Source organism: Stenella coeruleoalba, assembly GCF_951394435.1.
Source record: "Stenella coeruleoalba genome assembly, chromosome: 1".
Taxonomy (NCBI): domain Eukaryota; kingdom Metazoa; phylum Chordata; class Mammalia; order Artiodactyla; family Delphinidae; genus Stenella; species Stenella coeruleoalba.
This window is the reverse complement of record NC_137169.1, coordinates 97,699,483-97,843,661: the sequence shown is the minus strand read 5'-3', so window position 1 is coordinate 97,843,661 and position 144,179 is coordinate 97,699,483. Positions and strand designations below refer to the sequence as shown.

General features: G+C 41.8%; 3 protein-coding genes across 5 annotated transcripts in view; 1 reads left to right on the top strand and 2 right to left on the bottom strand.

Annotated features, from left to right (window-relative positions):
* DDX20 (DEAD-box helicase 20) overlaps nt 1-7,554 on the bottom strand; it is a 10,942-nt gene extending 3,388 nt beyond the window's left edge. The window contains exons 1-10 of the mRNA XM_079941418.1: nt 7,187-7,554; nt 6,351-6,445; nt 5,400-5,568; nt 4,690-4,804; nt 4,423-4,565; nt 4,153-4,291; nt 3,793-3,851; nt 2,662-2,744; nt 2,209-2,314; nt 1,975-2,076 (exon numbers count right to left, since the gene is read on the bottom strand). Of these exons, the coding sequence (XP_079797544.1) occupies nt 1,975-2,076; nt 2,209-2,314; nt 2,662-2,744; nt 3,793-3,851; nt 4,153-4,291; nt 4,423-4,565; nt 4,690-4,804; nt 5,400-5,568; nt 6,351-6,445; nt 7,187-7,487 (1,312 nt within the window). The 5' untranslated portion in view covers nt 7,488-7,554. The remainder of the gene's footprint in view (nt 1-1,974; nt 2,077-2,208; nt 2,315-2,661; nt 2,745-3,792; nt 3,852-4,152; nt 4,292-4,422; nt 4,566-4,689; nt 4,805-5,399; nt 5,569-6,350; nt 6,446-7,186) is intronic.
* Nucleotides 7,555-20,759: 13,205 nt separating this feature from the next.
* On the top strand, nt 20,760-33,003 carry INKA2 (inka box actin regulator 2). The gene is made up of 2 exons (XM_079910266.1): nt 20,760-20,962; nt 31,449-33,003. The coding sequence occupies exons 1-2, from the start codon at nt 20,906-20,908 to the stop codon at nt 32,289-32,291; spliced, it is 900 nt and encodes a 299-aa protein (XP_079766392.1). The 5' UTR covers nt 20,760-20,905; the 3' UTR covers nt 32,292-33,003.
* Nucleotides 33,004-41,331: 8,328 nt separating this feature from the next.
* RAP1A (RAP1A, member of RAS oncogene family) lies at nt 41,332-118,426 on the bottom strand. 3 transcript variants are annotated; one of them, XM_079910342.1, is made up of 8 exons: nt 118,318-118,426; nt 66,650-66,733; nt 63,329-63,397; nt 61,268-61,324; nt 58,391-58,531; nt 56,786-56,929; nt 51,657-51,772; nt 41,332-45,420 (listed from the first exon to the last, which is right to left on the bottom strand). In XM_079910342.1, the coding sequence occupies exons 2-7, from the start codon at nt 66,704-66,706 to the stop codon at nt 51,686-51,688; spliced, it is 555 nt and encodes a 184-aa protein (XP_079766468.1). In that variant the 5' UTR covers nt 66,707-66,733; nt 118,318-118,426; the 3' UTR covers nt 41,332-45,420; nt 51,657-51,685. The 3 variants fall into 3 exon arrangements, with proteins under 3 accessions (XP_079766468.1, XP_079766470.1, XP_079766469.1); XM_079910344.1 differs by lacking the exon at nt 118,318-118,426 and adding an exon at nt 117,903-118,281; XM_079910343.1 differs by lacking the exon at nt 118,318-118,426 and adding an exon at nt 110,189-115,101.
* Nucleotides 118,427-144,179: the final 25,753 nt, after the last annotated feature.

Sequence of the window (144,179 nt, the reverse complement as noted above, 5' to 3'; positions counted from 1 at the left end):
ATCCTGCTCCAGGCAACTCACCCGAACAGTCTGTTGTCACACAAGTGCCTAGTCCAGTATAGATCTAACACTATAAATATTTTCTCATCATTTCGGGGCTCTGTTAACTTTTCATAAAGATCCAAATATGTCACTTTCTGGTAACCAAAGGCAAATCTTATTTTTATCACTAGATGTTATGATACTGAGTCCTACCACAAGTCCTAACTCTCTTGTACCAATTTTCAATTTACTTTTTCCATTATTTATAACTATAAAGATCACCAATAGACTTATACATAGAGAGAATTAACAAAATATAGTCTTAGAACTGACAGAGAACCTAAAGACCATCTACTCTAAAAACAAATATTTTGTAAATCAGGACATAAGCTTAGAGCAATTTAAAAAATGTGTGAAAATGAGTTATCACAAAGCCAAAACTACTAAAATTCACAGTACTCCCAAACCTGTGTTTCATCTAGCTTTGTAAAAATCACTAAAGGAGTTAATATAAATTGGTAAAATATTCATTGTTATATTTATTCAATAACTACATAGTCCATCTTCTAGAAGGTCATGTATACACTATATAAGTATACATTTATGTATCTATACAACGTATATATATACACACACTAACATGCATACATTAACATATACAGTTGACCTTTGAATAACACGGGTTTGAACTGCAGGTATGAACTGCGCAGGTCCACTTATACGCAGATTTTTTCCAATATGTACAATAGTACTACACAATCTGCTGTTGGCTGAATCAGTGGATGTGGAAAGGCAGATATGGAGGGCTGACTATAAGCTATACAGCGATTTATGCTGCATGGAGGCTCAGCGCCTCTAACCACCCCCATTGTTGTTCAAGGGTCAGTTGTATAGCAAATAAACCATATTTCCACCCAGGAGTTTGGTTTTTTTTTTAGTAAGTTTGTTTGTTTGTGTATTGATTGATCGATTGACTGGTTGCATTGGGCTCTATCGATTGACTGCATTGCTCATGGGCTCTAGAGCGCAGGCTCATTAGTTGTGGTGCATGGGCTTAGTTGCTCTGCAGCACGTGGGATCTTCCCGGACCAGGGATCGAACCCGTGTCCCCTGCACAGGCAGGTGGATTCCTAACCAGTGCGCCACCAGGGAAGCCCCAAGCTGCTTTTTAAAACTGCTGTCTTGGAAACAATGCATGTTTGAAACTATTAATGATCTCTTGAAAACTTTTTTAGAAACCCTAAAAAACTGGGTGGAGACTTCCAGGAGGCACAACTACTGAGCCCACGTGTCACAACTACTGAAGCCCGCGTGCCTAGAGCCCGTGTTCCGTAACAAGAGAAGCCACTGCAATGAGAGGCCTGCGCACCACAACGAAGAGTAGCCCCAGCTCGCCGCAACTAGAGAAAGCCCGCACGCAGCAACGAAGACCCAACAAAGACCCAACACAGCCAAAAATAAATAAATTAATTTAAAAAAATAGCAGCTTGATAAATGATTCATTAAAATCAAAAGAAAACACTTCAACATTTTCAGAACAGTGTCCAAATTAAAGATACTATTCCTTCCCCATGGTGACAAAGGGGAGTATGGCAAGAATTACCTTCATAGCAACATAAGAGGTAAAATACATCCCTTGATATAAAAGAATAAAATCAAATTGCAGGGCTACAAAGTAAAATATGGAGTTAATACAGTAGGAAAATATTTTTCATTTTTCATGTGTCATTAGTTAGCTTGCAATCTTCTCCCTGTTACTTATTAGCTGTAAGACCTTAGACAAATATTTAACCTCTCTATGCCTCAATATCCTCATCTACAAAAGGCAGATAATAATAGCGCATACCTCACGTAATTGTGGTGTGAATTAAATGAGTTAACATATATACTTAGAACAGTATCCAACACATCATAAGTACTCTATGTTAGCTATTATTTTTATTAGGCCTATCATTATTATTTTGACAGCAAAATGAAACAGACAAAATATACCTGGTAAAGGCTGAAGATTGATCTTACATTTCTGGGCAATTTTCATCATCATATTTTCTTCTTCTCCCCTACAGCAGTAGGTCACTGTCAGTCCCAAAGTACCTAAAGCACAGAAGGAATGTTAAGTAGTAAATCATTTTCACATAAATGACACTTCAAGTCCACCTGTCACATTATAGCTTCCTCCCCTTAAAGAAAGCACCCAAACTTTTTTCTTTTTTTTTTTTTTTTTACCAAAACGGCCAGCTCTGCCAATCCGATGCATATATGTCTCCCAATTCAATGGAACATCCAGGTTTACAACCAGATTCACGTTCTCAGCATCAATTCCACGGGAAGTCTTGAAGAAGAGCACAGTTGTTTGTGTGCATTAGCCATTGCATGGCACACTATATTATTCAGTATAACCAAGAGCCCAATTAAGAATAGGAGGATATTTAAGAGCAAGGAGGATATTTAGGAGCAAAGGAAAAGAAAATTCATTTCTAATGACTAATTTCAACAATAAAGATAAAAATACAGAAGACATTTTTAGGAAGAAATCATATTCCCCAGCACTGGAAAGACAATTATCTTCTGGTATTCTTGTCAGATACACCCACCTAAAATAATAGATGAAATCTGTACATTTGATAACAGAACATATGTCCAGATGGATTAATCAACCAAACTGAACAGGAAATTTACCAAATCTGTGGAAACGAGGACTCTGCAATGAAACTGCTTCAGTTTAGCCATAGCATCAAGACGCTGATTCTGATTCATGTTGCCTAAAAAGACCCAGAAAGAAAGTCATATAAAAACAAGTGAACAGGGCTTCCCTGGTGGCGCAGTGGTTGAGAGTCCGCCTGCCGATGCAGAGGACACGGGTTCGTGCCTGCGCGTCCGGAACCTGTGCTCCGCAACGGGAGAGGCCACAGCAGTGAGAGGCCCACATACCGCAAAAAAAACCAAAACAAGTGAACATACATTTATCAAATCCACAAAAATCAGAAATCATAATTGCCAGTCTTAACACTTTAACAACCAAAGTTAATTCTGTCCTTATATGCAAATCTAGGTTAAGAACTAACGTCAGAAACAAAAACCTAAAGTCAGAATCTTCTAAAATATGGTTAGGCAATCAACTAGAAATTCAATTTTAAATGGTGACTAGGCTATGCCTGCAGATATAACATTATATCTACAAAGTGCCATATGAGGTTTAACAATTCTTAGGAAAATAATATTGATTTAACCAGCTGTTTACCAATTTGGTGTTGAAGTGTGATCTATCATCCAAATACTGGTCCATCAGAAAACAATCTCCCCAGTATCTCATAATATACCAGGACTAAATGAGCTTACGCTAACAGGTTAAAAACTAAGCTGAGATAGCAATCAAAACTCTAAAAAGGATCTCACTTATCAAAAATTCCTTTAAATCTTTCACTCCTAGGTCAACAGTAATAATTTAGCTTTGTGTCAAAAATGAATCAGTTTTGCCTTCCACAAGACTGTAAAAGTCAATTTAGTTAGCAATTCTTTGTATTTTTTACAATGTTTATCTTAAGATAACAAAGACAGACTCTATTTTGTAAAGTTATTACGTTCTTTGTGGCTATGACTCCAGTTTTCTAGTTTTTTAGTACATACCATGTTACTTCTTAAAGAGACAAATCCCAGTGAAAAATAAACCTGAAATTCCTTTTACTCTGAAGACTCAGTCTAACCTCACACTCACAAGACAAGTCAGGAAGTGGTATCTCTTCCTCCTGACTTTGGAGAAGCTTCAAGTCAGGATACTAAACAAAGATTAAAGTTAAGAGATGAACTTACCTGAAATGCACTCTGCAGGAAAGCCTTTAGAAGAAAGGATATCAGCCAAGTGTTGTGCTCTATGAAAAATAACACAGAGGGTTATAATTTTACAAATACTGCCCCACACCTATCCTTTTATTTCACAAGTTCCCCAGATGACTTTTTTTTTTTTTTTGCGGTACGCGGGCCTCTCCCATTGCGAAGCACAGGCTCCGGACGCGCAGGCTCAGCGGCCGTGGCTCACAGGCCTAGCTGCTCCGCGGCATGTGGGATCTTCCCGGATCGGGGCACGAACCCGTGTCCCCTGCATCGGCAGGCGGACTCCCAACCACTGCGCCACCAGGGAAGCCCCCCAGATGACTTTTTAAGGTACATTACCTGCTGTGTAAATTAGAAAAGACTAAGGCCTGATTAAATGGAATTTTGCTGAACAATTCTTGTAAATGCTGAGTCTTTTCCTCAAAAATCTTATGGGCCAAAGGGTATGAACTGACAACTTTGTAGTACTGCTTCAAACCTACAAAGAAGAGTCTTCTGTTAAAATGAACATATTTTCTATAGCAAATATGAAAGCAAAAGCCAACTTAGCAAAGGAAAGCTCCAGAATATCACAAACCAACCCACTAAATATCCAGTATCTGTACACACCTATGAGACTCGGATCACTGGAGTTTAGTCTTACAAAAGTGGGCTCTCTCATGTACTTTGTCAAAGCATTAGCCAAAAATTCAGGGTAAGTAGCTGACACTGCCAACATCTGCTTACTGGCAGGCAAGGAAGAATAAATCCAACTGCAAAATAAAAGAAAAACACACACACCATGGAAACTATTCAGATGATAATCACCACCTAGAAAAGCAAAAGATAGATACTTTGGGGCACCATTTCAATAGTCAAGTTAGTTATTTTTCTTACTTTATTTGCTCCTGGAAGCTGCCTTCTTCTAAAAGCTTATCTGCTTCATCAAGAATAAAGAGACGTATACTGCCTGGATTCAAGTAGTCAAGTTCTATCAGTTGTTTAATTCTGCCTAAAGTCCAGAAAAAAAATATTCAAATATTCATATGCACCAAATCCGTGCAAATTTCAGCCAATGTTGTTATTCTACTTACAGGTTGAATTGCTAACTTTCCTGACCCAACCCTCATTATTCTTTACACACTAAACCACAAATTAGAAATCCTGAGTTGTGATCTTCCCTAAATCCATTATTTTTTCCCTCACATTTCATCACCAATACGTATGGAAAATAAACACTTCCTGTCAAAAGACTTGTAAGGCACTGAATGCTAGATTATGATTCTGAGTGACTCATGACCGAAGGACTAACACTGAAGCAAAGAATAATCCCAATCCATGGCTTAGAAGGGCTTTCTGAAATCATCTCATTCCTCTTCTGCTCAGAAGCCTATCCCATACTTGTTCTTAAACATCCTTAGAAACAGAAATTTCATAAATCCTGTTGGTAATCCAGTCATGTGTTTATATGTCACTAATCTAATGCTCTTCATTTTTAATCCTCAAAATAATTACCATAATTATCAAAGATTGCCATATTCTTATTGCTATATAGAAGTGTTCAGTTACTTAAAAGCCCCAGTTATTAACAAGCATTGATATCTTACCAGGAGAACCAACAGCAATATGACACTTTTTAAGTCTGGTTTTGTCTTGTGATAATGGAGTCCCTCCGATAAACACATGACACTCTAAGCCTTCCATTTTTATTCCAATGGCTGTGATAACAGAATGTATCTGTACAGCAATTTCTCTTGTAGGAGCCAAGATCAAAATCTAAAAAACACATAAAATATACCTTTAACAAGTCGGTAGAATAAATACATAAGGCAGGACTCAAAAAGCTTTACAGTGTTTTTTAACCCAGATACTCATATCTGGGTTAAAAAACACTGTTGAAGAGTCATCATCAGATATACATGACTGAGAACTTGAAATACAGCCTGCTGTAACTACTAAACCACAAAGTAAGACTATGAGGGTCATACCTGATTCATCTTTATATCCCCAATGCCTGGCATACTGTTTAAACATAACATGGGCTCAACAAATCTTTGCTGAAGAAATGATCTCCAAACCCAAATCTCCTGTTAATTTGGGTAAGGCCCTCTTAGACCCTACTCTGAGAGAACCCAGAAGGTGGGAGATCAGTATAATACATTCACTGTAAGAACCACATGCAGTTACCTACCATAGCCAAACACCTCATTACCACGAATCAGGTCAAATGCTAAACCTCACCACAATCTAGTGAGCAAATAAAAGAATAAAAAATCCCTATCTGTATTCTCAAGTAATGACAAAATTGACACACATGGCAGACTTATTTAACACGCAGTAATAACAGAAATCTCTAAACTTCTAACACTAATAATGTGTATTTGGTCACTAACCACACCAACACCACTCATCAGCCTAAGTATCTACTTTACTTGTATACTTTTCATATGTCTTAACACAATCATTCACTTCTACCTCTGAGGAGCTACTGGTATTTCATCTGACCTGTAGGAAATCCACATAACATACCCTCCTTGGGTCCTCTGAGCTAAACTCACCTGGGTACTTAGGTTTTCAAGAACAAGAGAGTCCAAAGCAATGGTGGAGAATACACAGGTTTTCCCAGTGCCAGACTTAGCTTGAACAATTAAATCTGGGGAGGAAAAAAAAAATTATCATTAGCCAGGACTGACTGAAGAAGCTTAGGTACCAACATGAAATTCCAGAACTAGACAGGCCTCCAGAGATCACATCCTTAACCACCTTCGTTTTTAAGTTAACTCTAAAACAAGCATGCGGCCATATCCAGAAACAGGCCTCCTCCCTGAACCTCCACCGTTTCTCTTCTTTTTTTGGCTTAGAAAGCCGAAATTTATTTTCTCAAAGTTTTGGAGGCCAGAAATATGAAATCAAGGTATCAGCCGGGCCACATTCCCTCCTACGGCTCTATGGTACAATCCTTCCCGTCTCTTCCAGCTTCTGACGGCTGAGACATTTCTTGGCTTGGAGTTGTGTAATTCCAATCTCTGCCTCCATTTTCACATGGCTTTCTTCTCTGCCTTTCTCCCTGCTCTTATAAGGACTCTTGTCACTGGATTTAGGGCCTACCCTAATCCAGGCTGATCTCATCTGAGATCTTTCCTGCCGTTTATATTCCCAAACGTAGAACCACTTGACAGCGTGGAATGGACCTCAACTATCTCCAAATTCAATACTGCGCCTCCGTTTGACAGAGGAGGAAACTGAGGCTCGCGTGCGTGCGGCGTCTTGCCCCGGGCCGAGCCCTGCAAGACGGCCGCTCTGGGCCCTTCCCGGCCCTCGCCAGGGGCTTGGCCGCCGCCGCCGCCGCCCCCTCCTGTGGCCCTCCCGGCCCCTCCAGGGCCCCAGCCCTCACCAAGTCCGCACCGCCCCAGCGGTATGGCCTTGAGCTGCACGGGCGACGGCCGCTCGAAGCCAACCGCCCGCAGCCCCTCCACCACCGGCCGCGACAGCAGCAGCGACTCGAAGTCCCCCGGCTCCGCCAGCAGCACGTCCCCGGTGCGGGTCCGCGGACTGTTGATGTCATGAGCCGTCCGCAGACTCCGCACTGGCCGGGTGGCTGGCTCCGGGGCCGCGAACTGCGCAGCCACGCGCTCCGCCGGCATAGTGCTCTCCACGGTCTTTAAGGCCGCCGAGCCTTCAAAAGCCGTCGCCATGCTAGCCGCGCCGCCGGATCTCGCGGTACTTGGGGAGAGGCGTGGAGCCTGAGAACAAGAAGAGGAAAAACTTTATTGGCAGTCTTCCTGCGAAGACACTGACACTCCCGGCCTCGAAGAGGAGGGGTAAGGGACGGAAGTCGGAGGCTTAGAAGGACTCGGAAACAGCTATAACAACAAAAAAAACGTGGCCTGAGGAAGGCGGGAAAAGGGAGGGGAGGAAAGCTGAGGCTACCGGTGTGTCGCCGCCTGCGGCCTACAGAGGGCGCCGCGCGCTCACGGTGGGAGCACTGCCCCGCCCTGCGCCCGCGTTGCTGACCTCACAATGCTGCCTTTGTGAAGAGCCCAGTGCGTCACGCTCCCAGCCTCCGGGCTTCGGCTCGGCGGTCAACTCCTCCGGCTCCCCACCGTGTCCCGCCCCAACTCGCTGCCTCCTCCTGTGCTCGCAGAGAGCGCCCGAAGTACAGCGAGATTTAGGATTGACCACGTTGCCAGGTATATATCTGTGTGCTTTCATCTCTGCGTTCCCAGCCCCTAGCACAGTACCTGGCACACGCTGAGCTCTGATAAAAGCAAATCGAATTGGAACCAGCAACTGAACTGACAACTCCCACATTAGTATCTACACCTCCGACCCTCCTCTGAACTCCAGACTTGTACATCCATCTCCCTTTTCAACACTTCCACTTTATGTCTAATAGCTCAAATTTAACATTTTCTATGTGTTGCTCCTATCCCTCCCCACCACCATCTCATGGATGACAGCAGTCTTTACCACTTTATTTTAGGTCTCTGCTCAAATACCACCTTTTCAAAGAGGACTTTCCTGAACACTCTGAGATAGCTCCCCCATCCTGGCAGCTCCCCAGCCTTTCCCATCACTCTCTATTCCCTTATTCTGCTTTATTTTTCTGCTTATCACTAGATGAAATCATATGTTTATTGTCTGTCTCCCCCACTCTCTGAGGACAGGGACCTATTCTCTTTTGTTCTCTGCAGTATGCCTAATCGGAAAAAACAATCTAACACAGAGTAAGTGCTCAATATTTATTGAATAAATGAGCTCCTATAAAAAGTCTGAGTCGTAACTCCAAATTAAGTATTTTTGGAACCTAATATTCACAATTACAAATCTAAAGATTATATCATAATTCTGGTCGTTATCTCTCACCAGCCTCACACTTCCCTACACACACACACACACACACACACACACACACACACACACACACACACACGGTGATGATGCAGATTCCAAAGGAGGTAGGAGGACTTTGGCAAGGTAATCCCACTGGAAAGGTATTCTCAGATGCATTTTTCTTATAAATTTACAAAACATTGAGAAAATGTCAACTGTTCATATGAAAGAAGGGGGCCTGTTGGGAGTGGGCAGTAAAGGTTCCAGACTTCCTCTTAGTACCTACCCCACCTCTTTCATCCACTTAATCCCTAAATCCCAAACCTGGGAATTAATTATTCTTGATTCCACCTTCCATTATCCCTCTCCCCTTTCTTTTTTTTGGGGGAGGGGGGGATTTGGATTGACCAGGGATTGAATCCGGGGCCATGGCAGACAGTGAAAGCACTGAGTCCTAACCACTGGACCGCCAGGGAAATCCTTCCCCTTTCTAACAATTACTTGAGGGCAAGTAATTTTGCTTCCAAATATTGCATCCATATTTCTTCTCCAGTCTCCATAGCATCTGTCCTATTTTAGGTCCCTTTTAAGGGTCCTATTTTAGGACCTTTTAGGTCCTAACTATCACAACAACCTCCTGAATGGTTCCCCTGCCCAAATATTGCAGTTATGTTACTAGTCATAAATTATATTGCTATAGCTAAAAACAAATCAATACAATTTTTTTCCTCAGTAGTTAAAAAGTGTAATAATGCTTGCTGTTGGTCGTAATTTTTAGTGCCATAAAAATAAAACATAAAGGTAAGAGATCATTTAATAACCAGGTAAGGTATGAGAGTAACATACGCAGAAACCAGTTGGACTATTGTCTGCCTGCTGGCCTCCTTCAGGATAAAATCACAATGGGACCCCAGCCTCTTTGTATGCTGTTCTGTCTACTTGGAAAATCTTTCCTCACCTTATGTACCTGGAAGGTAGAGGGGGGAAGGATTCCTGTGAATTGAAGAAGTGGGAGTAAAAGGTAGACTCGGAATGGATTTTCAGGTTCAAATGGTCCCAGGCAATGATTTCACAATGGAAGTTTCTGCACCCAGAGGAAAGGAAAATAATGTAAACAAAAACATAGACGTAAGGTGGCCCCCCTCGAATGTGCGGATCCGTGGGACTATGTGGAAAGAAGGGAAGGCACTAAGATTTTTATAGCCACTTTTTCTCATTTGATCCTCAAAGCAACAAAGGGTAGGCAACCTTATTATTTGCATTCAATCTGCAAACATCTCTTCATTCATTCTTTCAGCAGAAATCTTCTAAACGCCTAATACGAATCAGCCAGATGCTGGAGATGCAAAACTGGGACAAAATAAGCAGAGCACTTGCCCTCAAGAAGAAAGATACATGCAGACGGATAGCTCTGGCCAAGGAGGAAATATTCAAATAGCACAAGGTGGTGTAAAAGTACATGCAGTACTGACATTTTTCAGGGCCTTAGCGGCTCAAAGTGTGGCTGTCATGTGGGAGAGCGTGAGAACATCTGAAAAATTGAGAAAAACAGCTTTTGGTATTCAGAGACCAATAGCTTTCTTCTCTATGCTCTTCTCTCCCCATCCCAAATCAGAGTGGTTTAAAGCATGCATGGAACTATAAGAAAACCTCCATGCCCGGGTCACTCCTTTCGTAATCCCTGGAGTCTAGCACTTCTGCCAAGATAGCTGCACCAGGAGACAATGCTCAAGTCCCTTGAAGCACTGGGGTGGGGGTGGGGGGTGATGTTCTGAGCTGATCCTGAAGGATAGATGTGGAGTTCATCAGGCAGTGGGGGTGGAAGGAAAGCTCACCAGGCAGACAAGTTAGAAAGATATTCTGGGCGAAAGGAACAGTTTGTGCAAAGGCGTGGAAGCATGAGAAACTATAGTAGATACGGTAAGGTATGAGCTTTAGCATGAACGGAGGCAAGTATGGCAGCGCTTACCAGGAAACAAGGTTGCAGAGATATATTGGTCCCATAGTATGGAGGACCTTGTCTGCCACCATAAGGAACATAAAATTAATGTGTTATGCTCGCCCAAAGGAGGATAGTGTTATGTAGCAATAGAGAGAAATACAATTGGAAGTATAGACGAAGGCTTGATCGGTGACAAAGCTGAGGAGTTTGGATTGTAACTTGCAGAGCATCGAGCATCATCTCAGTTTGGGATCTAATATGAGGTAGTAACTGCAAGGCCCACTTTATAACGCTGTTTCTCACACCTAACAACCCCTGGGTCTTTTGGGTGTTGTCCACTGCTTTCTGAGTGTCAGTGCTTAACCTGTGTGCTGCTTAGCCAGCAAGCAGTGACTGAGCACATGTTTCCTAGTTCTCTCTCCCAGGCAAGGGGAACATTCCCTCCTATATTCTTCAGTTCATCTGCTCAGTGGACTATAGCACCATCAATAAACTTAAGTTACATCAAGTTTATTAAGTAACAATATCTGGCCTTCTGGACAGAATTTTTCACGACCCTGCTCAGTCCTATGCAGCTACCTTTCAACGTGGAGAATAACTATTTTCATATGTGCCCCTTGGCCTATGGGGTGACTATGGCTTCAGTACCTTTTCAAACAGGAATGAGGAGAGGGGAAGAAGCAGGAAAGGCCCAGGTTCCTATACTCTGCGCGGCCACCTCTCACCGTGGGGACTTGCTTAGCTGGCTTTCAGTAAAGGACCCCAGGCCATCCTCCCTCTCTCTAGACCAGACTCCCCTCTGCCCAAGGCCCACGTTGATTAATTGCCCCATTTAATACCACAGTCTCAGTCTTTAGGGAGGAAGGCGTCACGTTTGCTCTTCTGCTGAGAACGGGGCCCAATTCATTCTTGTCCAGGCAGCATAATAAATAACCTGCCCCTGTTGGCAGGGAGTTTATTAGAGACTGATGGGACATTTAACAATAACTGGGGGCCTGTGATTTATTAGGTAGGGAGGTTTGTGGCGTCTCCGAAGACGGGGAATGTGGAATTTAATTGATAAAGCGGCTGTCAGCAACAATGAGATGCACTCAATAGAATACGCATTTGAGGGCTTCTCTTTGGAGCTGTCAGGAAGGGTTTCTGCTAATCATACGCAGCTCTGGTGGATGGTGGTGTCTGCTGGTTATTTGGGTGAGACACAAATGGCAGGGAGGGGACTCTGAAAGGGGCCCGGGGAAGGGTGCACCTGTCAGTTGCCCGGCCTGATGGAAGAATGTGACACAAATGAGCAAAAGGAAAGATTTCCATCACGCCAAGAGAGGGCTCCCCTTCAAGAGGACTTTGTTTCTCTCCTGTGAGCTGCTCAAGAGAACAAGAGGTGCCGAGCACCCACTTCCTGGAGAAGGAGGGAAAGGAAAGAGTTAAGTGGCAAGAGAGATTTGTTCTGGAATTCGAAACTCCCTAAGCCTGACCTGTCTGCACCAGAGACCCCCCTGCCTGGCTCCCCAGACACAGACACTCACATACACATCACACCCACACACACACCACCATTACCTGCCTCCCCGCAACACCATAGTTACCCACATCCACACAGCCTCCTCCTGTCACTGCTGCTTTCATGCCGAGAACAGAGCCACAGAGACTCAGATGGATGGAGCCTCACCTTTTTTCTATTGTTGTCTGCCGGCTCTGGAGACCCCAGAATCCAGGCTGAGAAACTGGAAATAAATTCCCGTCTGGAGCGTGCAGAGCATACCGCACCTTACCTCCTCGGCCCGCCCTCCACCCAGCTTCCCGACAGCAAGGGAGCTTGGTTTTCTCTCTGAGGCCATCCACGATGGCACTGGTGATGGCACAGCTCTGTCCTCAGGCAGCCCTGAGCCTTTCCGGGCGGCTCTGTTCAAATTTGCTGCTCCCCTCATCCCTCAGGCGGTTGCTCAGACTTAAACAAGGCCACGTAAGGCACGAGAGAGGGGCTTTCTGAGGCCAGTCTGCTTCCCTCCTGTGATCCTCCCACATCTATTCTTAGGTCCCAGGAGACTGATCTGCCTCCGTGTTCCCTCCAGGGAGAGAAAGGGAGGGGGAGGCAAAGTCAGGGAAGAAGAAGTCATTGTCACTGTCTAATCTGAGCCTCAGTGGTGACACTGAGGGACCTCTGAGCAGAATGGATACAGCAACTGGTTTGATTAAATCAAACCTCTCCCTCAACCTTGTTAAATTAAACTGACAGGCCGGGAGCAGATGAGGGAGCGCAGAGGGCTCATCACCTGCGGTGGAGGCAGGGGAGGCCGGGAGCTGGGGCCTCCCTCCCAGGAAGATCAGATGGTAGCAGAGCAGCGGCCTGTCCTTCCCCTTATTTGCTGACTATAGATAGGAGATGAGATTTATGGATGTGAGATGCCTAAGTACCTGTCTGAGCACAGGCTGTGAAAGTGATGCAGAGGCAGACTGCCGCCGCTCAGTAGGCTCTGCAAATTCCCTTGGCACTGTCCAGTGACAGTGTTCTTGACATTTCAAAGGGCCTTTACACTTTACCTTCACAGCAGGCAGGTAGCAATGAGATTGTTTTCCTCACTTTACAGTCAGAGAAATTGAGGCACGGGGGTGGATTACAGGGCCAACTAGCAGGCAGAGATGGGCAGCGGAGCCAGTCTAAGACCCCCAGGTCTCCCTCACTTCTCCCTCCACCGTCCTGGCTCACTTCACCTCCAGCTTATGTCATTTGGCGGAACTCCCCAGGACTTAGTCCCTGGACTGCCATCTCTTCTCCCACCCACCAGAGAAATGTAAACCACACAGCTTGCTTCGTGGGCCATCAGGAAAATGCCAGTTCCCACCTGGCTTGGGGCAGCCCACCTGCAAAGCACACGGCTGGCTTCCAAAGGTCACGAGGCCATTCTAATGTACTCATATCACTCTCCCACCTGCCCAAGCCCTCCCGAGTGATTTCCACTCCACCTAATTACAAGTTAGGGGAGGGGAAGGGGGTGGGCGAGATATTGTTAGCAACACCAGCAAACAGCAATAGGAGACAGATAACACCGATACCCTGCTGGCTTCCTCACCTGTCACCCAGTTCCTCACCTGCCAAAGCTAATTTTCCACTCACCAGTGGGTGAGAGCTCATTTCAGAGTGTGTGAGCCACACACACACTCACACACATGCATGGGTACCCAGTGCCATTGTGAATAGAGTAATGCCTCACCCAGGATTCCCTTGTTCTCACTTTCCATGCACTCCAATGATTTGTTTATTGACACCTCCACCCTTTTCCAATCTGTTTTCCGTAGGAAAGACACTGGGATGGGGAGGCTGGCAAAGACAGTGCATAGTGATTACTGGAGACCCTGTTGACCCCTACCTCCTCCAAGGCATACTCATCACACGCCAACTAATGATCAGAACCTGGGACAGGGAGAACAAAGGACAGAGGGAAGGGGAGAGAGGAGCAGACTTTCAACCACTGCCACCATGAAGGAAGCTGGGAGAGAGAGCCGGCACAAGGTGGTAACATTTGCCTGATGAGGACAAACAGCTGGAAACAGCACCCACCAGGGGAGAGTATGTATGGGCCACACCAGACATGGCATTGCCGTGCTCTTCCCTCATGGTTTTCGTCACCACTCTTGACCTGAAAAAGATAGCAAAGAGCAGGCAGGCAGATAGGTCGAAGGTACTTGGACAAATATCACCAGCTTCCTGAACTCACCGTTGGTGTTGTGACTGGCCGCACGCAAACCCAACACGTCCAACCTATCGATCTGAAATCATAGAAGAGCTCTCTAAGGCAAGGAGTTGGATTCCTCTAGAAACACCTACCAAAGTGTGATGGAGGGGAAAGAGGTCTCGGTGGGGAGTAGGGGGAGGGTGGGAGGGACAGGGGAGGGAAGATCACTGGATCTGAATTCCTTTGCTGATTCTGCCATTAGCGACCTGGGTGACTTAGGGCAAATCACTTAACATTTCTGGGCTGCACTCTCGTAACTTGTAAAGTCATATGCTTGGGTGTGAAATGCAGACTGTCAGACTTAGAGATCACAGAGGAGAAAACTGAGACACAACGAGGTTAAATTACGTGTTCAAGTCCACATGGTGAGGCCTTGGAGTGACAGAAGGCATGGGTTCTGAAGCCAGAGCCTCCGGGTGAACCGAGGGGAGTTCTGGTTCCTCATCCCTTCCTCACCTGCAGAACAGAGGCAATAGGAGCCCTGCCTCCGAGGGTCTGGGAAGAACAGATGCGTGCCTGACACAAGGAAAGCCCTCAATAAATGTTAGCTAGCTCTATTTTCAGTGACAGACTGGAGGTTCAGACCCGCAGAGCTTGACTTCTAGTCTCTCCATGAGGTCACAATTCCCTGATTATCTATAAGGTCCTTTACAGCTCCCAAATTCTATGATTCTAAGTCAGAGAGATGAAAATGCAAGTGATTTCGAAAACCCTCCAGGCAGAGACACAAAAGGCCATTTGGGGGATTCATTATTCACTCTCCATTGCCTCAGTCGCTTTCTATGGATGACGATTCATGAGGAATAATCACAGCAGGGAAAACCTGTCCAAATGCAGGGAGGAGGGAGGGCAGTAAAAAACCCAAACTCCTTTGCGTGTTCAGCTCCTGTTCTGCAATGTGCATCTTCATTTGTTAAATGACGGCAGTGTTTCTTGGCCTCATTGCCTTTCCGCTCTGGGAACCGGAGGCTGTCTCCTGGTACAGACTGCTGCTGCTGTGAGTCACTGCCCACCCCACTCACACCCCACAAAACCCCAGGACTCTGGTCAAGCAGAAGCCCTCACAGAAGCAGCTGTCACCCTCAAGCATTGGCTCCCCTCAGGGTCTCCAGGCTGAAACCTCAACTGTACCCCAGGGCCGGTGTCTGATCAAGGTAAGGACAGTTCTCTGCCACCTGCGAAAGACCAGGCTTAGGAGCCAGCCTGGTGGAAGCAAATATGCACAGTAAGCCAAACCTGAAACTGACCTCTTTTTCTACTTACCCCATGGCCTCAGTGGGAGAAGCAGGTCGCCTTCTTTCTCTCTTGCTGACAACTCTCCCCCTGGCAGGCTGCCAATGCCTGGTACTTGTTTACAGCTACCAGAAGCTGGTGGAGATGACCAAATAGTGTGTAATAAAATCAGCTTTTGCCCTGAGTTGCAGGCCACGGTGATGTTACAGGCAAGTCAGCGCTGGGCCTCCAGGGAGCCAGATGTGGCAGGATATCCCCAGGAGAGTGCAGGGAGCAAGTCTCTTTCCTTCTCAGTGCTGTTTGCATCAACCAGAATCAATCTGCACAAATTCCATAAGTATATCCCCTAGCTGTGCCCTGACATTCTTCAGGTGTTCTTTGCAGTTGAAAAACACTTGCTTTTCCAGCAAATGTTTGCAAAATGGAAATGTTTACTTCCCAGTAGCAATGAGACCATCGCTTAGACACCATAAGCACAGGCCCATAGCTGCAAATAATTCCAAATAGGGGTTGGTAGCAGCCCATAGACTTAACTGTTCATTATTCAGACTAGTCTAATTTTGCACTTACAATTCCTCTGAATGAAGGAAGCAATGAATGAAGTTTTCTCAGACGACTATCCTTCATGCATGAAGTTTTCTCAGATGACTATCCTGCTACTGCTTCCTCCACCACCTTCCTTCTGTCCCTCTCCAAAAAGTTTTAGCACCTGCATAACTGGTCTTGCAGCCCAGGAACTTTGTAAAGAAGTGACGACTGTGACCGTGGCGTCTAAGTTAACACAGTATGCAAGAGCGATGGCCATTCTGCGGATGGGGAAGTATTCCGCAGAGGAGGGCAGTAGAAAGAGGTTACCTTGGAAACAGGGAGACTATTATATCACCTTTCAGACCCATCTCTTTGGACCTCAGTTGCTCTATCTGAAAGTGAGGAGAATGTTACTCTATGTTTGAGGACACCAAAAGCTAACAAGCTTCCAATGACTGAGTCTTTGATTCCACCACCCAGTCAGAAGAGTTTTCCCTTAAACACCAAAGTGAATCTTTCTTTTGGAACCGAGAGGGCTCCCAACATGTAGACCACTTCGTCTCTCTGCTGTCTCTCCTGGTGTTGGGATTGTAAGAAGCAGAGGAGCCCAGGCCTCTGTCTAAGGTGGACAGAGGAAGATATCATGGAAACTGAGAGTTAGGTTATTCTAAGAAGAGTTAGGCTTCTGTCCAATTCCTCCCCCACCATCCCAGTGTTTCACACCAGCCACGCAGTCTCTGCTCAGCACCTCTGGGCCTGCCTGCCAGGAGAGGTCCTCTGCCTGGAGAGAAACAGTTCTGCAGTGATATCTGAACACATTCCAACAGCACGTGTTTATCTCTAGGGTCAGCCTTTCCTGTTGATGCTCAGGAGGTGTGGGGGGAGTGGGGACGGGGATTGGGATAAGGGCTGTTGGCAGCCACAAGGGGGGGAGGCATGAGGGCAATGGGGACATGGACCCACCCTTGGGAGGGTGATGTTATGATGAGGTTTCCAGACTGTGTGTGGCCACATATCTCTTTCCTCACATCAGGTTATCAGGATGAGCTCCTCAGCTCTTCTGTTGCCAGTGGAGATGAGATGGCCATTGCCTTAGCCAGGGGTGCCTCATCCAGGGCAGGCTAAGACTTGGTGGGTTGGGACGTCCAGGTGAGAACCATAGGATCTGGAGCTAGGAGAATGGCAGTGTTTCCATTGTTTAGTTTAGGATCCGAGTTCCGTTGGGATACACCTGGTTCTGCCTCTCCCTTTGAGCTCAGTCATCGGTGCCAGGACCTTCAGGCTCTGGCCGTAGAGCAGAGGGGACCACCTTCCCTGACTAGGCTGGGCAAACCACAAGAGTCTGACACCTTTAGGCACCGTTTCCGGGAGCTGCACCTCAAGAAAAGTACCCACAATACACTTATCCCCACCAGCAAGGGGCAAAGCTGAGATGCTTCTGAGGGTTCCACTCCAGCTCTGGACGGCTTTGAGAAAGTAAGTTCACATCCAATCTCAAGACCTTTGATTTATTCTTTATTTTCAAATGAGGTAATCTCATCTTCCCCCCAGGCTGAGTGTTGCCGGGGGGCGGGCAGGAGGGAGGAGGCTGAACCATTTGATTCCTCTTCAGCAAAAATGAATCGTCCTCTAACCCCCACCCCCATCCTCAGCCCAAGAATATTTATCCCTGTTTATACAACCATGGCAATAGGCTTTATTCTCTACCACTTAAGAAAAAGAAAAAGAAAAGGTGGAAGACAGAGCTACCTCTTCAGAAACCAGGTAAGAGAGAGGGCTCCACACACCCTGGTGTAATGTTGACCTTCTCAGAGGCAGGGGAGCAAGAAAGTTGTAGTGGCCCAGCATCATAAAAGCACCCCAGAGTTTGACAGTAATTGTCCTCCAAAGTTCTGGGGGAACCACACGGTAATAGCACTTCTGACTTGGCTGGGACCTGTCTCTTTTGACCACTGCACTGAGTTTATGGTCATCAGTTTTTTTTCTTGCCATATCCTTGACCTTAAAAGTGGGTAGAGGGCTTCCCTGGTGGCACAGTGGTTGGGAGTCCGCCTGCCGATGCAGGGGACACGGTTCGTGCCCTGGTCTGGGAAGATCCCACATGCCACGGAGCAGCTGGGCCTGTGAGCCATGGCCACTGGGCCTGCGCGTCCGGAGCCTGTGCTTCGCAACGGGAGAGACCACAACAGTGAGAGGCCCGCGTACCGCAAAAAAAAAAAAAAAAAAAAAAAAGTGGGTAGAATGCAATCTTTGGCTTTGCTAACAATATATTCTTCATCTCTAAGATGGATTCCCCTTGTCCTGACTACTTCACAGATCATTGTCAAAATAGAGTTTTGTAAGGCATATAAAAGTGTTAAGATTCACATAGGTTTAAACTATAGCAAGGGAAACTGAGGCCAGTGAAAGGAAAGCATCTGTGCAAGGTCATACTGTGTTGTCAATACTCTAGAAGGCCTCAACACCCAGTCCTAAATTCTTGTGACGACATCAGCCTGCATCTCCGGGAGTTTTAACCATAGCTGCTCTCCCACTAACTTCCAAGAGGATTCCAGTCCTTGAGCTCGAAGGCATGGAGAAAATTAGGCCTGAAACTTGACTCCCAATACTATTTCAGCCACACACCCGCAGACTCAGTGCCTCGTATACCCGCCGCTGCTGCTGGGTGCTGCGCAGCAAAGCACCGGCCCTCCGGGTTGAGGAGCTCTTTTGTGGTGTTTCTCCCCGCATAAAACTTCCTCCGTGAACTATATGTTAACGGGCAGTCCCAGAGGATTCAACTCAAAAACTGGTCCACCTGGGCTGGAGACCGTAGCCCCATACTTGGGAATGGCTCCCACTCTGAACTCTCCTCGTGTCCTACCCAAAGGGGCCCCTTGGGGATCTCGATTCACAACTGCCAGGAAGCCGGCGGCCGGGCTCTGCAACGCTGAGTGGACCAGCGGGCCGGACTCGCCACGGGCGGCGGTGGCCGGCCTGGGAGAGCAGCAGGAAATGCATTTTCGGGCTCTCCCAGCGGGCGTTGGAAACTCGGGGGCAGATTCTCAGCTCCATCCCGCGGCCGTCGGCTTTTCTGACCCACGCGGGATCCTGTGCCGCGATCTCGAAGGGAGCGAGGCCACTTGAGTTGGCGAGCGGCCACCGAGACACAGGCTTCGGACTGGGTTCTGACCCACTTGTGTGCCTTTTCCTTTTCTCTATCCAGCGGCTTCCGCTGCCCAGCTTCATCCAAAGGGGGCAGTCAGGGCTAGGCCGAGAGCCCTAGGCAAGGTCCACTATAATTGAGAACCCGGGGCTAAGTGGAGGCCATCCGACGGGACTCTGCAAAGTCTTCATTTCTGAAGACGTTCATTTTTATCCTCCCTCCCTCCTTCGCTCTCACCTCTCCATGGTAAACAGAGGTGGCGCTCTTTGCTGACACGGATCGGAATGGCCGAAGTTTCTGCCTCCTTTCTTTGCCCCTTCTCTCGCGTCTTCAAGGTTGACTCATTCGGAGATCCCTAAATTCTGCGTGGGGCAAACTTTCCCCCATTAATTACCTTGAAACAACAAGTCGCTAATTGCGCTAATTATTCTCGGGCCCTGCAACACCGCCCCCCCGCGGGCCAGGCCGTATTGCAGGGAGCCCGGGCACCGGGTGGGAACCTCAGCCCCGACTCACGCGGAGGCCGGCGTTGCGGGTCCTGGGTTCGGCTGGGAGGAGTGCCCCGGGCAGGCCTGTGGCTCCTCTCGGGTCCATCGCCCAGGACCTGGCTGGAGCTCGCACACCTCCGGCTCATGGGCCGCGTCTGCTGAATAGAATGTTAGCATCTTTGAGTCCTTTCTCCCTCCCCCGACCTTACAGAGAGCTTCGCAAGTGGCCAGAGCAAGAATTAGGATAACTGACGCCGCCGGAGTACTGCGGGAGAGAAAGGCCTGCCCCTCCACCCCTGCCCACCCTACTGAAGGCAGCCCCCATCCCATTACCCTATTTTATGTTTTCATGAAGAGTCATTACCTGAAATTATGGTGTCTAATTTTTATTTTTTTACCTGTCTGTCTTATCCCCTTCCCTTCCGCCGCGCCTTGTACGTTCTTGAGACCAGAGACCTAGCCTGTCTTATTCAGTAACCGCAGACCTATAACCCTGCAGGGAGTACAGTAGAGCCTCCATTGCTTCGTGATAAATACGTGAACGGACCGAGCGGCGGCTCCTCCGCTCCAGGGGTGAGGAGTAGACTGGAAGGTGAGGTAGACCCACACTTCCGGAGTCCACTTTTTTGAACACTTCAGAATTCAAAAGAGCTGCCAAGTGGCATTTGGGGTGGAGGGTGTTCCTTTTCTGATCGGAGTTTGGGAAACAGTGTTGACACTGAGGTACTCAGCTTCTTCCGAGACCGCTACCCAGTTCCCATCCGTAAGACGGGCTCTCTCTGGGGGGTCACGTGCTTTGTTGGGGGACGTCGGTACAGTCTGGCGTCACGATATACCCCGCCGCACCGGCCAGGACCAGGTAGGTGTCCCCCATGTCAGCCCCCCAGGAGCGGAGGCCCTCGCCTGGTGCACCCACCCACTCCAGGGCCCATCCACTGCAGCCCAGCCCGCGCCCCCCGTGCGTTCTTCTCATTGGCTGAAGGCATCCCTCCTGCATTCTCATAGGCTGTCCCACTTTTCCCTCCGCCCCCAGCACGGACTGCACGCCGCGAGTAGCCGGGAAGCGGCTCCAAGTCCGGACCTGGGAGCAGAGGCTCGGCTCGGCGCTGCGAGAAGCGCGGGGGCCGCGAGCCGGCCGAGCGCGGTTTCGGTGGGACCGGTGTTCCCATCCTGGGACTCTCTCGTGGAGCCGAGCTCGGCCAATAGGCGCATGAGGAAGAAGAGCAGGGAAATGGACTGCTATTTGCGCCGCCTCAAACAGGAGCTGGTAAGAGCGGAGCGGGAGCCGGGGGCTGGGAGGGCTGCTCCGCCACGACGGGTACCTGGCCTCCGCCAGGACCCCGGGACCGCGACGCGCGCGGGGCCGAGGCCCAGAGAGGAGAGGAGGGCACACGGCGAGCAGGCGGAGGACAGGGCCTGTCCTGAGGAAAAGGGGCCCCGTGGAAACTTGGAGCAGAGACTTGTGTGAGAGGGAGGCAGGCACGAACGAGTGAGAGAGACGGAGGGAGCCAAGCAAGTCCAGACCGAAATGTGCCCAGAGACCCGAGGGAGCAAAGAGGGCTCACCCGAGACGCGGTGGGACCCGGGCGCCCGCACGGAAAGAGCGGAACGCGGCTGCCGGGCAGCTGGGGCTGCGCGGGGCGCCGGGAGGAGGGTGCGTGGCCCCAGCCCTGCGCGGGGCAGGAGGTCGGCCAGGGACTGCTCGTTCGAGGGGAGCTGGCACCTCCGGGCACCCCCCCAGCTGTGGCGGCCGGGCTTGGCAGGGCTGGCGCGGCTGCAGGGGCAGGCCCTGCCGGCTGTCTGCCCGGACTTGCCTGCCAGCGGGGAGGGGGCTGGCAGCTGGACCGGCGGGGGCGGGCCCGGCGCGGGAGGACGGGCGCCGCCTGGCAGCTCGCGAGCGGGAGTGCGGAGGCCCAGCCAGATGTCAGGGGTCTGGGCTGGGGGAAAGAGGAGGGAACGTGCAGAGGCCGGGGTGCGGGGGCCGGGAGAAGTGGCACAGTCTCGGGGTCGGGGGGTGGGCGGCGGGGCGTGGAAATCGCCCAAGTGGGGAGAGTGGCTTCTGCCGAAACTCTGTTGTGGGAGGCGCATTGCTTCTTACTGACTTAATATCCCTCCCCCTCCCACCTGCCACCTCTCTTGTTCTACCCACCACGAGAATTCAGACAGATATTATGCACGTCCCCCACCTGGGCCGCCACAGCCGTCTCTGTCAACCAGGCTCTCCTGGGGCTTTGCCTCCGCCTCCTTTTGTCCCTTTTAGTTTGTTTCTCTTGGAGTCGACCTCTTTTCGGTCTCACTTTTCTCCCCTCTTTCTTCTTGCTTTTCAGGGCCAGGGGCACCCAGGCTGACAACAGCAGACCTGGATCCAAAAAGTGCCAGCCCATGGCTCTCCAGATTCCATGACAGCCTCTCCCACTCCTGCCTGCAAACTGTCCACTCTTCCCGCTGGGGAGGGAGCTTGGCAGCTTTAACAGGGGCCAGCTTGAGGGGGAGGGGGAGCTTGTAGCAGCAGGTGTTCTCATTGATGTTTCCTGGTCAAGTGGCCCAGGCACTCTTTCTGTCTGTCCCACTCCGGGGCCTGCCTTCTCAGGTCAATGGTCACTTCTCTGGGACTTCCTCCCCAAGCCCTTTTGGTGGTGACACTCAGATGGGAACATTACCCAGAGGAATGCTTCTTAGATGAGGGACAGAAGAGTCTCCATCATGTCCTTTCCCATACTCATTTTCTCATGCTTTCCATGTCAGTTTGGGATGGCTGGCTCCAGCCCACACATAATTCTGACTTGTCCCATTCACTTGTCCAATACCAGAAGGAAAGGTCAAGGTCGCCACAGATAACGTCTGAAGTCCAAGGGCCATGTTGAGAAAAGAATCTAACAGAATCCTCTTTTTTTTGCTTGGAATCTGGGACCACACCACCCACCTCCGGATCTGCCTTAATAGAGGGTTTGTGGGTGTTCCTGGCACGGGCTTGAATTTTAAAATCCTACTGATTTGCATTTTTTACAGCACCTTAGGTGGGAGGTGGTGAGGGGGGGCGAAGACAGTCTGTGGACGCCGGGAGAATAAAAAAGGCAATAGGAATCTGCACGGAGCTGAGCTCCAGGTCTTGATTTGCACGCTCTCCTGCCAAGGACTTGAGCCCCAGTCCCCGGAAGGAGGAAGGGGAGAGGCTGAAGTCACCCAGCTCCCCATTAGCTTTCATTTGGCCCTTTGTCTGAACAGCTTCAGCCTTTGACTCTCTTGGAGAGGAAGCCAAATGCCTGGCCTGGGGCCCAGAATGACACTCAGATGGGAGAGCTCTGCACCCTCCCTCCACCCATGGTGTTCCGCCCCCTCCCCAGTGCCAGTCTGCCCAGAAAGGAGACAGAGCAGAGTGACAGGCAGAGCTATTAGAGTCTTGTTCACTCCCTGACGCCTCAGCCCAGGGCTTAGGCAGAGCCAGATCTCAGTGACTCTGTTTTCCCAATGGAGTGAAGGAGAAGGTGGAGCTGAGTTAGCTCAGGCTCAGCCTTTTGGCTCCTCTAAGGACTTTGGGGTTTGAAGTCACCGCAGCTTGGTTGTGCCTGGGTTAGGAAGGTGTTGGCTTGTTTATCCCCTGGGTCTGCAATGGGGTGGGAAAGGCTTATAGTCAGTATGTGTCATGAGCTTGAAGTGTGTGTGTGTGTGTGTGTGTGTGTGTGTGTGTGTGTGTGTGTGTGTGTGTGTGTGTGTTCATCCCAGGCAGAATCTTCCCTGCCACCCAGGAGGACTGTGTGGTGCTTGGCTTTGCCCTAAGTTAGTGTGTGCCCAGGAATGGCACTCACGTAATACTAGTCAAGTTCTACATTCATTTATGCCGTTAAATTCCCTTCAAGAAGCATACGTCCTACAGACACTGTGGTTTAAGGCTGCTGGAAAAAGAAACATCAAGGAGTTGTGAAATTTTCTTTGTCGAGGGTGTTGTGCACTCCTCTCCTGCCTCCTGGTCCTGCCCTTGGCCCAGAAAATCTAGACAAGAAGAGTCTGATCTTGAAAACCAAAGTAGCAGATTTCCCAATTTCCTGAAGCAGAAAATTTGCATTGTCACAAGTGAGCACTGGAGGGACGCTGAGAATTTGGGGATCCTGGCTCAATTAGGTTGATGTCTGGAGAACTGGCCCTTCTCCCCTGTTTGGAAGAGGACAGGGATCTGGTTTCAGGGCTGAAATGTAGCAGGAGAGTAGCAGCAGCTGACACACTTCTTCCTAAGGATGAGGGGATCAGGGCTGCAACTACTCAGTAGGGAATATATCTCTCCCCCCTCCAGCAGCCAAAGAGGGGCCCTGCCTGAACACAGGCCTTGGGACCAGCTGTTCCTTATACACTGCTCCCTTGAGGGCTTCCAACAAATGGGGTAGACATAGGCACACAGAGGAAGCAGATGTAAGATGCTCACAGGGTGTTGCTCATGAGTTCAGATCAGTGTAGAGCAAACAGAGTGCATAAAGGCTGAGTAAAGTACAGCCAGGGTGGGAAGGCTTCCTGGAGGAGGAAGAGGTTGATGGAACCAGCTCCTTTAATGTCGATCCTAGCTGAGGCCTGGTGAAGCAGCAGAGAGACTTCTCTCAGGCTGGGGAAGGTCCTTCTAGAACAACTTGGTGTTCCTAGAAGGCAATTATCTAGCCACTAGTGGCCACAAGTTCAGGAGATTCTGGTACATGGAGGAGGACCAGAGCATAAAGACAAAATAAGGAGGAAATAAGAAGGTGATAGAGGAGGTACATTAGGAACAGCCTTCAGCTCTTGGGGCAAAAGAGCAAGTTTCCTGAGGCAGAAAAAAGCTTCTGCAAAGGATCTCATAATGTGGTCTCCCTTGATGTTTAGAGCTAGAGTGAAGAGGACTTTGCTGGGGTGTGCTGTAGTCAGTGGGAAGAGCATGGAGCACAGGATTTGGGGTCAGACCAACCTGAACTCAAAACCTGGCTCTGTGTGACCCTGGCAGATTATTTGACGTCTCTGTTCCTTAGCTTTCTCATCCGTAAAATGGGCTTTTAAAAGTACCTACTTTATACAGCTACTGTGAAGATTATGTCAAGTGCCTCCCCAGCTGTATGTCCCTAGCACATAACACAGTACCTAATGTGTTGTAAGCACTTGGTAAACTCACAGTGATGAACTGATCAGACTGGTGTGCATGTGTCATTCGTTCACAGAACACACTTATTGAGTTCGTACTATGTTTAAAGCACTTTGCCAGGCACTAGTACTTTGGTTACAAATATAAACAGACACCGATCCTGCTTTCAGGAAACTTAGAGTTTAATGGGAGTGATAATAATAACAACATATATTGATGTTAACAGTTACTGATATGCCAGATATCTCAGGTATTATGTCAGTTGCCAAAGCAACACTAAGAAGTTGCACTTCCATTATTCCCATTTTATAAATGGGACATGGGGAGGTTAAGTGGCTTGGCCAAGGTATAGAGCTGATAAGTGGCAGAACTACGATTCAAACCCAGCCAGTCTGACTGCAGATCTCACACTCTTCGCCAGTATATGCATGCGAATGTCTTGTATAGAAACGGAGGATACGTACTAGATGAGAGGCACACATTCAGTGCTCTGAGAGGGAGGAATTACCTCCAGCTAGGGGATCAGGGAAGGCCTCATGGAAGTGGTAGCATTTGAACCACACCTCGAGGGATAAATAGGGATGGGAGCAGGAGAAAAAGAGCATTTCAGGCAGATGATGAAACGACATGACCAAAACGTGCAGAGATGGAAGTAATGGGGGTGTTTGAAGACTGTCTAGAGGGGACATTTGAAGACTCACTGGATTATGGCTAGAACACAGGGTATATGCAGAAAAAGAGTGGGCAACAGGGCTGAAAGAGCTGTTGAGAGCAGAAGAGGGGGTGGGGTTGAATGCCATGCTGAAGAGTCTGACCTTTTCCATATGCATTTCCGAGCAGCGTGGTTAGAGACGTGCCCTGGGATCTAGGAGGTGGTTGGGGTGGGGATGGGGGGAGGGAGGAAATTGAGGCGGGAAGATGAGGTAGAAGGTTATTACAAGAGTCCACACAGGAGAGTATGAAGGCCTGAATCAGAAAGGAGAAAAAGAAGGTAACCCTTTGAGGTCCCTTGGATGCCCAAGGAACTTGGTTCACTGGCTGCCTTGGAGAGGGGCTAAAGCTGGACAGGGGAGAGGTGAGGCTGAGAGGCAAGCCCCCTGCAGGGGCGAGACTGGGCCCCTCTCTCCGTCTGTCTGCCTCTTGCCCAAGCACATGGCCCCCCGTAGACTGTTCGGTTGGGAGAGTGGGCTCATCCGTCTCACACTCCCTCCTTTCTTTACCCTCCTCCCTCCTCCGGCTCTTGGCACAGTTTCTACCTTACCTTCCTGTTGAGAGTTCCAGCCAAGAGCAGGGGGCTGTGAAGGTCCCTATTCACGGAGCTGGAGAATGGGCCACTTGGCAAAAGCTGGGCTTTTCCCATTTCCGGCCCTGAACCTCCTTCTAGCTTCCAGTGGGGCTGAAAGGAACTGTGTGGGGATCTTGTGAGTAATGGGGGTGGGGGGAGCGAGGCAGGGCACACTGCCAGGTCCATGGGCAAAGCTGGAGCCTGTGTCAAAGGATTCTGGCTGAGCTGGGAGAGGGCGTGAGATGGATGGATGGAGGGCACAGCTGTGGGATCAGTCAGGGGCCTAGGAGAGGGCTTGGGAAGGTTGCCGAGGATGCTGGTGTCACATTTTCCCATCCTTACTCCTCCCAAACCACAAAGGGCCCAGCGAGTGCCATGGAGGGGAGCTGTCCATGGGCAGCTGAGCCCTCACCACCCCGCGGAGGGCTCAGGGCTGGAGGGCCAGGATGGTGGGGTTTGGCTTCCCAGCAAGCATCTTCCCCCTTCAGATGAGTCAGTGAAGAAACACCTTCAGTGGAAGTGAACCGAATTGGGTCTTGGAGTCCCTCCACGACTTCATGTTCTTCCTCCCTATGTGATGATAATTGCCCTCGCACGTCCCACTGACTATCCTGGTTTCTTCTCACAACAATCCCATGAGGCTGAAGATTCAGTCAGGGATTATGATGACATGGAAAGCTCACTGGCCTGGAGTCAGAGGGCCAGGCATGGGGTCCCAGTCCTGCCACTAATCCACCTCGGAACCTCAGGCAATAGATCTGTGTTTCCACTGGCGGTGCTCAAGATGACATCAGGTGATACTCAGACGAAAAGCTTAGTTTCGATGGATAGATGGATAGATAGATAGGAAGCGTTACCATCTGTTTATGGCAAGTGATATACATTTCATATAAGTTTCCATATAAATCCATTAATTTATATAAACAGATTTAAGTAAAATATTAAGTAGGAGACTAGGTCATATATAGATATGGTGAAATCATCAAGGAAAGTCTAGGGAAGTGTGTTTAGGAAACACTGAGGGAGAAAACGAACCTCTCAGCTCCCTAGCTTCCTAATCCATTAAGTGGGGTAACTCCAACTGCCTCGTCAGACTCCCGGAGCAATTGTGGGCATCAGACGAGGTCATGTAGAAGACAGAGCCAGTGCTACACACGTGTGAGGGGTTATCATTTCACAGTCAGAATCCGAAGCACAAAAGGCTGGTGAATCTGCCCCATGTGGAGTGGCCGAGTTAGTCAGCTGGAGGGGGCCAGGTCTCCACAGGACGGCATGGGGCACTTCACAAACCCGAGGAGGGTGCCCGGGGGCATCCAGCTCCACCACAGGGAGGAAGCCAGGGGCTGGTTTAGATTGCAGTGGGAGAGATTAAAGTTTGACAGGAAGAAAATGTTTAGAATGAGACATTTGGAGGCCCAGAAGATGCTGGGCGTGGGAGATGGGCTGTGGGGTGGGGTGGATGCAAGGAGGGTGGTGAGACCTTTCTCAGAAAGGGTTCGCACAGCCGTCTCTAGGATACGCTTATCACGGGTGTTGTGCTTGGCGGTGGAGCAGGCTAGCTCTGTGCCTGTGTGCACACGTGTGTGTACAAGCGTGTGTGAGTGTGTGTGAGCTGGGGTGGAGGATGACGGTAGTGCCTGTTAGAGCCATTCCCACTCAAACGAATCAGAACTAATTAGGCCTTCTTGTGACTTTTCCACCTGAGCCCTGAGGGCAGGTTGGGTATGACTTGGCACCGTCCCGAGGCACTGGGAGGCCAGAGAGGAGCTCATCACCTACAGCATGGGACTTAGTGTTCGTTTCTAGCTCGGGACTTTCTCAGGTTTGGCGCCTCTCCTTTACGCCCACCCCACGTTGCTCTCTCTTCTCCCTCTCGGCCAGAGAAACCTTGGGATCTGAGCGGGTCCCACGCTCTGGGGAAGACAGCAGCCTGCCCTCTGGCTCTTTCTCCTTGGGTGACATCACTCCCCCCGGGCTGGGAAAGGCAGCTCGCTTCTCCGTCAGGCGCCCCAGCCGATGCTCCTGCCTCCCCACTCCCTGGCCTCCCTGTTTCCCACACTCGGGCTTCCTTCTTCCATCCTCAGCCCCCTCACAGCTGCCTTCTTGCCCTCCAAGGTCAGCGCTCTGTGGCTGGCTGACCGAATCTGGCTGGACCGTGGGCAGGAGGATGTGAGGCTTCCCTTTTCCTTCCTCTGTGTGGTGCCAGGGTGGGAAAAGGGACCAGACGAGACGTTTCTCCTCAATCAGACCAGACAGGTGAACGGAATCCTATCACTACTGCGTGTTCAGGTTCACTGAGGAAGAAATGTTCTGGAAGTTCTCAGGAAGTCTTAAGATAACAGCCAAACTCCACCTGTAGGCCACGCATAAACACACATTACCTCATCTCGTCTGTCCAAAGTTGGACCAGGCAGGAACTCTTATTCCCATTTTAAAGAATGGAGAAATTGGAGTTCCCTGGCGGTCTAGTGGTTCGTAGGATGCAGCACGTTCACTGAAGTGGCCCAGATTCAATCCCTGGTGGGGGAACTAAGATCCCGCAAGCCGCGCAGGGTGGCCAAAAAAAGCAAGAATGGAGAAATTAAAAAACAGAAAATTTAAATAGCTTGCTCAGATCACACAGCTATTACATGGCAGAGCTGGGATTTGAACCCTGTTCCGTTTGTCTCCAGAACCCAAGATCTTAACCAATGCACTGTCATTTTCCATAGGCCTGCAACTTCAGCTCTTATTTACTTAAATGGGGCCTCTGTTTTACGGGCATCCCTGAATTCATACATACCCACACATTCGTTCTCACTTTAAAAAGGTAGAAAATGTCAGCATTATTTCTTAAGGATTTTTCCATACTGGAAGGGATTGAATGGGGTCATTTCATTCCTCCCACCGCCTCTGACCTGGACTGTGTTTAGCCTTCTGGAAGGAAGCTGGCAAGCTCCGACTCTGTGCCTCTTGGTGAAATGAAACCTTGAGAAAGGTTCCTGACCCTTCCTCCCTGGGTAGTGACTTACTGAGGGCAGCAAGCAATTTGGGGTGCTCAGTGGTACTCAGTGTATGTTTTATGGATATGTAGTAAGTGCAGAGGTGCTAGCTGGGCTCTGGGGCAACACAATGATGTGTAGATCTCAGTCCCTGCCCCCAAGAAGTAGATGCTCAATGAATGTTTCATCAGTGACCCAGCACTTAAATGCACAGCGGAGCTGTGAGTAGCAGGACGACAGGGAAGAGCGTTTTAAGTATCACAGAAGAGGTTCTGATGGGAGTGTGGGGTGTATATGGGAGTGGATTATGCTTCTGAGTGGCGAGTGACAGGGTCGGAGGTGTGTGTCGGGAAGCCTGATTTGGTGGCCTGCAAGGAGGCTTCTGCAGCATTGCAGGGGGTAGAAGGGCAGATGTGCAGCATCTGGGGACAAGAACGGCCAGTGGGGTGGGAAAGCCAATTATGACCCTGAGGTTCCAGGTTGGGGTGAGTGGTATGAGGCAGGGGGCAGAAATAGGAGAGTCGGTGCAGCAGTTTGCCGGGAAGGGACCTTGAGGAGTTTGGTTTGGGGCTCAGAGTCTCCTGACTCTGCTCTGGGTCTTCCAGTTGTGGCTGAGCTGCCTCCAGAAGGAAGGGGTCAGGAAGGTAGAAGCCAAAGAGGCCAGAGCAGGGGGCCGTCAGCAAGCGTGGCCACGCCACAGGCTGTGTCTCCTGCTGCTGCTGCTGCCACTCAAATGGAGCATGCTTGCCCAGCAGCCTGGCAAACCCCAGGCCGTGAGGCCCCGAGCCACCACTTCTTCTTGCTCTTTCTTGGGGAAGGTGCAGAGTGGGGGCAATCCTACACTCAGCAACGGCTTCCTTGCCCTCAGCGACAGTCAGTCCACTGTCTGTTAGCACTGCTGGCTCAGGAGAGCCTGGGCTGGCCCCTAACCCCCACCAAAGCCCGAGCTGGCAGGGGAGGGTGTGACCCTAAAGCCTGAGAGGGTCAGCTGCCAGCACAGCGCTGCAGAGCCTCTGCGCCTGCCCTCCCAGGCCCTGCACCCCTCCACCCTGTGGGCTTAGCTCTGTGCGTTAGGACAAGGCTGGGAGGTAAGATGATCCCGGTGGGTCTCTGGGGGGCTTAAGAAACAGATGGTCCCCTTGCCTGAGGTTTGCCGTTGTAACATGAGCAGATCTGGGGAGGGAGCTGGCGGAACCAAGGCAGCTTGGGCCCGGGGACGGGAACCTCGTGAATGTTATCAGACAAAGCATCCCCTGCCCAGCCTCCAAACTCGGCCCTCACCCAAGTCAATCTCTTAGCCCCTTCCAGCTGGCACCTGGGACTCGGGCCTTAGACACCCACAGAGGGGCTGGGGAACTGGCCCCCAGTGTCCCCACTCTTGGCTAGGACAGCGGAGCCAACTGGGCCAAGAAGGCAGGAAGAGCACTGGAGCCAAGTTTGAGAGCAGCTGAGAGGGGACAGGTGTTGGGAAGGGAGAGAAGGGCTGGGCAGAGCTGGGCAGGGGTCTCAGCAAACAGGAGCTTCGTGGCTCCTTATCTGTCTCCTGACCTGCCAGATGTGAACAGCAGTGAAAGGAAACCCCAGGCCTACCCTCCCTTTCTCTTAGGGAATCTGAGCCCCTCCTCTTCCCTAGCGTCCCTCTCAGCCCTCCTCCACTGCCCAGCCATCCTGAGGCAGTGCTTGGTGGTTAGGACGCTAGCATTGGGAGTGAGACGTCCTGTGTTTGAGTCCCAGCAGCGTGAGCCATGTGACCTTGGGCAAGTTACTTCACCCTCACCGTGGTTAACTCATACGTTAACATGAGAATTATAATACCAACCTCCTAGGGTTTATATAAGGATGCAATGAGGTGATGTGCACAGAATACTTAGCTCAACTCCTGTTACACGGTAACTGCTCACAAATTGTTATTGTCTTCATCATCCTCATCTCAGGGAGGCTCAGGAGAAGAGGGCACAGACACGAAGGACACAGGTGGCCACCGGAACTTTCTGTACCGTCAAACTGATCTCAGTGCCACCTCTTACCTTCTATGTAATCTTGAGCTAGTTCCTTATGTGCCTCAGTTTCCTCATCTGTAAAATAGGAACAATAATACTACCTCACAGAGTAGTTGGGGAGATTAAATATAGATTAATTACACATATGCATATATGTATACATATATGTAGCTCAGGACGGTGCTGTCTTAGCAAGTCAGCTGCCATTAATAGTATTTCCTTTATCCAGCCATATCCGTGTCAAAATTCCTCCTCTCCCAGCCCTGATTTGCACTGTACTAGGCTGTACAGAGATGGGGTCAGTGGCAGGCCGGAATGACCCTGGAGGTGTGTGTTTGGGGAACAGCCCTTCCCCCTGGCTCACAGGCCCTGTGCTCTCTCCCCTGCAGATGTCCATGAAGGAAGTGGGCGATGGCTTGCAGGATCAGATGAACTGCATGATGGGGGCGCTGCAAGAACTGAAGCTCCTGCAGGTACAGACAGCACTGGAGCAGCTGGAGATCTCTGGAGGGGGTCCTGCCCCAGGCTGCCCTGAAAGCCCCCGGACGCAGCTGGAGCCCCCTCAGTGGGAGGCTGGCAGCGGTCCTGCCAGGCCTGCGGGCTGCTCCCCCTCCAGCCAGCCCACTCTGGGCAGCAGCGCCAAGCTTCCATCTCCTAGGAGTGTGTGTGGGAGGGATCTAGCTCCCCCGCCCAGGACACGGCTGCCAGAGCACCAAAGCTGTGCCCAGCGGGGGCCAGAGCTGGTGGAACCGGATGACTGGACCTCCACGTTGATGTCCCGGGGCCGGAATCGACAGCCTCTGGTGTTAGGTGACAACGTTTTTGCGGACCTGGTGGGCAACTGGCTGGACTTGCCGGAACTGGAGAAGGGTGGGGAGAAGGGTGAGACCCGGGAGGCAGGAGCCCCCAAAGGAGGGAGGGGCCCGCCGCGGGAGCTGGGCCGCAGGTTTGCCCTAACAGCAAACATCTTTAGGAAGTTCTTGCGTAGTGTGCGGCCTGACCGTGACCGGCTGCTGAAGGAGAAACCAGGCTGGGTGACACCCACGGCCTCTGAGCCCAGAGCCGGACGCTTGCAGAAGGGCAAGAAGCGGGGCCATTCCAAGGGCTCTGGACATTGCCCCTTCCCAGGTGCCTCGGAGCCCAGACGAGGGGAGAATCCTTCCACCAGCTGCCCCAAGGCCCTGGAATCCTCACCCTCTGGCTTTGATGTTAACACAGCGGTTTGGGTCTGAATCCTAGAGGTAGAAATTTGACTGACCCAAAAGGGCCAGGTCCCAGTGCTGGGCCCCTGGGAAAGAGGCCAGGTGGTATGGCTTTCAAAAGCCTAACTCCAAGTCCCTTCCGCCGAGAAGGGAGGGAGAAGCAGCAGAAGGTCTGGAGCAGAGCTGTCAGGCCTGTAGTTGGGCGAGGCTGTACTAGGGGCTGGCTGGTGGGGGAGGCAAGAGTCCCTGGACAGAGAGAGAGAGAGAGAGAGAATGTGTGTGTGTGTTGCTTTGGGGCTGGAGGTGACAGCAGGAGAGGGGCAGGGGGAGAAGACCAGGAAATCCTTCTGACATGCCTTCACTGCCCCCAAAGACCTCAGTGTAACATTCTGCATGGATCGGGCACTGGGGCCACAGGTTCCCCAGAGACATCGCCAATAAAGACCTTGTTTCTCGTGTCCCCAGCCTCTTAACTGTTTGCTTCCTTGGCAAAGCGCTGCTCCAGGCACAGGTAGTAAAGCCTGGCCCTCCTGGGAGTGGGAGCAGAGAGGCAAATTCCCACCCCCTTCTGTTGCCCTTGAGATTTCAGCCCATCCCTGGACCCTGAGAAACGGCTGACTAAGGAGTGTGTATAAGGAGTGCTTGGGGAAGCCCCAAGCCTTTCCAGAAGCACAGGAAAGGAAAGCTACTATTTGTATAGCACGTTAAACGTCTGAAAGCCTTTTCATATCCATCATCTCCTTCGTAAATGGGCGAGAAAGGCAGGTATTATCCCCATTTTCCAGATGAGGAAGTAAGCCTGGATGTGCTACCTGTCCAAGTACAGGCCGCAGGCAGGGGCTGACTGAAGAACAGACGCCGGGCCCTGGAATCACACACACTCCTTCCCCAACACCCTGTCTCCAGCTCAGAACCTCCACCCAGGGCACAAGAACATGTGAATTCACCAGTGAGGCAAGGTGAGCCAAGAAGAAATACGCACTCATTTTAAAATGCCTTTGGCCTCATCTTCCCACCTTGTCCAGGACAACCCAGGGTGGAGGGGCAGCAGCTCAGCTCCGGCACCCGTGGCTACACCTAAAGCCGTGCTGGGCACGTGGCCCGGAGAGCAACGCTGCCAGATCCAGGGCCCGCCTGCCTGTCCCGCCCACCCTGGCAGGGAACGCCCACTGGCTGGGAAAAGACAATGCGGGTCCCTGTTTGGGCCGAGCCTGACCAGCAGGGCAATCCGTTTCTCCTCCCTCACCTCCTCCTGGCTGAACTCCCCTCTGCCTGATGGGGAGTGACAGCTGCAATTAGAGGCAAGCCGCCTTCCCGCCCTCAGAGCATTTAATACCAAATTGTAGAGGAAAAAATAACAAGAAAGGCTCTTCCTGCATCCTGGACCCCTGGGGGCAGAGATGGAGGGAGGGGGCTTAGAGTGAACAGCCCCACAGCTCTAGTTGGGAAGCGATTAGGGTCACCCTCAAATTCCCACACAGTCAAATGGTGGACGTGTAGTTTTCGGTGGCAGAAGCTACAAGAGGAAAGGTGCTTATTAATTTTTGTGTGTGTGTGTGTGCGTGCACAATGGCTATTGGCCAGGCAGTGTGCACACGTCTTTCAAACTTCAAAATGACCCTAGAAGGTATTGTTAATACCTGGTAATTCAGTGGAGGCTCTTAGGGGTCCTGTAAGCTGCCCATATGAGGTTACTAGCAAATGAAAGAAACAGGATTTGAAACAGAGGGATGTCTGGCTCCAAAGCCTGTACTTTCCTCGTGTCTCCCTGGAGTTTACCAACCGAACTAGCCCTTTCTGGAGGAGGAAGCCCCTGCCCATCCTTCCTGTCTCCCCACAGAAATCTGAAATCCATCCTGGGTGAAGGCCCATCGGCTGTGGCTGCCTTGGGTGGTGGAGTGATGTGTGTGTGTGTGTGCACACGTGTAGAATGTGTGTGTGTGAAGATCCCACCTACTGAATCGCCGAGTCCGGAAAGGAGGGAGCCATGGGCTGCTGGATGGGGGAGAAGCTACCCAGCAGTTATTCAAGAAGGCACCAGCTCCGAGTCAGGAATGATCCTACAGGAAACCAGGTCACCTCCTGGCCATTCATCTGTGACGCATCAGTTTTGTGGACAGTCATTGCGATTCAGACCAACTGAAGAAAACTTTCTGAACACTTCCCAGTGCCAGGCGTTGTGATAGGAACTAAGAACAGAGCAATGACAAGGACCCAGTTCCTGACTCAAGGGGTCCAGTAGGAAGAAAGAAGAAACTCTTAACCCAAAGGTTGGCCAGAAGGGATCCAAGGGAATGAAAACTCACTGCAACTTGGGCCAGAACAAAACAATGAGTGACACATGCTGCCACAAAATTCACAGGTGTTGGGCACTGCCTGCTTCGTGCTCTTATTTCCTTCTTACCACATTCGGGAAATAGCTGCTGTTACTCCTATTTCACATGGAGAGGCTCAGAGAAGTTTAGCAACTTGCCGAGGGTCCCAGTGCCAGAGCTGGGATTGAAATAGTTCCAGCTGACTTGCAGGCTTGCGCTTTTCACACCGCCCCACAAACTGTCCATATTTACTCCAAAGCCAAGTCAAGAGGAACAACAACAAAACCCATCCTCCCCGCATTATCCACGCATGGAGAATAAATGGAATGCTGGCTGCCAGTGGCGGAATTTTGCCCGGGTCTTGACAGGGCTGATGTAGTGCCCCGTCCCGTGCTTTGATGATGAAGGATTAGGGCCAATTCATGTGTGTCCCCCCACCCCCATTATTTTTCCTTCTCCGTCCCCTTTTGGGCTCCTGCCGGGAAAATGATGGAGACTATTTTACTGACGCTGAGGGGAGAGGTGAATGGGAATGCGTGCGGCCTAAGTGATACAGGAATGTGGGGGGGGGGGGAGCCATGTGTGAGGGGAAGTAGTGGAAGGAAGCTGAGAGAAATTGACAGCTTAATGCTGCCCCTGGGGCTCATTTTATGGTTAATTAGGACATGCAAATAAGCTGGAAGTTCATTTGATACCCTCCCTGGCATGGGGTCCGCCTCACACCTGGCCCACTTCCCTGGCAGGTACCGGGGTCCCCTGATTGGCTCAGGCATCTGCTCAGGACCCCACCTGCTTCTCTGTGGCCCTGAGACCAGAGTGTGTCTGTAGGTGATCCCTGGCCACAAGCAGGAACTAGAAGAGTCCCTGTGGCCGGAGGGCCTGCCTAGTCCCCTTCCTTTCTCTTCCCATCCCTTCAGCCCTGGGACCCCTCTTTCCCAGAGGGTCCCTCTTCCTCAAGCACTTCCACTGCACCACCCCTCAGGTGGAGAGCCGAACTCAAACTTGCCCCGAGGACCAGAGACCTGGCTCAGCTCTGTCCCCGCCACGTGGCCCTGTTCCGCAGAGCGCTGTGGCAAGCGGGGGCGCCCCCATCTTTCCCGAGTCACAGCAACACTTCCTACAGGGCCTCTCTAAAGCGGGAGCACAGCCTGTCTCTCGGCGGGTATCTGGCTCTCAGTGCCCGCCAGGTGCCTTCCCCAGCCAGGGCAGTCACAGCACTTCTGCCGGCACCCGGGCATGGGCACTGGATTCTGGAGCCAAACAGGATAGGAGACCCACTTGCCCGTCACTGTGTAAGCTAGAGTGGGTGGCTTAACCTCCCTGAGCCTCACTGTTCTTGGCGTGAAACGGTGAAAACACAGGGCTGCTGTGAGATGTGAAGGACGTGAGGCACCTCGGCCTCTAGAACCCAGCAGAAGCTCAGTATGTATCAGGTGAGCGACCATCCCTTCAGGCGCGGACCAAGTGACCCAGGGCCAAAAACACTGAAAGATCAAGAACAGCTTTCTCAGAGCCTTGGTCTCCTCTTCTGGCCCTATTACCTCACAGAACTGTAACCAGGATCAGAGAAGACAATAAGTGTGAACATGTTTTTGTACATTGTAAAAATATTACCCGGATGGGCTATTTGCCAAACGGCAAACAATTTACACTTTTCCGTGGAAGGATATGTGTGTGCACGTGTGTAGGGGGCTGGGCACGGAGGGGCAGCAGCATAGGCTGAGCTCAGGAATGGTGCTTGAAGACCCCCCACTGCCTGAGGATGTGCTCTAGGGAGCACCCCCACCCCCGCCCGCTCCCTCACAGTAAACCCTCAGGGCCCGTGCATTCCTGGCAAGGACTAGAGAGGTGGACGAGCCAAGTTCTGATGGTTTTGAGGAGTCAGTGTCGCCACCCCACACTCTCACCCGCATCGCTCTCTGAAATCATCTTTTTACTGGTCAGAGAGAGGCCTCCAAGGAACAAAGAGGGAGGGAGCCCTTCTCGGGCACCTACTCCTCAACACAACACTTGGGGCAAAAATAATCTGGCAGGGAGCCATGACTGCACCTCACACTCCGCCTTTTCCCTGTATCTTGGCCAGGCTGGGCCCTGGGTCCGGGAGGGAGCAGGGTCTCTGACTCTCCACCAGGTCTCAGGCCACAGCTGCCGCGCTTCTGCTCCCTGGCTTCCACTCCACTGAATCCATTCCCTGTACGCCCCTCTGGACCCACCCCTCAAGACAGCCACCCTGTTCCGGGGGCACAGGAATCACTGCCAAAAATGCCCTCCTGCGTGCTCTGCACCTCCGGCAGAAGCCCACCACGACCCAGCTCTGGGCTCTCCGCCCTGCCCCCTAGTTCTTCCCACTGGCCGTGGTGGGGTGGGGGGCGGGTTCAGGCACAGCAGATGCCACCTGGTTTTGGGGGAGGTGCCCCCATCCAAGGGAAGAATCAGGTTTTGTTTCCCTGTTTCCCCCGCTCTGCACATGTTACTCCCCTGGCTGCTTTCCCTTTCCTCCTGTGCCTCCCCCTCAGGCCCCTTCCTCACCTCCCCCTGCCGACTGGAGGGCCCGCAGCTGCAAGGAAATGCTTCCTGGGCTCTGGGAGGACAGAGGAGGTGAAGGAAGTGTCTTCAAGATCCTGTGACTTCATCCTCATTGGGCCTGTCTTCCGTGGGTGTCTGGAGGCCCAGTCCTTCCCAACAGACCCCAATGGACTTTCTCAGGCTTACTTCTGGGCACTTCCCACCCCCCAACTTGACGCTCCAGGGAGGTGAGCACTTTGCTCCAAGCTTGGGGTTTTTATGCCTCTAGGTCTTTGCATTGCTGTTTCCCCACTGCCTCTGCCCGGCTGACCTGTTAACGCACCTTTCACTCTGCAGTTCAGAGGGCATCTCCTCTGCGAAGCCCTCTCCAGGGGCTTTATCTGTGCCTGTACCCAACCACAGGACTTACTTTGTAAGTCACCCTAGCAACTCCTCTCCCACCACTCCTGTACCTCCAGCACCGCGGAGCACAGGGCTCTCGACGTGACCTCCACTCCTCAGAGTGAACCCTCTGCTGAGCCCGGCTCCTGCATCTCCTGCTTTAGGCAAGACCAGCAGTCAAGGCCCCTCAGCTGCCTCCCCAGGCCCACTTCTCACTCAACTCCTCAGTCCACTCCCCTGGAGAGGGGAGCTGGGGCCAACATCACTTTCAAGAGAGTAAACTCCCCAACCTGAGCCCCCCTCCCCAAGCTGTTGTGTGTTGCCCTCTGTCTCTGGCCCGTTGCTTTGGCGTCTCCACCCTAGCTTTCCAGGCCAATCCTACTGTAACACGGGCTGTCTGAGGAGCCCTGGCCCTCCCCTCCCACCCAGCTCCCTGCCCCTGGCATGCTGTCATCCGGCCGCCCAGAGCTCAGGTCCTGCAGATGACCGCAGCCACTTGTCTTCCATGCCTGCTCAATCCCAGTGGCTCCCTCTTTCCATCCTGGAGGACATCGCTTTTACCCCAGCCTCCAAGTTTTATCCCCTTCTACTTGCTCCCTCCCAACAGGTCGTCCTGACCTGGCTCATCCCCTTGTCCTTTTTGGCAACAACATCTGGCCCCAGCCTTACCCTACCATAGGAGTTTTTCTTAACCTGCTTTGCCAGGGATCCCCGCCCCTGCTGGGGACATCGAGTCTGCTAGACTCTGCTTCCCCCATTGTGATTGTGGAGGGTCAGGGTGGGGCAAGGGGGAAGGAAGTTGAGAGCTGGGTGCTCAGCGCCTTCCCTCCCTCCAGCCCCACTACTGGCCACACTCCAGACATTGTCTCCCAGCAAGGCAGCATGCGTATCAGTCGTTTGTGTAGAAGTGGTGGGAAAGGGGAGGGTATCAGGCATAAAAAGTTTTCTAAAAGCAAGAAGTAGCAACATTTGGAGGTTCCTCCAAATGGTGTTCAAGTACAGCAACTGAAATCCCTGCATAGACTCTGCTCCTCAGGCAGAAGTGCCAAGGCTGGTGACTTCATCCCGGACGGCCACCAAGTAGTCACTCAAAGCCTCCTACGTGCACTGCCTAGGGACGGGCCTAGGGAGCTTCCTCCTCATCACAGGGAGCACCGGGCAGACTGACTCAAGCAGGTGTTAGAATCCCCGATCTGAGGTTCCAAGCATCTGTTCAAATAAGTCAATTTATATTCCAGAAAATACGGGGTTAGGGGACTGTATCAGTGATTTCAAAGGCCCGAAGAATTCCAAAGCTCCTGGTCTTGGCTTCGGGACCCTACAGGGAACATAGGGATCAAATATCTTCTTTAAACTTCTCCATTAAATGTATCCCCTCCCAGGCAAGGCAGACAGGGCCCAGTGCCTAATCCCACAATTCCAAGTCCTACTCTCCATAATGGGAAGACTGCATGCCTAGCATCACTTAACGCTGCTCCTTCAAACTCCCCAACCCACCCACCTAGAGATACTAGTGATGCAAAGGGCAAGGGAGACAGGGGCTACAGAAGTGTGGCTTGGCTTTCACCCGCAAGGGAAGGCCTGAATGATGGGGTCTTGGTGGGAAAGTTGGCACCTACCCAATAGGAGTGGATTAAGGGAAAGAGCCTTCTTAATCAAAATGGTAGATCCCCAGGGAAAGGAAGGGGCTGAAGGGCCAGAGGGGCTGCTGTCTCCTGCTGTGAAGTAACAGTAAAGAAAGGAAAACTTGGGAGGGTGTGAAGGTGGGAACTAATTACCCACCCTGTAGGTACCAAAGGGTCTGAGGGGAGAATTATGTCAAGTGAAGCAGAGGAATACAGAGCAAAAAAAAAAGCCTTTTCTCTTAAATCCTCCCTAACATCTTGGAGTGCCAAAGTGTTAATGCTGGTTCCCTTCTAAACGGAGCGTGTGTTTGGGAATGATCACAACGATAAGCCTCAGAGATCATCGTCATTAGAGACAGAGGGAAAATGGAGTGCGATATGAAGCCCGGGAAGACCACTAGAATCCGTGAGGAGTAGACCTTATGACCTCGTAATCGCCAATCCTCCTCACTTCTGAAATCCCCCCAGCCCTGTCCTCTCCAAGTCTCACCCAGATGATGCTATGCGCTTGTTATTTGCTTAGCTCAACCTACTAGTTGCTGACTTCTTGTTTCAAGGCCTGTCATGATAGGGCTCCAGCCTCTTCTCTCCACATTAACACCAACTGAAACTAGATCACTCCTGGTTCCTGTTTCCTGCGCTTGCTTTTTCCTGCAATCTGCCTGTAACACCTGTTGAAAATTCCACCCTTTAAAGCCTGGTTCAACTCCCCTCTCTGGAAGCATTTCAGATCTCCCAGAACAGAAAGCATCTGTCTCTTCTGTCTCATGCTACTTTGCTTAAAACTTCTTCATGGTACCTTTTATTAGTTCTTTGTAACCTACCAGTTTCTATCCCACATACTGTTTGCCTTCTGCCACTGTAGCCGCCCATGCTCCTATCTGGGTCAGCTTCTTCCCTTACACGCCTCCTCAGTGGACCACTCCTATTAGCACACAAACATGCACTGTTTCATCCAGCTCAACAGTAATCCATGCCTGACATCTCCACTGTCTTTCTTTCTGTTTTCTCCTACACCTACTCCAGACACTGTCCCCTACCACTCCACTGACAGCCCGTCAAGGTCACCAGTGACCTCCGTGTTCTCCTTTGCTAATTCTTCGTCTCCCAACCTCATGACAGAATCCTTGGATCGCTTCTGTCTATACTCAACCCTGGTGATCCTATTCAGCTTCATGTTCTTAAATATTAAATGTAAGCCTCCTGTCCAGACCTCTTCCTCTGAATTCCAGACTCATATCCAACCACCTATCGTACAACTCTAGAATGTGACACACTTTTCACACTTAGTATGTTCAAAGTCGAATTCCTGACCCCCTCCCTCTGCCCCTTCCAAACTCGCTCCTGTCATAATCTTCACTACCTTACTGGCCAAAAATCTTGGAGTCATCTTTGACTCTCTCTCTCTCTCTCTCTCACTCACACACACACACACTCACTCTCTCTCTCTCCATGTGTCAGCATTTCCTGTTGGCTCCACTTTCCTACCTGATTATTCAGTACCCTAACTGGCCTCTCTGCTTCCATCCTGGGCCCTCTATAGGCTATTCCTAAATAGTATTCCTTATGGTAGGCCGAGTCAGACCATGTTTTATCCTCTGCCAAAAGCTCTTTCGTGGACTCCACTCAGTAAATGCGGAAGGAAGTGTCTTCCCCCATCCCACTACCTCTCTGTTACCTCCTATTACTCTCCTCCTTGATCCCTCTGCTCCAGCCACACTGGCCTCCTTGCTGATCCTTCAACACACCAGGCATATGTCCACCTTATGGCATCTGCAGACCCTTCCCACTGCATGGAAGGCTGTGCTTTCCCCCAGGCAGGTGTATGGGCTACATATTTCCAATATTTATGCAAGAGCAACTTCAGTGAAACCTAAACCTGTGACCCACTACCACCACATTCCTTCTGCCCAGCACTCTTGCCCCTTTACACTGCTTAACTCTTCTGCATAGTACACACACACACACACACACACACACACACACACACACACACACACACACACAGCTTTTGCCACTTGCCAGAAACTCCACGAGGGAAGGGATGAAGGGATTTTGGTTTGTATTATTCCCCGATGTAGCCCCAACACGCAGACCAGCACCTGGCATACAGTAGAGGCACAATAACTATTTGCTGGTAGGCCTATAAGGATCATGCCTTGTTCTGCTTTGTAAGCCCTACAAGAACTTTTACATGGTTAAAAGTAGGCACAAGAACTTGCATTTGGTTAAGTTTAAAAAAATGCACTGAAAACAACAGCTCAAAATAAGAGTCACATCACTGCTTAAAATGGGAAGGTTTATTAAGGTTTTTCCTCCAAACGAACAGCCAAGCCCATGCTTCTTAAGAGAAGCGATTAGCAGGAAATGTATGTCACACCTTGGGCCCAGAACCACAGGAAGCTTCTTAACAAGCCAAAGAACTTGCATCCCCAATTCACTTTTAAAGCTCTTGTTGATGTCTGCAAAACAGAATCCATGTTGCCTCCCAGAAAACAGAACTAGGCACCCAGTTCAAAGTCTCCAGCTGTTCTCAACAAGAGTATTGAAGCAAGATATGGCATTAAATAAGTGCACTACACATTCAACACATTCAACAAACCCAAGATGAGGTTATAGTAAGAAAAATCCATGTTCAATGCAATGTCTATGCTACATTTTCAAGAATAACTTGCATGTTTTTACATTTTTGGGGAATAGAAATGCTAAAAGCTGGGTGGTTAGACTGCCTCAAAGCTCACATTCATTTCCTCCCCGGCAAGATGGGCTCCTTCCAGATCCTGGACAAGCACCCAAACCACTCTGCCCTTTTAAGTTTGGAGCTGAGTCAAGAGGGGCTATTTTAACACACATTTAAGTAGCACCTTAAATAAGTACAAGACCCAAACAAAACAAAAGGTTATTTTACAAGTTATTTTCCTCCTCCGAATACCTGACAATTTCTTCACACTTTGGTTTCACTACACACATATTTATGAGTGTATTTTACGCCCTCTAACATTCTACTATGATTGCTTACAAAGGAAAATACTGAGGTAATCTTTGTATCTTTCTGTCCCTCAGTCCTGAAAACAAAAATCGGATACGTGAACTGACAAATGTATGTGTACCTATGAGGATAATGAGGCAAACTATTTGAAATTGGGCAGGTCCAGAAAATGCAGAATGTTCATATGTGGAGAAAAGCAGCCTCAGACCAAGTAACCTATGTTCATAAAGTTGGTAATAAAGATCAGTATCTTCCCAAGGATTGACTTTTTCCAAGTACATTCTAACTCCAAAGATGCACACGGTTTCACCAAGGAGTAAAAGGCAGCCGGCTATGATGGCAAACCAAGCTGCCAAATACAGGTTCGTTCAAAGTTGTAGGGAAGAGAAAAACACACCAATATCCATCTCTCTCTAAACATTCCTAAGAGAATTTGCCCTGTGGCCACAGTTCAATGAATTACAATGCTATTCATATCTCTGACGAATTTCTTATATCTTCTCTGCCCAATTAAACTGCAAACTCTTGAGGGAGGGCCTTCACACCTCTTTGTGAGGCACACAGTATTTATAGAATAGATGGCTTGAATATCTACTTTTAATTCAATGGTAGAAGTGTTAACTGATACTGAAGCTCCCCCTGGTGGAGGGTAAAATTATAGATTATGTATTAACTTAGTTTCTAAAACTAAGATTGTTTGGGGACACTATGAAGCCATTAAAGTTGTTCGTATTCTAGTGGAAAAAAGCAAACTACCGACTGTGACATCAAGCCTCCTTTAAATTAGATATTACTCATATAACCAAAGTTAATATACTTTAAATAGCCATAAATACTGATATGGTGTCAGTTCTTGAATATTCACCATATGAGATTCATATAATATCCTTGAGGACTTTTTGATTTTTCTGCTATAAAAATATATCGTATTTTCAGGCACCCTCCCCTCTGGAACCAAGACTAAGGACTTCACATAGGGACAATATAAAAACACACCTATCTCACTTTCTGACAGGATACCTTTCCATCTTGCTCAGCAATGGCAGACTTCTTTGAGATAACAATGCATGTCTCTGAATTCAGCTGGTCCTGCTCTGCACACTATTGTGTGCCACAAGGGCATTTTTCTTCACAGTTCTACCTTTATCCCAAGTAGACTGTGTAAGATGTAACAAAGAAATCCAGTACCTGTCGTCTTTTCCTACCATGTCCTAAAACAGAGGACATCAAGTTATGCTCCTAGTCAAGCAGACTGTAACTTGGGAGTTCTTCTTACTTAAAATAATTCCTACTTAATCTGGCAAATAACGACACAATCTATGTAACAGGTAATATTTAGAAATGTTTGCTCGCTTATGAGATGGTTATCTATGATTTTAAGTCCAAAGGAATGTTTGAGAGGTGAGTTTCAAAGCAGAATGACTTTAGAGGACCTTAAAATATGCTACACTGACCTGGACAGACTGGCCCTAATGCTTCACTTATTTTTTTTTTAATTTATTGCATTTATGAGATTTTTGGCCCCTCAGTCCCAGACATATGTATAACTGAATCAGTAGAAGGTAAGTATTAGGTAACTAAGTTTATTAGAAACTTAAAAGAATACAATTTCCAAATTTTCTTTTTACAATATTTTAACATTTTCTCAGGTTGGTCAGAGATTACATTTGAAATCTGATCTTTAAATTTCAATTTAGTAACTGATGGGGCTGACCACACTCCTAGGAAGTCTCAACAAGGCATGAACACTACTTCACACCTAGTTGCAACGAGACAGCATCTAGATCCCTGAGCAATGATTTAGACTTTCTAGGACTGGTTTCCTCCTCAACATTCAGGGACAAGGCACAGGGTTTCCTAAGCTTGTTTCTTTCCTTCTCTAGCACTTAAGTGGCTAACAAGCTGTTTTGCTCTACCTCTATGGTGTACATAAGTCATATCACCCTAGGTCCATGTCCTACTTAAGCCCCACTTTTTGTAAAAAACAGAAAAAAAAACTGGGAAGGAAAGGAAAAGCACCACTATATAGCCAGCTAAAAATTTAACTTAGCAATCTTTTCCATATGACTACCACTATACTACTTCATATACAGTTGAAGAAAAAGCAACTGACACATCCTTTATATGCTTTTTCACTTTTACCCACTTCTCTTAGATTCTTCGATCTATTATAAAGCAAACTTGAAAATATTTACATAACATTTCATTGGTGGACTTATACTCAACAAATTAACAATGGCAAAATGATTCCCTTGAAATTACAACCTGTGGAAGATTTGAAGTAGTAAAAGTTAAACCCTGATACAGTATTAAACTTATCTTTTTACATATAAAAATAATACACAGTGGGATATTTTATTCAATAAGATACAATCTTTAAGATCAAGAGAGAATATACAAAACTATTGTATGTAGTCTGATGTATTTTACTGTATAATAGGAATAAATATATATAGAACAGAAAGTGCGAGGTCTGTTTGTAGAGAAATCACCATTTACTTAGGGGTTTAAAGCCAAGGGTTCTGCAGGTACCAGCCAGGAAGGAGCTACTGCTGCATTTAAAACAATGTGATCATTATAAAATAAAGGCCTTAAATCTATAAACAATAACAAAAACACACAAACCAAATGAAAATGTACTAAAATTTAATCATCCATAAAAGCTGTAATTTAATCTGACAGTAAAACACAAGAAGCAATATTAGAGGTGGTTTAGTATATTATATATTTTAGCTTTGAAAGCCATAGAAATCAGTTATCCCAGTTTTTTTCTCTATAAAAGACCCATTTTTCCAAAGCATTATGCACAAACAATTTTAATTAGAATATAATGACAGAATGATATTTCATAATTTTTTAAATATAAAATGAAGTCAATGACTCAAAAAAGTTATCTGCTGCAATGAGTCTGAGGGGAAATTTTCATAATCTATACCATTACAGATATAAAGTATAATGGTTCAACTTTTTAGTGCTTGACAGGGAGGAAACATGATAAAAAGGTCAATATGAAATCATTTGATTATAGTAGCAATATCTAACATTTGAAATGCATCCATGCTCTTTTGTATAATCATATTAGAGTCAAGTATATTTATTTTCACATCTGTTATAACTGCTATTGCAAAGGAGAAATACTATTGTCTTATTTTCCAAGAGATATACACAGAGCAATTCTTTTCTCCAGGGAACTTGTGCAAACCAATATAAGATCTAAACTCTTCACATAATATATAAAACAGGAGAAGCCTCTTCAGATTTATTTTTTGAAGTCTGGAATGCTGGCACTTTCCAATTAGGCAACAGTTCTTCATTCCTGTAATCTAGAACATTGAATAGATACAGATATATATATACTGATATATATGGTTAACCTTGATGTCAGAAGATGATAGTAAATAAGTAGATACATAATAATACAGAGAGAAATAATGATTTTGGCTGATCATTATTAGATAACTAAATTATATTAAACATATATAGTAACAAGGCTATTTTAAACTCCCTTTAAAAATGTTTAAAAAATAGTTTTATTGTACTTAGTGGTTCACAATATATCTGGCAGTCCTGTCTGTAAAGAGGAAAACAGTGATTATTTCATTTCTACCCCAGTATCATCTTATTTTTAAAGGTTCCTTTTCCACTAAGGAAACAACTCATGCCTGCATCAACTTCCCAATGGAAATTCTTTATTCAACCATTTTATGATTATTTATATTAGGGTTACCTATTCCAATTCAGGCTAGGACAAGAAGAAACGATACAGAAAGAGCTGATGCCCATTTTCAAGGGCAGAAGACTCAAAGTTAGGTTTACTGCTCAGCAGAAAAGAATTAGGTTAAAGGAATAATTTCCTGAAGATGAATTTCTTTCCTCAGTTTAAAAAAGTAGGACATATTAGAAAGAGACTAACACGCTTCAGTATGATTTTGCCTAACGGCTAGGGCTAGGTAAGCTGCCCTTAAGGTTCACATACCCTTAATAAAACCATTTATAGTGGCTATTTAAATTTATTCCATATCTCAGTACTTCTTAAATGGGATCAACATAGCACTTCAAGTCTATAATCACAGCAAAATGCTCTGCAAAGTATTCTGATTACTAAGTGACCTGTTATTTGGTATTATCAAATATGCACAGAGATCTCAGGTAACATTAAATATATTGTAAGCTGAATTACCTATCAGAGCCTAAGAATTTATGCAACCAGGATGAAAGTCTTATTTCTAGATTTAGGTCAAGATTTCTTTCCTCTAAGGTAACACTCATAGTAGTACACTGTAGGGTGTACGTGAATGAATCTGCCCAATAGGCCAGGAGACGGCACCTCTTCCTTTAGACATAAGCTAAAAGGACATTTTCTGAGAACTGGACATTAAACGAGGGTCAGCTAAGATAATGATAAAAATGAGCCAGTCAGGGGCTTCCCTGGTAGTGCACTGGTTAAGAATCCGCCTGCCAATGCAGGGGACACGGGTTCAAGCCCTGGTCCGGGAAGATCCTACATGCCATGGAGCAACGAAGCCTGTGCGCCACAACTACTGAGCCCCGCACTCTAGAGCCTGCAAGCCACAACTACTGAGCCCATGTGCCACAACTACTGAAGCCCACGCTCCACAACAAGAGAAGCCACCACAATGAGAGGCCTGCACACCACAACGAAGAGTAGCCCCCGCTCGCCGCAACTAGAGAAAGCCCATGCACAGCAACGAAGAACCAAAGCAGCCAAAAAAAAAAAAAAAGCCAGACAACTAACTGTAGAAGAGTTAAATACATTTCAGAACAGGAACTGGAGTTCTCATTTTTTTCTACCTTTGTACCCTTACCTAAAGAAACACAAATACTATCAACTTTAACAATAATCACCTTCAAGGAGCTGATGATTTATAGTTACTGACTCAAGATTTCACTAAAAGCCTAAGCAAGCATTTGGCCAGAAGCTGTTTTTCCAAAATCTCACTATCCAGAGGCAATCTGTGACCTTTACTCCTTTCTGTCTATTTTCCCTCTACTTCATTTCAAAAAGGGGTACAATTACTCAGTTGTTTCCCCTAAGAGAGTTTCATTCATATCTCTAAGGAAGCACATATTAGTTAATTTGATGCTCCAGAAGATGTAATCTACTAAACAGACCCAAGAGACCTACAAGAGTTTTAGCACAACCAACTCTCCTCTAAGCGGACCCAGTTTAGTAACAGTCCCATAATTAGCATCAAATTACATCATAAATCCACTCCATGAAAGTATTCTTTTATGGTAATGTTTACAGAGTTGATGAACATAAGTAAAAACTGTTCAGGGGATTTAAATATATAAGTAAGGGAAAACAAATGGTCCCACATGGCCTGGTTGCTTACGTGATAGGCAGCGATAGGCAGCTTCAATGCGGCCACTAATTTCTCTCCAATGGGTTCACTTAATGAAAACTTAAGTGGTACTTAAAGTTGACTACTACCTACAGACCTATAGAAGAAACATTTGAAAGACGTCAACCCACACCTGAGAGGAAATGACTTCTAAAACTACACTGACATACCAACACACATCCAGCAGAATGGCTCAAGTTACAAAGACTGACAATACCAAATTTGGGGAGGATGTGGAACTCGTAAACTGCTAGTAGGTGTGTAAACTGGTACAACTACTTGGAAAAATTTCTTAGCAGTATCCACCAAAGCTACCACATATATAGTGTATAGTCTGGCCATTTCATTCATACACACACACACACACACACACACATACACACACACACACCAAACAGAAATGCATGCACATGTACATAAAGACTTGTACAAGAAAGTGCACAGGACAGCTTCATCTACCACAGGGCAGACAGCAGAAGCAAGAAGAACTACAATCCTGAAGCCTGTGGAACAAAACCCACATTCACAGAAAGACAGACAAGATGAATAGGCAGAGGGCTATGTACCAGATGAAGGAACAAGATAAAACCCCAGAAAAACAACTAAATGAAGTGGAGATAGGCAACCTTCCAGAAAAAGAATTCAGAATAATGATAGTGAAGATGATCCAGGACCTCAGAAAAAGAACGGAGGCAAAGATCGAGAAGATGCAAGAAATGTTTAACAAAGACCTAGAAGAATTAAAGAACAAACAGACGAACAATACAATAACTGAAATGAAAACTACACTAGAAGGAATCAATAACTGAGGCAGAAGAACGGTAAGTGCCTGGAAGATAGAATGGTGGAATTCACTGCTGTGGAACAGAATAAAGAAAAAAGAATGAAAAGAAATGAAGACAGCCTAAGAGGCCTCTGGGACAACATTAAACGCAACAACATTCGCTTTATAGGGAGGGGTCCCAGAAGGAGAAGAGAGAGAGAAAGGACCAGAGAAAATATTTGAAGAGATTATAGTCAAAAACTTCCCTAACATGGGAAAGGAAATAGCCAACCAAGTCCAGAAAGCACAGCGACTCCCATACAGGATAAACCCAAGGAGAAACATGACGAGACACACAGTAATCAAATTGGCAAAAATTAAAGACAAAGAAAAATTATTGAAAGCAGCAGGGGAAAAATGACAAATAACATACAAGGGAACCCCCATAAGGTTAACAGCTGATTTCTCAGCAGAAACTCTACAAGCCAGAAGGGAGTGGCATGATATACGTAAAGTGATGAAAGGGAAGAACCTACAACCAAGATTACTCTACCCGGCAAGGATCTCATTCAAATTCGATAGAGAAATCAAAAGTTTTACAGACAAGCAAAAGCTAAGAGAATTCAGCACCACCAAACCAGCTCTACAACAAATGCTAAAGGAACTTCTGTAAGTGGGAAACACAAGAGAAGAAAAGGACCTACAAAAACAAACCCAAAACAATTAAGAAAATGGTCATAGGAACATACATATTGATAATTACCGTAAACGTGAATGGATTAAATGCTCCAGCCAAAAGACACAAGCTTGCTGAATGGATACAAAAACAAGACCCATATATATGCTGTCTACAAGAGACCCACTTCAGACCTAGGGACTGAAAGTGAGGGGATGGAAAAAGATATTCCATGCAAATGGAAATCAAAAGAAAGCTGGAGTAGCAACACTCATTATCAGATACAATAGACTTTAAAATAAAGAATGTTACAAGAGACAAGGAAGGACACTACATAATGATCAAGGGATCAATCCAAGAAGAATCTATAACAATTATAAATATATATGCACCCAACATAGAGCACCTCAATACATAAGGCAACTGCTAACAGCTATAAAAGAGGAAATTGACAGTAACACAATAATAGTGGGGGACTTTTAACACCTCACTTACACCAATGGACAGATCATTCAAACAGAAAATTAATAAGGAAACAGAAGCTTTAAATGACACAACAGACCAGATAGATTTAATTGATATTTATAGGACATTCCATTCCAAAACAGCAGATTACATTTTCTTCTCAAGTGTGCATGGAACATTCTCCAGGATAGATCACATCTTGGCTCACAAAATCAAGCCTCAGTAAATTTAAGAAAATTGAAATCATATCAAGCATCTTTTCTGACCACAACACTATGAGATTAGAAATCAATTACAGGGAAAAAAACGTAAAAAATACAAACACACGGAGGCTAAACAATACGTTACTAAATAACCAAGAGATCACTGAAGAAATCAAAGAGGAAATCAAAATATACCTAGAAACAAATGATAATGAAAATACGACGATCCAAAACCTATGGGATGCAGCAAAAGCAGTTCTAAGAGGGAAGTTTATAGCTATACAAGCCTACCTCAAGAAACAAGAGGAGTCTCAAATAAACAATCTTACCTTACACCTATCTAACCTTACATCTAAAGGAACTAGAGAAAGAAGAACAAACAGAACCCAAAGTTAGCAGAAGGAAAGAAATCATAAAGATTCAGAGCAGAAATAAATGAAATAGAAACAAAGAAAAAAATAGCAAAGATCAATAAAACTAAAAGCTGGTTCTCTGAGAAGATAAACAAAATTGATAAGCCATTAGCCAGACTCATCAAGAAAAAGAGGGAGAGGACTCAAGTCAATAAACTTAGAAATGAAAAAGAAGTTACAACAGACACCACAGAAATACAAAGCATCCTAAGGGACTACTTACTACAAGCAACTCTATGCCAATAAAATGGACAACCTGGAAGAAATGGACAAATTCTTAGAAAGCAATAGAAAATATGAACAGACCAATCAGAAGTAGTGAAATTGAAACTGTGATTAAAAATATTCCAACAAGGGCTTCCCTGGTGGCACAGTGGTTGAGAGTCCGCCTGCCGATGCAGGGGACACGGGTTCGTGCCCCGGTCCGGGAAGATCCCACATGCCGTGGAGCGGCTAGGCCCGTGAGCCATGGCTTCTGAGCCTGCGCGTCCGGAGCCTGTGCTCTGCAACGGGAGAGGCCACAACAGTGAGAGGCCCGCGTACCGTGCAAAAAAAAAAGAAAAAAAAAATTTCCAACGAACAAAAGCTCAGGACCATATGGCTTCACAGGGGAATTCTATCAAACATTTAAAGAAGAGCTAACAACCATCCTTCTCAAACTCTCCCAAAACATTGCAGAGGAAGGCACACTCCCAAACCCATTCTATGAGGCCACCATCACCCTGATACCAAAACCAGACAAAGATACTACAAAAAGAGAAAATTACAGACCAATATCAATGATGAATATAGATGCAAAAATCCTCAACAAAATACTAGCAAACAGAATCCAACAGCACATTAAAAGGATCATACACCAGGATCAAGTGGGATATATCCCAGGGATGCAAGGATTCTTCAATATATGCAAATAAATCAATGTGATACACCATATTAACAAATTGAAGAATTAAAAACCATATGATCATCTCAAAAAAAAAAAAAGAAAAAGAAAAAATAGAAAGTGCACAGGCACCATACTTGTTCCTGGAAAGAACCCAAATGTCCATCAACAGTAGAATACATAAATATATTGCTAGTATAGTCATACAATAAAAATAAACTACTGCTGTATGCAACAAGGATTATTCTCAAAAACATTTTTGAGTGAAAGAAGCCACACATAAAATAACACATTAAGTGTTTTTGTTTCTGTTAAGTTCAGAGAGGCAAAACTAATCCATTGTGTCAGGAATCAGGGCTGGGATTACATCTGAGGAGGAATGACTATTACTGATATATATGTGTGCTCACTTTGAAATATTTCATCAAAAAAAATTTATTTTCAGATAAACCACTGTTCCACTTCAATTCAGCTTGAATTTCGGTGTGACCTTGGAAGGCTTTCTATTCATTGAACCACTATTGTTTGGACACCCATTCTGTACCAGGCACTGGGGATGTACTGGTGAGTAAAACAGACATGATCCTTGCCCTCCCTCAGACAGCTTAGAATCTCATGGAGAAAAAGACAAATTATCCAGTAGATGAACATATCTATAAGTTATATAAAACATTTACAAATTACAGAAGCCTGGAAATACCCTAAGAGGTGAAATGGGAAGTGGTTACTGTTGGGGAAAGCCCCAAATAAGAGGATGAGAAAGGTATCTGCTCTGCTTTTAGCATCTTACCTGGCTCAGAGCTGCTGCTTATTGTGGGTCTAAAGCAGCAGACATGATTTCTTTTTAGGCTTCTTCTTTTCCACTGGTGTTTTTCTATTTATCTGTCTGACCAGGTCATAAAATATCTAAATAAAAACAAGAAAAAGTACTTATTTAACCAATATTTGAGACCTTGTTCCACAAAACAATCTTGATTGTGTGAAATATTATTCTGCTCTTGGATCTGTATTTTGCTGCTTCTTAGAAACAGCAGGTTTCTAAGAAGCCTCAGCTGATTTTCAGTCAGGGTAAAGCACAACTTACCTACTTACAATGAGGGAAATACACTTGCTCTTAGAGATATTCAATAACAAATTAGTAAAAAGAATTAGTAGTGAAAAAAACAAGATAGTGAAGTGGAATCTTTGATGCTTCAAAAACCTAATTATTAAGAGAACAGTTAATGCTTCACTTATATCTTTATACTTGCTTTATTTTTTAAAAAGTTCAAACTTACAGAAAAGTTGCAGGTACCAAGAACTTATGTATTTTCTTCACCCATATTCACCAGTTAGTAATATTTTGCCAAATGTACATTTTTCCAAAGAAGAAATGCAGATGGCCAACGGGCACATAAAAAGATGCTCAACATCGCTCATCATCAGGGAAATGCAAATCAAAACCACAATGAGATATCACCTCACACCTGTTAGAATGGCAATTATCAAAAAGAACACAAATAACAAATGTTGATGAAGATGTGAAGAAAAGGGAACCCTCCTACACTGTTGGTGGGAATGTAAATTGGTGCAGCCACTGTGGAAAACAGTATGGAGGTTTCTCAAGAAAACGAAAAATAGAGCTACCATATGACCCAGCAATTCCACTCCTGGGTATATATCCAAAAAAACCCAAAAACACTAATTTGAAAAGATACATGCACCCCATGGGACTTCCCTGGTGGTCCAGTGGGTAACACTCCATGCTCCCAATTCAGGGGGCCCGGGTTCGATCCCTAGTCAGGAACTAGATCCCACACGCATGCTGCAACTAAGAGGTCCGCATGACGCAACTAAAAAAAAAGATCCCTAGTGCCACAACTAAGACCTGGCGCAGCCAAAGTAAGTAAGTAAGTAAGTAAAGAAGTAAATAAATAAATATTTTTTAAAAAGATACATGCACCCCAATGTTCATAGCAGCATTATTTGCAACTGCCAAGATATGGAAGTGTCCATCAACAGATGAATGAATAAAGAAGATGTGGTGTATATATACAATGGAATACTACTCTGCTATAAAGAACGAAATTTTGCCATTTGCAGCAACATGGATGGACTTAGAAGGCATTATGCTAAGTGAAATAAGTCAGACAAAGACAAATATTGTGTGATATCATTTATATGTGCAATCTAAAAAACACAACAAACTAGTGAATATAACAAAAAAGAAGCAGACTCACAGATACAAAGAACAAACTAGTGGTTACCAGTGGGGAGAGGAAGGGGGGAGGGGCAATATAGGGGTAGGGGTTAAGAGGTACAAACTATTAGGTATAAAATAAGCTACAACGATATATGGGGAATATATGGGGAATAGCAACATGGGGAATATAACCAATATTTTATAATAACTATAAATGGAGTAAAACCTTTAAAAATTATGAATCACTACACTGTACACCTATAACATATAATATTGTACAGCAAACTATACTTCAATTTAAAAAATAATGGTCCTAAGATTACAAGCCTAAATTAATTGTTGAAGGGGGGACCCCTTCATTTACCCCCCTTTGGGATAAACAGATTTATCCCAAAGCTATTGATTCATTTATATTCTTTTCTTTCTGGTCCATCCTACCCACTCTCCCATTTTCTTTCAACCATTTAATTCTATTATCTTATTTCTAAGAAAGTTGAAAACTTAAGAGTTTATGAACAAAATGGTAGTTTCTGTTTCACAGCTCCAAAGCCCTTCAAGAACTTAATGTTCATAAGCCATAAACAAAATCTCATTAGTTCCCCAGCCTCAGTGCATGATCTATAAGTGAAAAATAACAAAAGGATAAACTAAAATAGTAAATTAATCAAAACAGCATGTTTCTTCATGGTAGCCATGGGTTTCTGGTACTAAACAAAATGGTAACTGGTTTTGTGGTATTACCCTTAAGGATTTCCTTGGCAAACGGTGCCTACCTCACAGCAGCAATGATGAGGGCAAGTTCGAACTATAGTTATTTGGTTAGATATGCTGAAAGCCCTCAGTCTAGGTTCTTCCTCATCCTTCTGAAAAATCTAAAAGGAACACAGAATAATTTCTCAATCCCTCTATCACTCCTTAATTGGGATGTTTTGATTCCAATTATTATTCCAGCATCAGCAAAGAACAATTAATTCTTGATTAAGACTGATGTGATTCTGATACAACTACGTACTACTTTCAAAACACAACAAAAATGATGAGTTTTTAAAAAAAATATTTATTTATTTTTACTTATTTATTTATTTTGGCTGTGCCGTGTCTTAGCTGTGGCACGTGGGATCTTCGTTGCAGCATGCGGGACCTTTTTTTTTTTTTTTAAGTTGAGGCATGCAGACTTCTTACTTGCGGCGTGCATGCGGGATCTAGTTCCCCGACCAGGAATCAAACCTGAGCCCCCTGCATTGGGAGAATGGAGTCTTACCCACTGGACCTCCAGCGAAGTCCCAAGAGTTTTTTTTAAAAAAATTATATATTCTCTGATATAGATAGTAGAGAATTAGAGGGCAATTTAGTTAAGCAGGATGTTCCTGTATGATTTCAAACTTGAGTCCAAGAGTTCAATCATGTGAAAGTATGATCTCTCTATCTTCAGGCACTCAGAAATCACACACATATTTTCAAGGCATTAGCTGTCTGAGGAACTATTAACTACCCCCAAAACTCCACAGTTGGATTATTAGGCTATCAAGAGAGAAATATTAAAAGAAAGAAATTATTACACTCTCAAGAATTTCTAGCATAAAGTTTGTATGTTTTCCAAAAGAGTAAAGAACCTTAAGTAGCTAATGTATTTCATTTTGTTGTATTTTTTTTCTATTTTTGTTTTATAAACCTTCATGTCAACGGTTGATTTCAACGAGGCTACTGTGAAAAAGCACCTCTGCTGCATGGGAAACTGAAACCCAGAGGAGGGAGATCTAGTAGCATGTAAGTTCCCACAAACAGGTAATGCTTGAAAGGTAAGGAATACCTCCGGTCCACTGTGCTCACTGGACCCTGGCCCAACTCAACCTCGGCCGAGTCCTATGAACTTGGTGGTCGGGTACCAGTGAGGGTGATCACAGGACAGCAGGAACTATATCTCTAAGGCCAATCATCCTGCAGATGGTGACCGTGCACTACTACTCCCCTAGCCAAGCTCATTGTTTTACCTCATGTGTTTATGTGTTTTACCTTAACGTTCTCTCTCTTTTCTTTTTTGGTGGTGGTGTGGGGGAAACTAAACCAAAAATCAACATTTTATGATCAGCCATGTTTTTCAGGATAACATCTATGAAACTGTAATTCCACAACAGAGAAAGCTGAAACTAGAAGCATTTCATACTTCCTTTCATTTACTTGGCAGTGAATTACAAATAACTGTTGTTGAAGATCTCAGCAGGACTTTTTCCCCATTAGGATGTAAACTTCTTGAGGGCAAGAATAGTCTCTGTCTAAATGACTGTTACCCTGGTGCCTAACACAGTGGAACATAGGAACACAATGAATATTTGCTGAATAAATAAAATTTATGAATTTCTTATTTTTATGTATTTATTAAAACTGGTTTTATCTGAAAGACAAGCTTTGACTTATTATTTGTAAAACTTATTTATTTATTTATGGCTGCGTTGGGTCTTCATCGTGGTGCGCGGGTTTCTCATTGCGGTGGCTTCTCTTTGCTGTGGAGCACGGGCTTTAGGGCGTGGGCACGTGGGCTCAGCTGCTCCGCGGCATGTGGGATCTTCCCGGACTGGGGCTCAAACCCGTGTCCCCTGCATTGGCCGGCGGGTTCTTAACCACCTCTCCACCAGCGAAGTCCCACAACCTTAAATTTTCTTCGTGCCACACGTTTAAAGTAATTTGGTCATTTAAAAAGTCAAATAATAGTCTACAACCATAATATCAGTGAAGGAAAAGTGACCAAAAGAACCAAAGGCCAGAGAGGAATCATAAGCAAAAACACACCAGAGGACTCTGATAACCTAAACCAGTCTTAACTCTCATCTATGTTGTAAGTGTGCTGAACTCTGACTGATTACCTGTGATGCTACAAATGGCAAGCACACTGGCAAATGAACACTTCTGTACTACTGGGAAAGGAAAGAAGCCTATTCTGCTTTTTTTTTTAAGAAAAAAAAGGCTTATGTTAAAATTAACAAAAAGCAAAGGAACCTCTTAAGATTTTGCTTGGATGTAGTGGTTGCAGTTGGGGATTGCACTAATCTTTTAGGGATCCAGTAAACTATTGGCCCTTTACATCCAGGCAGGCAAGCTTACTTGTTAAGCATTCCTGTCCCCAGCTATGTTCTCAGGATAGTGGAGTAGTTAAGTCATGGACAAAAAAAGCCTTGTGCACCTGCTGTTATCAGGCCTAAAAGACCGAGTGAATCATAGTTCTGTATCCATCCACACTCACACAGATTCTTCCCTTTGAGTCATGCACCAAAGGGAAGCAGGACTCAAAACACCAAATTCCATGATATCTTTCTGTACAACATAAGTTCAGTACAGTAACTACTTTGATTTTTTTATTTTTCTACTTGACTTTACAACCTTTTTACACACATCTGTATAGGTAATTGTTATAATACAAGGGTGATGTGACAATTTTCACACACCACTTTCTGGCTTATCATTTAGAGGCTTAGCAGGACTTTAAAAAACATATTCTTTAACTTAAACCATCTCTTTGCCAACAAGGTAAATATAAGTGTCCTCATCACAGCCAACAAAGTGATTTCATATAAGAGAAGGAATAAGGTTTCTAGGAATTACTTAGTGTTTTCCATAAATTGATAGATAAATACTTAAAAGAACACCACTTTTTCTTTTTTAAAAAATGTTTTTGGCTGTTAACTTGAAAGAAAGGAAACTAAAAAGGCACTTATTTGTGCTGCCTAGCAGCTGTAGTTTACCTCATTAACGTTGATCTTCGACTTTGCAGAAGATTCTAAAAAGGCACAGTTACACCACTGTCTTGCTAAATTCTGACCCTGTTCTTTGCCAACTACTCGCTCATCTTCCAGGTCACATTTATTACCAACCAAAATCATTGGAACCTGCGAGAAGGAAAAAATCATATAATAAGCCCTAACATACTTGTTACTCAGCCTTTTATAAGTAAGCAACTACCAGTCACCAACTGAAATGTGTTAGTTAGGACTATAATCTTCATCAAGTGCTTAAAAAAAGGTGTATGTACGTGTGTTGGGGGGAAAATGGAGGGGGAAGAGACAGAAAAAATATGGACAAGATTCTACAACACTGATCTGCTAAATTATTTTAAGACTATAATCCCAAAATGCTCAGGTGGACTAATGCTAATGGCTGAATTCCAAGTAGAAAAATCTGAAGGAAAAGGAACCTCCTGCAATACTCATTGTCTTGGTGTGTTTTAAGTGCCTCATCTCACAGGACCAAAAAATGCCAATAGTAGCGGCAAGACCAACATGTTAATAAGTTTTACTTCTACAACTGACATCTAGATCTGAAGACTAGCTTAGGTGAGATATTAAGGAAAAGAATAAAAATACAGCCACTGAGTAGCTATGTCTTCATCTACAACTCAATCTTTAGTTTATTACATGGGATAAAGAGATTAACATTACCAGAATTCAGTGATTTGCATGTAATTGCCTATGAAAAGAGAACTCTCTTAGATGAATTAGTCATGGGAAGAAAGAGAACTATTCATTAGGTTATGGTTGGTCATGAGTCATATGGTGCAAATTCCTCCCGCCTACAGTATTACCCAAAGTTGAGGTCTTAAGCAGGTGCCTATGTTCCCATTAATAATGAGAGAGAACACACAAAAACAGAAAAGAAGGTACAAATGAAATTTTATATCCTAATTTATACAACTTTTGAAAAAGGAACTTTCTGTAGCTCAAAACTGAGACAAACGTAAAATATACATTTAATCTTTGCGAAAAGGCAAAACAACAATGATGCTATTCATCAAATAAGACAAGAATTCTAAAACAGTATATTTTACCACAATGAAATATTAACATTAAAAAAAGAATTCTAAAACAAAAACAAAAAAATATATAAAAATGTAAGTTAATTAAAATCTTTAACATAATTCAAAGGAAAAAACTAAGTAAAAACTGTACCAACAGAATTTTAGAAATAGGAACACAGCATTACGGTTCTTAATAATGTTCTCTGAACACTGTTTCTGACATAACTACCAACTTTCCAAGCCCAACTGGAGTCCCCCTTCTTCTACCAAGTACTCTTTGATTCTTCTTTCTCCACTCCACTTATGACCCACATAGCACCATGTAGGTCATAAGTGCAGTAGAGAAAGAAGAACTTTACATACGTGTCCTTCTTTTCTAATCATCTCAGCATATTATCTGTAGGTAAATTTAGAAAGCTTAAAAACGTTTTTGGTCACCAGGGCTCTTAGGCGCATGGTAAATACCCTCTAAATCCTCTACTGATAGAGAAAATGGACACTTTTTATTTGGCCATAGAGAGATGGCAGTATGCTATATATATAGAGAAATACTTACATCTTCTGTGTCCTTAACCCGTAAAATCTGTTCCCTCAGGTCTTGTAAGTCATTAAATGTGGACTGAGCTGTAATAGAATATACTAGTGCAAACCCTTGGCCATTCTTCATATACAAATCTCTCATCGCTGTAAATTGCTCCTATAATAAAAAATATGCAATTATAAATATGACTTCTTAAATGTATATTGAAACAATTTAAATCAGAATAATCACAAGTGAGCTACTGAATTTTTTTTTTAATGTATGTATGTATGTATATATAAATATTTTTTGGCTGCATTAGGTTTTCGTTGCTGCACGCGGGCTTTCTTTAGTTGCGAGCGGGGGCTGCTCTTCGTTGCGGTGCACGGGCTTCTTATTGCGGTGGCTTCTCTTGTTGTGGAGCACGGGCTCTAGGCACACGGGCTTCAGTAGTTGCAGTACGCAGGCTCAGTAGTTGTGGCTCGCGGGCTCCAGAAAGCAGGCTCAGTAGTTGTAGTGCACGGGCTTAGTTGCTCCGCGGCATGTGGGATCTTCCTGGACCAGGGCTCAAACCTGTGTCCCCTGCATTGGCAGGCAGATTCGTAACCACTGCGCCATCAGGGAAGCCCTGAATTCTTTATTACATGTTATCATGACAGGAAACATAAGACGTGATACACGGTTTCTGGAAAATTTGACATGAATGTCCCTGTCCCCTACGTACATGACTAGAAACAGCTACAGAATTAGAACGGAAATCTTAACCACTTTAATTTGTTTCTGTGTGATTTAGAAAAACTGCATATAGTTCCTTTTTATATACAGATTTTAATTATTTTGGTGCTACAAAAGATGATGTCCAAGGTAGTGGTTTTGGAAAAGAGAAGTCCAAGTACTGAACTCTGAGGCCCTCCAACATTAAGAGGTTGGGGAAATGAAGACAAATCAGGAAAGGAGACTTAGGAGTAACGAATCATACAGGGAGAAAAGCAAGCAAGTGTTGTTTCCTAGAAGTCAAATGAATAAAATTTTTACAGATAAGGATAATGATCTACTGAGTCAAAGGTTGCTGAAAAGTCAAGAAGGTTGAGGATATATCCGAGGGATTGATTATGAATGACAGACCATGGACTTGAAGCTGTATAAAGAGGGGGTTGAGGATATGATAGATAATCAAAGATGTTAGATTTAACAGACTGCAGATTACAGTCAGGTTGAAAGGTATGAAAGGAAGTGAGATGGAGAAACAAGAGATGGTTAGTAGAGAGTAGGACACTTGAAAATGAGATTTAAGATGGTATTATGTTACTGGTAATCATATAGTCTAGGGTAAAGACCACGGGCATGAATGACTGAAGCAGGGTGGAGGTCAAGGACCTGAGAGGCCAAGCTACTGGATCATCTATATTACCCGTAAAGATTCTATTTGGATACTAAAATCACCAAGAATTCGGACTAAAGCAGTGTTGGAGAAAGTAAGCAAAAATCCTTAAGGAGTAAGGAGTGATCTAGAACAAGATCAAAGAGCAACAACTACTTTCCAAACGTTATGCAAGGCACTGGGGACAGAGAAGTAAACAGAAAATTACAACACAGCATGCTGAGTGCTAGGATGGTATAAATACAAGATATTTGAGAGCACAAGCGGAAGATCTCTGCAGAAGGGGAAAATTTTAATTTGGACAAGAGGAGGAAGAAACAATGCCCTCACACTTGTGGAGGCTGTGAAAGGAAGAAATAGAAAGTATTTTTTTTTTTAACTGTTGGGGTCTTTGGGAACAAAGGAGAATTATTGCTGATTCAGAAGCTAGGAAATTTGGGGGTTGGACGAAGTGGCAAGAGGGGGAGGTCTCAATTCAGCTGATATAAGAAAGAAGGAGTTCCAGTGATCCAAAGCTTCCTGTTGGAATCAAGATCCATTTTCCCACAAAAGAATAGAAAAATATGGTATAATTCGTACTCTAATTGCTCCAGTCTGCTTAAGTTTTTTTTTGATCTGAAGCTTTCTTACCATTTATAAAATTATAGTGGGAATATTTGTGCTGAATTTTAAAACAACTTAAAACATTTAAGAATACCATCCATTTTAAAGCTAGGAATTGCCTAATAGGTAAAGTCTACGTATATGGAGAAAAAAAAAAGAAAAGAAAATCATTTAATGTGTGCATTTTTTGTGGTAGTATAATTGTGGCAGAATAAAACCATCATTAATTAATTAAACAATTAAAAAGGTGAGGACAAATGAAGACAATGAAAATAAAAGCAAATACACATATACACAAATACACAAATACACAAATATAAAAGACATTTTGTGCCAAGTGATTTATAATCACTATCTCATTTGATCATTATAAGCACCCTATAATGTACTAAACGTCACTATACTCATTTAAGCATGTGAAAAATGAGGCTCAAAATAATCCTAAAGATTTTTGTCAGAACACACGTATCTGTCACCAGTCCCTTGAGATGTTAAAATGCTAATAAAAAGCAAAAAAAGTTTTTTAAATAAATGAATGACCATGGTGTTAAGAGTTAGTCTTATTTAAACCCAGAGAAATACCTATTTTAACTAAAATTCCGTATTTAAAATACTTTCCTTTTGTTTGTTCGTTTAAAGCACTAAGAGCATAATCCTTACCTCAATACAGGGAAAAGAAACTCAACACACAGATTCTGTAGGTGAGCGCAACATATAATTTAATAGTGATATGTGGGCATTAAGTACATCATAGATAGTTTCACACACATAAGAAAATTTAGGAAGCCCTACGTTTAGAGACTTAACGTTCTTAATCAGAACAAACGCTTTTACTCACAGAAATCATTCAGGTGACCATATACTGTTCACAAATGAAAATCTGTCCACCCACCCTACCCCCGCCAAAAAAAAAGAGAAAACATCCTTACTGTTCCTGCTGTATCCAGGATTTCGAGCATACACTGTTGGCAGTCTACTTCAACTTGCTGTTAGGGTCAGGGCAGGGGGGTGGGGGTGGAGGGGGATGAAAAAGTAACATCAAAATGTCAGTCTGTTTTCCTCCCACCTCTTCACTCAAAGTCCTTATTAACAACTACAAAGCCTTTCTCTAGCAGTTTGCTGTATTGGTGGAGACCAAGTTGGTACTACAGTAAAGAACAGGAGGTCTCAAACACATTCTATTAATAATACAGAAGCTAGGACTGTTAATCCTGAGTTTAGATATTTTTCTGACCACTATAAACTCTGAGTAATGATTGTTGTTATTATTAGAAGCCAATGGTCATATTCTGCAATTTAAGAAAAACTGCAACAAACAGGTATAGTTCTAACAGGGAAAAAAAATGTATAAAGTATGTATATTTATATTATCTTCAAAACAAAGCACAAAAGCAGCTCAAAACAGCCAATATCTGGGGGTAAAGAAAACTTTGCCAACTTACCAGATTCAAGTTGTCAAAGTTTTACTAAAATATGCCCAAATTTAATACAAAGGAAATTCTTAAGAGATAAAGGGAACACAATAACACTGAACCTATAGAGTTCTCAAGACTTTAAAAAAAGGTACTTCTTTGGAAAAGCTGTGTGTATAAGGTGAAATTTCATATACTGAATTCTACTTTCCCAGGGCTTTACAGAAGAGAAGGTCGTCCTAAAGAAAGTATCAACTATTAGCTGTGAGGAAAATGTTCAATAAAGAAGGGATTAAGAAAAGTGCTTCAGCATTCAAGGTACATATCTCCGTTTGTAGTTAAAGCTTTAACCAGCAACTTATTTGGGGGAAATTTCAGTAATGCAACATGGTCTTCTAAAAATAAACATATTAACCTAAGGACTATTTTAAACTCTGCTTCTCTGTCAGATCAGGAATTGATGAGGAGCACCACAGGTGGATCTACAAACTCACTGTCTACCACTTACGGGACAAATATGATAACAACCTGCACAATCTGTGAATGGGCATGTTCAATGAACAATGAATTAGGTCTGTAGTTTCTCAATATATATCACAATTTTGTTTCCAATTTACAGATAATGAAACTGCTCTGCCAGTAGGCTTGATGAACTTAATTCAGCAAAAGTTATAGCACTATTTAAAGGTAAATTCTAAAACATCTACCAAAGCAACCCTTTCTTATTTGTTGAAAGGCAGGTTAATCTTTTTGGGGGGCAGTGGGGTATATCGTTGGTTACTAGGCTTTCTTACAACACTGTCTCTTCCCCCCCATAACATACTTGGGAAATAAAATCATGAAAATTCTCCACAATTCTAGCTAGTCTTATAGTTAAATAAAATAGTATTTTTTGTCAAGACCAACTATTAAAATTTTTTTTCCTTTTAAATAAGCTTTATTTTTTAGAAAGCAGCTTTTGGTTCACAGCAACACTGAGCAGAAAGTACAGAGTTCCGATACACCCTTTTCCTGCTCCCTGCTAGCCTCCCCCACTATCAGCATCCTGCATCAGAGTGGTACATTTGTGAGAATCAATGAACCTTCCTGTATCAACACATCATTATCATGCAAAGTCCACAGTTAGCAATTTTGCTCTTGGTGTTCTGGTGTTACAGAGTCCAACTCTTTAACTTTTTACAGTTTAAAGGAGAAATATTTTTTAAGTTATTATACAACAAAAATAACTTTCAGTTACTGTATAACTTCAAGCATAAAGTGTTCTTAATTTTAGTTCACAAAAAGAGTAATCAAAAATATACCTATTTATATGCAATTTTTCTACATTAAAAGAATTCCCACCAGGAAAATGTGTACATTAAAGAACAGATTACTAATCAGTAACAGAACATGGAGCTCTCTATAGCTAATAAGCAGTGTTCTACGAAAAGTATTTTGTCTTGGTGAAACTTTTAAAAACAAATACAGAACATCTGTATCATTTCTCAAAACTATTTTCAAAAAAGCAATTCCATGGATCAAGTTTTAAAGTCATAAGAAACTACTTGTAAGCATGTGTATACAAGTTTCATATTTTACCTTTCTGTAGGAATCTTCTATCGTTGGGTCATATTTTTCAACAAAAATTCCCTGAACAAATTGAACTGTCTAGAAATTTAAAAAAAGCAGACAAAAGTTAAGTACTTAAAAGAAAAATCAGCCCCTCTTAAACGTTACTTAACTTCGCAAAGTGGTAAAGGTTAAATGTAATTATATGAAAACTCTGCGTAAACATGCAAATGTGAAGTGTCATTATTTTTCAATATAAGGATACATTCATAATTAAGAGTACACTTATGAAAGGAGGTGGTCATGTTAAAAACTGTCATCAATGCTGCTGCTGACATTACACTGTTAAATAATTACTATATTAAGTTTTAAAATACTACCAGGATACAAATAAGGACATGGATTCTAATTTACTAAAACGTGAAAATTTATCAGTATTTAAACTCCTATTACCCCTCTATGTATCTATAGCAAGTTTTATCTCATACCCTCAAAGGAGAGAGACAAAACATTGTAAATTTTAAAAAGTCTTGAACAGTCTTTCTAATTGTGGGGGAAAACAGAAGAGGGAATTAAAATTTATTGAGTTTATTAAATTTATAATTACATTCAAATTTCATATTCACCCCAGAAGTAGTTATTTTTCTGATTTGCCAGCTGAGATTCAAACATATACCTTCCTGATTCCAAAGCCTTACTCTTTGCATAGGAAATCATTACCTACTCATCTTTTTCAGATTATCTACTTTTATCTCTAAAATTTCTATAAACAAAGATGGGAAACTAGGTATTTTACCATTCAGTAAATGAAAAGAAGTACAGAAGATGGTTGTGAAATATTTCCTAGATAGCTTTAGAACGGGGTCTGGTACATCACTGCCTAAAAGCAAGGGTAAGAATGTGGACTGAGGTCATTCACACTTCAATTAGCCAGAGGAATATTTTATATACTATTTTAGCTTGAATTAAATAGATTAATTTGAATACAGTAAACTTCTTCAGCTATCTATAATGGTGGTTCCATTTCCTCAGCTCTCATTTACTCTTCAACCCACCCCAGGATGGTTATGGCATCATCACCTTACTGTAGCTGCTTTTATCACATCCAGCTACTATGCTATGACTTCTGAGCAGTCAAGTAAAGGTACATTATTTACATTCAAGTACAAGATACATTCTTCTATGCTGGATCCTCCAATCCTACCTACTCTTTAAATGTTGAGAGGTACTCAGAGCCCAGTCCTGAGTTCTCTTCTCTCTCTAGTCTCTCCCTAGACAACCTCATTAATTCCTATGGATTTTAAATTAATTTATTTATTTTAAAAAGGTAATTCATGGACGTAGGACAAAATGCAAAAGACACAAAAACATATGTAATGGTAACTAATTCTATTTACCATCTTTTCCAATTCCACTCCCAAGGAAGTAATTGATATGTTATCTGCAGCTTATTGAACCTTGCAAAAATAGCCTCTGTTCTTTTATAATATCTCCCCCCCTCATTCTTCCTTTCTTATAAAACACATATGGTACTCTACACTGCTTAGTATCTTTTTCCTCCTAAGTAATACAGCTTAGATATCATTAATTATCAGTATATACAGAGCTGCTGCATTCTTTTTAATGGTTTATAGGATTCTACTCAAAATACATATTAAAAACTTATTTAGCCCCTACTGGTAGACATTTAGGTTGTTTCCAAACTCTTGCCACTGTAAAGAATGTTGTAATAGACATCCTTGACCATGTCATTTTGTATATGTGAACTTATGTGTGGGATACATTTCCAGAAAGGGACTTGCTGAATTGAAAGTTACATGCATTTAAAATAACGGATACCAAGAGGGAAGAGATATGGGGATATATGTATAACTGATTCACTTTGTTATAAAGCAGAAACTGACACACCATTGTAAAGCAATTATACTTTAATAAAGATGTTAAAAAATAAAAAAAAATTAAAAAAATAATAAAATAACAGATACTCACAAACATTCACCACAGAGGTACTAAATTACACTCCTAACAGTAACATAATTCCCATAAAATAAATACCATAGATATATTCATGGCAACCCAAATCATACCACAAGTCTCTCTTTTAAGCTATTGTCTTGAGGATGTGATGTTTATTTGATGTATTTACTTGAACATCTCACAAGCACATGACGTTTGACATGACTCTTGATTTTCACTCTCAAATCTGCTCATTCTCCAGTGCTTTCCTTCTACTTCTTTAATGGTCCATTCATAAAATCAGTAGCTTGACTGTGAAATTTGGGAGTCACCCTCAACAGCTCCTTCTCTCCTAGTCCCCATATCAATCTAGCACTAAGTTAATTGCCAATTCTACCTCCTATTTAACTCTCAAAACATCTACTTTTCTCTTCTTCACTGCTAATATAAGCTTCCACAAACAATAATGTGGTGTATTGCATTAACTCCCAACTTGTTTCCCACATCTTCTCTGCCTGTCTTCTAAATTACTCTTGATAGAACAAAGTGCTCTCTTTAAAACATATATCCAATTCTGTCACCACCACCACCCTCCCAAAACCCTACTTCAACAGCTTCTCATTGTCATTAGGAATAAATTCCAAGTTCTTACATGGTCTTCAAGTCATGATCTGGCCCCTGCTTATCTCTCACCTCATTTCCCTCTACTTTCTTCCCGGTTCACTCCTATCCCAGCAACTGTGACCCTTCTCAGTTGTTCAAATGCTAATTTAGGTTCCCTTGTCATAGAGGTCTCTTAACAATATATACTTTTCTTTCAAAGTATCTCTCTCACAATTATAATCAAGTAGTTCTTTGATTAATTGTGTATCTATTACATCTCCTCCACTATAATGTAAGCTCTGTGAGGGAGACTGTGACTGTTTTTGTTCACTGTTGTAACTTTAGAGTCTGACGTTATAGAAGCTCAATGAACACTTCCTAAATAAATACAGCATGTGTACAAAAAAATGACCTTTATTCCACTTAAGTCTGGGATGGGGGTAGGGTAGGATTTACTCCACTGGTACTTGTAATAATCAGTCTCCCACACTAGAATGTAAGTTCCTTAACAATGAAAACAATTTTTACTCCTCTTTGAATCACAAACACTAGTGCTTAACATAAAATAGGTAGCCAATAAATATTTGATAAATGAAAGAATGAATGAGCCACCATTATAAAACTACACATCCATGGTTACTGAATGAGTCCTTGTACCCTGGTAGGCCAGATATTAGGCATATAAAACATACTGCCACCTTTTCTCTTGAGCGACTAGAAGTTGTAAAGCAAGAAAATATCACCGTTCTTCTTGCATTATATTAATTAATTATAGTTAGGTGGCTAACTTACCAGAGCAGACTTCCCCACGCCTCCTGAACCAAGGACCACTAGCTTGTACTCACGCATGATGTGGTCTTTTTAAATACTGACAATCTGGGGGAAAAAAAAAAATCAAAGATTAATAAACATGCTAAGAATAGCCTAAGAATGTACAACTGTTACATGAAATAACATGACATTTTGTTTTTTGTTTGTTTTTTCCCTTAAAACTATCAAGAGGAAGACAGAGGCTATACAACAAAACCATGAATATTTTAACACAAATTTATAGGACCACTGCCAGGCATTTTAGTTCATTACAGATTATCTTTGACTAGTCATCAATCATTAGCCTGTTCATGTTACTTCGTATTTGATCAGAAAATAAGATGATTAAAACTAGTAGTTATAGCTACAATCACGAGCCCAACTCTTTACGAAGCTATCACTTAAACTTACATACTTTTTTGAAAAGTTCACTCATGAGCTTGAATATAATGAAAATGCTATTTTATTTGCTTAAAATATCATATGTAATTCTATACTGTTTTGTTCATTATTGTATTATTGGTGAACCACATAAACTGTTACCTCAAATATTATTATGATACAAATGGGAAAATGTAGATGAAATTGTTGAAACTCTGTAGGTAGGTACTGCTGGTTTATTTCATAAGGCCCAAATTGCTGGGATGGGGGGAGGGGAATAAATATAAACTTTATTTTTTATCTCCATGATTATCTTAAAAAGATACAAAAGAATTTCCAATGACCATGATGGTGTAAATAGGAATGAACTTTCCATCCCACAATAAACAGCTAAAACACCAAACAAAATATATGAAACAACTGTTTGCAAGACATGGTTGGACAATAAGCAGTAAAGCACTGTGATCTCTGAGAGGTGGGAAGGAAATGAAGTGAGACCTACACCTGCCCTGGCTTTCTGCCTAGAGGTACTTTTCAGATTGTGATGCAGGGAGAAAAAACTCAAGCAGAGAAGTTACCAGAGAAGTGGGAGTTATGCACAGAAAACTCCAGAAATCTGCACAGGGGTCCACCTGAGTCTGCGGCCAAACACTAAGCCAGGCATGCAGGATGAAACTCCATGAGGTAAGGCAAAGAATAAATAGGAATCTGTAAGCTGAGCAATTCCCAGAGTGCTGGGAAATATTGACATTCTGACCAGAAGAGTCTTCTTTGTTGAAAAATAGGCAATTCACTTGAAACCCCAGAATATTCATACTTAGTACAGGAGTAAACAAACCCTAGAGTAAAAAATACTCTACATGCTTCCTAAAAAGGCTTAAAAATAAGCCTCAAAAGGATTGAGTCAATCCATAGATAACAACTGCCTGTCAGAAGAAGTCCAAGATTTTTTTAAAGAAAAAAAAATCCACGATTCAACAATATAAAATTTTCAATGTCCACAGCATCCAATAAAAATTAATAGACACATAAGAAAGAAAGAAAATATGACCTGAAACTAGGGTGGGATGAGTCAACTGAAACAGACCCAGAAGTGAGATAATGGAATTAGCCAATGAGGACTCTAAAACTGCTATGATAAATATGCTCAAGGATTTAATGAAAATATGAGGAGAGAAACGGTAGACATAAAAGGACCAAAATGAACTTCTAGTGTTCAAAAACAGTATGTGAAATGGAAATATAATGATGGGATTAACATTATATTAAATACTGCAGAAGGAAATTTCAGAGGAACTGAGATGAAGACAGAAAAAAGTTGATGAGGAGGGTAAAGAGTGGGGAGATGGAAGGAGAGGGAGAGAGAAAAGAAAAGGAAGAAGAAAAATAAAAGAAGAAAGGAAAACCACAGCTATCAAGTATATGTGTGTAACTGGAATGGGGTGGGGGTGGGGTTGAATAATAAAATACTTTCAAAATTTGATAAAAACTATAAATCCATAGATCCAAGAAACTCAATGAGCCCTCTCCTTAGTATAAATACAAAGAAAAGCACAAGGCACAATAATCAAATTCCTGAAAAACTGTCAAAGAGAGAAAATCTTACAAGAAGCTAAAGGAAAAAGTTTAGCCACAGAGGAACAAAGTTAAGAAAATATATAGACTTTCTCGAGAAGCTATGCAAGACAGAAGAAAATACATCTTCCAAATGCTTAAAGAAAAATATGGTCAACCTAGAATGCTAAATACAATGAATGTATCCTTCAAAAATGAAAGTGAAATAATTTTTTTTTTCAGATCCAAAAAAAGAGAGAAAAGCTGGGGGAAGAAATAAGTTCACCAACCTGCACTTAAAAAAAAGCAAAAAAAATTCTTCCGGTGGAAGAAAATGATAACAGATGGAAATGTGGATCTACATAAAGAAATGACAATTGGGGCTTCCCTGGTGGCACAGTGGTTAAGAATCCACCTGCCTATGCAGGGGACATGGGTTCGAGCTCTGGTCCGGGAAGACCCCACATGCCACGGAGCAACTAAGCCCGTGCACCACAACTACTGAGCCTGTGTGCCACAACTACTGAAGCCCGCGTGCCTAGAGCCTGTGCTCCACACAAGAGAAGCCACCACAATGAGAAGTCAGTATACAACGAAGAGTAGCCCCCGCGTGCCACAACTAGAGAAAGCCCGTGCGCAGCAACAAACACCCAATGCAGCCAAAAATAAATAAATAATTAATTAATTTAAAAAAAGAAAAAGAAATGACATTACTAAAGAAATAGAAAGTACCAGAAATGGTGAGAGTAAATCTACAAGACTTTTTTGGCCTCTTAAAGCAAAAATAACAATGTACCACAGGGTTTACAACATACATAGAAGTAAAATATATTACAATAATAGCACAAGAAAGGGAAGGGAACTGGAAGTATAATGTTCAAGGTTCTTTCAACCAGACAGATCCTCATATCCTTAACCCCCTTTCAAGGCCCCCAGTGATTCTTAGTCTGAGGACTGCTGTCATTTTAACAAGATATGAATTCATCACCTCTCTCATCCAAAAATGTGTACCTTTCGAGAGGGAATCCTAATATAGTAAGGCTTATTTATGCTCCCCAAATTGCCTCCTAGGGCAATAGAATTTGGGGAAAAGCACTCAGAGATTGCCAAATTATTTTGGGTACTCTGTAAGAACAAGATATTTGTCCCGTTACTCAACTCGAGGGGTAAGAGAGTCGACTTCCAAAATCATTTTTCATACATACTGTATGCATAGAAAATTATTTTCTTTACACCTAACAAGTACCATGGATTATAAATGTATATACATATGCACAAATGCAGATACAAGAATAATATAGCTCAGATAAGAAAACACATACAAATACCCAATGAGGAATAATGTAGATTAGTGTTTTCTTTTTAAAGGGGGTTAGTTCTAACTCATTACTGCCAAGTTAGAAAACTACTATGTTCTTCCAAGCAAATCCCATGCCTTTTTATGGAAATCTCTTGTGCCGTGCACTCCCAACACAGCACCAGAAAATTTCGCACTCTGGTTAAGATTCCCTGACAAATAAGGAGGACAAGAATAAACATTACACTATGTTTACATTTTAAGTCAATCTTGAATCCCTAACACTACGGTCTAAGTTATAACATTTTTTCACTCTTCGAACTTCAGCAAAACTACTTCTAAATTTCATAAAGTAACAATTTGATTTCTTTGTGATGCAAATAGACCCCAACTTTGTTGTTTCTGTTTTTAAATATTTAAACTAATTAAAAGATGAAATAGTTTCTCCTGCACAACTGAACCTATGAAACAAAATTCATTAAAGGAAATTTAGTTGTGACAAGAAATTTTGGAGAAAAAATTTTTTACATTAAGGAACACTGAAGCTTAACAAGCAGTTATACTGTTGGTTATATTTAAACATTTACAGAAGCTGTGAATATTTTAAACGTGACAACTGACCACAACATGTTGGGGATGGGTGGGGATGGTGGTGAATAAATATGGAAATGATGGTAAGACTTAAGTTTCTAAAATAAAGAACAAAGTTCCTCATAGTACATCATAATGCAACATCAACTGTTTTTGTAACATAAAATCACATTATCTCATTGAGAGAATATCTTCCTTGATACCTTCTCCTCTTATTCTTCTCAAGATTAGTATTTTGGGGAGAGGATGTACATAGGGATAAAGTGATCAGACATAATGTACTTATAAATGAAGTTTATAAATTAGTCTTCACACTCTAAAACCAGGTATACTCAGCCCAATAGCACTTCCTACCCCTTCCCAAATGAAAGAAGGTAAGCTCCTGTAAATAGAAGAGGCCAGTAGGGATTCTCAAAAAGAGCAGACAATTAATCACAGATTTGAGGAAAACACCTTGACAGAGGCAATAAATTCAACAAACAGAAGAACAAAAACCAAAGAAAACAGAGTTAAGAGGGCCTATAAAACGCTATAAAATAAATGTAATATCCTTAAAGAAACCTGTGAAGTTATTACATCTATGTAAAAGACACTTTGGAAACCTAGAAAATAAAAATATGAGCATCAAAAAAAAGTTCAGTAGATGGGCTGAAGAGAAAAATGGATATAGCTGAAAAAAGCAGGTTAGTGAACCAATATACTGAACCCACCCAAACAGAGAAGAACAAAAGGATGGGGAGATGGAAAGTGTGAAAGAGGTAAGAAGGATAAATCTCACCCTAAAAAACTTCTAGAGAAAAACATATTCCTCTCCCCTTGAATATGGGAAGATTTAATAAAATATAGCAGAAGTGGTGTTGTCTGACTTCTGAAGCTAGAAAGGGTGCCAGAATTTCCTCCTGGATCTTTCTCTTTGCAGCCATGTCTTCGGGCCCAGGCTGTAAGGCTGCCCTGAAGCTGCCACTTTGGAGAGACCACAGAGATGGGACAAATTTGCTGGAGGAACCCCAGCTGTGAGTCCTCCCAGACCTGTGAGTGTAGAAGATGATCCCAGACAGCCACCATTTGACTGCAACACCCAGAGGAGAGACCTTAGGCCAGATCTACCTAGCTGAGCCACTCCCTAATTCCATACTCAAGAAACAACGGGTTGTTTTAAGCCACTACATTTTGAATGGTTTGATAACTAAAAACAGAAGGAATAAAGGGAAAAAAGGAAGGAACAAAGAAGAGATGGACAAATTGAAAATAATGGATAATCCAAATATCACTAATTACGTGAGTAAATGTTCAATAGGAAAAATTAAAATACAAGACAAAATACATACAGCAGAAGTTGACAGAACTAAAGGAAAAACTAGTCAAATACACAATCATGATTAGATTTTAACATAACAGTATCTGATAGAAAAGGAAGATAAAAATCAGTACGGATATGTAAAAGATTTGACCAAATAACAAATCAACTTACTCCAGTAGACATATATAGAACACCACACCCAACAACTGCAAATTACACATTTTTCTAAATTGCCACATGGATTATTTACTGGAACAGACAATGCTGAGCCATAAATCAGGTCTCAACAAATTTCAAAGGACTGAAATCATACAAAGCGTACATTCTAACTACAATTAAACTAGGAACCAATACAAAAATATACATAATCTCAAAATGTAAGTTAAACAACATAATTCTAAATAATACATGGGTCAAAGAAGAAATCAAGATGGAAAGTAAATAATTAGAACTAAATGATAATAAAAATACATATCAAAAATTACTAGAAAAACAAATACCATATGCTAACACATATATGTGTAATAAAAAAAAATGGTTCTGAAGAACCTAGGGGCAGGACAGGAATAAAGATGCAGATGTAGAGAATGGACTTGAGGATATGGGGAGGGGGAAGGGTAAGCTGGGATGAAGTGAGAGAGTGACATGGACATATATACACTACCAAATGTAAAATAGATAGCTAGTGGGAAGCAGCTGCATAGCACAGGGAGATCAGCTCTGCTCTGTGACCACCTAGAGGGGTGGGTTAGGGAGGGTGGGAAGGAGACACAAGAGGGAGGGGATATGGGGATATATGTATACATATAGCTGATTCACTTTGTGATACAGCAGAAACTAACACACCATTGTAAAGCAATTATACTCCAATAAAGATGTTAAAAAATTACTGGAGTTGTTGGTACTCCAACACAAAAAAGGAAAATGATTCAAGAAACAGAAAGGTGTAAGAACAAGAAATATGCCAAGCAAATAAAGCAAACAAATTAATAAATCAGGAAAAATTATAGTTAGGTATCTAATTATCACTGTAAAATATGTATAAAAATCTGGAAATAAAACTGATTATCTCAACCTTTTTGTTTGGGAGGAGACAGGAAGAAAGGCATGTTAAAGGTTTTCTCTTCTTGGGAAAAGGATAAAGATACTGAATCTCTCTTTTTCTATACATTAAAAAAAATATAAATCTAAACATGTGAAAAATGTAATGTCAACAACTAAATAATATAACTTAAAAATCACTAGAGGAAAAACGAGCAAAGAAAACTTGACCAACTCAACCAGAGTCAGAATATGAAAAATAAACAACAGGAAAGAAAGGTATCATTTGCAAACCACAAATGATAAAAGCTTATTCTATGAAGACTGTGATGACAAACTTAGAAAATAATACATTTAATTTACATGTAGCAAATCCTATAACATGTTATATGAATAGCTGGTTTTGTCTTTTCTTGTTTAAAATACTGAAGTCAGTATTTAACAACAGAATGCCTGAACCATAGTAAGTGTTTCTTTTGTGGTAATTCACTCTAAAAACATCTCCAGATATGGTCATCTAACTCTTTGAATTCTATGCTCACAAAACAGTTCATTCCATTTCTGGATAACCTAATTGTTAGAACGTTCTTTACATTGCTGTTTCTTTGTAGTGGCCACTTACTGGGTCTCTGTCTCTGATGCCAAACAGAAAAAAGAGAATTCCTCTTCCAGTCTATGCTCCTTCAAATATTTGAAAACAGTTATTCCACCTGCCATATCTTCTTTTTCAATAAGCAATCCTATTTCATTTTTCAGATGATAGTTTCAAATTCTGTAATCGTTCTGTCTCCTACCCAAAAGCTTTAGGTCTTACACTCTCTTAAACTAAAAGTAATATATGCTAATTAGTACTACTAGCAGGCATTACAAAAAAAGGCTTATAACAAAAAAGAGCAGTAACTATATCCCCTTAACCTACTTCAAACTTCTAGCTCTTTCTTTGAGTGCTCTCCATACTTCTAAATAAGATATTTATACTCCTATCTCTTGGTTTTTAGTTTTACATATTGCTATTATGGTAGATGAGAATTTTAGCTCTCTTAAATAACACATAGCAAAGTAAAATATTAAGATTACATTTCCTTTTTCATATAACTTGTGTTTATTCTGGAATTGTCTACCAACATATTTTCCACCCAAACCTGCCAGATAATCTATGAATTTCATTCCCTTCTCCCCACCCTCCACCCCGCAAAAAAAAAATCCTTCCTGTAGCTTGCTGTTATCTGTACCAGTTGCTCTCCAGGCCCACAGATGTCTGTCAGCCTAGGACTTTCTTACGTACTGGTGTGCTTCAGAGTGCCTATCCACAGAGGTTACCACTACTATTTCTACTGCTCCTCCAGAAAATAAGGCACTTGTCCCCATAAGTCAACATCTTCTCTAAGCACACTGTTTAAATCAATAGAACAGTGTGAATATGAACTATTGGGCTGGTGACAATATTTTTTTAAAAGAGAAAGAAAAGAAAACACTAAATTATAGATCATTTTCAGTATTGTGCCATCACTTTTTGGTACAAGTATCTAAAACTTAAAAAAAAAAAACTTTTAAAAGCACAAGGTTTCCACAATTTCTTAGGTTCTTACATTTCCTTTTTGACCCACCTCCTAGAGAAATGGAAACAAAAACAAAAATAAACAAATGGGACCTAATGAAACTTCAAAGCTTTTGCACAGCAAAGGAAACCATAAACAAGACCAAAAGACAGTCCTCAGAATGGGAGAAAATATTTGCAAATGAAGCAACTGACAAAGGATTAATTTCCAAAATTTACAAGCAGCTCATGCAGCTCAATAACAAAACAAACAACCCAATCCAAAAATGGGCAGAAGACCTAAATAGACATTTCTCCAAAGAAGATATACAGACTGCCAACAAACACATGAAAGAATGCTCAACATCATTAATCATTAGAGAAATGCAAATCAAAACTACAATGAGATATCATCTCACACCAGTCAGAATGGCCATCATCAAAAGATCTAGAAACAATAAATGCTGGAGAGGGTGTGGAGAAAAGGGAACACTCTTGCACTGCTGGTGGGAATGTGAATTGGTTCAGTCACTATGGAGAACAGTATGGAGGTTCCTTAAAAAACTACAAATAGAACTACCATATGACCCAGCAATCCCACTACTGGGCATATACTCTGAGAAAACCAAAATTCAAAAAGAGTCATGTACCAAAATGTTCATTGCAGCTCTATTTACAATAGCCCGGAGATGGAAACAACCTAAGTGCCCATCATCGGATGAATGGATAAAGAAGATGTGGCACATATATACAATGGAATATTACTCAGCCATAAAAAGAAACGAAATTGAGCTATTTGTAATGAGGTGGATAGACCTAGAGTCTGTCATACAGAGTGAAGTAAGTCAGAAAGAGAAAGACAAATACCGTATGCTAACACATATATATGGAATTTAAGGGGAAAAAAAGTCATGAAGAACCTAGTGGTAAGACAGGAATAAAGACACAGACCTACTGGAGAACGGACTTGAGGATATGGGGAGGGGGAAGGGTGAGCTGTGACAGGGCAAGAGAGAGGCATGGACCAAATGTAAGGTAGATAGCTAGTGGGAAGCAGCCGCGTGGCACAGGGATATCGGCTTGGTGCTTTGTGACCGCCTGGAGGGGTGGGATAGGGAGGGTGGGAGGGAGGGAGACGCAAGAGGGAAGAGATATGGGAACATATGTACATGTATAACTGATTCACTTTGTTATAAAGCAGAAACTAACACACCATTGTAAAGCAATTATACCCCAATAAAGATGTTAAAAAAAAAAAAGAATATATCCATGTAGACTTGAAGTTAGGGACCAGCTGGTGTAAATTTGTGTGGTTATCTCCTGACCTAACCTTTTAGCTTCTTTTTGTTCCTTGATTGTAGTTAAGCTTCATCTTGCCTCAGGGCCCTTGTATTTGTTTCTCCCATGTTTTGGAAATATTATTTCCAGAAAAATTGTCCATAAATGATTCCTTTCTATTCTTTGGCACTCATCTCTTAAAGATATTTTTTCCTTGATTGTCCTACCAGCCTAACTTAGTCCCAATTTATCAGATTACCTTATTTCTTTCACAGAATAATAATAAAAACAAATATTATCTTTGGTGGAAAAAAAAAACTTTTAAAAGCACAAGGTTTCCACAATTTCTTAGGTTCTTACATTTCCTTACTAAATGACACTTCCCTACTTCTTTATGTATCAAAAAAGGAACACAAATTCTACTGCTTTAGAAGACACTGACCCATCAATTATCCCCAAACAAATTTTTACTAAAACCTTTAGTAAATTATGACTGAGGCAGTTATCCCATTCATTGTACCCTTGACATTCTCTAAGAATTCAGGTAAAGGATTAAAATATTTAATCCAACCATCTTACTTTTTCAGGAGTAAAAATTTTTGGCAAATTTGACAAGTGGTCTTGAAAGGCTTATTATACTATTATGATAACTCATGCAATAACCTGCCATTTGAAATTATTCCTTAAAAAATGTATTAGTGAGTACATTTTTCTTTTATAATAATCTCTGTAGCATCTGTAGTTACATCTCCTTTTTCATACTTATTGTTTATTATGGCTTCTCTCTCTTTTGATCAATCTTACCAGATTTGTTAACTCTATTAGTCTTTTTCTAAGAATCAGCTTCAGCTATGTTGATCCTTCATTGTTCACTTGTTTTATATTTCTTTATTTCTACTTTTATCTCTATTATTTCCTTCCTTTCTTTATTCTGTCCTGTTTCTAATTTAGATTGAATTCCTGGCTCGTTAATTTTCAGTCTTTCTTCTTTTCCAACAAATATCTCAGAGCCTCCATCAGAGATCTTTTTCCTTCTACCTAAAGTGTATCTTTCTGAATTTGTCTTAATGATATTCTACTGGAGATAAAAATCTCTGTTTTAATTTTTCTGAAAACTTTATTATGTACCTACACTCTTGAAAGGTATTTTAGCTTTAATAGTTATTTCTTTTCAGCACACGGTAGTTATTCTTTTCTTCTGATTTCAAGTTTTTCCTTTCAATAAACCAGTCTAATAGTAGATATTTTGAAGGTAATCCGTCTTCTCCCTCTGGCTATTTATTTATTTATTTTATTCATTTAATTTTTGTCTGTGTTGGGTCTTTGTTGCTGTGCGCAGGCTTTCTCTAGTTGCAGCGAGCGGGGGCTTCTCTTTGTTGCGGTGCATGGGCTTCTCATTGCGGTGCACGGGCTTCTCATTGCGGTGCACGGGCTTCTCATTGCGGTGGCTTCTCTTATTGTGAAGCACGGGCTCTAGGCGTGCAGGCTTCAGTAGTTGTGGCTCGTGGGCTCTAGAGCGCAGGCTCAGTAGTTGTGGTGCATGGGCTTAGTTGCTCCGCAGCATGTGGGATCTTCCCTGACCAGGGCTCGAACCCGTGTCCCCTGCATTGGCAGGTGGATTCTTAACCACTGCGCCACCAGAAGTCCAGCCCTTTGGCTATTTTTAAGGTCCCTGACTATATGCAAATTTAACTATGAAGTGTTTAGGTTTAGTTTTTTCTCTCCTGTTTAGGATTTGACTTCTTGAATTTGTGCCATTTGCAATTTTAGAAATTCTTAATTATAAACTCCTCAAATATTATTTTTACTTGACTTTTCTTCACATCTATATTCTGCTTTGATAACTGGTAGATCTTCTCATGCTCTTCTTGTATTAGTTAAGACTAATACAAGACTAGGCTGATGCAATAAGAGACTCTACAATTGCCTGAGCAAAATTCAAGGTTTTTTTCTCTCCCACATGACAGTAGAAAGGGACAGTCCAGGGCTGGTTTGGCAGCTTAGCAGTCTGAGAGAGCTAAGCTCTTACATCTTGTTGCTGCTCTGTCATCCTTATAGTATTGCCCTCTTCTACCTAGCTAAAAATAGTTCATCACTGAGTCCACATTCCAGTCTATGGGAAGAAGGAGGTGGGAAATGGAGTATCTCATTCCTCTTATAGGCATAAACCGTAAGGCTAAAACCTATGCACACATAACTTCCACTTGCATCCAAATTGCTGAAACTTTGACACAGAGTCAAATCTCACTATCAGAAAGGCAGTGAAATGGAAGCTGTAGCTGGATAGCAAAGCATCCAACTAATACAGTTATTGCTAAAAAGGAGAAAGAAATCAAGGAAATCTAGCAATTTCTGCCCCAATTTTCTAATTCTCATTTCTTCTCTTACATGTTGTCCATCTGTGTCTCTTTATTTTGGTTAATTTATTTTTCAGGTCATCTTCCAGCTCATGAATTCTAATCTATTGTTAAACCTATCTATTGAATTAAAAAATTTTTATTATTTATTTTTCATTTCCAGAAGTTCTTTTATTATTTTGTCAAAGCTATTGGTAATTGTTCATAGTCTCATTCTGTTTCTCACAACATTATAGTGAAATGTTTAAACGCTTGAACTTATGATCCATACTGCCTGACTAGAATCCTGCTCTACCACTTACTAACCTCTGTCTACAACTTTTCCTCCTAAATGCTGAATATTGGGAATGCCTCTATTAAATAGAAGACGGGAGACTATCACATTATCCAAAAGTATTCCTTACTCTGTGCCTTTGAGCAGGACATGTGCTCCATGAGTTGTAAAAAAAAAAAAAAAAAAAAAGTGAGCACCTTTTCTTTTTTAGCAACAGAGTAAATCATCAAAAACTACATCAAAGGGCTTCCCTGGTGGCGCAGTGGTTGAGAGTCTGCCTGCCGATGCAGGGGACACGGGTTCGTGCCCCGGTCCGCGAGGATCCCACATGCCGCGGAGCGGCTGGGCGCGTGAGCCATGGCCGCTGAGCCTGCGCGTCCGGAGCCTGTGCTCCGCAGCAGGAGAGGCCACAGCACTGAGAGGCCCGCGTACCGCAAAACAAAAAAAAAACTACATCAAAGCAGACTGCTTTTTATATGTAGTACAATCTACTTAGTAAGATGAATATTCTTTAGCAATCTTTATCATCGCAGGCAAATAAAACATTTGTAAACCATGAAGAAAATTTTATAGGCTGTGACTAATACTTTCTATGTTGACAAAAAAATTTTTTTCCTTAAAAGGCTTACTAAATTAATAAGTTTACTAATTTATGCAAAGTATATCAATTCTAGAATCCTGATGGATACATTTCCATAAAAAGAGGTATTTAACTTTATCCCCTTAAGGGCATTGCCACATAAATTATATAATCATAATTTTAAAATTTAAGACTAACACTAAAGCAAGCCATAGCTAATGAAAAAGTATGAATCTAAAATAATTTCTAAAGCAAAACAGCATACCTGTCACAAATTTCTGAAATCTTTATTCTTAAAGACTACTTCACTTCTTATAACCAACTGAAATGCTGAGATCCTTCCTGGAAGGAAAAGTAACATGATGTGACCAATAGCAACTAACCTCTATATAGCATTTTATCATGTACAAAGCTCTTTCCTTTATATTTTTTAGTTCACCAAAATCAAAACTGTATATGATTTCCCCCACTATAAAGATAAGGAAACCATCCAAGGTTTAACTTGAGTTAAATGACTTAGGGGCAAAGTAACTAGGCAGCTATACTCAAACCTATCCTGATATTAAATGCCATTCTCTTTCAATGTATTATGCTTTGTTACATAACAATAACAAACAATATTAATAGCATACATTTACTGAGAGCTTACCACATGCCAGGCACTGCTGTGAGAAATCCTCACAAAAATCTTATGAGGTAGGTACTACTAGCAATTTGCCCAAACCACACATCTAGGAAGAGAATCCGCAATTCAAACTTCGGCAGCCTGGTCCTGAGTTCACACTCTTAACATGCTAACTTGCCTCTACTCACATATGTGCATAGAAACTTGAATACACATAGAATACCTTTGCAAGGAAACTGAGGAATGAGGGGACAAGGAAAGAAGGGAGATTTTTCACCGTATGCCTTACATATATTTCTTGAAGGTCAGGCAGAGGAAGGGGAGTGGGGTAGGAGTATTACAGACATGGAATTCCATGGAAAAAATGCACAGATTCAAGAGAATGAAAAGTCTAATTAAAAAAAGAAACTATTAAGAAAAAGTCTAGGTGGCTTGAGAATTTACAGTGAAAGCTTGGGGGAAAGGTAGGGGGAAAGGAATGAGTACAGATGTGGTTTAAACAGTAAGCAGGCTAGCAAGCTACCAAAGTCCCTGTATGACAGCCAAAGAACTTGAAACTTTCCTATCAGAGAAGGAAAGTCACCTAAGGTTTTTGAATAGATAATTTGAGGGAAAAAAAAAGAAAAAAACCCACAAACTTTTATGAGAACTGTGGATGTAGGAACAAAGGGAATGAGAAACTGGAGCAGGGAGTCCAGTTAGGAGAGCAAGGAATGGGGCTTGGGACTTGAGACATAGAGAGGATTAGTCTTAAAGTAAGGGACATAGTTCAGCAACTTTGCTGTGAACACCAAGTGAGATAATGCATATACAGCTCTTAGCACAGTGCCTGGCTAAAAAACAACTACTACTACTATCACTGCTTTACTACTGTAACTACAGTGTTACTGATATCAATATTTTGAGAAGAATTGTGGAAAGGTAATGTAAGACAAGAGTGGATAGTACTGTCAGATTAGGAACCCCAAATCAGGAGGCAGCGTAATAAAATTTATTGATTCTGAACCTTATTGAATTGAAGGGTCGTCAGTTCTTTGAAAATGTAAACACATAGGGAGAAGTGGAGACCAAGGAACCCAAACTAACAACCCCTGATCGAAAGGAACCCCTGGCATACCTGGATCCCTGTGTGAGCCTGGGCAAGTTATTTGTGAATATGTAATTTCCTTATTAACGAAACAAAGCTGGATTAAGATACCTCACTGGTTCCTGATAATTAAACAATATAACATATTTTAGGTACCTATAAAATGCTTAAAACATGGGAGAAGTTAAATGCTTTCCCCTCCTAAAGTGAAAACAGAGGATCAATATTTTGGTTTGATGAAAACACTGCCACATTAGAAAACTACTACTAGGACCCTAGTTTATTAACCTGTTTGCTTTACGAACTTCAAATCTATCTTAGCATGGCCAGATAGTCATGAGTTTCTGATTCTCAAAAACTCTGAAGGTTCCTGTTGCCAGAGGTTACTGGCTTTGTGAAAAGAAATAATACAGGCATAGACACCTTTGTCTTTAAAATATCCTGTTCAGGACAATCTTAGTTCTAATCAAGTTCTTAATATTTGAGATGAGAGGAGGTCAGAAAAACGTAATAAGAAAATTATTTAAAGCTTGCTTTCATGAGACAAATCAATTTGATCAGGTCTAAAAATTGGCCATTAAATGAAAATTAAACTTAATCAGGGATCTTGGATTCTGTGCCTAATGCTAAGAAATATACCAAAAAAAAATGTGACTATTGATTTATAGAATTTCTAGGATTTATTTTCAAGAAGAGTAACACTGGGTGAGAGATTTTTATTTTCTCATAATGGAACTAAATGGAGATTCTATAAATGGAAGATCTTAATTTAGCAATTAAGAGTTATGAATTACTGACCACATATGTTTATAAATGGATTTCTTGATAAGAATCAGTTCCAAACATTCTTTTTTGGATGGACATCAACCCCCCCCCCCGCCCAGTAGACTAAGCTATCATAAGTTTATACCTAGATCACTGCAATAGCCTCTCATCGGGTCCCTTCACATCTAATTCCCTCACCCTCCCAATCTTTTTCCCATAGTGAAGCTAGAATGATCTTTATAAAAATACTTATTTAATCATGATAGTGACCCTCTTCCCAAATCCCTCCAGTTAAGATACTTCAGTGATTTGCCACTACCCTTAAGGATAAAGCCAGAAAATGTTAACATGGCCTACAAGAGTCGGCACAGTTGGGTCCCTAATTCCCACTCTAGCTTCATTTCACAATGTTCTCTCTCTCGTTCTCAATGCTCCAGCCAAACTGCCTTTATTCCATTTTCTCCACTGTGCCATACTCTCTCCTGCCAGACACAGGTCAGTTGGTAAAGTGTTCTGGAGAAAAGTAAAGCAGGAAAGGGGGTATAGGGAGTTCAAAGGGCAGGAAGATTTGTAGTTTGAAACAAAGTGATACTCAAGTAAAGACCTAAAGGCAATGGTAAGTAAGAGAACAGAGTCATGCAGACATCTAAAGGAAATCGAAAAACCTTGAGATGTCTAGTGACTTCTATAAAGAGAAAGGATGGCACCCTAATTGGAGGGAAGTAATGAGATGGTTAGTAGGAGGTAAGGTAAGTGATGAAACAGACAGCTTAAAGATGGCTTTTAGCTCATAGTAAGGACTTTGGCTTTTACTTGGTATGAGATGGGAACTCACTGAACGGTTCTGATCAAAGGATGACAAGTTCCCACTGAACTTTTAGACAGATCTCTCTAGCTGTCGTGTGGTGAAAGGAAGGAGGAGGTCAAGGGCAGAGGCAGGGAGAACTATTTGAAGGCAAATGAAACCCCAAAGATGGCAATATGGACCAAAGCAGTAGCAGTGGAAGTGGTAAGAATTAGTTATCTTCCAGATATAGTTAAAGATAGGGCCAAAAGGAGTGAAGAGTTGGGAGAAAAAAGGCTACTAAATAATAAACAGAAGACAGACGCCAAACAGAGAACACTGAGCAGGATAAATACCAAAAAATCTACACCTAGGAATATATTCAAACTGCAGAAAATCAAAGACAAATATTGAAAGAAGCTGGAGGGGGAAAAAAAACACCCAACTTCTAGAGGGGCAAGAATGAGAATTACCTGAGACTTCTCTTCAGAAATTACACAAAAATAAGAGAATGAAGTGAAATATTTAACTGTTGAAAGAAAAAACCCCACCACGCTACAATTCTGCAAATCCAGCAAAGTTAGCCTTCAGATGACAGAGAAATACAGACTTTCTCAAACAAAAATTCAGTGGAATTTTTTGCCATAGATCTGCTCTGCAAGAAATATTAAAAGAAGTTCTTTAAAAGAAGGGAAATGATTTAAGTCAGAAACTTGGACCTAAATATGAATATATGAAGGTAAAATAAAATCTTTTATTTTTCTTAATTGATCTAACAGACAACAATTTTAAATAATAGCAATAATGTATTAGATGATTATAGTTTATGGGTAAGTAAAATGAATGACAGCACATTATAAGGGATTTTAGGAATTGGAAACTGTTATAAAGTACTTGTATTATCTGTGAAGTGGTATAGCGTTATATGACACTGGGCTTGGATTAGTGGTAAATGTATATTTCAAATTCAAGTGCAACCACTAAAAAAAAAAAGTATAATTGATATGGTAAGAGAAAAGAAAAAATGAAATAATATAAAATGCTCAGTTAAAACCAGAAGGTAGCAGAAAAAGAGCAGAAGACAAAAAGGAAACAAGGGCAATGAACAGAAAACAGTAACACCTATGGGAGCTATTAATCCAACTACATTAAAAATCGCTAGTCAAAAATCAACTCTAAATACACCAATTAAAAGAAAGAGACTGTCAGAGTGGATCAAGAAACACACTTTGGGGACTTCCCTGGTGGCGCAGTGGTTAAGAATCCGCCTGCCAACGCAGGGGACATGGGTTCGATCCCTGGTCCGGGAAGATCCCACATGCCGCAGAGCAACTAAGCCCATGTGCCACAATTACTGAGCCTGAGCTCTAGAGCCCAGCTCTAGAACGACAAGAAAACAGATGAACAACAAGGAGAAACGGATGAATCTACCATTTTACCCAGAGACTCCAACACCCCTTTATCAGTAATTGATAGATACAGCAGGCAGAAAATCAGAAAGGACATAGCTGAACTGAATACCACCAATCAGTTGGACCTAACTGATACTTTTACAATATTTCATGAATAACAACAAAATATATATTATTTTTAAGGGCATATGGAACATTTAAAAAGACAGACCATAATCTGGACTATAAATAAGTCTCAGTAAATTTAAAGAAATTTAAATCATACGAGTATGTTTTCTGATCACGCTGGAATCAATAATAGAAAGACATCAAGAAAATCCCCAAGTATCTGGAAACTATAATAACATACCTCTAAATAATCCTTGATTCAAGGGAAAAAATCAAAAGGGAAGTTACTATTTTCAATAGAATGAAAATAAACACACCATATCAAAATTTGTAGAATAAGAGCCCAGAAATAAACCTTTTCATAAATGGTAAAATGATTTCTGACCAGGGTATTAACACCATTCAATGAGGAAAGGGCAGTCTTTTCAACATACGTTATCGGGAAAACTGGATATTCACATGCAAAAGAATTAAGCTGGACCCTGACCTTACGCTATATACAAAAATTAATTCAAAATGGATCAAAGACATAAACGTTAAGAGCAAAACTATAGAACTCTTAGAAGAAAACATAGGGAAAAGTTTCATGACATTGGATTTGGCAATGATTTCTTGGATATTACATAAAAAGTACAGGCAACAAAAGCAAAAATAGATGAACTGGACTACATCAAAATTTAAAACTTCTGTGCATCAAAGGACACAACCAATGGTGTAAAATGGCAACAGATGGAATGGGAGAAAATATTTGTAAATCATATATCTGATAAGGGGTTAATATTCAGAATAAAGAACTGTTAAACCTCAACGACAACAAAAAAAAACCCCAAACAAAATGAGCAAAGGACTTGAATAGACACTTCTCCAAAGAAGATACACGAATGGCCAATAAGCACATGAAAAGATACTCGACATCACTAATCATTAGGGAAATGTAACTCAAAACCACAATGAAATACCACTTTACATCCATTAGGATGGCTATTAACAAAAGAAAACAAAACAAAACAAATTTAGAAACCAGAAAATAACAAGTGTTGGTGAGGACGTGGAAAAATTAGAACCTTTGTGCACTGCTGGTGGGAATGTGGAAAAACGTATGGCAATTCCTCAAAAAAATTAAAAATACGATTACCATATAATCTAGCAATTCCACTTCTGGGCATATACCCAAGAGAGCTGAAAGCAGGGATTCAACCACATATTTGTAGTACACCCATGTTCACAGCAGCATTATTCACGATAGGCCAAAAGTGGAAGCAACCCAAGTGTCCATCAACAGATGAATGGATAAACAAAGTGTAAGTATGTACATACAATGGAGTATTATTCAGCTTTAAATGGAAATTGTGATACCTGCTACAACAAGCATCAACTTCGAGGACATAATAAGTGAAATAAGCCAGTCACAAAAGGACAAATACTGTATGATTCCACATTCATGAAGTACATACAGTAGTTAATAATTAAATTCATAGACAGAAAGTAGAATGGTGGTTGCCAGGGGCGGGGAGACTGGGAGTTAGTGTTTAACAGGTATGGAGTTTCAGTTTGGGAAGATGAAAAAAAATTCTGGAGATGGATGGTGTTAACAGTTTCACAAAAATGTAAATGTACTTAATGCCACTAAACTGTACACTTAAAAATGGTTACAATGGTAAGTTTTATGTTATGTGTATTTTATCACAAGTTTTAAAATAATGTAATTCACCATACTAACTTAAAGTAAATCACAGGCAGAGGTGCCAGCAAAGGAAGATCAGACGCAGCAGCCAGTAAGGTAAGGGTAAAACCAAATATGTGGCTTCTTGGAACAAAGAGAAGAAGACATTTCAAAGAAAAGGAAGTGATTAACTGTTAATGCTGCTGACAAGTCAAGTAAGATGAAGACTGAGAACTGACCACTGGAGGTCACTGGAGACTTGATGAATTCATTTCAGTGGAATAACCTAGGTCCAAAAGACTGACCGGGTTCAAGAAAGACTGAGAGATGACAAACTGGAAATAGCATTAGACGATTTTTTCTGAGGAGTTTACTTAAAGAATAGAAAAATGGGGTGGTCACTAAGACAAGGCAAAGAGGATTTGGGTTCAAAAGGGGTTTTCTTTATACTATTTCCACAGCAGGTAGAAGTTCAGTACATCAAACATTCAAGAGTTACTTAGTAAATCTTTGTCCACAATGAACTATCCTCAAGACTAGGTTTACTGCTTGACACTAGAGGGCACAGGGCTGCAATTTTGAATCCTCCTTCCCTCCACCTCCCAAACATACGTTATCTCATCATCTTTTTCCAAGGTCATTGAAATTTTTAATAACTCTTTATCAAATAATATTGCAATAAGTGTACAATAATTTAACTATCTTTTTGTTGGATATGTCCAAACATTCTGTTATAATAGATAACCCTGCAATGAATCTATGCATACATTTTTATCCAGAATTATTATTTTTTCTTTGGGTTACATTTTCAGATGGATCATTACTAGATTTAAGGTTAGGAACTTTTTGAACGTTCTTCATGGAGATTAATAGTTTTATCAATTTACATTCCCATATCAAGAATATGTGGGTCTCGGGAATTCCCTGGTGGTCCAGTGGTTAGGACTCGGAGCTTCCACTGCAGGGGGTATGGATGGGTTCAATCCCTGGTTGGGGAACTAAGATCCCACATGGTCAAAAAAAGAAAAAAAGAGGGGCGTCCCTGGTGGCGCAGTGGTTGAGAGTCCGCCTGCCGATGCAAGGGACACGGGTTCGTGCCCCGGTCTGGGAAGATCCCACATGCCATGGAGCGGCTGGGCCCGTGAGCCATGGCCGCTGAGCCTGCACGTCTGGAGCCTGTGCTCCGCAATGGGAGAGGCCACAACAGTGAGAGGCCCGCGTACCGCAAAAAAAAAAAAAACACAAAAAAAACAAAAAAAGAATATGTGGGTCCCATTTTACCACATCCCTAATAACAGTTTCAACTTAAATTTGCTTATTACAATTTAAATGTTCTTATTTTGTTAATCATATCATCAGAGGTGTATTACCCTGCTTTAGTTTAAATTTCTTTGATTAACTGATGAGGTTAAACTGTTTTCCAAATACTTGTCAGTCACATCTTCTTTCTTTTGCAAACTGCCTATTCTTTTCTCATTTGTTTTGAAAAAAGTTATTTTCCCTATCTATCAGTCTAGTATGTTTATTAATTAAGGACAGTCACCCTTGTGATTACTGCAAGTTTTCCCTGCAGGTGTTACTTACTTTTAATTGTTTATTTTATCATATTCAAGTGAATTTTTGTTAATTATGTTAAATCTGTATTTTCCTTTGTCATTTTCCCTTTTCATAATTTGGTTTATAACTACTAAGGAGTGGCTATCAGCAGATTGAAGCAAAAGACTTGGTTTAGGAATTAAAGTTCTGTTGTAAGGAGGTTAGAAAGTTTCTTGTGCTATTAATATCTGGTTTATTATCTAGTCACCATTTAAATGAAGGTTTATAAATGTATGAACAATACATAAGTAAGTATATAATAAAATCTGGTAAAAGCAACTAGAAAAATGGTACTTGAATCTAGAACACCTGTAATTAGGTGTTGGCTCTACCACTTACCAGCTACAAGACTTTGGACTTCTTAACCTCATTCAACTCTCATGATCTATAAATAACAGTATTTTTGAGGGCTTACTATGTGCCAAGCATGACTCTAGGAATTTTACTTTTGTCACTTATTTAAATATAACTCTATGATATTATAATTACCACTTTACACAAGAGAAAACATATAACCTAGAGAGGTTATATAACTCATCAAAATTCAAACACAATTAGTAAACAGCAGAACCAGGATTTGAATCTAGGCTTTCTGACTCCAGTGCCTCCATCCCGGCTCCTAATCACTCTATTATATGGTCTCTTTCATATTTAAAATGGGAATGATACCATTTATCTCATAGGTGTGGTGAGAGGATTAAATGAGGCAATACACATGAATGACTTTTATAGTGTAAAGTGGCAAGCATAGGAACAGTTATTATCAAAGATTTTTGTTCTGAATAACAACAAAAATATCAGATAGATACTTTGTATGACTTAATAAAACAAAGCAAAAGAGATGATGGCAAATTCTTCAAAACATATACTGGGAACTAAAATCCTTACAGTAACCTGTTAAAAGTACCATGGAGACAGCCCTTAGGCTTTTGCTTTCCGGCTGGAAAAAAAAAGTCTGTCTCAGGCTAGAAGAATATACAATTTATTCCATGAAAATGACAGCACAAAGCATGATCCCAAATCAGTTAAATATGCACGTTTAGAAGCCCCATGAAAACAAGAGACTCAGTTTGTCTTTTTCCCTCTTAGTCTAGCCACTTCTTCCTCTTCTGTGTAACACAAATACCTTGGTTTATACCCCTTACGGTGTTATGCCATACCCACTTCCTCTTTTTCTATCCAAATCCTCCAAGCTCTTCAGGGTGCATTTCAAGCCCCGACTTCAAAGTTATATCCATTAACTCATGCCTGTAGCCTTCTTTACCTGACCTCTCATTACTTCTTTTATAAAAACTACTTAGTCTCTGGTTACATTTTCTTTTGTTGAGATAAAATTCACATACCATAAAATTTACCATTTTAAAGTATATAATTCAGTGGTTTAAATTACATTCACAAGGTTGTACAACAATCACCACTATCTAATTCCAGAACATTTTTACCACTCTAAAAAGAAACCCCCATATCCATTAGCAGTCACTTTCCCATTTCCCCCTCCCCCTAGCCTTTGGGCAACCACTAATCTACTTTCTGTCTCTATGGATTTGACTATTCTAGTTATATCTATAAATGAAGTAACAGAATATGTGACCTTTTGTGTCTGACTTCTTTCACTTATAATGTTTTTCAAGGTTCATCCATGTTGTAGCATGTACCAGTACTCCATTTCTTTTTAAGGCTGAATATTACACTATACGGCTATACCACATTTTGTTTATCCATTCAATGGATATTTGAGTTGTTTTCACTTTTTGGCTATTATGACCAGTAATGTTATGAACATACTGCACAAGTTTTAATTGTGAACCTGTTTACAATTCTCTTGGGTGTATACCTAGAAGGGAATTGCTTGGGTCATCTGGTAACTCTATGTTTAACTTACTGAGGAACTGCCAAACCGTTTTCTACAGTGGCTGTACCATTTTACATTCTCACCACATCCTTGTCAACAGTTGCTATCGCCCGTTTTTTGATTACAGCTATCCTAGTGGGTGTGAAATGGTATCTCACTGTGGTTTTGATTTGCATCCCTTAATGTCTCTGGTTATATTTTATTTTATGTGACATATTCCTCTAATTCATCGTCACCAAGCTTTTTCTGTAAAGGGCCAGACAGTAATGTTTTATGCTTTGAGGGCCAGGGATGGTCTATGTTACATATTCTCCTCTGGTTTTTGTTTTTTAAACAACAAAAGCAAAAGCCATTCTTAACTTGAGGGCCAAACAAAAATGGGCCTCAGACTATAGTTTGGCAACCTCTACTCAGATTGTTTCATAATTAGCCTGGCCTTCCCTATCAATGTCAACTTCGTTGAAAGCAAGGTAAGGACTATTTTATATTCCTTCACAGTGATATGCACAGAGCCCATAAATACAAAAGCAGAGGTTTTAAAAATACTTGAACTGAACATCTTGCACAAAGAATGTCCCCAATTAAAAAAATACATATGCATCTTCCCATAGGTATTTACACAATATAAATAAAGCATGCTAGTTTTTAAAATGAGTACTAAAAGTAAAACATAGTTTTTCTTTTGAAATTGGGCAGCTTGACTATGAATATCCTAAGAATCAGCGAAAAAAATTTTATAAATGCCCTTTGAATCAAAATTATATTTAGAGGCAATTAACTTTCTAGCATCAAATGTATTTTAAGGGCATACTTTTGACTCAACTACCTCTAAATCCTAAAGCTACAAATAACATTAAAGTTATACTAATATACTATGGCAGAACTTGATAGCTGTTCCTCTAACTTGATTACTGGCCAAAAAACAAACGAGCAAACAAACCAAACCAAAACAAAAGGTATATACTTCTGGCAAATGTGAAAATCCGGTAATTTCAACAATTTGAGTTTTACATTCTGGAAATTATAAGTTGATCTCAAAGAAGGAATTGATTCTACATAGAAACTCTCAGACACAGAATGAAAACTAAAGTATCAGAGAGCAGACAACTAGCTATTTATCTCTGGAAGTCACTGAACTTCTTCCAAGTACAGATTTCTCATCTTTAAAAGTAGGAGTGATTCCATCTGTCCTACCTTTTCCACAGAATTGTGATGATCAAATGAGACAAAGTTTATAAAATTTTATAAAAAGCACCCTACAAATAATATGACTCATATATCGTTAGAAGAATTCTAAGCCAAAACCAAGTTTTCACTACTAAAATAAGCATAAACAAGAGTTCTCTGGGTCTTTAGAGGTATAATAAGTACTTTTCCTAATCGTCCAAATGACATCAATGAATACTATGGTCATTCTTTTTTTTAAGTCTTTCTAAAAGAAGAATGGAAATCAGCACAAACTGGTCTTACATTCTGAATGGCACAAAGGTTAACCAAGTGCGTAAAAGCATTCAGACCAGTTCCCCAGGTCTTAGGAATTTAAGACAACATTCATTCTTTTGCATCTTTAGCTTATTCTAGCTAAAAGGAATAGTGTACTAAATATTCCTTTAAATACCAAGCTGCCTGCTAAAAATTCAATGGGAACCAAACAGTAACCTCAAAGATGAAGCCAGAATCAGCAGTAAAGTTTTGATCAGCAGAAAAGAAGGAATAATAAAGCAATGATAATATATAATATTCCATGCTAAGTACTTTATACAGACCATACCATTTGATTTTTATGACCATAAAGTAGGGCTACTATTATTATTCATATTATAGCTAAAGAAAGTGAGGCTAAGAAAAATATTTTACCAAAGCTCACAGTAATCTGCATAGTAGGGATTAGAATTCAGACAACCTGACTCTAGCGCCCACATTCTTAACCTAAAGTAAGATAAACTGTGTTTAACAGACTTCATTTTCTATAGCAAAAGCAAACCAAAAACGAAATCCAAGAAAAAGGCAAAACTTCCAAATGTGTGCTTGAACTCATTTTCTCTCCAAATCCAAGTACTCAAAATTGATAAAAAGTAGTTAACGACCAAAAGACCACATAACAAAATAATGTGATGGGTGAAGGGTTGAGATAACATATTCTACACATACTCATTCTAACATTGGCTTCTAATTTTTTTAAGTTCAAAATTAAGCCTTGTTTCAGTAGGTTTAGTCCCTCACAATGGCTGAATTCTTTTAAGAAAGCCCATTCCAAGGACTTTAAATCTGTAGTCACCGTGGTTGAAAATGCACTGGATTACTTGCTACAGAGGAGTACATTAAATATTTGAAATTCTGTTGGCAGAAATGATCACCAGGAAATATTTGTAACCCAAGTCCACCCACTGTCCATCAGCATAACCAACTAACTTTACCTCCACTTTCCCTAAGCCCATTTTTACTTCTATGTACATCATGTAAGGTCTGGTACACACTGAGGTTACATGTTTGCAGAAACCAATATATTACGAGTCTCCTTGAAAATGCAATTCTGATCAAAATTTTTTTAAGTTATTAATTCTGATCAATTTTTTTAAAGTCATATCTGAATGAATTTTATTTTTCTTTTATCTAAAGAACACAGTATGGGGGGGAAAAAACCCCAAATCTTGCACCTGACATCAGTATGTTGAAGGGCAATGATGAAGGGTCACAAACATGGAAACATTTAAGGATATTAAAAGAGTTGCCAAAGAAATAACATTTAATAAAATAAAATTACAAAAACAAAATGTAGGGGTATGGGAACAATCTTTAAATTGTCAAAAAAAGAAATATTCCCATTATATATGATAAAATTTCTAAGCAACCACACACACAAAATACCACAAGAGAAATTATATCACAGCTGAACAGTGATTTTGCTATATATACCTGAAAATATAATGATTATACAGCAATTTCTAGGTAGAATTAGTTCTAGACACCTAGTATACCAGCAATTTTCACTGAACAATAGAATTCTCAATACAGTACAGACTAAAAGACTAATAATGTTATCTACAACATCCGTACACATTCACATTGATAAGGAGAAATTTCTCAGTATCTAGACCTATCTTAATCCTTTGTCATATATGAAAGTGTCAGAACATATACAAGTTGTGAAATTTGAAAAATGCTACATACAAATAAATGACGAAATCACCAACTCCTAACACTGTGTTTGAGTCTAATACTTTTGGACTCACATGATTCTCAAGGGTCTTCAAAAATGAATTACTACAATCTTTTGTTGTTATAGTATAATAAAAAAAACAATTTAAATAACTTCATATTAGTTAAAAGATATCAATCAATAAGAAATAAGTATTAAAATTCTCTCTACAAGCATATAAAGGGCTAACTTTGAGGCCTATCTCTGGACTAAGCTTGTTACCTGGGAGAAAGTATTTACAGTCAAATCAAAAACTACCTGAATACGGAGACACCTTAAGTATTACTAAAGCCTTGAGGGGCAGGGTTCAAAGGGAGACACTACAATTAAATATCTATAATTAAATTTTCCAGAAGTTACAATCTTAGATCTAGAGCCCTGTTTCTAACAACGCCTTTCACTGGCTGGAAGCGAATAATTTAAATATTAGCCTGAATCAATCTGTAAGGCACACCAAGCAGAGCAAACCTCAAACTTACCTCACTATCTAGATTGATACAGAAAAAAACAATACTACAATGGTCGCTAATGCCACAAATACCTATTATGTTTATCTGCTAAAAATGAGACAATGAAAGATAAAGGAAGATAAAGCCAGTTCCCAAATTTAACAAGAAAAAAATACTATAATCCCATTTCTCAAAGTGTTGGCTTGATTAACTTATCAATTATATAGTCTGTAGGTAACAAAAACTGTTGGAAAAAGCCAAACACTTATCAAAAAAGCAAACTGGTTCTGTGTTGAGAAGATGCTCCACTCTAAGGGATGCATTCATTTTTTAATTCTATAAGTCTACATTTGCTGAAATTTATTTACAAATTAGGCACCAAGTTAAAAAAAAAAAAAAAGGAAATATCATGGAGAACTTAAAAGACAGAGACACATGCTGTCTTTCCAAATTAGAAAAAACCACCTCTAGCTCTAACTGGCAGAGCTCCCCTACTAAGTAGGCAGAAGTATACTAGTGGATACAAACAGACAAAAATGAAAAAGTCTGCCAAGTTAATGTTATGAGAGGAAAGAGAAAGAGTAGAAAAAATCTGGTCATTTACTAGGGTTCTGTCAAAACTAGGTGGTGGAGCATACAAAAGGAAACAGAGAGGCTGACTTTTACAAGAATATCTTACTATTAGCACACAAAAATGGAGCAAAAACTATTGTGCAGTCCAAATATGACTCATGAAAAAAGCTACTCATCATTAAGAATTATTGGTAACTGTCTAAATAAATATCCTTTTTTTCAATACCTGGCCTGGTATAATCATACGTGCGTGTGCGTGTGCGTGTGTGTGTGTGTGTGCATGTATGTGTGTGCATGTATGTGTGTGTGTGTGTTTTGAGGAAACCCCCACAGCATTTTTTCCACTTCACTGGAACTTCTGACACTGTGATCCCTTTGTCATCTCACACACTATCATCTTTCCTTCCCTCCTAAACCTGGATTCCAAGAGTGATCATCAGTGTAACTTAATAGCAGCTAAGCACAGACTTTGAACCTAAGTTCCTGGGTTTGAAGTCCAGCTCTGACACTTGCACTGTCATATCAGGAATAGTAGCTAAGCACAGACTTTGAACCTGTGAACACTGTCATATCAGGCAATGTCTTAACCTCTCTGTGCCTCAGTTTCATCACGGGGAAAACAGTGCCTACTTCACAGGGTTATTCTGAGTAAATGAGTTAGCATCTTTAAAGCAAACTTATAACTGAGCCTAGTACAGAGTAAGGACTCTAGAAGTGTTTGCTCTTTATCATCATCACCATTTTTGTCTGAGTTATTCTTTGCCCAGCACCCTCTGTGTCATGTATTCCTCTTTCCCCCCAAATCAGCCGGTAACATCAACCATGAATGAATCTTAAAATCTCTCTTCATTGCTGGAGAAAATACCACCATGTAAGTGATGTCACTACTACAAATTTCTGATATGAAATCTCACCTGGGCCCTCAGTACCGCATATCAATCCTTTTACCAATCTCTGCTCTACTTCCTCTCTCATTCCCTCCCCTCACTGATAAACTTACCAAGTCCAGTCACTATCATCTTTTCCCCTCAAGTCCCACTCAGTGGATAAAGTTGTCCCTCCTCACATTTAAGGTTATTTTTGCATGTCTAGTATCCCTTCCTCCTCTTTTTGGTTATCCTGACACTCTGTGGGGAAATAACCTGTTTCCCGCACAGTAGTTTTGGTGGGAACGTCAATCAAAGTATTCCACCCCCCACTAGGCAAGGGAGATTTCGTACCAAGGGATGTCGAGGGATGCCAATTAGGCTGAATTTCTTATGATGCTGAATCTTGAGCACAATGATGTGAATATGGAAAATGGTTAGAGCTGATTCATTCTGACTGTGGTACACTACTAAAGATACTGTTGTTCATTGCTGCTACCTAGGTCCTGATCCCTGCAAACTGTCCTGGTTCTTCTTGGGGTTTCCTGAGGCCTGCATACTTTTTTCTTATGTAAATTCTGTTATTCAACATCCACCATATAAATATCTTTTTTTCTGCTTAAATTAACCATTTCAGCCATTTGTTCATCCTTTTATTGGAAAAGTATTTGTTGAACTATGTGATGGTTAGCTGTATGTGTCAGCCTGGTTAGGCTATAGTAGCCAGTTATTCAAACAAACACTAATCTAGGTGCTGCTGTGAAGGTATTATGTAACTGTTGTTAACATCAAGTAAAGGAGATTACTAATAATGTGAGGAGGCCTCCTTTAACCAACTGAAAGCCCATAAGGGCAAAAATGAGGTTTCACTAAAGAAGAAATTCCGTCGTGAGAATTTCTGCCAAAGCTTCCAGCTGGTCTGCCCTATAGATTTGGACTTGCCAGCCCCCACAACCATAGACGCCAGTTCCTTGAAATAAACCTCTTTATTTTTACACACACACACAAAATGTATGTGTATATGTATAATGCGTGTGTGCGCACGCACACGTTGTAATCCTACTGGTCTGTATCTCTGGAGAAACCTGACTAATACAAACATCTGCTGTATACTGGTGCTGAGAACAAGACAAAGTCTGTTTCTGTTGCTTGCAACCAAAGAAAGCCCAGTACAGTTATATATGTCACTGTTTGAGAAAGAGAGTCCACAAAGATTTCACTGTTTGACACATGCGCTAATAGTTTAAGATCAAAGCTGTGAGTAGAATTTTTAAATTCTAAACCTACTGGCAATAAAACTAATTTTCTAGATTCCTCCAAAGTACAGGGAAATTAAAGAATGATGGCATCCTTAAGAAAGAAAGGGTGTCTAAAACAGCTGTCAGAATGTTCAGGTTCCTTTACTCTAGTTCAGGGATCAGGAAACTATGACCCATAGGCCAAATCCAGTCCACTGCCTGTTTTTGTGTGGCCTATAAACTAAGAATGTTTTTCAAATTCTTAAGTAATTTTTTTTAAATCAAAAGAAAAACAATACTTTGTGATATGTGAAAATTATATGAAATTCAAATTTCAGTGCTCATAAATAAAGTGGACACAGCCATGCACATCTGTTTACATATGGTCTATGGCTGATTTTGCCCTACAACAGTAGAACTGAATATTGCAACACAGACAACATGACCCTAAAAACCTAAAATATTTATCATCTGTCTCTTTAGAGAAAAGTTTGCTGACCCCAATCTAGTTTATCAAAGAAAAGCATTAACCTATCTTCAGGAGGAATGGGTAACAAAAGGGAGGAAATGTTAGAAAGGAGGATACAAGAAAAGGAATAAATTAATTGTAGCTATTATTCTTTGAATCCTCACCATGTATATACAAAACACTGTTTGGAGCACTTTACACATATTAATATTTTTAATCCTTACAACATTCTTATGAGGTGGAGACCATTATCTTGATTTTATAGATGAGGCAGAGAGGCTAAAACAAACCTGCCCAAGTGCAACAGACATAAATGACAGAACCAGGATTACAACCCAGGCTGTTTGCCCCTAGCATCTGTGTGGTTAACCACAACATCATACTGCTTTATCACTCATCTTCTTGTCTATCTAATCTGCACAGCATTAATGATGTTGATTTTCCTTAAAGTATTACAAGCTTTGTAGATGAACAAACAATGGAATAAATGAAGAAGTTTGTGGCAGTGTATTCCTCAGAGAACTTGAGGGATGACAAAGACCTTTGCCTATCTTCCTGCTTGAAGACAGGAAACTCAGGAAGATGCCCCACTGGATTCAGTCAGTGCCTCCCCCAAACCATACTTGAACTCAGAAGCTCAGGCAAGCTTCAATATGAAGGCTAAGATACAGCATGTTCTCCTTCCACATGTCTTGCCTCATCATGATCAATTAAATAAGAATCTGGATGGTGGAGCTGTGATGTGGATATTTCTTAAAACTCCTCAGTTAATTCTAATATACAGCCAATCCTGGGTTGAGACCTACCACAGTATATTCCTCTCCTTTCAAGGAGAGTGTGATGAAAAGAAAAGAATACAGGTGAGGGGAGGGGCAAAGGTAGAGATGGGGAAACTTGACAAGCTTATCTTCCAAGAATGGAATTTTCATTTAGTACCACAGCATGCTAGTAAAGTGCATTTCTAGTCTTCATGTCTCAACTCTACATCTAAAAACTTAAAAAAAAAAAGCAGGTATAAAAACAAAACTAAATATTTTTACATATACATGTATACATGTTTACACAAGAAATTTCTGTAAGATACATAGCGAATGATAACTATTATTTTTGCCTTATCTGTATTTTTTACTCAATCTGTATTTTTGTCACTTGTATTTCTTTTTATAATGTATTACTTGTTTAATTAAAAATAATTTTTTAAAAACAGTATGGCTAAAAGGATGTTCAAGGATTACTTTAATTATACTTTGAATACCAAAATAATTACGTAAAAAGCTAGTAAAAATTACTTGATACCTTCCTAGAAAGCAGTTTACTTTTTGTCAGAGCGCAAGACATAAAATCTCCCCAACCTTTATGTGCAGCAGAGATGTATATTCTAACAAATCTATTAAAGAATCTTTTCTACCAGATGACTATTACTAACTGAAGTTTTACTGGTACTAATCTATCAAAATACTGAAACATGAGGGGAAATATTTTAAATAATAAAAAATAAAATGGAAATATTTCAAAGTTTTACAAACACAAATGTCTATTATACATTCTAATTTTTATAATCATTTATAATGATCTCACATTATGTTTAGCTAAAATCAAATATCCTCCTTATATGGACAATTCATTTAAATGAATCTGAAGTTTTTAATATGGCTTCAGGCTTCAGAAAAGAAAGTAGGCAATGGGGGTGGTTAAGACAGTATCCAAGCAATCACACAAGCTCGGGCAAATGTGTAAAGTCATAGTGAGTTAATGCTCAAGCATGGCTTGTCATTTGCTTGCTACTGTGAGTCTGAGTAAAAGATTCAGCTTCGTGTACATTAACAAAGTGTTTAAGTTAAAGTTTGCACCAAAGAATAAAATCTCAAACCTGGTTAAACGGTAAGCCTCAAGAGACAAAAATCACATTTGAGATGTCAATTTTTTAAACATAACTCGCAAGAAAGACCATACCACAAGGGAAGATGGTTGGTTTTTCACTTGGCTAGATGAAGAACCATGACCCAAAGCAATGTGAGCCTCTGTAATGAGCCTAAGCTAGCTGTGGTAACAACTCAACTCCAAGAGAGTCTACTCGTAGAAAACAGTCCTATCCGAATTGCCTAGGTACTGAGTATCATTTATTCTATTTATTATGATTAGTTTTTAATCTGGGTGAACATAGTACTCTCAGGAGAGATTTTTCATTACAAAGGTAAATTAAGTCTTCCAGAACACTAAGAGCATTTGAAAGTCTCACTCAAAAGTGTGTCTTAGGGAGTTCCCTGGCGATCCAGTGGTTAGACCCCACGCTTTCACTGCCAAGGGCACGGGTTCAATCCCTGGTCCAGGAACTAAGATCTCACAAGCCATGCGGTACAGCCAAAAACAAATAAATAAATACATAAATAAAATTAAAAACAAAAGTGTCTTAAGAAAAAAGTTAGGTCATAGATAGAGTCATAGTAAGTAGGGTCAGAATAAACATTTAAAGATTTTAGTAATGGTGTGAGCAGTTAAGTTTAAATTTAAAGGAGAAACTGTCTCAGAAAAAAATTAGTGCCTTAAAAAAAAAGCCTAGGGGCTTCCCTGGTGGTGCAGTGGTTGAGAGTCCGCCTGCCGATGCAGGGGACACGGGTTTGTGCCCTGGTCCAGGAGGATCCCACATGCCGCGGAGTGGCTGGGCCTGTGAGCCATGGCCGCTGAACCTGTGCATCTGGAGCCTGTGCTCCGCAACGGGAGAGGCCACAGCAGTGAGAGGCCCACGTACCGCAAAAGAAAAAAAAAAAGCCTAAAAACACTTCTACTTTGAAAACCAAAGCATAGGGGCTTCCCTGGTGGCACAGTGGTTAAGAATCTGCCTGCCAATGCAGGGGACACGGGTTCAAGCCCTGGTACGGAAAGATCTCACATGCTGCGGAGCAACTAAGCCCGTGCACCACAACTACTGAGCCTGCGTGCCACAACTACTGAAGCCTGCATGCCTAGAGCCCATGCTCCACAACAAGAGAAGCCATCGCAATGAGAAGCCCACGCGCCACAAGGAAGAGTAGCCCCCACCTGCCGCAACTAAAGAAAGCCCGCGCGCAGCAACAAAGACCCAACGCAGCCAAAAATAAATAAATAAAATAAATTTATTTAAAAAAAGAAAACCAAAGCATAATTCTTCTGCAACGTTTAATAGATCTATTCTCATATATTTTGAACTTTATGAACTCTAAACCTCAGAAAAATGTATGAATAACTCTGAAGACAATAATATAAAGGAACTCTGTAAAAATAAGCAGAAAAAACATGAGATATCTAAAATAAGTACATTACCAAAAATGTACAAAGAGAGAGAGAATATATCTCCTTTTAAAAGGAATAAAAGTTAGATAGCAAAGAGTATATATTCAAGATACTTCAATCAAAAAACCAAAGATTAAAAGGCATACTGGACAGAAATGTTCTGGTTCCAAGTATTTCCATAGAACTCACAGCTCAACAACTTGTTTGTCTACTTTGCAACTCAGAGGTACTTTTAGAGTTCTGAATTACTGCCAGGCACTAAAAGTTCTCAAGCCTAAAAATGTCAATCCTCAAAAATTTGTATTATTCCAATCTAGTTAAAATACATATATCAATACTTGTGTCTTAAAAAAACAAAGAAACAAAATCTAGCCAAACTTAAACTGTAACTTGTAATCTGAAAAATATACAAAAGCACATCTGCCTACTTAACAGAACTTTTTATATTTCCAGATATAAAAGTACAACACTATAAAGTACAGTAATGAAAATCTAGTACCAACATCAGAGCAGGCATGTAAAGGAATGAAAAAGAAGTGAAAGCCTAAAAAGAGACTCAAGCATATAATGCAATTTCAATTCTTAAATGACCCGGCAATTCCACCATAAATGGGAATTTATGATACAGAAAAACACAAGCAAACAAAGATGTATGCCAAAAACAAAAAGAAAAAAAACCCAGGAAACAAAAGGCCCTCCAGTAAAAGAATGGATGAATGTACCTCAGTTCAGTAGAACACTGCTAAAAAGAAATGGGTTAAATTACATATAGCGATATGAAAAGACGACCAAAATGCCTTGGGCAAAAAAGCAATTTGCCATAGTTAAAGTTCAGTCTATTATTCTTTTTTAAAAGATAGATAGGGACTTCCCTGGTGGTCTAGTGTTGGGACTCTATGCTTCCAATGCAGGGGGCACGGGTTCAATCCCTGGTGGGGGAACTAGGATCCCAAACATGGTATGGTGCAGCCAAAAATAAATACATCTTTAAAAATAAAATAAATTAAAAAAAAACATAGATACAGGTTTATAAAACTACTTATGTTAGAATATACACAGGAAAACGCTGGACAAATATTCACATTAATAGTGGTTGTCCTTGGGGAAAAGGACTTTCGATAATTTATACATATCGAAATATTAAGATATACAGAATAAAATAATTCTGCTTCTTGGAATTCATCCTAAGGAAATAATTTAGAATGCCTGGAAAAATTCAATTACAATGATATTCATAGCAGAGCTTTTATAATAAAAAATTGAGGGACTTCCCTGGTGGCACAGTGGTTAAGACTGCGCTCCAGATGCAGGGGGCCCAGGTTCGATCCCTGGCCAGGGAACTAGATCCCACATGCCGCAACTAAGGAGCCCATGTGCCACAACTAAGGAGCCCTCGAGCCTTAACTAAGGAGCCCACCTGTCGCAACTAAGACCTGGTGCAACCAAAAAAAAAAAAAAAATGAAAACTATAGGGAATAATTTTTAAAAGTGACTGCAAATTCACATAACAGAATACACCTATTATTATTTATCCATTAGATATAATATAAAATATATTCATTTTCACAATATTTTTTTTAAAGGGGGCGTGAACTATTATGCATCCAATCTCATTTTCTGAAGGAAAATAGATATGCATTGAAAACCACTGGGCAAGAAGTATACCAAAATGTTAACAGACTGGGAGGTAAAACTAAGAGTGATTTTTCTTTTAGCTTATTGTATTCATTCTCAACAGGGGCAATATTGCTCCTAAGGAGGTAAAAAAAATCTTAACTCTTTTAGTGTACAAAGCACAGATTAATGTACAATAAATAAACAAATATACAGGATAATACCTGTGGTATTAAAATTTCATTGGGGGACGATTAGAAAAATATATATATAAAGACTGGAGTGAGGGGAGCAAGTGATAATAATAAAAAGGCTGAGAAACACTGCCTCATTGGTACTCTCATTTTTTCTACAATGAACTTGGTATTACTTGGGTCTGAATAAGTAATATATGCACACTGAACTACTTAAAGTTAAGACATAACATTAATTTTCATTATTAAATATAAAGTTTATTCCTATAGTCCTAAGGCTTTAAAAATACAATACAGATTTAAAAACAATAATACTAAAATGAAAACATAGAGTAAGAAATTGAAAAAGTACTGCGTCAGAATTATCTGGGATCCACTGGCAGAGTTAACTACAGATTCCTTGGTCCTACTGCAGATAATAAAATCAACATATCTATGGATGGGATTAGTAGCTTTTATTAAATGAGGCACACTTATATCATCATACCACTCCATGGAAAGATGAAATCCAGACAGATATATATTTTAATCTGGTCTAAGAAACTTTTTAAATTATGTACTTAAGTGATAAAAATAAAAATAACCTAAAAGCCCGGAAATCTAGGAATTCCTGCTAACCTCCTCCCTTTCCTTTAAGGAACCTGGAGATTCAAATTTCTTCACAAACTATCAAACACACCCTATTATCCATTATTTCTACTGGGTACAAGGCACTGTGAAGAATATAAAAGAAATAAGCAAAATTCATAAATTTTGCCACTAAAATAAACTCACTTCAGTTATATCTGCAAAATCCAGTATTAACTACTGGCCTTCTCAAGGCATCATTCACGAAGAAACACAAGTTTTTAATCCCATGATGAAAATTAAACAAGTAGGGAAGAAAAGTCACTGTTAGGTAATAATAACTGGGATGCTGTCAGCTACATTCAATTTGCTAGTTAATAAACGTGTTTGTCATGTCAGCCTTGAAATATGCAAGATTCAAAATTCTGCCTACCCCAAATTACAAACCTCCCATGTTAAAGACTCTGGGTTTAAAATGTTAAACCACAAATGCCAAGATTTACTGTGTACATAAATAATGAATCTACCTAAGTGTACAGGTAGTAGTCCCACTTAACTAAAAGAGAATACACTGGGTTAGTCAAAATGGATACAAAGGATTAAGACGTTGCTTCAGTTCCTAGTGATCTTCTCCAGTTTCTTATAGACATCGATGCCAACTTTTGGTGGTAGTAATAATAGCGGCAGCAGTGATATTTAAGTGCTTTTTGTACGCCAGGCATACTTATTCAATCCTCAAACATGTCTTTTTCCATTTTACAGATGAAAACAACTGGGAAATAAAGAGGTGAAGTAACAGCTGGTAGATACTATATACAAACTTTCATAGTGTTTTGTCTGCTGACCACAAATACAGTATCAAATAACCAAATATTCAATGTGAGATTTGGCATATCATTTATATAAATACATTTATATCTTGTAATTAAACAATTATCTATAAAACAGTATACAAATGAATGTAACTGAGGCAAACCTGAGTTAGAAGAATCAGAAGTTTTCCAAGTCATCATAACAATAGTACACTTTTCCCATTTCTCTCACTTGCTACACCAAGAAAACGAACTTAATTTTGCTTGTTTTTGTTTTAAAGTACAGATTTTGTCATTATATATAATTCCATCTCAGGAATGCATTTGTTTAATTCATCTGTAAAGCCTTTAACTCATTTTATCCCCAAAGAATCTTCATCTGTAAAAGCTTTATTAAATTTAATTTCATATTCTATAATGAACTCATCTTAGAACCTTCATTTTCTAATTATAATATATATATGAACAGTGTATAAAATTCAGAAAAAAGTTTAAATTTAAAAAGGAAAATAAAAATCACCTGTAATCCCAACTTCACGATAACAACTTTGATCCTACTGATGTTTCCTTTTTGCCTATATTCTACATACGAATAGAAACTTGTAAAAAATAAGAATTGAAATCATACTGTATAAACATTGTTAATCAACTTTTTCTCTCTTAACAATAGAGCATTTCTTTAAATGGTGCAGACAAAAGCGATTACATGATTGATTTTCTACAAAACATTTTGGCTTACAGGACTAAAAAAAATAGTTTCTTATACTGTGAAAATTAACCACAAGGTGGAGAGAGGATGGTTGGTCCTTCATATAGAGCCATCTCTCTTTTTCAAGTATTTGAATGCTTTAAAAAAAAAATCATTGAAAAATTTTACTGATTAAATAGGCATTCTCTTTGTACTACTAAAAAACTTCACATGTCCATCTTCAGCACATCAACACACAGAAGACATTAAATACATGGTTATGGAAATGTTATAGCTGCAAAAGATCAAAAATGTGACAATTCACTATAGACACAAGCTCAACCCAGTACCGTTGAACCTAAGCAGAGCCAGTTTGGAACACCACAAAGCAATGATTCTTTATACCCAGTATTAAGGCCTACTGCTTACAGACACACACAAGCAGATAGCACTGAGTGGTGACACAATCTCAAGCTTGTTCTATTGATGACAGTAGTACAAGTCTAAAGCATAATGGAAATAAGAGAATGACTACATCACCTAAAACCCTCCTACCCATAGTTTCAACTGTACTTGAGTTATAATGCTGTCATATTTTAAAGTAAAAATTATGACATTTGACTACTAGTGAGAAGTTACCAAACATTTATTTAAAATTCAAAAGAATGTCTTACAATGGAGTTTGTCCCAAGTGTGAAACTCAATACTCAAAAGGCACAGGAACTTTTTTTTAAGTGCCAGACTTATCATCTGGATGTAAAAGACACAACATCAAAATAACCTAATATCTGAAGATTTAAACAAATAAAGGTGGGTCTGAAGACATTAAGATTCACCTTCCAACTGACTTGCCCATGGTTTTTCTTAAATTAATCTAATATTCTTAAATAATTAAATTTATAAAAGTGTCACATCAACTTTTAGATATACACATCAACAGGGCAAATTGATACTTGTACTTTATATGCAAAACAATTTTCTGAAGCATGAAAATCTCATGTCAGGGGGTTACGTATGTCATTACTAAACTGATTATATGATTAGAATAAAGAGCAGCAGCATACAACAGTTGAGCAGTTGAAAGCTGTCATACAGAAATCTAGCCCAAAACCCCAAAAAACAAAAAAAGCACTTTGAGGATACCAAGAACCAAATATCACCTGAAGTTATCTTTTATAGACCCATCATATTATAACCTTAGTCTCAGACAGCTAGAGACAAATTTAAAAACATGTTCCTTCTTCACAAAAACAACGCTCTTCATTCTGTCTAGGTTTATTGTACTTTGAACACAAATCAACAAGACAGATCCCATCCTTCATGAAGTAGTGATACTGCCACAAATGATGAGATTCATCATATCCTGTCAGAAGGTCCCTGTAGGCCACCATATCTAACCTAAAGTGTTCTTTCTACTCTTCAATGTTATTTATCTCCTTTTAGCCCTCATTTCATCAATTTCATTTCTCTTTTGGTGAAGATAAGTTTCTTTTCACAGTCTAGCATAGCAACTTCCACGTGTCATCCATTTCCTTATGGTAAATCCTGTATTATAATCCCTTCCCTTTTGCAACCTTCCACTAAAAGAGTTTCTTTCAATCTCTCGATTATCTGCATCTATTTTCATCTCTTAGGTATCCATTCATACTAAGTATTCATTTAAAAGTACTCTAAACTTAATTTATTAAGATATTAATTCATTTGGGGCCTTCCCTAGTGGTGCAGTGGTTAAGAATCTGCCTGCCAATGCAGGTAACACTGGTTCGAGCCCTGGTCCGGGAAGATCCCACATGCCGCAGAGCAACTAAGCCCATGCGCCACAACTACTGAGCCTGTGCTCTAGAGCCTGCAAGCCACAACTACTGAAGCCCTCGCGCCACAACTACTGAAGCCCGTGTGCCTAGAGCCCGTGCTCCGCAACAAGAGAAGCCACCGCAATGAGAAGCCTGCACACTGCAATGAAGAGTAGCCCCCACTCGCCACAACTAGAGAAAGCCCGCGTGCAGCAACAAAGACCCAACTCAACCAAAAAAAAAAAATTAATAAATAAATTTATATATAAAAAAGATGTTAATTCATTTGAAGGATTAGAAACTATAAATATGAAGTTTAGACAGATCTCATACTGCTATTCTGCCTGAGTATTAACATCAGTCGAGGAAAAAAAATCCCCATTATGTATGTTTTTAACCCTACTAACCATTAAATGCCCCGGAATTATCAGTTCATATTTCTGAACAATAAATCACACACTACGGTGTACTAATAGAAGACAGAAATAAACACCCCCCCCCCCCACTGAAACAGTTAGAGATTACGTGGACAACTAATGTTGGCTGCATAAACATTTTGATTACTGTTGTTCCGCCACCTTACTTCAAAAATCTACAGTAAATTTTTAAACAATTATAAACAATTTAAGAGATAGAAGCAGAACCAAAAGAAGATGATATCTCGAATGTGAATGCAAGGGTCTAAAGCAGATTTCTTTTAAAGCTGAAAACATTAGGGACTACTCAGGTAGTTAAAATCTTAGTGAAAATTATACTTTCTGAGTTTCTGGTCTTTATTTCCCTCCTTAGAATTTTGACTGTGTAATTTATTTTAAGTAATTTAAGCTACATGGGGGGAGGAATTTTGCAGAGAAAAAAGATAGGTGAAGTCAATTATTTCTGAAGAGTTTTTGAGACTCATCTAATAGAAGAAAAAGGGTGTGCTGCACTGAAGAAAAGATTAGAGGGATAGAGGCAGTCTTCCGTCATTCACCTACTCATTCATTCATTCACTCATTCATTCATTCATGTTTGCATGCAAGCAAAACACAAATATTTACTGATCATTTATTTTGTGCTTTGTACTGCAGCAGTCCTTTCCTCTAAAAGTTTGCAGTCAGCATTAACCTCTACAATTAAGAGTCTGTGGACTTCCCTGGTGGTGCAGTGGTTAAGAATCCGCCTGCCAACGCGGGGGACACAGGTTCAAGCCCTCGTCCGGAAGATCCCACACGCCGCAGAGCAACTAAGCCCGTGCACCACAACTACCGGACCCGTGCACCACAACTACTGAAGCCCGTGCACTCTAGGGCCTGCGTGCCACTACTACTGAGCCTGTGTGTTGCAACTACCGAAGCCCGAGCACCTAGAGCCCATGCTCTGCAACAAGAGAAGCCACCGCAATGAGAAGCCCGCGCACCACAACAAAGAGTAGCTCCTGCTCGTCACAACAAGAGAAAGCCCATGAGCAGCAACGAAGACCCAGCACAGCCAAAAATAAAAGAAAAAAAGACTTAATAAAAAAAGTTTGTGAATTTTCATAAATTATATAATTACCTTGGGTTTCATCATCTACAAAAAATGAACTATACCTATTTCACAGATTTGCTGTGCAGATGAAATGTGATGTAAGGGTTTTACCTTCCCCCCCAAAAATACTAGTTCCTTTTCCCCTATAAGTCCCTCTAGAGATTGGGACATTTATCTGTGGTTCTCAACCTAACTATGAAAAATCCTTTATTCTCCACAGATTCCATGTCTTTAAAGACTTTTGTGTATCAAATGCACTCACATTTTATTAATCAGTTATAATGGCTAATTAGAACTCTCAAATTGTCAGACATAAAAACTAATGAAACTCAATGCTGGGTTTCTGAGGTGTAAGCACAATGTTTTATTTCATTAACAGCCTGCAAATCACCACAATGTAGGATAATGATAATGTGGTAATTAGCCTCAAAGATTTGAGTCAATATAATTATTGGTCAAAGCAAATATACATAATATTTCACCTGTATAAATCTATTGAGAGCAAACATACAATTTTCATTAGGCTCTTTGCAATACTAAAAAGAATTCACTCTTATTTCTGCAGACCCCTGGAAAAACATAATTTATGTACCATAAATTGGTGATTTTCTATGTCTGGAAAAACTACTGGTTACCCTACATATTTGTTTTAAGCCAGTATCATTAGTAACACCATCTTCAAATTCAAAAGTTACACATATTTATCCATAAAGGTAGGTAGTGATATCCTGCGTCTTCCCTTTGTATTTATAAGAACAAAATCCAAACCCTTCACCATAGACTTCTGTGATCTGTCCCTTGCTAACTTCATCTACCAGTCTCCCCTCAGCTTACCACAACGGCCTTCTCAATCATGACTAGCTGCTTCCCAGTTTAGGGCTTTTGCACCAACTGGCCCTCTTGTCTGGTTCACTCTTCTTGCAGATTGTCACATGTCTGGCTTTTTGTCATTCAGGTGTCAGATTAATATCATCAGGGAATTTTTCCTCAACACTCATTCTAAACCCTTCCATCACTATCATTTCTTCCTGTTACAGCTTCTTCATAGCATTTGTGACCTCTGAAATTATCTGTTCCCTTATTTGTTTGTTTACTGTTTCTCTCCACAATCACCAAACCCCACAGGTATAAAGAACTCCAGAGAGCAGTCTATTCACTGCCCTATCTTCAGTTCCAAAAATAGCACCAGGTAACCAATAATCACTCAATAAATATTTGTTGGCTAACTAGCCAAACTGCTTAAGATTATTTTGGGGAAGGACTGATTTCTTAGTCAAGAACTTACATTTAGCATTCAAAATTGCTTATTCAAAAGGAGTAAGAAAAAATGTTCTTTCAATGAAAAAAGAGTAAGAAAAATGTACACAATAATCTATTCAACCAATGGGCTTTATTTTCTTTTATTTCAATCTTTTGGGATAGAAAAATATGGAAGTCTACTCATGTTTCACATACCTCATATGTCGCCTCATGTAAAAATTGAATAAATTTTCTTTTTTTAATTTTAGCTTTATTAAGGTCTAACTGACATTTAAAATTGTGAATTTTCTTATAATAGTATACCATGAGCTGCTAGCCACTCAATCTAATAACTTATTTTTGCTGCCAAGAAGCAAGTAGGCTTCGAAGAATGTAAGAAGTACAGACTGGGAAGGCTATATCTGACATCATAGTGACAGTGCCAGCATGGCCCAAATCAGGGAAGATTCTGTTCTCAGCTATGCTTGGGGAGAAGGAGGGAAGGGTTAAGAGTCATCAGTCCTAGGGAATGAATTGTAGTTCTGATTTCTGTTGATCAACAGGAATATCTTCAAATCAATTCAAATAGACTTAACTGGAATCTCATAGTTTGAGACATTAAATCCCTGTTTTGAATATCTGAGGTCTCTAGTAAATGAAATAACACTCAGTTGACCAGATTTGGCTTTTGCAGTTTCACATTAAAAAAACAGTGTTTGTAAAAAAAATTAACACATATACAGTCCTCAATACTATGTGCTACATTTGCTTATTAATTTAAAATATTTTCAAGGATACTCTTAAAGGGGAGGGATGTGAATAAAATTAATAATAAAGACTTTATTTCTGAGTTTAGAAAATATTTGAAAACTAAAAGAAACATTAAGAAAGGTATAAAACTCAATGGTTTAAAAAATGCAAACACCTTACATGTGTCACAAAGCTGTATTTATTTTTTAAAAATTGGGGGTTGCTTCTTTTTTCAACTGGTAACATAAAAGGAAGACAGCAAGCAGATAATTCACAGCTCATGTGAGTTTACTTATCAGTCAAAAAGAAATATTAATATAAATCTTTAGGCTAACTTGCTTACATATTATTCAGCCAAGTGGAAAGTACAATTAGCGTGGAGCTAGAACCAGTACCAGAATGACTAAGAATGGCATTTGCTAACTCATTTTATTTTAACTTAAGAAATTAAGAGAGAAGTACTGAAAGTGATATTTTTTCTAAAGAGCACATCCTCAGTTTCCTATTTTTTATTGCTCCATATTTTACTGCCTTCAACATGCTAAGCTGCTTAACAAGAAGTCTATACTGCACTTTTCATCACTTCTGCTCACAAAACTGATGTTTCTAAAGTCCAGTTGCATTCACAAAAGCTGGAAAAACCACACAGAGAAGAATTTCACCTTATAGTGAAGTATTTTAAGATAATACCTTCAGAAATACAATGTCTAAAAGTGAGATTCCCTGTTAGCTAAGAACTCAAAATGTTAGATAAGTAAATTTCTACAGGAGACTATACATTTGTCAAAGAAATAGCATAAACATATGATTTTTATTGATGAAAAACAGGAATCTTTTACCCTTCAATTTTTTTAAAAAAGGTAGCAACAACCAAAGTGTACACACTGAGTCTTATCTTCTCTCAGAGGTTACCTAATTCCATGTAACCTATTCAATAGACTCAGACTCTTTCTTTTGAACTTCATCTCCAAACTGGGTATACTTGAAGATCCAGAGATCTTCACAACAGTGACTCCTAGCAACTCCCCCCAAAACCTTCCCTCTTGTTTTCCGTTAAACCCTCAGATCTTGCCTTACCTATGTGTTTAAACCAGTCTCCTTATCTTCAGTCTCTTTCTTCCTCAATTCATTCTGTACTCTGTAGCTAGATTCATCTTCCAAAAGATGAATGCTCTGATCGGATCATTTTCCTCATATCAAAACTTCTTGTGCTCCCACATAAAGCCTATACTTCTCAACCTAGCATTCAATGGCTTCCAAAGTCTAGTCCCAATCAATCTCTATGCCCTTATTGCCATTATTTTCTAACTATACAAGCCTAGGCTTCTGTCAAATCAATCTCCTGTCCTCCAACTTGTCCTGAACTTTCTATCTTGGCTCATGCCACTCCTACCACAAAGAATGTCTACCACTCCCTTCCAGCTGCCACTGCTCAAGGCCCCTTTGCATCTCTGCATTTATTTATGTAAATAAGGACACACGAAAGATATGTCCTGCCCCACCCTACAAAACTGGCCCAAAACTTCCAAACCCAACAACTGCCAGCTTTTATTAAACGCCTACTATGTGCTCAGTAGTCTTAAACAGTATTTCTAATCCTCTCAACAATCCTATAAAGTAGGTATTATTATTTATTCTCCTATTAAAGATGAGAAACCCAAAGCTCAGAAACATCAAATTATATATTTAGTAGGTTACCTTAAATTGTACACTCAGTAAGTTGCCTCAAATGATATACTTAGTAAGTGGGAAAGCAAGGATTTGAACACAGGCTGCTTAACTCTACAGCCATTGCTCTAAACACTAAGTTGTGTGGTTTTTTTTAAGTCTGAATCATGTGACTATCCCTCTCATCTATCTGAAACAATTTAGTTTTACATTATAGTTCTACTTATTACATACTATAAAATAAGCTTTCTCATGTTTGTTATTTTAGTAAAGAGAGAAGACTAAAATGCTATTTCTTTCCAATATAAGAACAATACTCAACTTGCAATGTCAAGGAATATCGTTTTTGTTACAAAGATTACTTTTACCTAAAATATTTTCAAAGAAAATCATTCCAACCAACTTTTTCAAAGACGACTGCAAATTAATAATCATACACGCTGATGGTTTTACAGATTATTAATAATATGAGGATTTTGTGATTACCACCCAAGAATTGTAACAGATATCTATCAAATTGGCAAAGATTGTAAAAACTGACCTACTCAATGCCATTGAAGGTGCAGTGAGACACACACTCTTATACACAGGGTAACCACCCTCTGATCCAGTTATCCCACTTCTGGGAATCTACCCTAAAGGAAGAAAAAAAAAAAACAGAGATGCAATCAAAGATAAATGTACAAAAATGTTTGCCCCAGTGTTATCTAAAAGAGTAGTATTATAAAGATCAACCTAAGGGTCCCACACTAGGAGAACAATACCCTGTTCAGAGAAAAAAGTAGGAGCGAAACTGTATGTATAGAAATATAATTCCAATTTTTTTAAAAATTAAAAGAATCTGTACACGTGAGGAAAGAACTAGAAAAATGTACATTAAAATGTTAGTAGAAATTATCTCTGGGCGATAGGTTTATGAGTAATCTTCAATTTCCTCTTTACATTTATGTTCTTTTCAAAATTTGCCACAATGCAGCATGAATTAGTTTAAACAAGAAAAAAATGTTCAAACAGTTATAACCCCTGAAAATGGTCCTGAACCTAACAAGGGCATATTTCTTGTACTAGAAACTACACTTCCTACTGCAAAGAAAACATCAAATTTGTTTTGTTTCCAGCTTCTATTAGGCTCAGGGGTCCTTTCAGATTGTGTAAAGAATGTCATCCAAAACTCAGTAGTACTCATGAAACTGCACAAGGCTCACTATCTAAAAGTCAGCCAATACTCCAATAGAAAGCTCCACAGTTAAACGAACTGTTTTACCGTATGCCTGTTGAGAATAATAAATGTCCAATTAATCCTAACTCAAAACATGCAAAATGGAAAAACCAGAAAAAGTATTCTCATTTTGCAAATTAACTAAATATACCATTGTTGCCTTATAAGCACATCACAGGTCTGGGAGGAACTTGAAAATAAAGCTGGCAAGCTACCAACAACATTCACTAAAAACGCACACAAATGCATTTTCTCTATATGCACGTTTCTGTTCTATTGGATAGTTAACTTTAGTGGCACAGGTTGATTTTAATCAGTGTAGAAAAAATATTAAGCTGTTCTTCAAAAGAAAAAAAAATCCAAAACTTCTCACATTAAACATAGAATTAAAACTGTTAGCTGAACCGGGAAAAAACTTCCCTACAATGTGGCAATTATATGCGGAAAAGCAATTTGGAAAAAAAAAAAAAAAGGAAAGAAAAGACCTTTGACGGAAGTAAAATAGGTGGTTGAGCAAGCAATTCTTATTTTACTGCACTTTAACCAATGGGAAACTGGTTTGCTCTAATTTTTTTCTTCATTTTTTTCTTGTTTAAAACATTTTTTTCTTGTTTAAACTAATTCATGTTCCATTGTGGCAAATTTTGAAAAGAACATAAATGTAAAGAAGAAGTTGAAGATTACCCATAAACCTATCACCCAGAGATAATTTCTACTAAAAAGCTGTTAGAAAATAAGACCACAGAAACAGTTGTTCATAAACTAAGAGAGAATTAAAATATCACATAGCTTTTACTTACAAAATGAGTATCATTCTATTTTTACTCAACCATGAAAATACAACATTTATTTAAAAGACATATGTCAGGTTCTGGGAAACAAAATAAATTACTAGACTATATATATAGACTATATACTTAGAGTAGAAACTACAGACTCACATCTCAGTTTCTGTCAAACTGCCAAATACTGGGTCACCCAAACTTCTGTTCAATGACTGAATCTGAAATCTAATAATCAAGTTATGCAATATTTTCACAGCTAGAGTTTAAAAGGTAGTTCAGGGGGCTTCCCTGGTGGCACAGTGGTTAAGAATCCGCCTGCCAATGCAGGGGACATGGGTTCGAGCCCTTGTCCGGGAAGATCCCACATGCCACAGAGCAACTAAGCCCATGCGCCACAACTACTGAGCCTGCGCTCTAGAGGCCGCGAGCCACAACTGCTGAGCCCGCATGCCACAGCTACTGAAGCCCCCGCGCCTAGAGCCTGTGCTCCGCAACAAGAGAAGCCACCGCAATGAGAAGCCCGCGCACCGCAACGAAGAGCAGCCCCCGCTCACCACAACTAGAGAAAGCCTGCACACAGCAACAAAGACCCAATGCAGCCAAATATAAATAATTTAAAAAATAAATTTAAAAAAAGGTAGTGCAGGAACTTCCCTGGTGGTCCAGTAGTTAAGACTGTGAGCTCCCGGGCTTCCCTGGTGGCGCAGTGGTTGAGAGTCCGCCTGCCGATGCAGGGGACACGGGTTCGTGCCCCGGTCTGGGAGGATCCCGCATGCCGCGGAGCGGCTGGGCCCGTGAGCCATGGCCGCTGAGCCTGCGCGTCCGGAGCCTGTGCTCCGCAACGGGAGAGGCCACAGCAGTGAGAGGCCCGCGTACCGCAAAAAAAAAAAAAAAAAAAAAAAAGACTGTGAGCTCCCAATGCAGGGGGTCCGGGTTCAATCCCTGGTCAGGGAACTAGATCCCACATGACGCAACTAAGAGCCTGCATACTGCAACTAAAAGAGCCCACATGCCGCAACTAAGACCCGGTTCAGCCAAATAAATGAATAAATAAGGTAGTTCAAAAGACATCAATGATTTGGAATAGATACTGAAAACTACATAAAACCCAAAGATTAGTGTTAAATGTCAGCTGCTAAAATAATTAAGTTATGGTTGCTTGCTTAATGTCCTATAAAACAGCCAACATGTCTAGAACAGAATGATCCTATTTATAAATGAATTTAAAAATATCACTGAAAACAGAGTGAATGAATTTACTCTCCGGATCACACATCTGACAGATCTGAAATGTTCAGTCTGCAATAAGAGAGAATTCTTACTACTACTAACTTAGAATCTTACAAGCGGCATTTGGGCTTTGTCCAAAGAAACAGTTGTACTCAGTTCTTTGTGTCTCTCCAACTTTACACTTTTGTCATTGATAACTAAGCCACAGTTCTAGCCTAAGCAAAGTTATTTCTTACAACCAAAATGAGTGAGTATAACACAGTATTGCAAACAACCATGCGTGTTATAGGTATACATGTATACTTGTGAATTTGAAGTAAATCAACTTAAGTTTTAATTAATCCAACAGTGTCTTTTATCAGTTATGTGTTTAGTACATTCCTATCCTTATGAGATATGGCCTAATATAAATATATTCTGAAACCAAACACAGAATTACATATTTAATTCCAAATTTGGTTAGTTTTACCATTCTACACTTTGAACCACTCTCTATCAATGTGAACTAAATAAATACGCTGAAGATAGGAAACTTATCTCTATCTCTGGGAAAACTGGATATGCAAAGAAATCTTCTCCAGATTTATCTAACCTAAATTTATATAGCCTAAGTAAGTCATCTGAACTGAAAAAAAAAAAAGCCATTAGTCTAATGATTGAAATTAATTTCATAGAACATATTTAATCCTGAGATATTCCACTTATAAAAGTATACTATTTCTTATTTCAATTCCACCTTAATCATCATACACAATTTCCTTTTTCTATTGGTGCATACCTGTACCTTCTACCTCTAAAAGGCCTATTTTCAAGCAAAAATGACAGAATGGCATAGTTCTCTGTTGAACTGCTTAACTGATCAGAACATCATGGTAAGTTTATAGGTTCAAATTTCACACACAGAAAAAAGGGGAAAAAATGGATGTTTCATCTGTTTCAGTAACATAAGAAAGCTTAAATATCTTTATTTTTAACATTAATCATTTCCATAAGATATGAATTTGGCATTAAGTCATGCAGCAGTATATGACATCGGAACGAGCAGAAAATACTTGGCAATATGCCATAACTCTTTTTAAAACTGATGAGTTCAATCTGAAAGGAACATTAGGAGGAAGTAAGTTTATGTTCACAATTTTAAACTCACCACAACATTAAGATATAAATGCTTTATACAAGATATTTTTATTGACCTTCTAAAATAAGAGAATTTTAGAACTGGGAGCTTAGAGGTTATCCGAGGTTCAATGAACATTTGCTGAGTCCCTAGCTCGTGTCAGACACAGTGCTAGGTGCTTGCAGGTAACTCTATTAGTTCAACCCACTCAATTCATAGATATTGGAGTTTCCGCTCATGCCAAATCAAGCCATGTAGACGCCCAGTGGTATGACTCTATCAAAACAGACTGGTATCATCCTCCTTTATAATCTAAATAAAATTTCAAAGATGCAGTGCTGACCTTATTTAACAGAAACAACAGTCTCTGTGTTTTGAATAACTTATAAAGAATTACAACAATTTAAAAATTCAACTGTGAAAGTCCTCAACCAAGTACTATCTGCGTAAATTTACTGCAAAGAACAAAACGTGGGGCTATCAGAGATGTATGATTCTAAAGACATACAAAACAGAAATTAAACAAATTGCAGATGCCATTTAAAAATCCCTTTGCAAAAAAAAAAAAGAATTATCAATATGAAAAATTAGGTGCTTGATTGGAATGTCCATTCTATATAAAAGATCATCAACCATATACTAACAAAGTTCTTGAGTATCAGTAAACACTGGCAAGATCTGAAGTTATTTAACTATCACATTATGTAAAACTCCCTGAGGGCAGAGACCCTTTCTAATTCAACGATGTATCCCCAACAGTTAGCACCAACAGCTGGCACGCTGCTGTCAAATGTTAAAGAGAGAGGTGAGCTAACTAATGAACTCACGTGAGCTACTGGAAAATTCACTCTAACAATCTAAAAGGTCTCTTTTTTATAACTCAAATTATTTTTTAAAGTATTAAATAATAATATTCAATGCAAGTGACACTGCATGAAACTTAAGATCAACAACTGTCACTTTTAACTAGTACAATCTACTCTCTGAAGGAATTAATAGACACACCAAGAAGACAAGTATATTTATATACTTTGATTCAGCAGTACTTCTGGAAATCAATTCCAAGGAAATATTCGAAAAGAAAGAAAATGTTGCATACACAAAAGTGTTCATTTCATTGTTATTTTCAATAGGGGGAAAAGGAAACTACCTATACGCCCAAGAGCAGGTAGATGGACTATTTTGCAACCACGGAAAAAGGTTTAAAATGAAGATTAACCTCCTAAGGTCTTCCTGCTTCTACTCCCACCCCCCTCTCCCAGTTGATTTCCACACAGCAGCCAGAACATTTCCCACAAACGTAAGTCAGAACAGGTCTCTCTTCTACTCAAAACCCTCCAGTGGTTTCCCATCTCATTCAAAGTAAAATCCAAAGTTCTGACCATTGCCTAAAAGGCTTTATAGTGGCCTCGGCTACTTCTTTAACCTCAAGCTCTCTCACTTTCCCTCTTGCTTACTGGCCTTCTCCAAAAGGTCAAGGCAAAGACTGAGCAGTCTTTGCACTTAACAGTCCTCTCTGCCTGTAACCTTCTTCCCCAAGAGAGCATATATCCCTCACTCATGTCTTCCCTGACTACCCTTCCTTGCTACTGTTTCTCTTTATCCTCTTACCCTACTTTACTCTTCTGCATACCTCTTATCATCTGACTTATTCTATATTTATCTGGTTATGGCCCACCTCTCCTGATTAGTATATAAGCTCTATGACAGCAAGGACTTTGTTTTAATAGGCATTTAAAAAGCACTTGTTAGATTAATACTGGATGTTGATAATTGTACAATAATTATTAACTACATGAAAAACCATGCATATAAACAAGCTTGGAAGAGAACAGGAAAAATGATCTATGAACATTTTCAAGTGCTGATCATATTGCTAAGGAGTTTGCACAATAAAAATCATAAGTCAGTCGTGATTATGATTTTAAGCTGTCAAAAGTGACTATAACAATCTTATTTCCTTCAAAGCCGTTTGTTTAGAATTACTAGTTCAGGGGCTTCCCTGGTGGCGCAGTGGTTGAGAGTCCGCCTGCCGATGCAGGGGACACGGGTTCGTGCCCCGGTCCGGGAAGATCCCACATGCTGCGGAGCGGCTGGGCCCGTGAGCCATGGCCACTGAGCCTGCGCGTCCGGAGCCTGTGCTCCGCAACGGGAGAGGCCACAGCAGTGAGAGGCCCGCGTACCGCAAAAAAAAAAAAAAAAAAAAATTTAAAATTACTAGTTCAAAATTATTGGTAAAAGTTATTAATGAGAACTTTTCCACATAAAATTGTAATAACAATCACTCTTAAATCTTGTTTCCAAAGACCCAAAGTTTAGTCTGTAAGGGCAGACACTGTCATTCCTGAGGTCACACAGAAGGTGAACAAAGGTATTTGAACAGTTTTAATATGGAACTGAATAATACTCAGGATTCCAGTTTACATTTAAGACAAGCACCCATGGTTGGTTTCAGAGGGTCCCTGAAACTGAATGTGAAATTTTGTGCATAAATGTCTATTGCTTCTTTCCTGAGGAGAGAGTCTATACGTATATTTCATTATATTCTCAAAGGTGTCAGTGGCCCAAAAAACGTTAATAATTAGTATTTTGTATATTGGAAGTGAAATGCAATCTTCTAATTTGAGCTACCTCTCAAAAAGATAGATGATATGTAAAACTTAGACACATCTTTGTAATCAAACAATTCATTCAAGAAATACCAAGTGCCTACCATGTGCCAGTGGGCATGGTGTGATCCTCAGTACCTTACACCTAAGTATATTTTGTAGTACATAATTCAAAATGCGGAGTAAACAAGATTCACTGAAACACCAGACTAAAAAGAATTTCAACCAACACAAATATAATTTCAAACAGAAAGTGTTATAGGAAATCATAATAAAGACAGACAGGGGATCAGGGCCTGATTTAGTGCTTATTATGGCAAAATATCACAGGTATCAGTTACATCAAAAGAAAAGAAAAACTACACACACGTGTGCCCACCCCCACACACTCTGACAGGAAACCAAAATAAAGTTTCCAAATCCTGTTTCCAGCAGCATCCCTTCTGAGACTGCTCTTTCAGCCTGCTTTTGAAGGTAGCAGCCCCACGTTAAAACTAAGAGCTGATCCTTCATTTTTACTGTGATTAAAAACAGGAAAAATCATCATCTCACACCCAGGAAGCAGAAAACTGTGGCCACCTGTACGACTGTGACCCAATAACCTCCTGCCCTGTTATTCCCTTCCTTCTTAAAACCACCTCCCTTCAAAGCAGTGACAAAACGATCTTCCCTCCCAAAACGGAATACATTAACTCCTCAATGCTAGTTCTTTTTCCAAGAGGTCAAATGGTCCCCTAAACTGGTTCTTAGCCCTGTGAGTTGATGTCTTCCCCTCATCTTTCCCCTATAGCAGTAAATTACACAATTTATCTAAGACACTGTCCTTAACTTCCTGAACGAGGGGGCAAAAGACACTCCTACCAGTCCCCGTTTGAAGGAAGACAAGAAGAATCACACAGTGACCTCTTCCCTAACAAAATTCAGGGAAAAAGCAGAGATCCAAGAAAGGCAACGCTGAGAAAGCGAACACATGGCATGCTACGGAAGACGTGGGGGAGAGAGGGCGGGAAAGGAGCTGAGAGGTGGAGTGGGGTGTAGAGATGTCAGCCCTGTGCACCGGGGGAATGAAGGAAGGAACGGGAGACCCCGAACCCTAACAAGGGAACACAGAAAGGACACCGCTCCCCTCTACCCGCACCTCTCCAAGGAGCCGAGGGAGGACAGAAAATTCACCCAACCCTGCAACCCCCTTCTACGCGTGCCCCCCAAAGGGTGAGCTGCGTTTGAAAGAAGATCTGACCCTAGTCTGGGGACAAGCAAGAAGAAAAAAAATGCAGCGATGTCTAATCTTCTACCTCTCTCAGGCAGCGAGGGGCGAGGGCACTATGTCCGGGGAGATGGCGAGGGAAATGGGCTTGTGCCATGACACCTCAGGGAGTTGGAGGGTGGGGGACACAATGTCCTCTTTCTCTCCCACACCCGGCCCGGGCCCCTCCCGTCCCTCTCCCGCAGGCCCAACCACAGTCGACCGGCTCGGTCCGCGGGCGTGGTTGGCTCTGGCCCCGGGCGGCAGCGGCCGGGCCTCCCCGAGCCCTGGCCCCTCCCGCCGGCCAGGCCCCCGGGCCGCCGCCCCGGACACCGAGGGAACGCGGAGAAAAAAGGGGGAGCCAGGGGACTGACCGGCGACAGGAGCCGCCTCAGCCCGGGCTCGGCTGACCCGCGCCCCCTGCTCCCTCTGGGGCCGGCTCCGGCTCCCCGCCCCTCACTCACCCCCACGGTCCGGCGCCTCCTCCACCTCCTCCTCCTCCTCCTCCCTCCTCTCGGCCGTGGCTCCTGCTCCGGCTCTGCGCGGCGACGGCGGCGGCGGCGGCGGCGGCCTCGAGAGCGGCGGCGGCGGCGCCTCCAGAACGCGCACGCACGCAGCACGCAGGCCCCGCCCCCTTAGTTCCGCCCCGCCCCTTCGAGTCAGCATCGGCGAGGTTTCGGCCCCGCCTTCCCCGCGGCTTTCCGGAGTCCGCTTAAAGGGGCCGCGCTGGAAGGCGGTGGAAGCGCTAAGAACGCAGAGGAAAGAGCGGGGAGTTGCAGCTTTGCCTTGCGTGGGGTGGTGGTGTGGGAGACTGGAAAGGAAATGAGGAAGGGTCTGAAGATTCAGGAGAATAGAATTTTGGAGGGAATGCAACCATTTGATAAGTACTAATTGAGCATCTAGTAGGTGCTAGGCACTGTCCTAGGTTCAGGGAATGCCGTTGGCAAGCAAAGGCCCCGTGGAGCTTGCATTCTAGTGGGAGAGAGGAGACACAACAAACAAGTAAACAAAAATTTCGGGAAGTGATGTTGTGTGAAGAAATATAAAGCCAGGAATGGGATGACTTTATAGATGGCCAGGTATTGCCCCTCAGAGGAGACCTTTGAGCACATACATGTATGATATGAAGGGGTGAGCCTAGCAAATACCTCGGAAGGAGAGGGGTAGGGGGGTCTTTCCAAGCTGAAAGAACATCAGCCATAAACTCAGAAGTGGGAATAGCCTGGCATGTTGCAGGACCAACAAAAGGCCAGTATGGCTGAGCGTAGTCAGTTAGCCAGAGAGCAGTAGTAGTTAGGCTGAGAGGTGGGGAAGAGGTCAGATCCTATGGCGCCTTATGGGCTGTTAATAAGAGCAACAGAAAGCCATGGGAGGGTGAGCAGAGGAGTGACCGCATCTGATTCACATTTGAAAAAGTTACTCTTGCTAATGTGTGTAAAATACACAACAGGGAAGCACAGATGTCCTCAGGGAGACCAGTAAGGAAGCTGTTTATGGTAGCTTGGACTAGGATGGCAGCAGAAAAGGGGTGAGAAGGGATGTTTCGGGATGTATTCAGATACATATAGATTTGGAATGGATTTGGCAGAGAGTGTGTGAAGGAACAAAAAATCATGAATGATACTTAGGTTCAGGGCGTAAAGGATAGGTTAATGGTGATACTATTTAATGAGATGGGGAAGATTTAAAAAGGAAAAAAATCTGAGGTGGGGGAAATCAGGAATTCTGTTTTGCACATGTTGCATAAGGTGCTTGTTCTACATCCAAGTAGAGATGCAAAACAGTTGGATGGATATATGAGTCTGAACATATGAATTTGGGAGTCATCGGCACATAGATGCTTTTTAAAGCCTTAGGTCTACGTAAAATCACTTAGGAGGGAGAGTAGCTAGAGGGGAGGAGGAAGGTAAACTTCAACCTTTGGAAATTCTGTAGAAGAGCAGAAGGAGCTACGAGGTAGGAGGAACACCAGGAGAGGGTGGAGTGTTGGAAGATAAGAGAATTGTTTCAGGAAGGTGGGAGTGACCAGTCTTATCAAATACCGTTGAAATAAGTAAGATGAGGACTGAGAGTTTGAACACTGCATTTGACCTGATGAAGGTTGCTGATGTCCTTGACGAAAGCAGTTTCAACAGAGTCATTGGGCAGAAAGTCTGATTAGTGTGAACAAGAGATGGGAGGTGAGGAAGAGAAAGTGTTTATAGCAAGTCTAAACAGCTCTTGAGGAGCTTTGCTGTAAAGAAAGAGGGAGAGAGAGGAGTACTTGGGATTAAGGGAAGGTATTTTAAAGATGGGGGATGTTTCCTTATGTTGGTATTCTGGAATGAACCTTTAGAGAGGTAAAGGTGATGACGCAGAAGATAAGAGGAGACAGCTGGAGAGAGCTTGTCCTCCAGTAGGTGAGAAACGATGAGACCTAGTGTAGAAGTGGACGAGTTGGCCTTGGATAGGAGCAAGGACAGTATGTTCACACACTCTTTTTGGAGAGGAGGCAAAGTCCGTGGGTGCAAATGCAGGTAGGTCAGGTAGTACATTTGGTAGCCTGTTCAGGCCACTGACGTGCAGGAGGCAGGTGGGAGCTGAAATCCAGCCCCTGTTCTGCCAACCAAGTTTGAGGCCAAATCAACCTGCAGGAAGGGGCACCTTTTCTAATTGCTCCAGCTGCAGAGGTGGTGCCTTTTAGCAAATCCTCCACATCTCACACACACACACACATACACACACACATATGTGCACGCGCGCACACAGTCTGTGTGCACCTTTTCCCAGTTTGCACCGAATATTCTTTGTTGTGCGGTTGCCTCAGTGGGTTTGATGAGGTAGATTAGGGCTGTGAGCTTTCTTTTATTCTAAGCAATAGAAAGCTGTGAGTGGGGTGGGGCTGTTGGCTATTTAAGGAGATAGAAGAAGGTGAGAAGGAATTCCCTCAGAGTGGAAGAGTTACTGGAGAAGTGTAGTACGGACAAGGCTGAGGGCCCTCTTGAGTCAGTGGTCCTGTATCTAAAGTGAGACCACTCAGCAAGGTTGTGTGGTTTTTATCCAGCCACATTCCTTTGCTTGTGGGGTTGAGGGAGAGGTGGATTTGGCCAGGGCTGGGTTTTGCTGATGAAAGTCATTAGAGGGGGGAGGGGTACAAGCCAGGGAGTGGTTATAGTGATAAACCTTAGAATCTAAGCTGAGAGGGAAGAGAGGGCAAGTAAAAAAGCGGCGGGGTCAATGGTGTCGTGGTTCTTGTAGGAGAGAAGAATTCAAGAGGAAGCAGTCAAATAAGTGGGATCAAGGGGACTTTCCAAGGATTGAGCATAGGGAAGGGTGAGTGAGGCAGTTGGGAGAGAGGAAGCGAAGGTATCTGTGAGAAATGAGGATCCAGGCAGGTGCCTCTGAGCGGAGGAAACAGTAGGCTCTCGGGCTCCTGCCTTGTCACAGTTCTTGTGAGCCGCTGATCTGGGGGAGGTTGAGGGAGCCGCCCTAGCTGGGGAGAAACTGAGCCCGATAGAGGATAAGCCAACTCAATACTGCAGGGAAGGGGAAGTTGGAGGACGGGGAATCATGTGGCTTGACAAGGCTTGGGAGAGCCCACTCATGCCCTGCTCTACCCACCTGAGCATTTGTGTAGATGCTTTGTCCTGCCTGGTGTTTGACAGAAACTAAACGACATCTTTCCTCCTTACTTCCCCTTTCCTGCTCTTGGCACTGTCTTTCTCAGTTACTCATCCACCAAAGCTCAGCCACATTTAATCCATCTTCCCCATTCCTGTACCCAATTGGTCCTCAAAGTATATCGATCAGCACCGTCCAACAGAACATTCTGCTGTGATGGTAATGTTTAGCTGTATATTTAATACAATAGTCACATGTGGCTATCAAGCATTGATTGAGGAACTAGATTTTAAATTTTATTTAACTTTAGGGTATTTAAATTAGATTTAAATAGCCACATGTGGCTGGGGGCTACCATATTGGACAGACACGTATAGACCTTTCCTACCCAATGTCTCTTCCATCTGCCCCCTCCTCTCTATCACCATTGCCACTGCCCTAGGTCAGGTACTGATTACCTCTTCTCTAGACTTTTGTTGTAGTTTCCTATTTGGTCTCCTGCTTAGTTGCTTTCCCTTCAATACATTTTGTGTTCTTTCCAGAGCCATCTCCCTAAAGCAGTGGCCAGATCACAGCTCCAACCCTATTTTAAAAATTATTTTCCCTGTCAAATTAGGTAAAACTGCTTAATCTGGCATTTGTCCAGTTATATGTCTCCATTCCCCTTTTCCAGCCTTACCCTGCACTGCCCCTTTACATAATATAGAGTTGGTTCTCAAGCAAAATTGAACTGCTTGCCATAATTTCTACCAACTTTTTACAAAGCAGTCAACGCGTTTGTCTAAATTGTCTTTGCTTGGAACAGAGACAATTGCCTCTAGGCCCCAAATTTGTTGAAATTCTCGAAGGCCTGTCTTGCATAGCAGTTTATATCTGGAAACTTTTCTTTTTTGGCAGGATGGGGGTGGGTGCCGCATGTGACATGTGGGATCTTGGTTCCCGGACCAGGGGTCACACCCGCGTCCCCTGCAGTGGAAGCGTGGAGTCTTAACCACTGTACCGACAGGGAATCCCCCCTGGAAACTTTTCTGATTTTTCATCTCCTCTGAAATACAGTTTCTGTGGGGTTTTTTGTTTGTTTTGGTTTGGTTTTTTTTTTGGCTGTGCTGCACGGCTTGTGGAGATCCTAGTTCCCTGACCAGGGATTGAACCTGGACCCCAGCAGTGAAAGCACCGAGTCCTAACCACTGGACTGCCAGGGAATTCCCTACAGTTTCTGTTTTTACATTACCTGTGGCACTTATATGTTGCCTTGTTATGTATTTTATGTATTCATGGCATTTCCGTTACAAAATATTCCTCCTTGCAGATCACTCTAATTGTGTTAGTGCCCCTTCAGTGTCAGTCTTGCACCTTATATATATGAGGTACTCCTCAACTAGCCACTGCATTGAGTTCTACAAGAGAATTTGTGCCTCTCTCTGCCTCCAAGAGTAATATCTCTAACCCTGAAAGAGCATGTCTGTATACCCTGGGAGAAACAAAAAGAAAAAGAAGCAGAAGAAGCCAAGAAGTACTCCTGTTACACTTGAGAATTTCTTCAGTTGGAAGGCCAAGTTTGATGCAGAATTCTTGGAAATTAAAAAGCAATGAATGAAAGAGGAAGAACAAGCAGGAAAAAGTAAAGTGGGAAACAGCCATTTGAAATAGAGCATAATTTTGACACATCTGATATCCGGTTCCTGGAGGATGCTAGAAACAATGTGGAGGTAGATGATTCTTTGTTCCAGGATCTGGAGGAGAGTGAGGGTGATCCAGACTACAGCCCTGCTGACCCTGAGAGTGACTTGACCAACTGATGGGCTACCGCCATCCACAGAGAGGTCTGACTGCCATAGCATCTGTGGCTATGCTGAGAGGGTGGTCATTTTCCTTTCTCTTTTTCTAAGAAAAAATCATTTTCAGGAAAATATTCTTCTGATAGCTTTCATCATTGAACTTAATAAGCTGACCTTAAAATTAAAAACAAAAAACAAAACTAATATGAGATTCCAATTTTTGAAAAGAAGCAACCTGACTATATTTCTTTTCATGTTACCATTTGCTGAGAGTTTCTTCCAAACGCTTCCCAACTTTTACAGGGTACTTTGACAACTCAGTTCTAGCTCATAACCCTAGAGAGCAAGGGCATGCTTAGAACTGGCAGGACCAGCATAGCTACTCCTAGGGTCAATTTATGGAAAAGACCTTTAAGAAGCGTTCAGATGGTGATACAAATCCATAAAAAGAGGTTTCCATCTAATAAGTGTTCAGAATATATATTTTTAGGCCTCGGACTCTTAGAAACCTGTAACCCAAGAATAGAATTACACGTGCCATGCTCTGCAGTGCCAAATATACTTTTCCTGTTGGTGCAGTGGTTTTAAGGATTTGAAGAGCAGTTATAACATTTTACACAAAAAACATAACTCAGATGTATAGGACCTTAACATCTATTTATTCAGCAAACCTTAACCGAGTGCTTGTTACTTGCCAAGCAGTTATGCTTGTTGCCCTGGATACAAAGACAGGAAAGATATGGCCCTTGGCTTCAAGAAGGACACATGGTAAAACTGACCTGATGTTGGTATATAACTTTAAAGTTTTCAAAATATTTCCACAGTACCTAATTTAATCCTACCAACAATGTCATTAAGGTAGGTATCAGGCTTATTTTGCACTAGGGAAAACTTGTTCAGGGGGATTACATGAATTGTACAGAAGCACAGAGCTGTTAACTGGCAAGATCTTGAGCTGGAACCCAGAACTTTTGGTGTCAAAACATTCGTTGGATTAGAACATAAGTTCTCTGAGGACAGGCACTTGATCTGTTTTGTTCATTGCTGTATTCCCAGAGCCTAGAAAAGTACCAGGCATATAGTAGGTTCTCAATAAATATTTCAGGAGTGTGTGTGTGTGTGTGTGTGTGTGAGTGTGTGTGTGTGTGTGTGTGTGTGTGTGTGTGTGTGCGTGTCGTTGAGGGGGGGGGGCAGTGGGTGAGGGAGGGAGAGAGAGTATAGCCAACCATCTAAATCATTAGCATATTTGTATATTTTAGTTATGTGCTAAGCTGATCTTTTCTATATTAGTGCTGTTCAAAGTGTGGTCCACATACTGGTTCTGGTCCATAGAATTGTTTAATACCAATTGCTGTAGTTCGTTGGGGCTGCTATAACAAAATATCACAGACTGGGTAGCTTATAAACAACAGAAATGTATTTCTCACAGTTCTGGAGGCTGAAACTGAGATCACAATGCCAGCATGCTCATGTTCTGGTTAGGGCCTTCTTTCTGATTCGTAGCAGCACCTTCTTGCTGTGTCCTCGCCTGGTGAGAGGGGCTAGGGATCTCTCTGGCATGTGTTTTATAAGGGCACTAATCCCATTCATGAGGGCTCTATCCTCATGACATAAGTACCTCCCAGGTGCCCACCTCCTTATATCATCTTCGGGAGTTAGGATTTCAACATATGAATGCGGGGGTGGACACAAACATTCAGACTATAGCCCCAGTTGACCTTAAGATAAGTACAGAAAATGACAGTAAGAATTTAGAATCTTTTGTGGCTACTTATATTGCTGTGACTTACAAGTGAGTGGTCAGTAGACCTGTCTACTTGAGCAGGGCATAGACCAGTGCAGGTGTTGCCCAGCTTGTATAGTGAGTCACATGAGGTATAAGCTGTATAGTAGTCAGACAATATCTAATTTTTTTAACCTTTTGACCCCCTTCACCCATTTCTCTCACCCCCTCCATCTCCCACATCTGGCAATCACCAATCTGTTCTAGATCTCTATGAGCTTGTTTGTTTTTTTAGATTCCAAGTATAAGAGAGATCATACAGTATTTGCCTTTCCCTCACATATCTCACATAGCATAATGCCCTCAAGGTCCATCCACATGTCACAAATGGCAAGATTTCCTTTTTATAGCTGAATAATGTTCCATTTTATATACATGCACCAGATTTTCTTTATCGATTCATCCATCGGTGGACACTTAGGATGCTTCCATGTCTTGGCTATTGTAAATAATGCTGCAACAAACATGGGGGTGCATAAATATTTTCAAGTTAGTTTTTCATTTTCTTCGAATGACTATCAAGAAGTGGAATTGCTGGATCATATGGTAGTTCTATTTTTAATTTTTTGAGGAACCTCCATACCGTCTTCCATAGTGGCTTCACCAATTTATAACCCTACCAACTGTGCATGAGGGTTCCCTTTTCTCCACAACACTTGTTATTTGTTGTCTTTAATAGCTATTCTAACAGGTGTGAGGTGATAGCTCATTGTAGTTTTGATTTGCTTAATTACTGTTGTTGAACACCTTTTCATGTTTGTGTTGGCCATCTGTTTATCTTTGGGAAAATGTCTATTCAGATCTTCCGCCCATTTTTTATTCAGGTTGTTGGTTTTTTGCTATTAAGTTGTTTGAGTTCTTTATATATTTTAGATACTAACCCCTTACCAGATATATAATTTGCAAATATTTTCTTCCATTCAATGGGTTCCCTTTTTATTTTGTTGAAGGATTGGTTCTTCTTCGAATGTTTGGTAGAATTCACCAGTGAAGCCATCTGGTCCTGGACTTTTGTTTGTTGGAGGCTTTTGATTACTGATTTGATTTCATTACTGGTAATTGGTCTGTTCAGATTTTCTGTTTCTTCATGATTCAGTCTTGGTAGGTTGCGTTTCTAGGAATTTAATCATCTAAATTAATACTAACCACTTTGGCTATTTGCCACCCACCTTCTTTTCCGCCTGGATATTCCTTACTTTTTCAGAAAGAAAGCACTTCATGCCTTTGGAGTGAAAGGGTCAGCAACAGATTGGAAATTTTTTAAAAACTTCTTTTTCACCACAGAAGCTGTATCTACCGATCTTATGCTGTGGAGGCATTATTGCTCAGTAATTAAGCATATGGTCTTTGGAGTGAGACTATGTAGGTTTATTTTTAAATTTTTTATTATTATTAGTTTTTAATGCCTAACTTACTTTTTTACTTTTTATTTTTCTGGCTGTGTTGGGTCTGTTGCTGTGCGCGGGCATTCTCTAGTTGCGGCGGGTGGGGGCTACTCTTTGTTGCAGTGCACGGTCTTCTCATTGCGTTGGCTTCTCTTGTTGCGGAGCACGGGCTTTAGGCATGCGGGCTTCAGTAGTTGTGGCATGTGGGCTCAGTAGTTGTGGCTCGCGGGACCTAGAGTGCATGCTCAGTAGTTGTGGCACACGGGCTTAGTTGCTCCGCGGCATGTGGGATCTTCCCGGACCAGGGTTCAAACCCATGTCTCCTGTGCTGGCAGGTGGATTCTTAACCACTGCGTCACCAGGGAAGTCCTATATAGGTTTAAATGCAGGTTTAGCCACTTACCAACTGTACCACCTTGGGCAAACTACTTAACCCCTTTCACCCTCAGTGTTCTTTTTTGTGATATCGTACTACTAAAAGTACAAAATATCATAGGGTTTTGGTAAAAATTTTAGCAATCAGGCATATAAAATACTGTTTTTAGGGCTTCCCTGGTGGCGCAGTGGTTGAGAGTCCGCCTGCCGATGCAGGGGACACGGGTTCGTGCCCCGGTCCGGGAAGATCCCACATGCCGCAGAGCGGCTGCGCCCGTGAGCCATGGCCAGTGAGCCTGCGCGTCCGGAGCCTCTGCTCCGCAACGGGAGAGGCCACAACAGTAGAGGCCCGTGTACTGCAAAAAGAAAAAATACTGTTTTTAGAACCTGGCACATAATGGCAAAATGTTGGTTTTATGTTATCATAAATATTATCTATCATTATTATTTTATTTTAAGTTCATAAAAATTCATGCTGTTTAAAAGATTTAAAAAAATCTTGACTATAGAGGTAACTCTGTAACCATCCAAGCCTGTAAATGGATGGTCACTTTTCAATTATCCACATTATTGAAAGATAATAAAGATAAGCTAATTCCAAAGTCCTTTATTTTTTTAATGCATTGTGTGATCTAGGGACAATATATTTGTCTTCTAAGTGGCCGTTAAAAACAGTTTCTATTTCCAAGGAGAACTTTTTTTTGTTTGTTTGTTTGGCTGCACAGCATGCAGGATCTTAGTTCCCTGACCAGGGATCAAACCTGTGCCCCCTGCAGTGGAAGCCTGGAGTCTTAACCACTGGACCGCCAGGGAAGTCCCTGCATGATGTACATTAGAGTGGAGAGTACACACACTGATAAACATGAGTGCTTGTTTGGTGGTGTGTAGATTGCCTATTTATATGTTTTATACAGCAGACTTTATATGCAAGGTCCCTTTCTGCTAAGCCAGCTCATTCTTTTCCATTTCTTTCTGTGAACATTGTCATTTGGGAGGAAGCAGCTACTCAACCATGCAGCTCTGAAACTCCAAGAAAGAATCAAAGATTTCTGCAGCAAGGAAGTTGGATAAGGATGAGTACCAGGGAGAAAACTTCTGGCCACTGAAGAGAGAGCTCAATATAGGCAGGAGGCCAGAACGTGCCAACAGTAAGCAAAGTCTTCTCTTATCAAAAGAGAAAAGCTTGCACTTAACTGCCATATCAAGGATAAGACTGGCCCCAGACCAACCCAGCCTTCAATAAATGGAGGGTAAAGGAATCCAAGAGGGCTTGCTCTAACTTTGTGGCTATGAGTTAACATCATTTCCTATTCTGTAACAAAACTCAAGCATATGTAAACCACAAATTAAGCAACCCGCATAGATACAGACATATGTATGCATTTTTAGAAGGCAGAATAGTGTGGTTAGGGTTGCTAGGTTTAGCAAATAAAAATACAAGATGTCCAGTTAAATCTGAATTTCAGATAAACAATGAATATATTTTTAGTATAAATATGTTCCACACAATACTTGGGCTTTGTTTATCTGAAATTCAGACTTAACTTGGCATCCTGTATTTTATCTGGCAACCCTAAGTGTGATTAAACATGTAGGTTCTGGAGTCACACAGTGTGACTTCAAATTCTGACCCTGCCACTGTGGGACCTTAGACGTATTAGTTAACCCGTTGGAGCCTCAGTTTCTGTATATGTAAAATGAGGATAGCATTTACCTCATAGAGTTGTTGTGAAGATTGAATCATACATAAAATTTATAATGGTAACTAACATATAGTGAATGCTGAAAAAATACTAGTTGTCTGTATAGGAAAGGTAAATGGTTATTTGATAACCAAACATCTTCAAAAACCTGGCATTATGATTTCAAGTACCTTTTAAAATATTTATTTATTTATTTATAGCTGTGCTGGGTCTTTTTTGCTTTCTCTAGTTGCGGCTAGCGGAGCTACTCTTCGTTGCGGTGCGCGGGCGTCTCATTGTGGTGGCTTCTCTTGTTGTGGAGCATAGGCTCTAGGTGTGCAGGCTTCAGTAGTTGTGGCCTGTGGGCTCAGTAGTTGTGGCTTGCAGGCTCAGTAGTTGTGGCGCACAGGCTTTTTTGCTCCGCGGCATGTGGGATTTTCCCAGACCAGGGCTCGAACCCACGTCCCCTGCATTGGCAGGGGGATTCCTAACCACTGCTCCACCAGGGAAGTCCTCAAGTGCCTTTTTAAAAAAAAAATTTAGGCAGAGATTTTTTTCCCCCTATTTTCATCCTACTTTCAATTTTGTCTACAACAAATTAATACAACTTTTAGACCCATTATCTATGGCATAAAGGAACACACAACCAGCGTCTTACAGTATCATCAGGCTTTCTGTTCCTTCCCTTGATGCATAACGCTTGGACCCAATCTTGGAGATGTCCTAAGCTCCAAATTTCCAGTGAGAAATTTGTGTAGATCTTTATAAAGTATTACTTGAGTATTTACTAGATGGGTATTTACCCAGAAGCCAATGCCAGCTCTAGAATGGGGTTTCATCAGAATGGTACATACTCTTAAGTAACATACATGTCCATGCTCTGTATGTTACATAAGAGCAACTACTTTATACAGAAAGTTCCACTTCTTACACATAGGATTTTATTAGCACAAAGTTAAAAAATCAGACAAGAGAAAACATGGTGAAATGTGAAGAACAGTAGACCTGGAATCCAAAATTCTGGTTCTACCATTCAGCAAAAGCCACCTAATATTTTTAAACATTTGCTTCCGCATTTATGAAATGAAAATATCATTAAAGGGCAAGAATTAAGTTAAATGAGCTAGTATAATGAACAATACAGTACTGGGAACAAAATAAGTACTTGGTAAATATTTGTTAACATGAATCTGCTTATTCACTAGAAAGAAGACCATATCCCAGAGCAGCCTCACAGAAAGATTAAAGCCTGGGGTACGTGCTACTTTATATGGCTAAGCTAAAACAGTAACTCCTTACTCTGTCTCTGTCTGCTTCTGGATGAGAACCAATTATTTCCAAACAGTGATACAACCTAAGGGGAATTCAAGAAAGGACTCCATCTTCCCCATCTCCAGTGACTTGTATGTCTGTGTGTGTGTGTGTGTGTGTGTGTGTGTGTGTGTGTGTGTGTGTGTGTATGTTGGTGGCAGGCAGTGGTGAGATAGAAGAGAGGCCAGAAAAGGAGTTGGAAATTTCCTTTCCATTTTCATAATTAGTTGAGCCAGATCCTAAACTGTGTGTGTAAAAAACATAACTTTGAGGCCAGAAAGTGGAAAACACTTCTAGTACATTTAAAATATTAATTTTGAGTTGAGGGAGCAAATCCCAAATTCAAACCAGATTCAGAAATTATGACCTCAGCTTTTCCAGAGTTTATACTGATTAGGCTTGTTACAGATTAACCAGAGGTAGACTGTATTAAGGGGAAAACATAGGAGAAAAAAATAGAATTCATGAGATTACTCAAACTCATAGAATGAAATTTCCTGTCTTAGTGCTTGCTGCTAATAAATGAGATTCAAGCAAAGGAGTGTAGTATTTTCTAAGGAGGACTGAAGGGGTGAGGTTTAGGGTTTTGCCAAGGGGATTACCAAGGCCGTCAGTTGTTTGGGGCTGGAAGGTCATGGGGAATGCATAGTTGTGCAGGGTAATACAGAGATGATGGTAAACTAGGGAAACAGAGCTGGTAGTTGTAGAATGAGCCATATATGACTCTTTTGAAAATCAGTTAATTACCATTTATATACTGAGTATCAACTATGTACTCAAGAGCTTAATAAACATTCAGGGGATCCAATGGCACAGAAAGCAGAGCATCAGCACCCAGTATGCCTAGTTTAGGGGAAAGTAGCCTATGAGCCTAGGGAAACAGAAGAACAAGATAAATGGAAAGCCCTGGAAGCAGAGGGTTAAGAGATCTTGAATCACTAACAATTTGAATTTCAAAAGTAAAGGCTAGATTCTGAAACAAAGAATAGAAATAGATTTCCTACCAAAGAGGAGCACTCTTGACAAAAAAAGATTCATTAAGGGTAAGATATGCTGGGGACATGATTAAAGGCCTCGGCCTGGGCTTTGAACTTGGCAAAGGATAGAGGGGAAGGATTTCTCAAGCCCTTCCCTTGTCTCTTGCAGAACCGAGGTGCGTGGTGTAAAGGAAGAAAAGGCAGGGCATGTGCATCACTGGACAGGCACCTGAAATGCATCATAATCTTCCTGCTGGGAGCCCTAGGGTTTCTCACCTCCCCTCTCTTCACCCTTGGTGAATGGACAGATTATCACAATTTCAGCCTATGCAACTATCTCACTAATGCTCATTTGCTGACTTTAAGGAGTTCCAGAACCAATTTGTGTGATCTTACAATCAGCTCAGGTTTATCACTGAAAGAAAGCACTGTAAGTCTTGGTAGAGAGGTCAGCTTTGCAGAACGCAGATCTACTGATAGGAAAATGAACTCAAATGAATTATTGCAGCATTGTAAGGCGTCAAAGTTCCCCAACACCATTAAACACAGAAATGTTAGATGCTCCCTGTCCTGATGAGCTGCCTTTTGTCCAATACCTGTCTTGCAAACTACATTCAAGTATGCTTTTGTTCTCTCTTCAAATTTCACAGCTTCCTCTGCTCTGCCTAAAAAGGAAAACGCATATCTTCAAGCTGTTACAATAAAACTATTGGCAGCGTGTAAAGTGAGAACAGATCCTTGCCTTAATTTATTGCACCATGCAGATTTATTACACATCAGGGTAATAATAACAATACCTAACAACACTGTGACTTGCTGCCTGATAATCTCTTCCCCTGCTCCAGTAGGAGTGCGGTGGAGGGAGCTTGGAGGGCCCCCATAGACTCCCTGTATGGTGCTAAGCGCTGCTGGGCACACTCTTGGCTCAGTGCCAAGCGATGATGTGGTACTAGTGGGCCGCGCAGTGCCAAGATGTAATGCAGACCTGGCGGGGGGACGCAGTGTTTGGACAGAAAACACTGAAATCCATCTGCCGGGTCTAGAGAGGAGTGCTTCCACAATTGCTCATTGCTGGGGGAATAAGCATTCTCCTTCTTCCCATAAGAGATTCCTCTACCTGAAGTATAATGAGAACACAGTTTGAGAATCGTAGAGGTGAGGGAGTCCTGCACAGGGCATTTGACCTGCCTTTAGGCAGCACCACACTTAAAAGAGTCTGGGACCTTCAAAGTGAAATCTGCTCAGAGTTTCTGAGGAGCAACTAACAAAATGCGAGGTTAAAGATAGTCACCCCTCAGGCCCAGGGTCTCCTTCAGGACGCCAGTGTCACTTCCGGGCTGCTTCTCTGTCTCTTCCTCGTGGCTTCTGAGTCCTGGGGTGCCCCGTCAGTCTTGGCTGCTTCCAGGGAAACTGCTCTGATGCACGTGGGCACTCAGCTTGCCCATGGCGACAGTGACATCCTCACAGAAGACAGCATGCATCAGACGTGCCCTCCTGCTGTGCTGCTCACTCTGGAAGCCTCTCATTAGGGTTTCTAAGTTTTAAGATAATAGGAACTTAATGGGGATTATTTTGATTTTCTCTCACCAGGGCTTTGTATCCAAAGCCCTGCTGCCCGCAGCTGCACTGCTTGAGCAAACTGCCTTGTGAGCAAGCAAAAGCAGTGGCCCAGGAGACTGCTGACGTGACCTCAGAAACACACAGTCTAATCCTATTGCCCAATTTTCTTTTCTCTTATGCCAAGAATTTTGCCTGTCATAGCATTTGGATTTCTGGCCACCTCGGTGACCACGTTGGACCCTCCTTCTTCCCCCAACCAAGTTTTAGAGAGAAACATCTTTAACAGATAATCAATGACCGATCAGTTAATTCTAAGCATTTGGGAGGTTCAGGCTGCTGCTCCTCTCCTCTTTACCACGTTTTATAAAAATTAAGAAATTAGTCTGGCCACAATCCATTACCTGATTGTACTCTAAGACAAAGATTTACCTTCCAAGGGTAGTTTCAAGACTGGAATGATTGGAAAATTATGTATGACTAACCCTCACAGGAATCAAATGACCTCAGTAAATATCTTTTGAGACCATTAGGCCCTGGGGATCCAAAGACATTATCCCTGTCTTCTCTCCAAAGCTTTGATTTTCTTCTCGATAAACAAACCTAAGTTTTGTTGTTTGTTTTTTTGTTTTGTCTTGTTTGTTTGTTTTTTAACTGTTAAGTGGCGGTCAGTGGGGTAAATTAGCCCTTGGGGGCTTGCATCCTGCCAAAATAATGGCAAAACACAAAGATGGGCAAACCACCATCTTTAGTGGAATGACTGTGCCCAACAGTTCACAGGGTAGGCTGGCTGGGTTTGGACATCCCCTTCCTCTGTTGGCTGTTAGCAATTAGGAGCACTCAGCAAATCCTGAATCTTGAAAATCACTTCAGTCCTGGGGTTGCTTATTCCTGGCAGGTAAGAAACCATGTCAATCTTCTGTCTGAGGTTCAGTGTAGTATTATGACTACCAACTTGAATTTTGCAGTAGGTCTTCACCTCACAACTAACCCCAAAGCAATCTAATAGTATGGAAACCGGAGAGTCAGAGAGGTTGATGGGTCATAGAAATGGAGAGAACATGGCCCTGGGTATGTTCAGACATGAGACGGGCTTAGACGTTTCAAAGAACATTGCTGATCTTTTTTGATGGAGGGCCCAAGAGTATTTTAACTGAACAATTGTTTTGAGGATGAATTTGTAAGACAGGCAATTCACCGTCCAGCCATTTTGTGGGATGGTTGTCAATGGGTTGGCCCAAAGGGAGGAAGAAGGAAAAGGGCACCAAAGAAGGCAAATGACGAGGCAAGATGGGAAGTAGGTAGAAATTGTCACATGGTAAACAAATGAAACTATCAAAATTGTCAGAAAGCGGAGACTCGTTTTTATTTATTTTAGTGATGATTATTTTTTTCACTTTTGTTTTGAAGGCTATAAGCTAAACTGTGGACATCCTGGCCACCAGGGATTGATTTCAAGTAGAACCAGCATGTAATAGGGACCCTGAGAAGAATTTGGATCAAAGCGTGGTGGTGAAGGGGGCACACGTAGGAGATGAGAATGAGGCAGAGGGTTCAGCTCCACAAGAAACTGTCTGTCGACTCCACAGGGTGCCTGTGTTACTGACAGCATGTAGGAGTGCAGACGGTGTGCAGAAACTCGGCTCGACAGCCCCTGATGTGGCCCGATAGGGCAGTTACATGGTGGGGCACCAGGCACAGACCTGTTTGCTACCTCTGTCAGCCTGTAGGTGCTGACTTTGCTGATAGAGTCTCCACCGCAGCCCCGGGGCCTCTTCCCACTTCCTCCTCTTCTGACTGCTCTTCTGTCAGAGAAGCCAAGGCCCACTCTAGCCTGCTTTGCATCTCTTACATCAGAGGTTTGGGATGGCAAGTTGCACATGATCACTGCAATCTTTTCCTTTTGTGCTCTTGACATTTGAACAGAGAGGCAAAGAGTAAGTGGCCTAGGAGCAAATAAATGTCTACATTTCCAAAATGAGTCTGAAATGAAGCTCATCTGAAAATGTAGGGGGAGGCAAAGACAGCTGTCAGGGCAGAAGCTGAACAGGATCTCATAGACTCTCAATCTTAGAAATTTTACTTGTTTTGTTGGAAAGAGAAAAAAGAAAACCAAAAAGCTAGCCCCTTTGCGTGGCATGGTATGAAGAAGAATCTAAAAGATGTTCAACTATTTTTTAAATTGCAGTCCTGAGCAGTTCAACTGGGAGGAGTGGTTTTGTATTCCAACACAACTCTTTTTTTTTTTTTTTTTTTTTTTTTTACGGTACGCGGGCCTCTCACTGCTGTGGCCTCTCCCGTTGCGGAGCACAGGCTCCGGACGCGCAGGCTCAGCGGCCATGGCTCACGGGCCCAGCCACTCCACGGCATGTGGGATCTTCCCTGACCGGGGCACGAGCCCGTGTCCCCTGCATCGGCAGGTGAACTCTCAACCACTGCACCACCAGGGAAGCCCCTCCAACACAACTCTTCATGCCTCAGACTTGGAAGGAGAAATGTAAAAGTATTTTGCAAAGGAAAAAATAAAATAATTCTTACCGAAAAATTTCTACCACGGCAAAAATTAAAGTTCAGTCTACAAGCCAAGGGAACATGCTGTCAAAGCTTCACTGCATCCCAGCTGACACCCTACTGCTTGACTCAGCTCTGCCTAATTCTGGCACCTTTCATCTCAGAAAACACAGTAAATACTAATTACTTTTCACAGCATTCTGAAGTCGGTTGAGTCATTCACACTTGTAGTGATGACAACTTGGGCAGTAGGTAGCAATTTTCCTTTGTTGTCATTACCCTTCCCACATGCTGGAAAACTGAGGCATGGAAGGCTTCAAGTTTCTGGACCTCATCAGTGGTGTTCCAGGAACCAAGCCTTGAGGACTTCCGCCATCTCTAGGAAGTGGCTTTTTGATTCAGCAGTGGTACTTTCCAATGTCAGCACTTGTGTGTGTCAGCAGCTAAGATGACTCCTGTCCAAGGGGCCCCAGATTCTTGGCCTCTGCTTCATCTTAGAAAAGTTCTCTGGCAGTTGAAGAAAACAGAGTGGGTGGGGAATTACAGCGAAGCCTTGGTGAGTTTGATGGTTGGGTGCTTGAATGGATGTTAGCAGGGAAGAGAAGGGCTCTGTGACTATGAATTGGTATAACTGGAGGGGATTGGACTGGACACTCAGCTTTGTCCTTAGAACTCCGATAAGAAGCTGGCAGGACTTGTACTACCTCCTCTATTGAAGCATCTCAATGCTGTGGCCACTTGTCTTGCTCCCTTGGGTGTTGCATGCATCCTGTAAACTCTGGAAAGGGGCCATATTGGGATGGATTTGCTTGAGGCCTTATTTGTTTCCACCTTCAATAGCGATCAACAGGACACTTACTCCTTGGTTGACCGAGGCAGTCTTAGAGTCGCTAGATCTTTCAGTATCAGCTGGACTTTGATCATTGTTCTAAAGTGCTAGAGGAGAAAAATGGGCAATTTCCACTGGGTAGAAAAGATTAGACCAATCTTTTCTTGATGGGTGATTGTTTCTTCCCGTCTTCATGATCCCTTGCCTCAAAAAATTGGGAGAAAAATAAACGGACACATCATTTGATGAATGCCCCCTTCCCACAGAGTAGTCCAACTCTGTATCTCAGCAGGAAAGGGGGAAAGAGGAAGCAGGAGCTGACATTTGAGTGCCTTCTTTATACTGGTCACTTTAATTTAATTTAATCCTCCCTCACAAGACCCTACTCTATAGGTATTATCTTCATTTTTAGAAACGGCTCCCTTAGGCTCTCACAGTTAGGAAGCTAGGAGGCCAAAATGGAAAACCCAGGACTTCCTAACTCCACATTCTTTCTATGAGTATTGTTTTCATGCTGAAGTGCCCATTTTTTTGTTTGTTTGTTTGTTTTGCAGTACGCGGGCCTCTCACTGTTGTAGCCTCTCCCGTTGCGGAGCAACAGGCTCCGGACGCGCAGGCTCAGCGGCCATGGCTCACGGGCCCAGCCGCTCCGCGGCACGTGGGATCTTCCCGGACCGGGGCACGAAACCGTGTCCCCTGCATCGACAGGCGGACTCTCAACCACTGCGCCACCAGGGAAGCCCTGAAGTGCCCCTTTTGAATGAAGGCTGACTTGATCTTGAACTCAGCCTATGGGAGGAAAAGGACAGTAGTTGGGTACTGACTGTCTTCTTATATAACATGGTTATCAGAACATCCTTAATGATAGGAAGTGTCAGGATGTCAGTCTTGTTTCAAAATCCTATTTGGCTGAAGGCTGATTCATTGAATGAATACGTTTCTTTCCAGGGTGTAGGGTACAGTTCCTTGCAAAAGGTGATTGACCTATGGAGGGAGAGACTCTATGACTTTGTTGAAAAATTCAATTAGAGTTTATCCTTAATCACTTGTCAGTAAATTTAAGGATACCTTAAACTAGAAAGACCTTCAAAATCATACTGCTCTTACCCTTGTCATAAAAGTAATTATAGCCAAATTTATTGAGGGCTTATTATGTACCAGGAACTGTTCTTTAGGCTTTACATATGTTATTTAATCCTCCAACAATCCTTTGAGGAAGGTATTATTATTTTCTCCATTTGACAGATGAAAGGCACAGAGAGGTTAAGTAACGTGCCCAAGGTTACACAGGAAAGAAGTGGCACAGCTGGGATTTGAACTTCCAAACCTGGGCACCTATCAAGTACACTTTTTGCTGCTTGTCATCAGGGAAGATTGTACATAGATAAGGGTCAGTTCTGTACTTGGAAAAGAGTCTTTTCTCATTTTCTGTTTCTAGAGGAAAAGGAACCTTCTGCCACATGAAGCGCTAGGTCCCTCTACCCACATTCATGTTAACCTGCTGGAGAAGCCTGCTGAGTTCAGCTCCTCACCTTTCATTGCAGAGCTTGGCTCCTATTTTTCTTCTCCTCAGCTGGTCTTCAGCATCTTCCTGATGTGATGGGAGTGAGGGGCGACTGCAGACGAGGATCTTCTTTCTCAGCTGTGGGTTACCACCCTCTGATGTGGTCATTGTCCTGGACACCCACAGGCAGTAAAAAGTGGCCGACATCCCACTCCTTGGACGTGAAGGATCCCACCATCATCGTGGGCCTCAGCAGAGAGAGATCGGCAGTTTACCCGCACTGAACATTGTGGGTGAGGTTCATGAACACGTCCTCATATTGTCTAAATATAAGCACGTGGACCTCACTGGGGAGGGAACAGGTCTTCAGAGAAAGGTCTTGGGGATCCCACCCCTGCTGCTGTGGAGAGGGAGTGAGGGGGACTGCAGCGGCCTCAGCTCTGATTCTGACTACTGAAACTCATACCCGCCTCCCCTTTCCCGTGTAAACCAGGATTGTAAAATTACTCACTCCACTCAGATGTGTAAAGAAAACACAGTTTCTTTTTTCTCTAAGTCTCTCTGCTCTCCCTGTGAGCCTCCACTTGCTGGGTAGCAAGAGGGAAAAAACTAACTTTAGTTCCATAAGTTTTAAAATTTCGTCATTCAATTATTGAAACACTTTCTTTAGGCTTAACTCTGTGTCTTTGGGTTAAGGCTCTGTCTTTCAGATTCTTCTCTTCTGCTTGCTTCTCTGTAAATGGTACTACTCATGCTTCTGAGACCAGGCCCCTGACTCCCTCCCCACATTGCTATGCCTTCTTAAACATGGTGCCTTAACAAAAGCATTTACAGGAAAGGGAAACAGCTCTCCTGCCCTGGATGTTCTTTTCATTTATTTCATTCTCTTCAGGCAGAGACCTGGAGAGGAGGGAGAGGAGGGGACAGGGGGACCCGGGCCTGGCGTGCGGCCATCCACTCCGTCTCCTTCTAGCATCAGGCTGCACGGGGAGGCCCGCTAACCTTTATCGCAAGCAGAAGAGTATTTTCTTTATACTAAGGGGGAAACTCTAAACTGCTTGGTTCTTGAGCTTCTAAAGAGTATATATCCAACTCGTTTTTCCAAGCTTGTTGCAAGTGACTGTCCTGACCTGCCTGAGGCATTACCCCTCCAGGCTAGGACCCTGAGATGTGGGCTGCAAGAAGAGAGATTTTGAGAGGAATTGAAATACAGTCTTTCCTCAATAACAACAGGGGATTTGTTCCAGGACCCCCTACGGATACCAAACTCCAGGGATGCTCAAGTCCCATATATAAAATGGTGTCATATTTGCGTAAAACCTATGCGCCTCCTCCTGTATACTTTAAACCATCCCTAGATTTCTTAATACCTAGTACAATGTAAATGCTATGTAAGCAGTTGCCAGGGCTGCAAACTCGTTTTTGTTTTTTGGAACTTTCTGTTTGTTTGGTTCTTCCTGAATATTTTCCATCCACGGTTGGTTGTATGCCTGAATGTGGAAGCTGCGGATATGGCGGACTTACTGTACTGTGTTTACTGAATATTGTCCCCGTTAAATCGACGTAGGCTTGGGGTGGCTGAAGGGGAGGCGGGATTCTGAAATGCGTTTAAAAGCGCTCCTCAGAGGAGAGGCAGTGTGGTGCAGTGCTTAGAAGCATGGCTTCCGGATCCAGACTGGGCTCTGCTCTTTCTTTGTGATTTGGACAACTTTATTTATACATAAACTCAATTTCTCCATCCTTAAAATGGAATAAGGGTAGTATCCACCTCCTAGAGTGATTACAAAGTTTAAATCTGTTAACATATATAAAGAACTTAAACTTTGGCCTATCTCATAAACACTCAACCAATGTTAGCTATTTGTTTATTTTATTTTTTTATTATTTTGCCACGCCACTCGATTTGTGGGATCTTAGTTCCCCGACCAGGGATTGAACCCAGGCCCAGCAGTGACAGCGCCGAGTCTTAACCACTAGACTGCCAGGGAACTCCCTGATGTTAGCTATTTAGATTCCGAGCACATATAACATTGGATTTTAAGCCTTAGAAGCTCCTTATGTATGATATAGGGGGAAAAGCATGGATTTTCGAAATAGACAGCCTAAGTTATATGATGTTGCACAAGTTATACGGCTACCGTGAGGCTGGGTCTGAAGGACGAGGATGACAGTATCATAGGAGAGCTGTCAGAATTAAATACTGAAGTACTGTGTGTGAAACACTCAGCAAAAAGTTAAGCGGATAGTTGAGGCTCAACCAATGTTTCTTCCCTTTTCTCCTTAGGTCAGTAACATGCTCTTTTATAATTGTTTACTGTTATATCCTTAACCAGGAATCTTAAGCTTTTATAATTCCTTAACTGGCTAGTACACAGGAGAAGCCCAACAGATTCACTGACAGATGAAAATAAGCCTCCAAATCTGGAGCTCAAGACCCAGAACTTCTCCCTGTCAAATGCAGCTGGTCAGAGGACAGTTTCTGTCTTCTGCTTTTCAGATCTTATAAGGTAGATATACGTATTTCTCCCTTCTCTTTATTACAGTTTCACTGAGGTCCGCTGGAGGCATTTGCATCTGCTTTCCTCATATTGCTCAACCCACACTTGGAGAGGATTGTGTTTGCATAAATACTAGCAGATGAATTTTTTAAATATCCCTTTTTCTCTCCTGGCACTCTGTGAGAGAAATGAGCAAATATAAACAGAAGAGTATCAGACTAGAAATATAGCAGATGGGTTCCTACTGGGGATCTGGACTTTCCTGGAGTTTACACATTTGGGAGATACAGGATTATGACAAAAACCACTTGTAATGCTCTTGCTTTTTGTTTCTTGAACACAATATTAATTGCTTAATATTAATGCACACTTAATTAACTGGACTTAATGTACACTTTCCCCCTGACTTTTCCCTTTGGGGAACAAGCCGGATGCTGTAAGCACTCTCTGTAGGAGGGATTCTCTTTGTAAGCCTAGCATAAATCCAACTTGATTGAGGAATCAAGGAGACAAGGAAAAAAGTTTATCTTCAGTCCACGATGGAAGGCCAGGGGAAAAAAGGAAACACTTCATTTCCCATGTCAAATGGCCTCATGCTTGTGACCAAGAGTTTACCACGGACATTAAAAAATGGAAACAGAAAAAAAAAAAAAAAAATGGAAACAGATTGCACAGGCTTCCTGACCAATCCCGATTTGGGCCACCTCAGTTTAGACTACACATCCTGAGAAACACATCTATATCCGGGGAGTTGATCATTTGCCATCCTTAACCCCAGCCTACACCTTTGGCCCACACTTGATTAGATATTATTTTCATTCATTCATTCAACAAATTTTATTGAGCATCTATTATTGACTAAGCACTGCATTAAGGGTGGGAATATAGCAATGAAGAAAATAAGTATAGTTCCCTACTTCACAAAATTCAAGTCTAGCGGGAACACAGACACTTTTCTTATGATAAAGTCATTCTATTACACAGGTATTAAAGAGCACAGTAAATCAATAGTTTCTATTCCGTAATATGTCCCAAGGACTGGCCTTGGAGAAAATGGGAGGTGGAAGCTCCCTGGGGCCTTCTGTTGTCAGAACCTCCATGGGGTCTCTAAGACCACCCCATGAAAGAGCTCCTTATACACTGTTGGACCCCTAGTCTTAGGGTCTCTCAAGAGAATGCTGTGAATGACTTCTGGATCTCAGAGAAAGCCCCACCTTTAATCAATAATTATCAGCTCATTTTTAATTACAAGCATGTTTATCAATAGATAAGCAAGGCTGGGCTTCCCTGGTGGCCCAGTGGTTAAGAACCTGCCTGCCAAGGCAGGGGACACGGGTTCAAGCCTTGGTCTGGGAGGATCCCACATGCCGGGAGCAACTACGCCTGTGTGCCACAACTTCTGAGCCTGTGCTCTACAGCCCACGTGCCACAACTGCTGAGCCTGCGAGCCACAACTACTGAAGTCCACGTGCCTAGAGCCCGTGCTCTGCAACAAGAGAAGCCACCGCAATGAGAAACCCACGCAACGAAGAGTGGCCCCCGCTTGCCACAACTGGAGAAAGCCTGCACACAGCAACGAAGACCCAACGCAGCCAAAAATAAATAAATAAATAAATATATTTTAAAAAAATAGATAAGCCAGGCTAAACAAGGGAGGCAGCATGAGGTAGGGCAAAGACCACAGGCTTTGAAATCAGCCCTGGGTTCTAATCCTGACTCAAACATTTATTAGCCATGTCCCCTTAGGTGACTTATTTTTCTTTTCTATGGTCTAATGACCTCATATACGAAATAAGGAAAAGAGCACTTGACTCTGGATTGTTGAGTTTCTTAAATGAAATAATCACTAAAAAGTACCTGGCATGAAGCACATTCTCCTCCATTATGCTCAGGAACGGTGTTCTATATGATGCAGGACTTGCCTTTGAAAGAAAACAGCATTTTCATGCAATGTTTAAAGGCAACCATGCAACTGTGAGCTATTTGGTAAATGATAAATTATACCCGTAGCTGACTCTACCTGTCCTGACTAGTGCCAGCTCTTTCTGCTTCCGCTGCCCTAGTTCTGCAGCTCAAAACATCTCTCTCCAGCAAGAGACCCAACCAGGGAAGCCCACAAGAAATCAAAATGCTCCGCTAGGAAATCAGAAGAAGAAGAAGATGCTTTATAAATGTTTTCAAAGGAGAGCCTCAGCCTTGTCACACTGAGTGTAGCCCCTGTCCTTCATTTTACTGTTCTTTTCACTCACTGAAAATATTATCTGTTGTCTTCAGGATGCTTGAAAAAGTGGGGCTGGAGATGGAAATGTGGGCCACATGTGGCAGGAAATACACAGCTAGATGCCGGTGACATTGCCTTAAGCAATTTCTATGTCCTTCAGGACTCCTGTACCAGAAATCCATGATCTTACAGCTGAAGAGGGGCTAGATCCCTGAAGAAGACTGACTGGCAGCTCCCTCCGATTAGCTGTCCTATAGATTCCTCCCAAAGCCCTCGGGTTACCAACTGGGATATTATTATGATTTACCACATGGCTAAGTGATGGGGCTAATGTGAAAATCTCCAAATTTTGTACATTAATTAAATACAGGCATAGTTTTAAAAAACTGGAAGCACAAATAATGTCCAAAACATAATCTATGGATTATATCAACCATTAATAATTATGGTTACAGATTTTCCATGTGATACCAGAAAAAGATATGTTTAGCAAAAAGTAGTGTACAAAATTCTATATACAGAATGAGAACAACTGTGTGAAAGAATAGACCAATGCCTATGAAAGGACTGGAAGGAAACACACTAAAAAGTTAACATTCTGAGAGTGGGAACTATGGCTGGCTTGTTTGTTTCTACTTTTATTTTTATAACAAGCTTACTTGCTTATGTCATCTTAAGAAAATGATATTGTTCATTTTGAAGTGAAGACTTCTGAGGCTAAGAATATGGACTTCCCTGAGATGATTGTCACAAATCATTTCCAAAGAAGATTTTCAGTAATTCACCTGTTGGCACAGCTGAGGGTGAGTTGAACTGAGCAGAGGCAGCCCTTCTCAGGAACTTCATAGGGATCAGAAAGTTTGCCTTGATCAGGCCTTGGGTTCTGGTCTTTCTTCACAGGGGCTGGAATTGTTCTCTTTCTAGCTGTCCAGCCTGGTTAGCGTTAAGATCAATCTCAAGATCAATCTTTGCTTTTCCCAAGTCATGGCATCTGCTTGTGCTCTTCTGCAGGGTGGGGTGGGGGCGGGGTCTGCGGGAGATGAAACCAAAGGCTGAGCCCAGCCCCCAGTGCAGGGTCAAGTGGAGCGGAAAGTGGCTGCAGACTTAAAAACCCAAAGCAGCTTACGTTGTTTTCCTCTCTTTCTAAGGTAGTCCCCAAACTTCCAAACAGCTTGTGAGCAAACCCCGTCATCCTCATGATCTGAGACAGCCTATCTCAAGGAACATTTTATATATTTTTTTTCTTCAAAAGATTCTCCTGGCAGCCGTGACACATTAACAGTCCTAGCTGCATCCTAGCCCTTGTCCCTTGCACATGTGGCTTTTCCTTCTGGCTCCTTGTGATAGTTTAAAAGTCTTTGGGAAGGACTGTGGGCTGGCCAGGCAGATCCCCATGAAATCAGACCACTAGACATGTTCCAAGGGCTCAGCCTACTCCATTCCCATTTTTACTTAGAAAAGTAGAAAAAGTGGGAGTCATGTCCTAAGCTTCCAGGACACATGCCCTGTGGATTCTAAGCCAAGCTGATCCTGATGGGGCAATGTCCCCGGATCTCTCAGCAGAGTCACAGCCTTAGCTGCCCATAGTGTTCACGCCCAGTGCAGCCTGGAGCCTTGGCCTTGAGCTGGCCATCCAGCTCTACTATTATGCTTCGAGATAAGATTTTGGGAAAATGATGCATTCTAAAACAAACCCAACAAACAGAAAAGTACAAAGAAGCAATTTAAATTATGTCTTGACTCTTGTCACCCAGATAACGTATGCCCAGAAAGGGAATGGCCCTGGAGCAATATCACTGGGTCCCTGATTAAGCAGACTTATAGCAACCTGGACAAAGAGTTGCAAGCCCTAGGACTCAGAACTTGTAAACCAGAGAGGACAGCAGTCAGATGACTTGTCCAGCCAGGTTTTACTAGACAGTCCAGTGTTAACAGGTCCAGAGGGGGCTGCACTTAGCTTGAGTCAGCCAGGGTGTGACAAGCCACGTGCCGATCTCACCTTTACAAGCCAACCAAGTTCCCTGCCCCCTCCACCCACTCAGCTGCTGTCAGCCACCTCAGCCAACTTGTTCATTTTGTTTCTGTTTTTCTCCGTCTCCCTCTCTCTCTGGGCAGCCACCTCTTCTGCTATTTAGCTCCCAACACACCCGCTGATCTTCAGAACTCTGCTGTTGAGTGTGGTGACTCATTTGTTGCTTAGGTATTTTGGGTTCATTACTCTTCAGCCACGTTACCGAGAAGAACCACACAGAGCCAAAACAGAGAAGAGAGGAAATGGGGGTGTGCAGATGGGAGGAGATGGGGCAAAAATCCAA

What these genes read in the sequence shown, in the direction of transcription:
- INKA2 (XM_079910266.1), top strand. Translation starts at nt 20,906, where the DNA reads ATGAGGAAGAAGAGCAGGGAAATGGACTGCTATTTGCGCCGCCTCAAA. An exon ending in GCCGCCTCAAACAGGAGCTG is followed by an intron (nt 20,963 to 31,448) that starts GTAAGAGCGGAG and finishes TCTCCCCTGCAG; the next exon opens with ATGTCCATGAAGGAAGTGGG.
- RAP1A (XM_079910342.1), bottom strand. Translation starts at nt 66,706, where the DNA reads ATGCGTGAGTACAAGCTAGTGGTCCTTGGTTCAGGAGGCGTGGGGAAG. An exon ending in GCGTGGGGAAGTCTGCTCTG is followed by an intron (nt 63,398 to 66,649) that starts GTAAGTTAGCCA and finishes TTAAATTTCTAG; the next exon opens with ACAGTTCAATTTGTTCAGGG. An exon ending in TCCTGGATACAGCAGGAACA is followed by an intron (nt 58,532 to 61,267) that starts GTAAGGATGTTT and finishes TTTTTATTATAG; the next exon opens with GAGCAATTTACAGCGATGAG.